At 17.8% G+C, this 139,293-nt stretch overlaps 33 protein-coding genes and 1 non-coding gene across 34 annotated transcripts, besides 232 other annotated features; 12 read left to right on the top strand and 22 right to left on the bottom strand. All coding sequences in view use genetic code 6, as the record gives it.

Annotated features, from left to right (window-relative positions):
* Positions 1-836: 836 nt before the first annotated feature.
* Positions 837-866: a microsatellite.
* Positions 867-967: 101 nt separating this feature from the next.
* On the bottom strand, positions 968-1,531 carry IMG5_196180 (hypothetical protein; the record flags this gene model as incomplete). Its single annotated transcript, XM_004024296.1, has 1 exon — positions 968-1,531. One exon carries the CDS (start codon positions 1,529-1,531, stop codon positions 968-970), a length of 564 nt encoding a protein of 187 aa, XP_004024345.1.
* Positions 1,532-1,575: 44 nt separating this feature from the next.
* Positions 1,576-1,647: a microsatellite.
* A 21-nt stretch (positions 1,648-1,668) lies between these two features.
* Positions 1,669-1,739: a microsatellite.
* Positions 1,676-1,757: a microsatellite.
* Positions 1,718-1,757: a microsatellite.
* Positions 1,758-2,727: 970 nt separating this feature from the next.
* On the bottom strand, positions 2,728-12,276 carry IMG5_196170 (hypothetical protein). The gene is made up of 4 exons (XM_004024295.1): positions 11,353-12,276; positions 9,282-11,297; positions 5,179-9,219; positions 2,728-5,113 (listed from the first exon to the last, which is right to left on the bottom strand). Exons 2-4 carry the CDS (start codon positions 9,444-9,446, stop codon positions 3,077-3,079), a joined length of 6,243 nt encoding a protein of 2,080 aa, XP_004024344.1. The 5' UTR covers positions 9,447-11,297; positions 11,353-12,276; the 3' UTR covers positions 2,728-3,076.
* Positions 9,304-9,344: a microsatellite.
* Positions 10,000-10,032: a microsatellite.
* A 786-nt stretch (positions 12,277-13,062) lies between the features above and the next one.
* Positions 13,063-13,087: a microsatellite.
* Positions 13,088-14,403: 1,316 nt separating this feature from the next.
* IMG5_196160 (NLI interacting factor-like phosphatase family protein, putative) lies at positions 14,404-16,245 on the top strand (the record flags this gene model as incomplete). Its single annotated transcript, XM_004024294.1, has 4 exons — positions 14,404-14,475; positions 15,131-15,335; positions 15,442-15,635; positions 15,879-16,245. 4 exons carry the CDS (start codon positions 14,404-14,406, stop codon positions 16,200-16,202), a joined length of 795 nt encoding a protein of 264 aa, XP_004024343.1. The 3' UTR covers positions 16,203-16,245.
* Positions 15,199-15,335: a microsatellite.
* Positions 15,199-15,387: a microsatellite.
* Positions 15,200-15,336: a microsatellite.
* Positions 15,498-15,529: a microsatellite.
* Positions 15,637-15,708: a microsatellite.
* Positions 15,655-15,679: a microsatellite.
* Positions 15,657-15,747: a microsatellite.
* A 209-nt stretch (positions 16,246-16,454) lies between the features above and the next one.
* Positions 16,455-16,502: a microsatellite.
* Positions 16,503-17,090: 588 nt separating this feature from the next.
* Positions 17,091-17,134: a microsatellite.
* Positions 17,133-20,195, top strand: IMG5_196150 (hypothetical protein; the record flags this gene model as incomplete). Its single annotated transcript, XM_004024293.1, has 1 exon — positions 17,133-20,195. The coding sequence occupies one exon, from the start codon at positions 17,133-17,135 to the stop codon at positions 20,193-20,195; it is 3,063 nt and encodes a 1,020-aa protein (XP_004024342.1).
* A 69-nt stretch (positions 20,196-20,264) lies between these two features.
* Positions 20,265-20,353: a microsatellite.
* Positions 20,325-20,359: a microsatellite.
* A 13-nt stretch (positions 20,360-20,372) lies between these two features.
* Positions 20,373-20,402: a microsatellite.
* A 1,126-nt stretch (positions 20,403-21,528) lies between these two features.
* Positions 21,529-21,600, bottom strand: IMG5_196140. Its single transcript has one exon. It is a non-coding gene; the product is annotated as a tRNA-Arg (tRNA).
* A 131-nt stretch (positions 21,601-21,731) lies between these two features.
* Positions 21,732-21,779: a microsatellite.
* A 902-nt stretch (positions 21,780-22,681) lies between these two features.
* Positions 22,682-22,711: a microsatellite.
* Positions 22,705-22,774: a microsatellite.
* Positions 22,775-24,096: 1,322 nt separating this feature from the next.
* Positions 24,097-24,140: a microsatellite.
* Positions 24,141-25,385: 1,245 nt separating this feature from the next.
* Positions 25,386-27,646, top strand: IMG5_196130 (hypothetical protein; the record flags this gene model as incomplete). The annotated part of the gene is made up of 7 exons (XM_004024292.1): positions 25,386-25,893; positions 26,001-26,169; positions 26,211-26,298; positions 26,363-26,998; positions 27,062-27,196; positions 27,259-27,504; positions 27,626-27,646. 7 exons carry the CDS (start codon positions 25,386-25,388, stop codon positions 27,644-27,646), a joined length of 1,803 nt encoding a protein of 600 aa, XP_004024341.1.
* Positions 25,559-25,592: a microsatellite.
* Positions 27,520-27,559: a microsatellite.
* A 170-nt stretch (positions 27,647-27,816) lies between the features above and the next one.
* Positions 27,817-27,863: a microsatellite.
* Positions 27,864-28,108: 245 nt separating this feature from the next.
* Positions 28,109-28,155: a microsatellite.
* Positions 28,156-28,594: 439 nt separating this feature from the next.
* IMG5_196120 (protein kinase domain protein) lies at positions 28,595-30,968 on the top strand (the record flags this gene model as incomplete). The annotated part of the gene is made up of 6 exons (XM_004024291.1): positions 28,595-28,705; positions 28,752-29,007; positions 29,084-29,971; positions 30,028-30,196; positions 30,244-30,391; positions 30,435-30,968. The coding sequence occupies 6 exons, from the start codon at positions 28,595-28,597 to the stop codon at positions 30,966-30,968; spliced, it is 2,106 nt and encodes a 701-aa protein (XP_004024340.1).
* Positions 29,156-29,180: a microsatellite.
* Positions 30,730-30,784: a microsatellite.
* Positions 30,969-31,069: 101 nt separating the features above from the next.
* Positions 31,070-31,107: a microsatellite.
* A 173-nt stretch (positions 31,108-31,280) lies between these two features.
* Positions 31,281-31,312: a microsatellite.
* Positions 31,281-31,328: a microsatellite.
* Positions 31,287-31,329: a microsatellite.
* Positions 31,330-31,399: 70 nt separating this feature from the next.
* IMG5_196110 (hypothetical protein) lies at positions 31,400-32,288 on the top strand (the record flags this gene model as incomplete). Its single annotated transcript, XM_004024290.1, has 2 exons — positions 31,400-31,646; positions 31,767-32,288. The coding sequence occupies 2 exons, from the start codon at positions 31,400-31,402 to the stop codon at positions 32,039-32,041; spliced, it is 522 nt and encodes a 173-aa protein (XP_004024339.1). The 3' UTR covers positions 32,042-32,288.
* Positions 31,660-31,743: a microsatellite.
* Positions 32,289-33,211: 923 nt separating the features above from the next.
* Positions 33,212-33,247: a microsatellite.
* A 4,155-nt stretch (positions 33,248-37,402) lies between these two features.
* Positions 37,403-37,459: a microsatellite.
* A 314-nt stretch (positions 37,460-37,773) lies between these two features.
* Positions 37,774-37,799: a microsatellite.
* Positions 37,800-38,111: 312 nt separating this feature from the next.
* Positions 38,112-38,146: a microsatellite.
* Positions 38,147-38,528: 382 nt separating this feature from the next.
* Positions 38,529-39,621, bottom strand: IMG5_196100 (hypothetical protein; the record flags this gene model as incomplete). The annotated part of the gene is made up of 2 exons (XM_004024289.1): positions 38,529-39,306; positions 39,359-39,621. 2 exons carry the CDS (start codon positions 39,619-39,621, stop codon positions 38,550-38,552), a joined length of 1,020 nt encoding a protein of 339 aa, XP_004024338.1. The 3' UTR covers positions 38,529-38,549.
* A 277-nt stretch (positions 39,622-39,898) lies between these two features.
* Positions 39,899-39,946: a microsatellite.
* A 537-nt stretch (positions 39,947-40,483) lies between these two features.
* Positions 40,484-40,535: a microsatellite.
* Positions 40,536-41,941: 1,406 nt separating this feature from the next.
* Positions 41,942-42,004: a microsatellite.
* Positions 41,942-42,016: a microsatellite.
* Positions 42,017-42,145: 129 nt separating this feature from the next.
* Positions 42,146-42,197: a microsatellite.
* Positions 42,149-42,188: a microsatellite.
* A 103-nt stretch (positions 42,198-42,300) lies between the features above and the next one.
* Positions 42,301-42,339: a microsatellite.
* Positions 42,340-43,061: 722 nt separating this feature from the next.
* Positions 43,062-43,100: a microsatellite.
* Positions 43,101-43,345: 245 nt separating this feature from the next.
* Positions 43,346-43,385: a microsatellite.
* Positions 43,386-43,668: 283 nt separating this feature from the next.
* IMG5_196090 (hypothetical protein) lies at positions 43,669-44,047 on the top strand (the record flags this gene model as incomplete). Its single annotated transcript, XM_004024288.1, has 2 exons — positions 43,669-43,830; positions 43,898-44,047. The coding sequence occupies 2 exons, from the start codon at positions 43,669-43,671 to the stop codon at positions 44,045-44,047; spliced, it is 312 nt and encodes a 103-aa protein (XP_004024337.1).
* A 944-nt stretch (positions 44,048-44,991) lies between these two features.
* Positions 44,992-45,048: a microsatellite.
* A 4-nt stretch (positions 45,049-45,052) lies between these two features.
* Positions 45,053-45,086: a microsatellite.
* Positions 45,087-45,461: 375 nt separating this feature from the next.
* Positions 45,462-45,511: a microsatellite.
* A 65-nt stretch (positions 45,512-45,576) lies between these two features.
* Positions 45,577-45,657: a microsatellite.
* A 1,367-nt stretch (positions 45,658-47,024) lies between these two features.
* Positions 47,025-47,059: a microsatellite.
* A 1,368-nt stretch (positions 47,060-48,427) lies between these two features.
* Positions 48,428-48,485: a microsatellite.
* A 302-nt stretch (positions 48,486-48,787) lies between these two features.
* Positions 48,788-50,244, bottom strand: IMG5_196080 (hypothetical protein; the record flags this gene model as incomplete). Its single annotated transcript, XM_004024287.1, has 4 exons — positions 48,788-48,934; positions 48,987-49,506; positions 49,563-49,779; positions 49,833-50,244. 4 exons carry the CDS (start codon positions 50,242-50,244, stop codon positions 48,788-48,790), a joined length of 1,296 nt encoding a protein of 431 aa, XP_004024336.1.
* Positions 49,109-49,167: a microsatellite.
* Positions 49,112-49,149: a microsatellite.
* Positions 50,245-50,399: 155 nt separating the features above from the next.
* On the bottom strand, positions 50,400-51,863 carry IMG5_196070 (hypothetical protein; the record flags this gene model as incomplete). The annotated part of the gene is made up of 1 exon (XM_004024286.1): positions 50,400-51,863. One exon carries the CDS (start codon positions 51,861-51,863, stop codon positions 50,400-50,402), a length of 1,464 nt encoding a protein of 487 aa, XP_004024335.1.
* Positions 51,441-51,479: a microsatellite.
* A 311-nt stretch (positions 51,864-52,174) lies between the features above and the next one.
* Positions 52,175-52,215: a microsatellite.
* Positions 52,216-52,362: 147 nt separating this feature from the next.
* On the bottom strand, positions 52,363-52,980 carry IMG5_196060 (hypothetical protein; the record flags this gene model as incomplete). The annotated part of the gene is made up of 1 exon (XM_004024285.1): positions 52,363-52,980. A coding segment is annotated over one exon (555 nt), but the record flags the coding sequence as incomplete, so codon positions are not given.
* Positions 52,981-53,295: 315 nt separating this feature from the next.
* Positions 53,296-53,362: a microsatellite.
* Positions 53,296-53,387: a microsatellite.
* Positions 53,311-53,395: a microsatellite.
* A 70-nt stretch (positions 53,396-53,465) lies between these two features.
* On the top strand, positions 53,466-54,397 carry IMG5_196050 (hypothetical protein; the record flags this gene model as incomplete). Its single annotated transcript, XM_004024284.1, has 2 exons — positions 53,466-53,681; positions 53,732-54,397. 2 exons carry the CDS (start codon positions 53,466-53,468, stop codon positions 54,395-54,397), a joined length of 882 nt encoding a protein of 293 aa, XP_004024333.1.
* Positions 53,960-54,001: a microsatellite.
* Positions 54,398-55,034: 637 nt separating the features above from the next.
* Positions 55,035-55,088: a microsatellite.
* Positions 55,035-55,101: a microsatellite.
* Positions 55,035-55,106: a microsatellite.
* Positions 55,035-55,141: a microsatellite.
* Positions 55,046-55,102: a microsatellite.
* Positions 55,063-55,102: a microsatellite.
* Positions 55,064-55,176: a microsatellite.
* Positions 55,068-55,175: a microsatellite.
* Positions 55,125-55,190: a microsatellite.
* Positions 55,126-55,190: a microsatellite.
* Positions 55,131-55,256: a microsatellite.
* Positions 55,141-55,256: a microsatellite.
* Positions 55,170-55,232: a microsatellite.
* Positions 55,170-55,243: a microsatellite.
* A 35-nt stretch (positions 55,257-55,291) lies between the features above and the next one.
* Positions 55,292-55,330: a microsatellite.
* A 1,296-nt stretch (positions 55,331-56,626) lies between these two features.
* Positions 56,627-56,683: a microsatellite.
* Positions 56,684-56,920: 237 nt separating this feature from the next.
* Positions 56,921-56,984: a microsatellite.
* A 671-nt stretch (positions 56,985-57,655) lies between these two features.
* Positions 57,656-57,696: a microsatellite.
* Positions 57,697-59,737: 2,041 nt separating this feature from the next.
* Positions 59,738-60,339, bottom strand: IMG5_196040 (hypothetical protein; the record flags this gene model as incomplete). Its single annotated transcript, XM_004024283.1, has 3 exons — positions 59,738-60,053; positions 60,125-60,235; positions 60,290-60,339. The coding sequence occupies 3 exons, from the start codon at positions 60,337-60,339 to the stop codon at positions 59,738-59,740; spliced, it is 477 nt and encodes a 158-aa protein (XP_004024332.1).
* Positions 60,340-60,767: 428 nt separating this feature from the next.
* Positions 60,768-60,812: a microsatellite.
* A 7-nt stretch (positions 60,813-60,819) lies between these two features.
* Positions 60,820-60,880: a microsatellite.
* Positions 60,843-60,879: a microsatellite.
* A 2,652-nt stretch (positions 60,881-63,532) lies between the features above and the next one.
* On the bottom strand, positions 63,533-66,115 carry IMG5_196030 (hypothetical protein; the record flags this gene model as incomplete). Its single annotated transcript, XM_004024282.1, has 5 exons — positions 63,533-63,741; positions 63,786-63,884; positions 63,931-64,181; positions 64,228-64,640; positions 64,685-66,115. The coding sequence occupies 5 exons, from the start codon at positions 66,113-66,115 to the stop codon at positions 63,533-63,535; spliced, it is 2,403 nt and encodes an 800-aa protein (XP_004024331.1).
* A 161-nt stretch (positions 66,116-66,276) lies between these two features.
* On the bottom strand, positions 66,277-67,658 carry IMG5_196020 (hypothetical protein; the record flags this gene model as incomplete). The annotated part of the gene is made up of 3 exons (XM_004024281.1): positions 66,277-67,049; positions 67,087-67,465; positions 67,506-67,658. 3 exons carry the CDS (start codon positions 67,656-67,658, stop codon positions 66,277-66,279), a joined length of 1,305 nt encoding a protein of 434 aa, XP_004024330.1.
* Positions 67,474-67,500: a microsatellite.
* Positions 67,659-67,926: 268 nt separating the features above from the next.
* IMG5_196010 (hypothetical protein) lies at positions 67,927-68,611 on the bottom strand (the record flags this gene model as incomplete). The annotated part of the gene is made up of 1 exon (XM_004024280.1): positions 67,927-68,611. The coding sequence occupies one exon, from the start codon at positions 68,609-68,611 to the stop codon at positions 67,952-67,954; it is 660 nt and encodes a 219-aa protein (XP_004024329.1). The 3' UTR covers positions 67,927-67,951.
* Positions 68,612-68,658: 47 nt separating this feature from the next.
* Positions 68,659-68,717: a microsatellite.
* Positions 68,718-69,082: 365 nt separating this feature from the next.
* Positions 69,083-69,121: a microsatellite.
* A 3,971-nt stretch (positions 69,122-73,092) lies between these two features.
* Positions 73,093-75,343, top strand: IMG5_196000 (hypothetical protein; the record flags this gene model as incomplete). The annotated part of the gene is made up of 2 exons (XM_004024279.1): positions 73,093-73,454; positions 73,510-75,343. The coding sequence occupies 2 exons, from the start codon at positions 73,093-73,095 to the stop codon at positions 75,341-75,343; spliced, it is 2,196 nt and encodes a 731-aa protein (XP_004024328.1).
* Positions 73,461-73,495: a microsatellite.
* Positions 73,463-73,505: a microsatellite.
* Positions 73,468-73,508: a microsatellite.
* Positions 73,470-73,505: a microsatellite.
* Positions 73,470-73,508: a microsatellite.
* Positions 74,737-74,784: a microsatellite.
* Positions 75,148-75,245: a microsatellite.
* Positions 75,161-75,230: a microsatellite.
* Positions 75,195-75,241: a microsatellite.
* An 809-nt stretch (positions 75,344-76,152) lies between the features above and the next one.
* Positions 76,153-76,230: a microsatellite.
* A 1,337-nt stretch (positions 76,231-77,567) lies between these two features.
* Positions 77,568-77,609: a microsatellite.
* A 529-nt stretch (positions 77,610-78,138) lies between these two features.
* IMG5_195990 (hypothetical protein) lies at positions 78,139-82,315 on the bottom strand (the record flags this gene model as incomplete). Its single annotated transcript, XM_004024278.1, has 4 exons — positions 78,139-78,189; positions 78,435-78,524; positions 78,612-81,567; positions 81,723-82,315. The coding sequence occupies 4 exons, from the start codon at positions 82,313-82,315 to the stop codon at positions 78,139-78,141; spliced, it is 3,690 nt and encodes a 1,229-aa protein (XP_004024327.1).
* Positions 78,559-78,597: a microsatellite.
* Positions 81,621-81,712: a microsatellite.
* A 3,577-nt stretch (positions 82,316-85,892) lies between the features above and the next one.
* Positions 85,893-85,935: a microsatellite.
* Positions 85,936-86,200: 265 nt separating this feature from the next.
* Positions 86,201-89,628, bottom strand: IMG5_195980 (hypothetical protein; the record flags this gene model as incomplete). The annotated part of the gene is made up of 4 exons (XM_004024277.1): positions 86,201-86,984; positions 87,039-87,184; positions 87,309-88,042; positions 88,323-89,628. The coding sequence occupies 4 exons, from the start codon at positions 89,626-89,628 to the stop codon at positions 86,201-86,203; spliced, it is 2,970 nt and encodes a 989-aa protein (XP_004024326.1).
* Positions 87,744-87,811: a microsatellite.
* Positions 87,757-87,814: a microsatellite.
* Positions 87,883-88,054: a microsatellite.
* Positions 87,903-88,054: a microsatellite.
* A 1,295-nt stretch (positions 89,629-90,923) lies between the features above and the next one.
* On the bottom strand, positions 90,924-94,031 carry IMG5_195970 (kinesin motor domain protein; the record flags this gene model as incomplete). The annotated part of the gene is made up of 9 exons (XM_004024276.1): positions 90,924-91,199; positions 91,359-92,426; positions 92,485-92,593; positions 92,640-92,793; positions 92,833-93,040; positions 93,330-93,427; positions 93,594-93,675; positions 93,752-93,836; positions 93,877-94,031. 9 exons carry the CDS (start codon positions 94,029-94,031, stop codon positions 90,924-90,926), a joined length of 2,235 nt encoding a protein of 744 aa, XP_004024325.1.
* Positions 91,207-91,290: a microsatellite.
* Positions 91,251-91,314: a microsatellite.
* Positions 91,714-91,756: a microsatellite.
* Positions 91,767-91,849: a microsatellite.
* Positions 91,769-91,907: a microsatellite.
* Positions 91,791-91,910: a microsatellite.
* Positions 92,170-92,216: a microsatellite.
* Positions 92,175-92,214: a microsatellite.
* Positions 93,066-93,107: a microsatellite.
* Positions 94,032-94,195: 164 nt separating the features above from the next.
* Positions 94,196-94,224: a microsatellite.
* Positions 94,200-94,226: a microsatellite.
* A 57-nt stretch (positions 94,227-94,283) lies between these two features.
* Positions 94,284-94,314: a microsatellite.
* Positions 94,315-94,509: 195 nt separating this feature from the next.
* On the bottom strand, positions 94,510-94,980 carry IMG5_195960 (ribosomal protein, putative). The gene has a single exon (XM_004024275.1). It carries the CDS (start codon positions 94,958-94,960, stop codon positions 94,604-94,606), a length of 357 nt encoding a protein of 118 aa, XP_004024324.1. The 5' UTR covers positions 94,961-94,980; the 3' UTR covers positions 94,510-94,603.
* Positions 94,981-95,264: 284 nt separating this feature from the next.
* Positions 95,265-95,289: a microsatellite.
* A 364-nt stretch (positions 95,290-95,653) lies between these two features.
* Positions 95,654-95,708: a microsatellite.
* Positions 95,709-96,412: 704 nt separating this feature from the next.
* Positions 96,413-96,462: a microsatellite.
* A 1,196-nt stretch (positions 96,463-97,658) lies between these two features.
* Positions 97,659-97,709: a microsatellite.
* Positions 97,710-97,801: 92 nt separating this feature from the next.
* IMG5_195950 (RNA binding protein, putative) lies at positions 97,802-98,250 on the top strand (the record flags this gene model as incomplete). The annotated part of the gene is made up of 3 exons (XM_004024274.1): positions 97,802-97,819; positions 97,883-98,001; positions 98,043-98,250. The coding sequence occupies 3 exons, from the start codon at positions 97,802-97,804 to the stop codon at positions 98,248-98,250; spliced, it is 345 nt and encodes a 114-aa protein (XP_004024323.1).
* Positions 98,251-98,447: 197 nt separating this feature from the next.
* Positions 98,448-98,498: a microsatellite.
* A 1,693-nt stretch (positions 98,499-100,191) lies between these two features.
* Positions 100,192-100,239: a microsatellite.
* A 764-nt stretch (positions 100,240-101,003) lies between these two features.
* Positions 101,004-101,053: a microsatellite.
* Positions 101,026-101,073: a microsatellite.
* Positions 101,074-101,109: 36 nt separating this feature from the next.
* IMG5_195940 (hypothetical protein) lies at positions 101,110-103,236 on the bottom strand (the record flags this gene model as incomplete). The annotated part of the gene is made up of 3 exons (XM_004024273.1): positions 102,453-103,236; positions 101,709-102,405; positions 101,110-101,428 (listed from the first exon to the last, which is right to left on the bottom strand). Exons 1-3 carry the CDS (start codon positions 102,925-102,927, stop codon positions 101,110-101,112), a joined length of 1,491 nt encoding a protein of 496 aa, XP_004024322.1. The 5' UTR covers positions 102,928-103,236.
* Positions 101,446-101,539: a microsatellite.
* Positions 101,446-101,540: a microsatellite.
* Positions 101,446-101,548: a microsatellite.
* Positions 101,464-101,508: a microsatellite.
* Positions 101,465-101,539: a microsatellite.
* Positions 103,222-103,269: a microsatellite.
* Positions 103,230-103,273: a microsatellite.
* A 1,579-nt stretch (positions 103,274-104,852) lies between these two features.
* Positions 104,853-104,957: a microsatellite.
* Positions 104,880-105,004: a microsatellite.
* Positions 104,886-104,959: a microsatellite.
* Positions 105,005-105,268: 264 nt separating the features above from the next.
* Positions 105,269-105,330: a microsatellite.
* A 702-nt stretch (positions 105,331-106,032) lies between these two features.
* Positions 106,033-106,071: a microsatellite.
* A 1-nt stretch (position 106,072) lies between these two features.
* Positions 106,073-106,121: a microsatellite.
* Positions 106,122-106,133: 12 nt separating this feature from the next.
* Positions 106,134-106,162: a microsatellite.
* A 304-nt stretch (positions 106,163-106,466) lies between these two features.
* Positions 106,467-106,503: a microsatellite.
* Positions 106,504-107,085: 582 nt separating this feature from the next.
* IMG5_195930 (hypothetical protein) lies at positions 107,086-108,538 on the bottom strand (the record flags this gene model as incomplete). Its single annotated transcript, XM_004024272.1, has 2 exons — positions 108,228-108,538; positions 107,086-107,227 (listed from the first exon to the last, which is right to left on the bottom strand). Exons 1-2 carry the CDS (start codon positions 108,392-108,394, stop codon positions 107,086-107,088), a joined length of 309 nt encoding a protein of 102 aa, XP_004024321.1. The 5' UTR covers positions 108,395-108,538.
* Positions 107,232-107,396: a microsatellite.
* Positions 107,236-107,288: a microsatellite.
* Positions 107,463-107,539: a microsatellite.
* Positions 107,849-107,900: a microsatellite.
* Positions 107,947-107,995: a microsatellite.
* Positions 108,137-108,220: a microsatellite.
* Positions 108,145-108,224: a microsatellite.
* Positions 108,147-108,224: a microsatellite.
* Positions 108,153-108,222: a microsatellite.
* Positions 108,539-108,656: 118 nt separating the features above from the next.
* Positions 108,657-108,707: a microsatellite.
* Positions 108,708-108,848: 141 nt separating this feature from the next.
* Positions 108,849-110,132, bottom strand: IMG5_195920 (protein kinase domain protein; the record flags this gene model as incomplete). The annotated part of the gene is made up of 8 exons (XM_004024271.1): positions 108,849-108,901; positions 109,017-109,128; positions 109,173-109,304; positions 109,342-109,464; positions 109,513-109,790; positions 109,828-109,955; positions 110,002-110,070; positions 110,110-110,132. 8 exons carry the CDS (start codon positions 110,130-110,132, stop codon positions 108,849-108,851), a joined length of 918 nt encoding a protein of 305 aa, XP_004024320.1.
* Positions 108,937-109,015: a microsatellite.
* A 53-nt stretch (positions 110,133-110,185) lies between the features above and the next one.
* Positions 110,186-110,254: a microsatellite.
* Positions 110,206-110,254: a microsatellite.
* A 1,160-nt stretch (positions 110,255-111,414) lies between these two features.
* Positions 111,415-111,458: a microsatellite.
* Positions 111,459-111,595: 137 nt separating this feature from the next.
* Positions 111,596-111,658: a microsatellite.
* Positions 111,597-111,688: a microsatellite.
* Positions 111,597-111,716: a microsatellite.
* A 188-nt stretch (positions 111,717-111,904) lies between these two features.
* Positions 111,905-111,966: a microsatellite.
* A 135-nt stretch (positions 111,967-112,101) lies between these two features.
* Positions 112,102-112,140: a microsatellite.
* A 1,449-nt stretch (positions 112,141-113,589) lies between these two features.
* Positions 113,590-113,643: a microsatellite.
* Positions 113,642-113,707: a microsatellite.
* Positions 113,708-113,967: 260 nt separating this feature from the next.
* Positions 113,968-114,028: a microsatellite.
* A 44-nt stretch (positions 114,029-114,072) lies between these two features.
* Positions 114,073-114,116: a microsatellite.
* Positions 114,117-114,311: 195 nt separating this feature from the next.
* Positions 114,312-114,351: a microsatellite.
* Positions 114,352-114,487: 136 nt separating this feature from the next.
* On the top strand, positions 114,488-116,774 carry IMG5_195910 (malate dehydrogenase, putative; the record flags this gene model as incomplete). The annotated part of the gene is made up of 3 exons (XM_004024270.1): positions 114,488-114,713; positions 114,798-116,072; positions 116,116-116,774. 3 exons carry the CDS (start codon positions 114,488-114,490, stop codon positions 116,772-116,774), a joined length of 2,160 nt encoding a protein of 719 aa, XP_004024319.1.
* Positions 114,722-114,764: a microsatellite.
* Positions 114,722-114,766: a microsatellite.
* Positions 114,723-114,783: a microsatellite.
* Positions 114,731-114,796: a microsatellite.
* Positions 114,733-114,783: a microsatellite.
* Positions 114,735-114,794: a microsatellite.
* Positions 116,077-116,109: a microsatellite.
* Positions 116,775-116,853: 79 nt separating the features above from the next.
* Positions 116,854-116,892: a microsatellite.
* Positions 116,893-116,955: 63 nt separating this feature from the next.
* Positions 116,956-117,008: a microsatellite.
* A 1-nt stretch (position 117,009) lies between these two features.
* Positions 117,010-118,167, bottom strand: IMG5_195900 (hypothetical protein; the record flags this gene model as incomplete). Its single annotated transcript, XM_004024269.1, has 3 exons — positions 117,632-118,167; positions 117,433-117,472; positions 117,010-117,383 (listed from the first exon to the last, which is right to left on the bottom strand). Exons 1-3 carry the CDS (start codon positions 118,121-118,123, stop codon positions 117,010-117,012), a joined length of 906 nt encoding a protein of 301 aa, XP_004024318.1. The 5' UTR covers positions 118,124-118,167.
* Positions 117,392-117,425: a microsatellite.
* Positions 117,482-117,578: a microsatellite.
* Positions 117,489-117,594: a microsatellite.
* Positions 118,168-118,306: 139 nt separating the features above from the next.
* Positions 118,307-118,344: a microsatellite.
* A 257-nt stretch (positions 118,345-118,601) lies between these two features.
* Positions 118,602-118,636: a microsatellite.
* Positions 118,637-119,345: 709 nt separating this feature from the next.
* Positions 119,346-119,433: a microsatellite.
* A 375-nt stretch (positions 119,434-119,808) lies between these two features.
* Positions 119,809-119,862: a microsatellite.
* Positions 119,830-119,872: a microsatellite.
* Positions 119,873-121,153: 1,281 nt separating this feature from the next.
* Positions 121,154-121,215: a microsatellite.
* Positions 121,163-121,205: a microsatellite.
* Positions 121,167-121,246: a microsatellite.
* Positions 121,247-121,488: 242 nt separating this feature from the next.
* Positions 121,489-121,556: a microsatellite.
* Positions 121,557-122,929: 1,373 nt separating this feature from the next.
* Positions 122,930-122,986: a microsatellite.
* Positions 122,987-122,988: 2 nt separating this feature from the next.
* IMG5_195890 (hypothetical protein) lies at positions 122,989-124,122 on the bottom strand (the record flags this gene model as incomplete). Its single annotated transcript, XM_004024268.1, has 1 exon — positions 122,989-124,122. One exon carries the CDS (start codon positions 124,120-124,122, stop codon positions 122,989-122,991), a length of 1,134 nt encoding a protein of 377 aa, XP_004024317.1.
* Positions 124,107-124,148: a microsatellite.
* Positions 124,149-124,205: 57 nt separating this feature from the next.
* Positions 124,206-124,261: a microsatellite.
* A 16-nt stretch (positions 124,262-124,277) lies between these two features.
* Positions 124,278-124,310: a microsatellite.
* Positions 124,311-125,877: 1,567 nt separating this feature from the next.
* IMG5_195880 (kinesin motor domain protein) lies at positions 125,878-129,828 on the top strand (the record flags this gene model as incomplete). Its single annotated transcript, XM_004024267.1, has 8 exons — positions 125,878-126,002; positions 126,133-126,787; positions 126,936-127,250; positions 127,296-127,913; positions 128,109-128,236; positions 128,274-128,732; positions 128,803-129,193; positions 129,818-129,828. The coding sequence occupies exons 1-8, from the start codon at positions 125,886-125,888 to the stop codon at positions 129,826-129,828; spliced, it is 2,694 nt and encodes an 897-aa protein (XP_004024316.1). The 5' UTR covers positions 125,878-125,885.
* Positions 126,004-126,041: a microsatellite.
* Positions 126,007-126,080: a microsatellite.
* Positions 126,855-126,927: a microsatellite.
* Positions 128,734-128,787: a microsatellite.
* Positions 128,734-128,790: a microsatellite.
* Positions 128,759-128,803: a microsatellite.
* Positions 129,456-129,552: a microsatellite.
* Positions 129,757-129,786: a microsatellite.
* A 616-nt stretch (positions 129,829-130,444) lies between the features above and the next one.
* Positions 130,445-130,495: a microsatellite.
* A 640-nt stretch (positions 130,496-131,135) lies between these two features.
* Positions 131,136-132,228, bottom strand: IMG5_195870 (hypothetical protein; the record flags this gene model as incomplete). Its single annotated transcript, XM_004024265.1, has 4 exons — positions 131,136-131,343; positions 131,388-131,516; positions 131,619-131,888; positions 131,927-132,228. The coding sequence occupies 4 exons, from the start codon at positions 132,226-132,228 to the stop codon at positions 131,136-131,138; spliced, it is 909 nt and encodes a 302-aa protein (XP_004024312.1).
* Positions 131,539-131,604: a microsatellite.
* Positions 131,539-131,617: a microsatellite.
* Positions 131,540-131,608: a microsatellite.
* Positions 132,229-132,310: 82 nt separating the features above from the next.
* Positions 132,311-132,374: a microsatellite.
* Positions 132,335-132,377: a microsatellite.
* A 978-nt stretch (positions 132,378-133,355) lies between these two features.
* Positions 133,356-133,396: a microsatellite.
* A 290-nt stretch (positions 133,397-133,686) lies between these two features.
* Positions 133,687-133,749: a microsatellite.
* A 27-nt stretch (positions 133,750-133,776) lies between these two features.
* Positions 133,777-133,902: a microsatellite.
* Positions 133,832-133,900: a microsatellite.
* Positions 133,845-133,902: a microsatellite.
* Positions 133,903-134,040: 138 nt separating this feature from the next.
* On the bottom strand, positions 134,041-135,230 carry IMG5_195860 (hypothetical protein; the record flags this gene model as incomplete). Its single annotated transcript, XM_004024253.1, has 3 exons — positions 134,041-134,578; positions 134,811-134,895; positions 134,975-135,230. 3 exons carry the CDS (start codon positions 135,228-135,230, stop codon positions 134,041-134,043), a joined length of 879 nt encoding a protein of 292 aa, XP_004024300.1.
* Positions 134,615-134,684: a microsatellite.
* A 138-nt stretch (positions 135,231-135,368) lies between the features above and the next one.
* Positions 135,369-135,437: a microsatellite.
* Positions 135,399-135,439: a microsatellite.
* A 7-nt stretch (positions 135,440-135,446) lies between these two features.
* Positions 135,447-135,501: a microsatellite.
* Positions 135,456-135,505: a microsatellite.
* Positions 135,463-135,513: a microsatellite.
* Positions 135,514-135,878: 365 nt separating this feature from the next.
* Positions 135,879-135,927: a microsatellite.
* Positions 135,886-135,935: a microsatellite.
* Positions 135,888-135,935: a microsatellite.
* Positions 135,936-136,296: 361 nt separating this feature from the next.
* On the top strand, positions 136,297-137,595 carry IMG5_195850 (u4 u6 small nuclear ribonucleoprotein, putative; the record flags this gene model as incomplete). The annotated part of the gene is made up of 1 exon (XM_004024243.1): positions 136,297-137,595. One exon carries the CDS (start codon positions 136,297-136,299, stop codon positions 137,593-137,595), a length of 1,299 nt encoding a protein of 432 aa, XP_004024290.1.
* Positions 137,596-137,618: 23 nt separating this feature from the next.
* Positions 137,619-137,678: a microsatellite.
* Positions 137,619-137,697: a microsatellite.
* Positions 137,623-137,674: a microsatellite.
* Positions 137,668-137,775: a microsatellite.
* Positions 137,693-137,725: a microsatellite.
* Positions 137,710-137,763: a microsatellite.
* Positions 137,776-137,797: 22 nt separating the features above from the next.
* Positions 137,798-137,835: a microsatellite.
* Positions 137,836-138,033: 198 nt separating this feature from the next.
* Positions 138,034-138,080: a microsatellite.
* Positions 138,038-138,070: a microsatellite.
* Positions 138,081-138,862: 782 nt separating the features above from the next.
* Positions 138,863-138,918: a microsatellite.
* Positions 138,919-139,051: 133 nt separating this feature from the next.
* Positions 139,052-139,123: a microsatellite.
* Positions 139,095-139,151: a microsatellite.
* Positions 139,096-139,181: a microsatellite.
* Positions 139,097-139,193: a microsatellite.
* Positions 139,137-139,193: a microsatellite.
* Positions 139,137-139,196: a microsatellite.
* Positions 139,197-139,293: the final 97 nt, after the last annotated feature.

The following is a 139,293-nucleotide window of genomic DNA, read 5'->3' as shown; positions in this document are numbered from 1 at the left end:
AGTAAAGACGAATAAAATATTTAAAAGTAAAACATAATAAAATAATATTTCATAAAATTGTTTAAAAATTTAACATTAGTAATTGATAAATTTAAATATTAAATAATAATTGGCTTCTATTTAAAAAATTTCATAAAAATCAATAAAAACAAAAAATGAAGAACACTTGTTATATTTAGATTTATTCCAAAAAAAAAATTAAAATAATAATTCAAATATTTCCTTAAATAATAATTATTTAAATGAACTTCAAGAAAAACAAAATTTTTAATATGAAAAAAGTAAAAATTAGGAAAATATGCTATTTTAGGAATCAAGTAAAGATGAATTAATAATTGAATAAAATTAATTTGACGAAGATTTAATTTAATAGAAAATTTTAAAATCAAATCAACAATTCGAATACTAATAAAATGAAAAGAATATTAAATAGAATTAATGTATCAAAATTGATGATAATTTAGAACTATCTCCTGTAAAAAAAAACAATAATAATTAAAAAGAAGATTTTTTTTAAAGATTATAAAATAATAATTAATAAAAAAATAATATACAAGAAGAATTTTTTGAAAATAAATAAATTTAATTAAACTCATATAAAAAAATCAATAAATATCAATCACAACTTGAAATAATAGCTGAAAATATTTATGAAGATTAGCATACTTCTTCTAAAAAAAAATATTTCAGTTTAAATTATAGAATATCAAATATTCAAAATAAATGAAAATGGATTAACAAAAATGTAAATTTCTTAATAAAATAAAGAATTCTTTATTAAAAATAATTTAATATAATAAAAAAAAAAAAATATTAATTAATTTTAATATATTAACTTTGTTTTTTTTTGTTTTTTTTTTTTTTTTATAAAAAATAAAAAATAAAAAATTATTTATTTAAAATAAATATATTTAATAACATATATATTCTTAATTATTATTATTTTTACAAATAAATCTTAATTTTTTCATTCCATATCATCAATTTCTTTATCTTATAATTAAACTCCATGTAATCCAAAATCTTTATTTAAAATATCTATTTCCACTTATATATTTCCTGTACTTTCTGTTTTAAAATTGAACCTAGAGTCACTCGCAATAAGTATATCTCTATGTATAAGTTCTGGATGTGCGCCTATAATATAATCAGAAAAAGTCGATTTTGGACGCCAACATGGAATATCTAATTTATAAAATCCAGAAGCCATAGGTAAACCTATAATTCCGTATCCTCCTAAACTATTTCTTCCATAACTATCAATTAACCATACTTCTATAAATAGTTTAGGCCATCCTCTTAATGATTTGCTTGCATAGTTTAAATCAAAAGGATGATCTAATGGAATATATTTATTATGAGATGATGTTGATTAAAATGTATCTCCTTCATGTATTCCAGAAACTAATGTCCAATTTTCTCCAACTTTGAAACTGTATTTAACATATGCAGTTTAATACTCAAAATTGTATGCTCCTTTTATTTTGCCTATAATATTAACTTATGGAGTTTTGCATAAATGTTAAGTCATTCTTATTTTTTAATTTTAAAATATTTTTTTTAGTTTTATAATTTATATTTATTTTTTAAAAAAATAATAAAATATTAATTTATTTTTTAAACAAATAATTAAAAATATATTATTTTCGTTTTAATTTATTAAAACAATTTATATATATATAAATATTTTTTTTTAAATAAATATTTTGTATTTTTATTTAATAAATAAAATATTTTTTAATGAATATATAAATATTAATCTGAACAACATCATACTAATATTATTTTTTAAATCTTCTATATCAAAATTTAATTTTAGTAATAAATAAAACGAAAAAAATTAAGCAATAATCACTTTTTTTTTTAAACATTCATTAATAATAAAATAATATTTATTAATTATAAATTTTAATTTATTAATTTCTACAATTTCAAATTTAAAGGATATCAAAAGGAATATTTATTACAAGTATAATTTTCGTCCTAAAAATTTCAGGATAAAGTGTCAATTTAAAAATAGTGGAAATTCTTAAAGATAAACTATTAAAAGCATAAAATAATATATAACCGAAGAAATCAATTATAAAAACATCCTGAAATTACAAGCTGCCCTAAAATTAAAAAATAGTGATAGAAAATAGGCTCTAAATAGGTACAGATATTGTAAAAATAGTCAAATCCGATAGAAGACTTAATTCATCAAGTATAACTTAATCATCCTAAAATTAAATAAAACATATTTATGAACAAAAAGGGGTTATATATGGGCAGATGAGATAAAAATCTGCGCAAAAAAGTCAAGAATCTATATATCCTTCTCTAAAATATGACATTTTTCTTGTTAATTATTCATTATATAAACTCCCTTTTTTTAATATATTATTTAATTGAAATTATTTAAAAAAAAAAATTATGTTTTGGAAATTGATTACAGAACCCTATTATATATTAGAAAAGATGATGATAAAAAAAGATTGATATTTTTTAAAAAAATAATGATTATAAAGAAATTTATAAAAAATTAAAATAAAACATTTTAAATATAATAAAATAAATTTAAATTATTTATAATATTTTTTTTTTTTTTCGTATTTTATATATAGAATATTTTCCGATTTAAAAATAAAAATAAAGAAGCTTTTTAATAAAATTTCAATAATATTCATCACTACTATATGGAATAAATTTGTTTTGATCATTTTAATTGTTTTATTCAATATCCATTTATTTTAATTCTTCTTACTCTATTTAATTTTCCAATTGAAGGTTTCTAACATTTTCTTCAATAACTTTTTCCTGTTTCAATTCTTCGTCTTCATCCTATAAACTTTCTTATGCATCATTTTCAATATTTTCATTCATATTTCCTTAACCTTTGTTATTTTCCTACATTTAATCAACTATCTATTATAATAATTACGTTTGACTTTCATCAATATTTGAAACATCATATAATAAAGGTAGATCAAAAGTAGTGATTTTAGAAATTAAATGTCTTTAAGTATTAATTTAGGAATAATTTAGTAATAATCCATATTCGAAATCAATTTAGTATTACCCAAAATCTTACTCAATATCAGTTTTTGCAAAAGCAAAAACAACTTAATTTGTTTTTGGTTTTATTAAGAATTAAATTGAATTTTTGGGTAGTATTAAATTATTTATATTTTGCCTAATAATCTTGAAAGAAATAACTAATTAGACATTATAATTACTATTATTTACTATTTATAATTCTCGAATGCATTTATCGTTTTTGAATTATTAATCCATTAATTTATCTAAAAAAAAATATAATTTTTGTAATAAAAAAATAAAAAATGAAAATACTTAATTCAGTGTTATTTTCTTTTAGTTATTATTAACTCATATAAGGATAAACAATTTATTATCTTTATTTAAAGAAGGCATTCCAAGGCGAATCTGATTAAATATAATTAGAAAGTATAATATTATCTTTAATAATTTCATTATCATAAGCTTTGTTTTCTGTTAAACAAGGAATATTATCAGTTATATAACAATTAAGTTCCCTTTCATAGACTTTTAAAACGTTATTATTTTTGAATTAATTATTAGAATTTTATTAATAATAATTTTAAGTTTTTTCTAAAAGTTGAGAAATATCAAACTATCCTTATTTAATAATAGAAATACTTCGTGTTTTTCCGATTGTGTATAATTTTGAAAAACCTTAGAATCCTTTAAAATTTCTAAAGTCATATTCTTAATCATAAATAGGCATTTGCTCAAATCCATTTTAATCATAAATATTTTTGAGTTTTTAATTAAAGCTTTTAAGTTCTTTTAAACATTCTTATGCATATTCACTTTTTGGGAAATAAAAATACTTAATTCTATTTGAATCTTAATAATAGTCTTAAATAAAAGGTGTAAAAAGGTCAACATATTTAGCATAAGCATAAGAAGGAGATGGTAAAAAGGCTAAATATTGTAATAATGAAGGAATTTAGTTACCTAATTTCAAAACTAAAAGTACAAATTAAATACTTACGTTTTCTTGCATTTTTTTATTATAATAAATACAATCTAATACACTTCTGCTTTGTTCTAAACATAAATTACTTTCAAATTTATATAGGCAATCACAAATATTATTCATTCCATAAGTTCCGTAGTTATTTATTTATATTTTACGCTCATCTTTTATTTCTCCAAATGTATCGTTTTTCGAAAAACTCTTATTTAATCCTGGAAATCCTAATATCCATTCTATCCTTTAATTTTAAAATTCATCATCTATTATCAGAAAATGTTCTATTGCACTCACATAAGACTTTGCTTCTTCACTTGAAATTCTGAAAAGACCTTAAAGTATTGCACAAGCAATTATTTCAGATGATACTAAGTTTTTATAAGCTAATTTATGTACAAAAGATGGCAAAATATCACTATCTAAATTTTCTACAGTCAATATTTTTTCCCAAAAATAATTATTATTTAACATAATCTTTAAATCAGAAGGCATTTAGTATTTTTCTTAATCATCAAACTCATAAATCATTTAAAGATGTTCTAAAACATTCAAAACTGTTTTTAATAAATTATTATAATTTGGCTAGGCGACTTTATTTCCCATTTATGAGATGTTTTATAGATATTTAATTGGTGAGTTTTCTCCTAGAAAGAAGTTAATGAAAAACTAAGTCAATTTAAATTAAATAGAAAGGCAAATTTATGTATTATTACTGCTATTCTATGATGTAAAATTATACCAAAAACTAAAATATTAATCTATTTTAAAGCAATTTCTTACTGCAACATCATTAAGGTAAGATAACTAATTCATTAAAAATCCAAAAAGTTCTTTTTAAATTAAACTTTATTAAGAACTTTAATTATTAGTTTTAAATTCCATTTAATTTTATTCAGTTATTTATAAAGATATATTATGGAAATTTATTATTATTTATGTGCATAATGAATATAATTCTGAATAAAACTAGCGTGTTTATGACTCTGAGCATTTTAGTATATAGCTATCTATATTACGATTTTTAGTATAAAAATGCTTAAAGAAAAATTCACTGCAATATTCAGGACTTAATTAAAGTAATATTTTTAATCTTTTAGTTATATTTTCACACATTAACTACATTTTTTTTAAATATATTAATGTTATTTATTTCGATTATAAAATATATTATATTTCATTACGTTTGACTCTATTGATTTAGCTAATAGTTCAAATATTATTTTAGCATGAATATTTATAAGAGTTTAATATTGTTCTTTTGTTTATTAAGAAATTTCATTGAATTTCTGATAATAACCTTTCGGACATTAACTTTGATCTAATTCAGGTAAATTTATAGAATTAATTATGTCATTTATAAAGGAATAAAATGATTCATTATAGATATGTCTTTCTAACATAAACTAATGGTTATCAATCCAGACTTTTTTATATAAAGAAGTATTATTATATGCTTATTATTATTTAAATTCATAATAATTAATTTTAATAATAAGTGGATTATTAGAATCTTATTCATAATTTTTAAGGTTAAATTTATTTACAGTATCTTTCAATTCTTATTCATTAGATAAAATAAGTTCGATTTTATTTTTTATTTTCTTTTCATAGACTAAAATATAGGCATTTTTACTATTATCCCTATTTTTAAACCAGTTAAAATTCGAATTATCATCTTAATCATTACTTTGTCCCCCAAAGCATTCTGATTCAATATTTTTCTTTTAAAATTCCCTTATTTTACTATCATTAAATTCTAACCAAGTTTCTCCATAAGTTTGATTGGTTTAATCTTCTCTATTAGTATCAATAAAAGAATAATAATGTCCATATTCAGCTGTCCCTGTATGTACGACAACTCCGGCTAATTAATATTCGAAATATTCATTGTTTTTGCATTCATGTACATCATTTGTGTAAGATTTTAAATCTAGTTGTTCAGGAAATTCTAATCTAGAATTCACTTTAATATTTTGGACTGTTTCAATGTCAAAAATGATTCTTTATAAATGTACTATAAGTACATTAGGTAAATCCTTAAGGAATATTTTTTTAACTACATCAACCTTTTTTTCACATTTTTCACATTTATAATCAGAAATGGTTTCACCTGCAATAAATTTATTTAAAGATTCATTTAAAGTTTTTTAATTTTTAACTTCAACAGATAAACTATAAAAGGTCTCAAAAACATTGCTTAAATGCTTACAATTTTAACAAATAAGTTAAGTACATGTCTTTCCCCCATAAACACCTTCCAATATTTTTTTAAATGGTGTATTTTTTAAGCTGTTTTCTAATTTATCGAATATCATATTCAAGAATTCTTAAGCATCCTATTAAACAATAGTATTTACAGGTTCTCCCATATAATCTTTAAATGAAAAGCAGAATTCAATAGGGTTATATTCAACTCTATCACTCATTAATAAATAAGCAAACATTTATTAAAATTAATGGAGTACGTTATCATCTGTGACCATTTATTTTTTATTATATTCAACTTCTTCAAAGTTAAGTTCTTTGTTGTCATCAGCCATTAAAATTGCATTTCTGAATGTAGGAGTCATAAAGAATTACTAAATCATAGCATTCATATAACATATGCAACCTAGATTATATAATCCCACATAGCCAAGATCACTTCTTGGTTCCTTTTATCTATATTAGACAACGGGAAGATTTTCAAGGAGTTTAATTAAGCCTGTTGACATCAAAAAATGTAAGTTTTATGGACAATTTTTACATAATGATTTTAATAAATTGAAGGCGGCTTATCTACTTTAGTCTCCTTTACATTTGACAACTTTTTAATCATACTCTTATATATTTTAGTCTACTAGAATCGAATTATGATCAGAAATATCAAAAAGACATTTATGGAAAATCTCTTAAATTAGTATTTCTCCAGAATTAATTTTAATATGTTCATTCACGCTCAAAATGCGGTCACATAAATTAATTAATCCAATTAATATTTTATCATTTTTTGTTTTTATACGAGTCTCTGTACTTTTGTGTTCTTTTATATTTTAAGTCAAAGTTTCTAATAGTTTTTACCAATCAAAACTTTAAGAATCTTCCAAACAATCTAAAAGAGCACAAAAAAGTTCAAAATATTAAGTACAATATTAAGTGTAATTTCTAATGTTAGGGATTTATTAAATTAGTATTTCAAGTATGATTTTAACTGGAAATTTGCGCATTTTAGCTACTATAAAAAAACAATTATTAAAATTTTTTCTCACATTTTAATTTTAATTATAGAAAATACAACTAATTATTAATTAATTAAATAAGCTTATTTCATTTTTGAAAAAATAATCACATACTGAATTATTAGATAAAAGTAATGTTCCCATTAATTAAAGTGAATATTCAATAATAAGTCTGTCTTCACTTTCTAATTCATTAGAATCTGAAGTATATTTAATGCAAAGTTTACATAATTCACAAACCAGTTATTCAAAATTAAATTTAGAAAGAATAATTTCACTTAAATTTTACTCTTCAATGCTTTTTACTAAGGCATTAAAATCTTCAGAAGGTTCTACATTAATCTCATATAATTTTTCATTTAATTTTATACAAACTTCATCCATTAATTCAAATTTTTTTACTTCGTTTTCTAAAAAATTATCTCTAAATTCTGACTCTTTTCTTTTTAATTACAATCCTCTACTATCTTATCTAATAGAAAGTATTAAAGCAGGCAAACTTACATGCGTAGATTACATTCTGGCTACATTCTTATAGATATTTTTATTTCCTTATTATAAAATGGTAAATGCGACAACCAAATATTTCAAAAACATTTTCAATATGAATGCAAAAATATATTTTTAGTATGAAGGACTTTATATTTGTATTTAGTTTTATAAATTACTAAACATTTTAAATAAAAATTCAAAGCCTCCAAGCTTAATAAAGTCTGCTCGCCAATTTTTTTTTTTTAAGAATTCCTAATCGTCCTCATTTTTTTGTTTATTTTCTTCTTTATTATTATCTATTTAGTCTTCCATTAAGTATTCCATTAAATGTAAATTATAAAGCTATTTATATACTGATTTATTTCCAAGTATAATTTCCCAATCAGCTCCTTTACAGTCTAAAATTTAATTATATAAGATTGGACTTATAGGCAATCTACTCAACAACATCCAGGCATCTTCTGCTAAGCTTTCTTTATCCAATAAACAGAAGATCATTTAAAAAAAATTTTCGTCCCTAGAAAGTAAATATCTAGGCATTTATTCGATATTAACATTTTCGATTTCAACTTCATCATATAATTTCAAATCTCTTCTATAATGATAAGATTCTAGATTTTTTCTTACTACTAATGGTTTTGTTTTACAAGCCTAATAATAAAAAAGAATAAAGTTTTCTTCTGATAAATATCCTTTTTATTCTTTATCGTAAGCGTTTAAAGTACTTACAACACGTGAATCATTAGCTTAGCAATTATCATGAGTACATGAATTTATAAACTTTGCAATTTCTTCAGAAAACATTTTACCATCTTTAGCAAACATCCAGAACCATTTTTTAAAAATATTTATTGCCACAGGATTTACTTCTCCATTTTCTAGAAGTATAGGCTCTTCTTTCACTAAAGGAGCTTTTTTTTTAAACACATTTATCTTTTGTCCATTTTTTAGTTTTATTTCTGCTAAAGAGCGTCCGTTTTCCTTTACTGATATTTCCCTTTAGGAATCTATTATATAAAGCGAAACCTCTTCCCAAGTACATTTTATATTTAATCCTACTTTTTAAAGTAAATCAATAACAGAATCATTACTGTAAATTTTTATTGTGAAATTGTTTGGCACATCATATTAAGAAAAACATAAATTAAAATGTAAACTTATTAATTCTCCTTTTGATAATGAAATAAGAGATTTTAAACCTCCGTTTCCTTTCTTTTCACTTTCATCCAAAATACTTTTGATTAAAATTATACATCTACAAGCTTTTTAACTATCAATTTCTTTTTAAGTCAATATTTATTCTAATTATCCATAAGCTTATTAATAATAGCATTTTTTTATTTCGATTTCTTCTTATTCTATAACTTAATCAAAGTTAGAATGCAAGTTATTCAAGAACTCTAAGGCTTTATTTACTACCTCATTGTTTTCGTTTATCATTATTAATTTCCATAGCTCATTCATTCCTATTAAATTTGAAGGATTTATTAACATTATATAATCAAAGTCAATCTATTTATATTATTAAAATGAAAAGAAAATATTTAATTAGTTTTTATTTATTTTTAATTTACATTAGTTCTCCTATCTTCTTATTATTAATTATATGTTGATTACATATTATTATATGTTTATTATTATTGCCAACTTTTTTGTGTATTGTATTTTTTCATATTCTTAATTTATTCATTTATTATACAAAATACGCCTTTGAAACAATTCCAACCTTCTAAAGTCATTTCCCTAAGATCTTATTCAGAACATAATTTTTATATAAAGAAAATGTTCAAATCTTATTATTTTATTTATAAATTTGTATTATTAGAAGTATTTATTTCAGCAAACCATTTATAGATAATATCTTTTTCTTTTGGAATTAATCCTTCAACAATAATAGCATCCCAAACTATAGAAATAACATCAAAGCTTAGCTCTAAATCGTTAGGTAGATTATTATAAACTATATTTAAAAATTATTATTTTTTAATTTTTTTTCTTTTCTTTAATTACTGAAATTCAAAAAGTCAATTCTGGCTTTTAGATGTTCAATATATGTAGGCTTTCCCAAAACTTAATCGAAAGCTTATTCAGTAATTTAACTTACCTTTTATTTAAGCTCTTCTTTGAATATACGTATATTCTAAACTAAAACATTTACAATTTACTTTTCTTAGTATAAAAATAGAATAGCATCTTTTTTAGAATATGAGTAATATTACCCTCCAAATAAACTATCAATTATTTTTGAAATTATTTTTAATAAATGTAAAGTGCCTGATGATCCCTAAAAGAAAAAAATTAAAAAATTAAAAAATTAAAAAATTATAAGTTTACTTCTGCAATACTATTAACACAGTTCTCAAGAACTTCTTGCTTTTTTTCTTTAGAATTTTCATAATTAAAACTATCAGAATAGGATTTAATAACTTCTTCTAGTATATCCTAAGAAATTTGATCACTCTTGTTAATCAAATTCCAATAGAAATTTCTAACAGTATTTTACAAATCAATTCCTTTGTAATTAGTTTTAGTTAAATTTTGAATAAATTCTATATCTTCAGTTGAAATTTTATTTATATCGCTTTCTTATGTAATTTTTTTCAAGAAAAATTCGATAATTTATTTATTAAAAGCAGGTAAGTAATAATTATCAGTTAGAATTTTATAAATAGCAAGCTTTAACTCCATATCATTTTTTCTAGTTTAATTCCATAAGATTTCCAAATGTTCATCCTAAACCATATTTTCGTTTAACATATATTTAAAGAAATCACCTGCTTTTTAAATCAATTAATACTTAGAACTTGTGAATAATTTTTTAAAAAGTTAGTTTTCTTTAACCCATTCTTTTAGTTATTCAGGCTGCATTGTTTCTGTGTTTTTTTCATTTCTATTAGTTCCTAAAATTTCCATAATAGTTTTCAGACCTTAAAGTTAAGTTTTTATGAATTCCGAATTAAAAGATTATAAAGCCATTTATAGATTAAACTTCTCCAATAATTCAATTTTTTAGCCTACCGAATATATGCGTTTCATCAAGCTTCCTAATCCTTTGTTTACTAAATCGATTTTTTCTTTTGTGAAATTTCTCAAATTAGAAGCTGGACTATCCAAAATATTTTTTTAAACTATAGGAATTATGATTTTGGCGAACTCTTAGGCAAATTATCTAACAAAAAGGCATTATATTTAATTTATTATATGCATTTAAATTGCTAAAAAATCTATTGGACACCAAGTTTATTCATTAAAATTATTTATCTTGTTCAAAATTAAATTAAATCCTCCTTTTCTGCCAAATTTATTCAATGCAGCTACCAAAAATAGTGATGTATTATATTATCTACGAGGTATTGCATATATTTTTAAGTTTTGGTCGTCTAATATTTATGTATTGTCGTTATAATCATCTATTAAATCATCACTTATTTAATTCTAAGTAGATTTTGTATAAAGTTTTTAAGCTTATGTATTAAGTTTTGCAACACGAGGATGTGTTACTTCTAAATATTCATCATATTAAGAAGTATAACCAAAAAAGTTGCCTTTTTAATCACTTTTATTTCCTTATTGATCATAATATCTATATCCTATTATAATTAGATAAAAATATTTTTGTTTAAAAATAAAAATAAAAAAATCAACCTATTTAAATTGCTCTAATAACATCATCATAATTATTTTTTGAATTAGAATCAATATTTTCATTATCATCTTCTTCTTTAGTAAAATTATTACCAGTACTTATTTACTTGACATCCAATACAGTACACTTATACCAAATATGAGATGTATCACAACAATCAATTAAGTCTCCTTTTTTAAGTTGAAACATCCAATCCCATTCTTCATCAGTACAAACGCTTTTATAAGGTCTGATTTCAGAACTAAATCTATAAATTTATCTATTAAAAATTTAAGAACTAGCCAAAAACTATACCTAAATATAATCGCCACTGATATTAATTATTTTTGCTCTTCTATAACATTATTTGTTATACTGTGGATCTACTTTTATAGCATCTACATATTATCCCATTTATAAGTTTTAAAGGAACTCTTCATATTAAGATGTAAATTTATGAATTTATTAAATTTAAAAAGGCATTTAGAGTTTGTTATTGTTTTGGAAGTATGCTTTTTAGTAATCGAATATATAAGAAAGCATTTCCGAAGTAGCAAGTGTTTATTTTTAGAAAGTAGTAATAAATAAATACACAGATTATAAAAGTATCTAATTTGATAAATAAAGAGTTTGTTCATAGGAAAAGCTCTTTTCGTCTATTAAATATTTTGCAATACTTGGAAAAAAATCATTCATAAAATAATCATATACTTTATCATCATATAAATATATTTCTCGCCATTTATTTTAGTTGTTATGTAAAATATGATTATTATTTAATAAAATATAAAACTTTAATACTGTTCTCATTTCGTTCTATGTTGCTTTCTCATTATGTGAATTTATTAAATATATTATTTTTTAAGTGTTTCTCCATTTCTCTATATCTATTTATTTGAAAGTCTCATGATATTTTTGTAATTCTTCAATTGAAACTTGTTCTTCCCATAATTCGTTAATATCTTAATATTAACTTTTTTATTGAAATTATTGAAAATTTTATTAGCTGAAATTCATCAGAATTTTTTTAATTATTTTTTATTTTTATTATATTTTCTTTTCTTTTCTTATATATATATATTTTTATTTTATTTTATCTTTTAATCGAATATTATGTTTTCTATATACTAATATTTTTTGAGATTTTAATTTTTTTTTCTTTTGTAAAAAATATATTTAGTATTTTATAAAAGACTTTCTATTATAAAATATATTATTTTAAATAGTGATAAAAAATTTATTAATAAAATTATTAAATAATTAAGTATCTTGTTTATATTTAAGAATGAAATTAAAAAATAAAGTATTTTTAAATATGTTCGATAATAAATTCATAGAATATTTCTATATTATTTTTAATATTTTAATTTTTTTATATGATAATGTATAAATAACATAAAAAATTGCAAATATTTTTATGTTCATTTCAAAATTATTTATTATTATTATTATTTTTTATTTAAATCTTTATACTAAAATAATAAAATTATATATATAATTATATAAATTTAAATTGCAAAAGTTTGACTTATTTAAATAGAATTCTCTGTAATTTCAATTGCTTAGTTAAACTCTATCATGTAATTTATGATGCCTTTGATAATTTTTATAAATATAAATTTAAAAAAATAATTCCAAAAAACTGTTTATATAATCTGTAGGATTAGAATTAATAAGCAATTATAATTGAAAAGATTTACATTTAATTAATTATTTAAACAATTATAATTATTTATTTATTTCATTTATTTATTTTTATAAATAAAAATATTAATAAATAAATTATTAAATCTTTTAATTAATTAATAAAAATATTTAAAATAATTAATTTAGTATAAAAAAAAAAAAAATTATTCATTAATATTCCGTTAAAAATAAAAAAATAATTTATTAAAATAAAAATTAAAAAATTCATAGAATATAGTAAGTAATAAAGTAAACTAAATATGGATTAAAAATACAATAATATTAAAGCTATTTTAAATAAGTAATCCCAATAATAATATATTAATAATTATGAAGATTTTTAATAGCAACATTTTTAATATAATAATTATTCTTAAAAATATATTGAAGATACTCAAACACAAATATAAAATAATTGTCAAAATCCTTTAAGAAATAATTATATAAAATCGCCATAATAATATTGTTAAAATTTGACTCCTTAAAGAATTGTTTAGTAAAATTTTTAAATATCAAAAAATAATTAATATGATTCTTTAAATAATTTAAGAAGTAATAGTAATTAAAGACAAAGAGTAAATATTTAAGAATTCGAAAGTAATTCTTAGAACATTAATTAAAATATTTCACCTAATAAAAGATTTACAACCAATTATTAATTTGAAGATTAAAAAATACCTTCAAGAAACGAACATAATATATCTTCTTCTTAAAAAAAAAATTAAAATGATAATCATAAAAGCTCAACAATAACAGCATTTTCTAAAATCATTAATACTGAAAATAAAATGCGAATTTAAGAAGAAATAATCTAATAAATTTATAAAAAATCTCGTTCAACTACTCCTAAAGAAAATAATATTAATTCTTAAATTACTTCCAATTACAATAACAGATCAAAAACTCCTGTTTCTCCATTTAAAATAGATTATGCAAACGATAATATATCAAATGAATTCTTTGAAAGCCATTTATCTTTATAGAATATTCTATAGTAATAAAAACTATTTAAAAAAGAACGTAATTAAAGTCCTAATTCTGTTCTACTTTAATAATAATGTAGATAAGTCAATTCTTCTTAAAATTATCAAATATAATAGATATTAAATAAAGCACATGCAATCAGCTTTAGCCAAAAATAAACTTAAAAAATAGTCTAAATGGAAATGAAAGAAAATTGTCTAAAAAAAATAGATTCTTAAACAAATTAAATGCTAAAAACTTTATAAGAAAAAATAAAAGAAAAAAATTTTAAATTGACAGAAAAACCTCTTTTAGAATAAAATTAAATAAAAGCAAAAAGAATTTCTACTGAATATATGGATGCTTCATATTTTTAATATAATCAGGAAATGATAAAATAGTACTAAATAGATAATCAATAAATGAAAAAGAAAGCAGAAAACATTAATGATATTGAAAATAATACGTTTATAGGAGAAGAAGTATAAAAAACGGTAATTTGGAAAATAGATTTCGAAATCATAATAGAAATAGAGAATATTTTATATAGTATATAAAAAAATAAATTGAAAAACTAAGAAGAAAATATTAATCTATGTTAATAATACCTTAATTTAATTTAAGAAAGCAGTTTAGAGAATATTGAAAAAGTAGTAATGGATTTTAGTTTTCAAAAAAGTATTCTTAAAATGCATATTTTGGAAAGAATTTGTGTTATATTATGTTTATATGAATATTTAAATAAAGAAGATTAAGATTAAGAAGAAAATTTGTTTTCAGTAACTAATTGTATGCAATTTATTCATTAAAATTTTATTGTTTTAATAGAAATAATAGCAAATAAAATCCAGATAGTTAAAAAGATGAAAAAATTAATAATATTATAAACTAAAGAAAATAAATAAAAAGAATTTAGAATATTTTAAATAAAACAAAGAAATAAAATATCATAGATGATTAATGTGATATTGTTATTCCTATTTTAAAGTCTTTCATTTTCAATTATGATATTTCACCTTACAAAACAATTTAAAAAATTATTATAGACATTGAGAAACAGTCTATATCAAGATCTTCAATTAAAAAAATTAATACTTTATAAAAATAAGTAAGTAAATATATGTTTATTATTTTAATAAATTTTTAAAGATAGGTGATTTATTAACTAAAGTAACATAAGAAAAGTAATAAAAAATAAAAGAATTAGAGTAATTAATAGAAAAAGAAAAATAAAAGGAAAAAGAAAAAGAAAAATAAAAGGAAAAAGAAAAAGAAAAAGAAAAAGAAAAGGAAAAAGAAAAGGAAAAAGAAAAGGAAAAAGAAAAGGAAAAGGAAAAGGAAAAGGAAAAGAAAAGTTAAAAGATTAAGAAAATTCGAAAGAAAAAGAAATATTAAAAGAATAAGAAGAAAAATAATAGTAATTAAAAAAAAAAGATCAATAATAAAAATAATAAAATTAGAATAAATCTTAATAAAGTTAAGAAAATAATAATAATAAATCGATAATGATGAAGATGAATAATAATAAGAATAAGAATAAGAATAAGAGCCTTAGATTGGATCAGTTCCCTCGCCTTATGTTCCTTCATTAAAAAATCCTGATTAATATACTCTTGTTTTAGATTTAGATGAAACTTTAGTTCATTACTAAGAAGTAAATACATAAATATTTAATAAATATATAAATATATAAATATAATATAAATAATATTAAAAAATTAAAATATAATAAAAATTTATAAAAACAAAAAAAATTATAATTATAATTTCATTTCTATTCTTTTTTTTTTAAAAAAAAAAACTAATAAATTATATTTAAAACAAAAATTCTTAAATTTAATATTTTTTAAATACTATATATATATACATTATATTTTTTAATTATTAAATTTTTAAGCTTGAGGATGGCGGTTAATTTTTAGTAAGACCTTATGCCGAAACATTTCTAGAGGAAATGGCTTAATATTATGAAATAATAATTTTTACGGCTGCATTACCAGAATATGCAAACTTCATTTTAGATATAATAGATTAAAAATAGAACATATCATATAAACTATACAGGCAGCATACCGTCGCTTATGAAAATTCTTATGTTAAGGTTTAAATCATATTTCTTTCTTGTTTATATTTTTTTTATTTTTTCTGTATTTTTTTTAAATACTCAATCAAAAGAAGGATATTATTATTTTTTTTATCCGCCTTTTTTATTTTTGATTGAAGTTTTTTTTTTAAAGAAAAATAAATTAAAAAATAACACTAACAAATAATATATTATCAATTAAAAAAAATAATAAAATTTTAATTTAAAATAGGATTTATCTAAAATCGGAAGAGAATTATCTAAAATTATTATTATTGATAATTTACCTGAAAATTTTATTTTGCAAGCAGACAATGGGATATTTATATAAAGCTGGTTTGGTGATCCTGATGATAGAGCCTTATTTGATTTATCTCCATTATTAAAAGGTTAAATAAAAAAAAAAAAAAAATTTTTAAATAAAATAATTAAAAAAATGAAATTATACAGAAATTGTTACTAATAAAAAATATAGAGATGTTAGAATTGCTTTGAAAAAATTCAGATAAAAAATGATTTAAAATATTGAAAAAGGAGTTAAAGATCCCCATTTAAACTTAAGATTGGATGATCAAGATTGAAATTTGAAATTATTAAAATCATATTTAAAAATAAAACTAAATTTATATAATTATATTTACTATATTATTTCTGTTCTATAATTAAAAATAAAATATAAAAGTATAATTAATGTGATTTTATAATTAAATTTTCTAAAGCTATTGACTATTCTTTATATCAATTTATTATACTTAACTAAAAATATTTTTATATATTATAAAAAATTATAATATTTTTATTTTTAAATTTAAATAATTATCTTTAAAAAAATATTTATTTAAAATTAGATAATATATACGTCAAAATTAGAATTTTATTACGTGTAAAATTTATAAATATATAATTAATTTATTTGATATTTATATATATTTTTTCATTTTTCCTCATGTAAGATTTTAATATTTTCAAAAAATTTAAGATAAAAACTAATTACATAATACATATTTTTTAATTAATTTATCTTATAAAATTGATTATATAAAAAAAAAATTATAATTTAAAAAAAAAATGTTCATAAAATTAGTGTAGAAATTCAACAAAGTTCCTTAATAATATATCAAGCATTCCAATTTTTTCGGTTCTTGCAATATAGATTCACTTCATATTTACCCAAAAGATGTTTAAGAAAAAGTATTGAAAAAGATGTAAACACATATTTCTTAACCAACTCTCCGTCCAACAAAAGAAAGAGAAAAATATTCTGAAGAATATGATCGAACACCTCACTGTAACGGTTGCTAAAAATGCAATAACTGGGAGCGTGATATTCCTTTAATGACAATCTAAGAAGCACTTCGTGAAGCTATAAGATGCTTGAAATGTAATGATGCTCCATGTTAGAAAGGATGTACAACATCCATAGATATCAAGACATTTATATACAATATATAAAATAAAAACTGGTATGGAGCTGCCAAATGTATTCTTTCTGATAATCCTTTAGGTTTAACTTGTGGTTAATTATGCCCCATAAGTGAATTATGTGCAAGAAATTGTAACGTAAGCCACACAGAATAAGGAGCAATAAAAATAAACAGACTCTAAGAATTAGCAGTGCGTATATTTAAAGAAATGGGAGTCAAATAAATTAAAGATCCATCTCTTGTTAATCTTCCTCCTTCTTATAAAACACCTATAGCCTTAATTGGAGCAGGACCAGCTTCTTTAAGTTGTGCTACTTTTCTTGGAAGAATGGGTTATGAAAATATAAATATTTTTGAAAGAGAAAGTCGTGGAGGTGGTATTACTTCAAATGAAATCCCTTAAAACAGAGCTCCGATAGAAGAAGCTTTGTGGGAAATTTAAATGGTTGAATAACTTGGTGTCAAATTCCATTATAATAAGGCTTTAGGAAAAGATTTCTCTCTTGAAGATCTCAGAAATTAAGGGTTTGAAACTATATTTTTAGGAATAGGTCTCACTGAGCCTAATACAGGGACTAAAGGAGCATCTAAAGAATTTGCATTAAGTGCTGAAAGAGCTAGATAGGCAAATAATTTTCATTACTCAAAGCATTTCTTATTGAAAGTAGGAGAAGTTATAAAATAAACAAAACCTAAAGCAGTAATTGATTTACCTAAAATGGATGGACATGTAGTTGTATTAGGAATTGGTGATACTGCTTTAGATTGTGCTCGTTCTGCTTTTAGATTGGGCGCTAAAAGAGTAACTGTAGTTTTCAGAAGAGGGTTTTAAGACATGAGAGCAAACGATGAAATATTTGAACCAGGAAGACAAGAAGGAATAAACTTTGTTGCTTATTCATCTCCTTTAGAATATGAGTTCAATGAAAAAGGGAATGTAAAAGCAGTAAAATTTGATAAATATTTGCCTTAAAATAATGATCCTGATAACTTAAAATATAAATAAACAGACTAAAACTATTCTTTACCTTGTGATCATATAGTTTAGTCTTTCGGATGTCAACTTCCTGATCAAGATTGGGTAAAGAAAATTAAAAAATCAGATTCTTTAATAGATGTTGATTACAGTACAAATAAAACTAAAGCTTATGATTGGCTTTTTGTAGGAGGTGATGCAATTGGAACTAAAAACTTAGTCGATGCTGTAAATGATGGAAAAACAGCTTCTTGGTTTATGCACAAATATATTTAAGAAAAAGCTGGATATTAAGTTCCTACAGAACCTATATTACCTGGCTTCTATACTGAAATTGATCTTGTAGATATTTCAACCGAAGTTTGTGGAGTAAAAATGAATAATCCTTTTGGTTTGGCAAGTGCTCCTCCGACAACATCATACCCTATGATTTCTAGATCTTTTGATATCGGATATGACTTTGCAGTAATTAAAACTTTAGTTTTGGACAAGGATACAGTTTCAAATATTTCCCCAAGAATTTATAAATTAACAAGTGATCCTTTAAAGCTTGAACCTTCTTTCGGTAATATTGAATTAGTGTCTGAAAAATCTCTAGAATATTGGGTAAAAGGCGCAATTTAAATTAAAAAAGACTACCCAAATAAAATTCTTATTGGTTCTTTGATGGCCGGAAATAACGAATAAGATTGGTATGATATTGTTGAAAAAACAAAAGAAGCACCTTTTGATATGATAGAACTTAATCTCTCATGTCCTCATGGAATGAATGAAAAAGGAATGGGTAGAGCTTGTGGAGAAGATCCAGATGTAGTAAGATAAATAACAAAATGGGTAACTTCTAAAACGAAAGTTCCTATAATTATAAAAATAACTCCAAATTATGGTCAAGCAGAACTTTTAGCCTAGGCAGCTTACGAAGGAGGGGCAAAAGCAGTTACCTTAACAAATACTATGCCTGGTTTAATTGATCCTTATCCTGATGGAGAATTTTCTAATGGAGTTGGTGTTAAAAAATAAGTTACTCCTGGAGGTTCTACAGGCTCGATTTTGAGACCTTTTGCTTTAAGAAAATGTGTTGATGTTGCTAAATATGTTCCCTAAATTGAAATTTTCGGAAGTGGAGGTATTATTAGTGGAGATCATGCACTTTCTTACATTTAATATGGTGCTAAAGCTCTTTAAATATGTTCAGCTGTTTAAAATTTAGATGCTGCAACAGTATTTTATGATTTAAAAACAAGTTTATAGGCTAACTTATATTTATTGGGAGATGAAAAAGCAAGATAAAAAGGATGGAAAGGATAATATCCTCCTTATGGTTTCTAAAAAATGAATAACGAACCTAATTCAAGTAAATTTGTTAAACCCCCTAAAATTCTATAATTAGTCGCTAGTAAATTAAATAATGTATCTCCTATTGAAAAAATGTCAAGAAATATTATTGAAGTTCCAGAAATAAACAAAGATCATTGCTTAGAATGCGGAAGATGCTATGTTTCTTGTACTGACTCAGGTTATTAAGCTATCTAATTTGATGGTTTTAATACTATTCCGAGAATTATTGAAGACGATTGTACTGGTTGTGCTGTTTGTGTATCATCATGTCCAGTAGAAAATGCTATTAAAATGGTACCAAGGAAAACTCCTTATACTGTCAATAGAGGAATTCCACCTGGTAATGATTGCCCTGAAATTCATTTAAATACGGTTCCTCCTTTTAAACCTTGAGAATTATATCAGTAACGATGATAGAAATATTAATATTATATAATATTTGCTTTTTATAAAAATAATATTATTATTTAAAAATTATTTACTTTTATATTTATATTTTAATTATTAAAAACTTTTATATTTTTATTTAAATTTAATTATTTAAAATATTAATTATTAATTTCTCATATTCTTTATTTTTATTTACTTTATTTTTTTTTAAAAAAAAATATTATTGAATATTAACATGTATCATATGTTATTAATTAATTTATTTATATAAATAAAACTAGTAATAATTTTTAATATATTTTTATTTTTAAATTTTTTAGGTTTTATAAAAAATTTAAAATAATTTATATATAAAAATATTTATTATTGTAAATTTTATCATAATAATATAATAATTTTTAATATTATTTTATTTAATATAAGCGTTACAGTATATATTATTTTATAATTCTCTACTATTTACACTTTTAGATTAAAAATTATTTTTAGGAAAAATATAATTAACAAATAAAAATTTATATTGTAAATTTTTTAAATTTAGAAAAATTATAATAATAATTTTTTAAAAAAAATTAAAATATAAAAAAAAAAAATTATTAAACCAAAAATTTTTATTAATTTATTCATATTTTGTTATTAAAATTAAAAGAATTATGTTAAATGATATTATTTTCTATATTATTTATTAATAAAAACATTATTAATTTTAAATTAAAAATAATTATATAATTAGCTTTATTCACAAAATATTAGAAATTTTATTTTTTCCTTTAAATCAGATGATATATAAATAATTTAAAGGAATAAGTAAAAATAAATAATTTAATAAATATAATTTAATGTAAAATTATTTTTATAGATATTAAAGATTTTTTACATTAGACTTAAAAATATATAAACTTATAAATTTTATTTATATTTTAAAATTTCATTTTAAATAAAACATAGAAATTTAAAATTATATAAAATTAAATGTATTTTTAAAAATATAATTATGACTAAGTAATGTATTTAAATCAAAAAAACTTAAATATTACAATAATATAATTAATTTTAATATTAATAACTGAAATAAATCTCAATATAAATAATAAAAGCAAAAATATACTGTATTTCACACAGAGTATATCCCCTTTTACTTAAAGAAAATTAATCTTTAGTTAAGATATTGATTTTTGAATAAAATAAATTAAATGAAAATCCTTTAAAATTTAATATATTTAAGGTTTCAAAAAAGACTAATTTAAAAAAACTTTTCTTCTGAAAAAAATAAAGGAACGGGAAAATCTCATTTCTAAAAATATATTTTTAATTAATATAAAAAAAATAAAAATGACAACCAGGGTGGGACTCGAACCCACAACCTTCAGATTAGAAGTCTGCTGCGCTACCATTGCGCCACCCGGCTGAATACATTTTATATAATTTTTTATTTAATTTAAAAAATATTTTCTTATAATTAGTAAATATATTTTTTGTAATAAATATTTTTTTTTTATAATATAAATCAAAACATTAATAAAATTTAATTTGATATTATATTTAAGTAATTTTATTTAATAAATTGATTTAATTAATTATTATTTATAAGTTTTTTTTTTTTATTTTAATAAATAATTATTATTAGATTTGTTTTTTCTGTTTCTTAAATTATTTTTATTAAAAACAATGGCTGAATATTTTAAATCTACAGAATAAAAAAATGATGAAACTCTATAAATTAACTTTTAAAATAATTAATCATAAACTTTTTATTAATTTAAAAACCCTAATATTATGAAATAATCTACTTCATCCTAAATAATTATTTAGAATGCAGCACTTTCTCCATAAAAATATTAAACATATAATGCTACAGGTTAGGCTTCTACTCATAATTTAGAAAACTTTGATAGAAATTTTAAGACTACAGTTTAGTGGGATTAATAGCAATAATTATAAATGCAAAGAAATATATAGGATAATAAAATTTAAATATATGAAAATAATAAAAACTAAAATGAATATTAAAATCAAACCTAATTCACTTTAAATTAAAGTGACTAAAATAATGAAATAGTAAAAACAGAAATTTTAAAAAAGTAAATAAAAAAATAAATACTTTATATATTCTTATAATAGTAATGAATCAGCGAATAATAAATATAAAAACGAAATATCTGAATTACTTATATAAATTTGTAATTTAAGAGAAATCGTTATTTAGAAAGATAAGGAAATATAGATATTAAAACTATAAAAACCCTAATAAGATCTTAAAACAAGTACAGATAGAAACAAGTGAAATTTTTAAAATATTATTTTGATAAAAATATTTTTTTTTAAAAAAATTAGTTTGATTTTTATTTAAAACTAAGACTAAATAGTTAAAGAATATTAAAATCAAATAGAAAATTTGAAACAGACTATTTAATAAAAAGATTCTTTAATAAAGTAAAACTAATAAAATAAATTTAATACAAAAAAAATATAAAGATTTAAGAAAAAAATTTAAATTAATATAATTTTAAATTATATAAATTATATTTATATATATATATGTATATATATATTATATATTATATATATATATGTATACATATTTTAGTGATTATGTTATTTAAATGAATTCTTTAAAATAAGAAATTTAAATATAAAACAAAAATATGCACTCTTCTAATTATCTGTATATTAGTAAAAATGATTATAATTTATAATTAAAATAGCTTGCTGATAATGTACAATAATTATCAGAATTGTTATAATAAAAATCCAAAGAAAACCAAGAACTAAATGCAAAAATTAAAATGTTAGAATAAAATAACAATAATTTTATTATTTAATCATCTCAATAAAATTAATTTAAAAGTTCAAATTAACAAATATAATAAAATTAATTAAATATATCTTAAATTAATGAATATGAATCTAAAATAAATTAACTATTGTAAGATTTATAAGGATAAACTTCTAAAGTTTAAACTTATTTAATGTAAATAGATTAACTAAAGAAAGAAACAAATAAATATGAATAAAGAATTTAAAAAATTTAAATAGATAATTAAGAAGAATTAGATAGGCTACAACTATTAACAAATGCCAGAATTTAGGAAAGCGAAGAACTTAGAAAAATATTATATTAATTATAATCTCTAGTATTAAAAAATAATTAATATTAATCAAAAATAGAAGAAGATAATGTAAACATTTAATATTTATAAATGTTATTAGAGGAACAATAAAAATAACAATAAAATTATGAATAAAATAAATAACTAGAAATACAGTTAGTTTAAAATAAGTTAAAAGATAAAGAATAAGAACTATTTGCAAGATAATAATAATAATCATTACTAATTGGAAAAACTTAAGAAATGGATACTGAGTTATAAAAAAAATAAATGTAAATTTAAAAAATTTAAAACCTTTATTAAGATAAAGAATCTAAATATGAAAATTAAATTTAGTTATTGTAAAAATAAATTGAAGGTTTAATTACTGTTTTAACTAATAAAGAAAAAGAATTAAAATTAAAAAATGTTTATATAGGCAATTATTAAGATAAAGTTTAAAATATAGATCGCTAATAAGAAGAAATTAAAAAATTAAAAGAAATAAATATCTCAAAAGCTTTTTAAGAAGAAGACTTAAAAAAATAAATTATCTAAATTTAAACTGATTATTAAAGTCCTTAAATTTAAATGAAATAATTTGCTTTAGAAAACTAAAAACTTAAATAAAAGCTAAAAGAACTGTAAATAAGGTTCGGGGTAGAAGATGAAAATGATAATCAAGAAGGTGATAAAATAATAAAGTCAAGAAAAACAACTAGAACTATACAAGGTAACTGTGGAGGTGATAAAAAATAATTTGGCTTTTGGAAAGATGGACAATTTATATATTATGATGACTTTTTATCTGATGTTGGAAATGGAAATGGGAGTGAAAGTGGAAATGGAAATGGAAATGATTTAAGAATAAAAATCAAATATTTAATATAGGAACTTTACAAAAAATAAATGCAAATTTAAGAATTAGAAAAGAGATTTAATAATCCTTAATTTTTGATTTAGTTATAAAAAGAAAATCCTCATATTTTCAATTAGAATTTTTAATAATAAATATAATCTTGTACACTATAAATTTAAAATAAAGAAAAAGAAAATTAATATTTAAAATAATAAATTTAAAACTTAAATATAGAAATTAAATTATTATAATAATAAGGGGAATTTGGAGATTCTGATGAGTAAAGTGCTATTAAAATCGAATAAGCAATTTTCGGATAAGATGGAGTTTAACGAAGAAAACCTAAAACTTATTAAGAGTATGTTTAAGAAAATAAAGATATAAAATTTTAAATGAATGATTTATAAAAGTAGGTTATTTTTCATAAACAAAATGAATCTAGATCCCTTGAACTTGATTAAGCTAATAAAGAGCTTAGACTAAAATTAGAATAATTAATTTCCTAACTACAAACTTAAGGAGTTTACAATGTAGAATAGCATTAAGTTAGTAATTTACCATAAAAAGAAATTAATAATTATCAAGTAGTTTAAAATGTCAAGATGGATTAAAACCGCTCTATTTAATACAATGATAAAAATAAATATAAAGGTAATATTGTCACTTCTTAAATTATTGGAAATCCTTCTGTTTAATCTGGATTTTAAGAACTCAACAACGAAATTATAAACAAACCTAAAAATGCTATAAATAATTATAAATAAAGTTATGTCTTAAGCAATGGACTAAACAATTAGAATCAAATAAGAGTATCTACTTATAGCTATAAATGATTGCTTTTTATTGAATAAAATATAATTTATTTTTATATTTTAAAAAGTTATTATAAAAGAATAACATTTAATGAAATTCATATTATTACTAATCAACATAATTTTTTATTTTAAGTTATTAAAAAAAAAATATATGTAAAATATAAAAAAATCAAATAAACAAAAAAAGAAGCTTAATTAAATGCTTATTTTTTATATATTCCTTTTAATAATTTAGTTGGAATTTTATTTTAAAACTAAAACATAAATGCATTTATATAAATTTATTTTATACTCTTTTATTTTTAAATACGTGATAATAATTATTTCAGAAACAATTTGTTTTGATAATATATCTGATATTTTAAATTAAAAAAATAAAATATTTATCTTTAATAATTTTTTTTCAAACATAAAAAGAGAAATTATTAAAATGTCTGAAAAAGAAGAACTTGAAAAGAAACTAAGAGAATTAAAATAAAGGAGATAAGCACGTACACATAGATCTAATATTGAAGAAACTGTAGAAAATTTAGTCCGTTAAAAAGAAGCAAAAAGTATTATTCCAGAAGAAGAATAAAAAACAGAAATTAAAAATACATCTCCAATAAAATAATAATAATAAAATTAATAAAAATAATGTGAATAATAGCAAGCTAACATTTAGCCTTAAAAAATAAGAAATATGGAATTTGTCTAATTTGTTGGAGAAATAAATATTGTTTCAAAAGAGAAATAAACCTATGAAGTAAAAATTCAGTGTAATTTAGATTAGGAAAAATAATTTCATAATTAACCTGATTATGTAGAAGAAAAAGAGAAAACTTAAAGTATGAAAGTTTAAACAAGCAATACTTAAAAATAAGAACAATAAGAAATAATTAAAAGTCCGACTTAAATAATTGGCAATAAATAATAAATATTTACTTAACCTGAAAAAGGTAAAAATATAAATAATGAATTTAAAGATACTTTATTAAAAGAAAAAATATATTATATAAATTTTATTATAATATTTTATTTTATTTTTTAATATTTTTTTTTAAAGTAACTCTTTCTCAAGAAGATATAAGCCATATAACAAAATCCAAAAATTTTTTAGATTTTTTCCATAGAAGTTCAAAGCTAGTTGAAAAAGTGTTAGAAAAAGATTAAATAGATATATGCGCTTTAGAAGATATAATAGGATAATAAGTTCATAATGAATAAAATGTCACGTAAGATAACAAAAAATATTTATATAAAAATTAAAAAAAAGAAAATCATACTTAACACACTATTTGAAACTAAAGGATACATAATATAGCTAAAATAGAGTTATAACAAGTTTAGAGTGGTCTCCAAACGTAATAAAAATAAAAAATATGTTTAAACCTTTATTTTTATTTTTCTTCTTTTAAAAAAAAAAAGAGGAATGATTTGCTCCTTGCCTCATATTCTTAAAACGAATAAGGAAACATAAATGACCCTGTAGGATTAGTAGCTTTATGGTCATTAGGCTTAAAATCTAGACCTGAATTTTATTGCTTTTGTTAATCTTAAGTTACAGTAGCAAAGTTTTATCCTTATCAAGAGAATTTGATTTTAGGAGGACTATATAATGGATAAATTGTATTATGGGATTTAAGAGCAAAAACTTTACCTGTATCAAGAACATCTTTTACAGTAGGGCATTCTTATCCTATTTATTCCTTAGATGTTGTAGGCTCTTTAAATGCTCATAATATAGTTTCAGTTTCAAATGATGGAAAATTATGTACTTGGAATTTAAGTATGGGTACTATGTTACAAAAAACAGTTGATTAATAACTTCAAAATGCTCAAAATAGTACTAAATAAAAGCAAGATATTAATGTGACTTGCATGCAATTTCCTTAAGGAGATACAAATAATTTTTATATAGGAGCTGAAGATGGTTAAATATATAGATCTTAATTGCATTAAAAATAAAATAATTCAAGTCAAAATATTGTTTCTTAATGCCAAGCACATGATGCTATGATTTCTTCTTTAAGTATTAGTAATGATCCTAATGGAGTTCATTAAGTATTTTTAATTTTTTTTTTTATTGTGAAAATTTATAATTTTTTTTTTTTTAAAAAAAAAAAGTTGTCTGGATTAGTTCTCACTAGCTCTTTTGATTGGACTGTAAAACTATGGAATCCTAAACAGGGTGGTGAATTTAAACATATATAAACTTTTGATTACTCAGAAGATTATGTTTTTGATGTATAATGGAATACTGTAATTTTTATATTTAGAATGAAATAATAATTTAAATTTATTATTTATAATTAAAAAAATAGGTTAATCCAACTATATTTGCTTCTGTTGATGGCGAAGGCTATTTAGATATATTTGATTTAAGTGAAGATATTGAAAATCCTTAATATCACGAATAGGAAGGTATATTATTTATTTAAATTTAATAAAAGTATATTTATTTAAAAGATAAATATGCATTAAATAAATGCAAATGGAGTAATGATGGGTTAAAAATAGCTACAGGAGATTCTAGAGGAACAATCAATATTTATAATTTAGACAAAAAGGTATTTTAATTATACATTTATATATTATTTTATTTATTTATTTATTATATTATTTTTATCTTCTGAAAGTATTTAAGATTTAATGAAAACAAATTAAACATAATCTAAGAATTTTATTAAGAAAAATGAAACAAAAAAATGATATGAAATATAAAAAAAAAATTAAAATTTTTAAATACATATATAACATAATGCAATTAAAATAAAATAAATTTAAACCAATATTTATAAAACACATACTATTTTCTTTTTGCTTTATTTAAAAAATTAATTATTATGTAAATAGTAAATAAAATTTTAAAAAATTATAATAATATAGTATCCTAATTATATTTACAATATAGTATTAATTTTTTTTAAAGTAGCTATATTTATTTTATTTTATTAAAATTAGGATAATTTATCTTTTTAAAAACGATAAATTTTAAAATATTATTATTACTATTTCTTTCATGTATTTCTTAATAAAAAATTATTATAATGTTTTTTTAAAATAATCAAACTTATAAAATATAAAATATTAATAAATATGAATTATTTAAAAATAAAATAAAATAATATTTTAAATTTATTGTAAATTAATCAAAATATTATACATTCTACTTATTCTTTATTTAAATTAAATAATTTTTATTTAAGTAAATATTTTTTTTCTTATAATAAATTTTAAAATAAAAATACGCTTTTAGTAAAAAGAAAACTAATCATAACAAATTTAAATATAGGCAATAGAACTATCTATTTTTTACCATTTTATTCAAAATAAGAAGATGAATTAACAAACGCAATATTATTAAACAAATAAAAGACCCAGTTAAACTAGTAATATTTTTAAGAGGAAAATCAGATATAAATTTTTAAAATGATGAAAACTATAAACGATTATGAACCAAATCAATAGGATGCTATAATTCATTAAAAAGCAAGTCTTGTAAGTAAAGAACTAAATTTATAAAATGGAAACAAATGCAAATGTTGTAACCGTTAAGTAGATAGATAATTATTAAATGTGAATTTCAATAATACAGAACTGAGTTTTTTAGGAAGCGGTTATACTTTATACTTTGAATTTTTAAAGTTTTGTATTTAAATGTTAATAGTAGTATTTTTTTCTTCTGGGTTTTTTAATATTATTACTAATATAGCTTTTGGAGAAGATTGCTTAGAATTTGAAATTTTTTAAAATCTAGATAAATAATAAGTATTTTTTTTTTAAAAAAAAAATTATAATTATTTTATATTTTTAGTAAAATTAAAGTTGTTTAAAATATTGGATGACAGTTGCAAGTTTAGGAAATAAAAGAAGCCAGTAAGAACTTATGACAACATAATCATTTTTTAATTTGGGAACAATTATAATTTTAATAATTTGGTTTTAAAGATTTCGGTTTAAAATTAGAAAACTAATTATTAATTGTGATTCTATGGCTGTAAGAGAAAGTGATTACGCAATATTAATTTCTAATCTTCCTAAAAGACTAAAATTAGATTATAGATCAAAAGGTTAAAGTTATTAATTTATTCTAAAGGAATTTCTAGCAAATAATTTACTTCCAGATCAAATTGTTAAAATATCTAGAATAATATTGTGTTTTAATGATACTAATTATATAGATTTAAAATATAATTGTTAAATATAAGTTTTTTTAAAAATAATAATAATAATAATAATAATATATATATATATATAAAATAAATATACTTTTTTATTTAAATTAATATAAAAAATAGCTAAGTGAATAATTTAATACTATTTTAAATAATTAAAAAAATTCCGGGGAATAATTAAACGAATAAACATTAAGAAACATTAAAAAATTAAAATTAAAATCTTTAAAATAACGTTATTTTAATGAATTTAAATATTTAATTGATGATATATGGGAATTGTAAAATTTTACTGGATATGCATATATAATTTTGTCTACTGAAACTGAATAATAATAAATTATTGATTTTTATAAATAAGCTAGTTTTATTGAAAATTGGATTGCTGGTAAGAAAAATAATAATAGTAAATTTATGGGAAATGAATTAAAAATAATTGAAGCACCAGAACCAAATGATATTTTATGGAAAAATTATAAATATTAATAAAATTAAAAATTTATTAGAAGAGTTTTATTAATTATTGTCACTTTAATAGCATTAGGAGGATCTTTTGGTTTAATTTATCTATTTTATTTTCTTTAATAATATGTAAAAGATAATAATTAAAAATATAATGCAGATTTAAATGCTATGTCTTTAGCAATTTCATTATTAATTTCTTGTTTAAAACCTATTTTGATATTTTTTATTGATGCTTCTTCTAATTATGAAGTTAGAACTACGTATTCTTCATTAATTATTTCTAAATCTTTCAAAAAAGGTGTTAGTAATTTTCTTAACTCAAGTGTGATATTATTCATTATCTAAATAAACATTTATAGAGAAGGAGATGTATACGGAAGGTTGTTTAAGAAAGGTCAATTTTAAAAATAAAAGAATTTAAATTAATATTTTTAATTAATAAAAATATAGGAGGGCTAACTTATAATATGAATACAATTTTTTTAACTTAAATGGTTGTTAATAATTTAGTTTCTTTAATAAATATTCCTTATTTATAAAAATATATGACTATAAAATTTATTTATGAAAAACACAAATCAGTCAAGAATTTATTTAATACATAAGAAAAATTGAATTAGTAAATAAATAATTATATCATAATTTTTCTTTTATTATTTTTATAAGACTTTATGAATATCCTGAATTTAATATTGAATAACAATATGCAAATATCTTAGAAACTATGTATTCAGTTTTATTTTATGCACCTTTATCTCCTTTATGTTTAATATGGACAATAATATCATTAAGTTTAAAATACTTCATTGATAAAGTATTTATTTATGTATTTTCAATTTTATAAAAAAAAAACTAAGTATAAGTTAGTCAGAAGATCATGTGTAAAAAGCAATATAAGTTATAATGTTTGTTTGTAAATGACTGAAAGTATTGAATATGGTTTACCTTTGTATAGTCTTTCAAATATGGTATTTTTTATCTATGTTTCTAAAACAAATGATTCTTTATCATTATCAATTTTTGGATTCATTTTAGGAATTTTTCATTGTATTTTGCCAATGTAGAAATTAAATGAAATACTTTTTAAAGTAAAAAATGATTTCGAAAATGAAAAAAAATATGATGAAATGAAAGACTAATTTTCAATTGTAAATATATATATATATATATATATATATATATATATATATATATACATATAAATATAGAGATATAATACTTTCAATAATATCACTAAGAATGATATCCTATATTAAAATAATATATAATATTGTTTTTCTAAAATTTAAAACAAAAAAAATAATCTCAAATAAAGTAAGATAATTACTTAAGTAGTTAATAATTTAAATATTAATGATATTACTTTTACTGCCAATGAAAGAGAGTAATGATTAAATTAAATTTAAATTTTTTAAGCTTATTGAATATTTAAAAACAAATTATTTGATATTTTATATTCAAATTTTAGTTTTTTTTTAATTAATTTTAATATTCTAATAATATGTTTATCTAAAAATAGTTTATATAAAACTAAATGTGCTTTTTCTTAAATATTTTTATTTTTAATATAAATCTAATCATAATTATATATATAAAATTGGTTTTTTATTGTATATTTTAATAAAAAAATTGATATTTAAAAAAACAAAATAATACATTTAAAATTCGAGTATAAAAATATTATTAATACATATACAATAAGGAAAAAAAAAAATTAAAAAAAAAAAATTAAAAATTATAAATAAAAAAAATATACATATATACATAATAATATAAAATAAAAAAATTAAATAAAATAAAAAAGGAGAAAAAAAATAAAGAAATGGGTAAAACAAAATATTCAAGAGAACCTTAAGTGCCTACTAAAGCAGTAAAAGCTTCTGCAAAAGATTTAAGAATTCATTTCAAGAACACCTATGAAGTAGTTAACGCAATTAAAGGAATGAATTTAAATTTTGCTTAAAGATATCTTAAAGATGTATTAGAACGCAAAAGATGTGTTCCATTTGTAAGATTTACAGGATGTATTGGTAGAACTGCTTAAGCAAAAGAATTCGGCAGAACATAAGGTTAATTTAATTAATATATAGATATATATATATATATATATATATATATATATATATATATATATATATATATATATATATATATATATATATATATGATAAAATAAAACATAAATTTAGGAAGATGGCCTGTAAAATCTGTAAAAGTTATATTGGGATTATTAGATAACCTTGTAGCAAACGCAAGTGTAATTTTAAAATTTAAGTTATATCCTAATATTTATTTTTATATTTAAAGTCTAAAAATCTTAACTCTTCTAACTTAGTTTTAGCTCATGGATAAGTCAATAAAGCTTAAAAAGGAAGAAGAAGAACTTATAGAGCTCATGGAAGAATCGGACGTATTTTAATAATTTTTTTAATTTTTTATTTTTTTATTATTATAGCTTACTTGAATTCTGGATGTCATGTTGAAATTTTCGCAGTTGAAAAAGCCGCATAAGTTAAAAAGGAAGCAAACAAAGAAGCTACTAAAAAATTAACCAGAAAATAATAATAAAAAAATAAACTTGCAATTGGAAATTGATATGTTTTATTAATGATTGCAATTTTTCATTTTAAAAAGTTTGATAATTTTATTATTTTATTTATTTTAGTTGTTTGAATTTTTGTTGTTTTTAATTAATATAAGTAATAGAAATATTTAAACATAAATTTAGATAACAAATATTATTGCTAATTTATATAATTCTATTCTTATTTATTTAATAATAAAGAAATCGTTTTTTATTTTTATTCTATTATTATTTTAAGGTATAAATACTTCTTTTTTTTATTTTTGTTAAATAATAAAATAAAAATAAAAAATAACATTTTCAAATTAATATTCAAGTTGGGACTTTTTCAAAAATAAAATTCATATATCTGTTTGAATTTATTTTCAATCATTTCAGATATATTCCAATATTATATATTGAATAATAAAATTATTAGAAAATATTTATTTGATAGTCAATTAATATTTATTTATTACATAACCTTATAAAGAATATGAAATAATTAATAAAATATATTAAAATAGTTGTAAATTTTTTAAATAAAAATTGATATATAAATATTTTTTTTCATAATTAATTATTATTAAGTTTTTTCTTATTCATTCTTACAAGAATAATTTTTTATATAAAATTATATTTATATCTGTTATAGATTAACATATTAGAGATAATAGCATTTTTATTTCACCATTACTATTCTAGTATTTAAAATAAAAGAACAGATAATTTATAAATATTAGAATTCTTTATCTTATTTTTAATACAAAATCTTAAAGATATTCGTTCTTATTTTCATTTTAATAATAACAAAAAATCATATTTCGTTATTTATTCTTTAATTCTATTTATAAAATTCTTATTTGGGTTAGATTTTTATATTTATTTTATAAATATTTTATTTTTATAAAATAAACTTAGATCTTTCATATAGATTGTAATTTTTGCCTAATTTTTTAATCAACAAAAAAAAAAGGTTTTTTTTTTATTTGAAAAAATTACACAAAAAAATAATATGAAAAAAGTAATATTAATTCAAAAAATTTTAATTATATTTTTCAACTTTATAACCTTAATTTTTTTACTTTAATTTTTTACTTAAATTTTCTAAAGATTTCTCATTAATTAATATCTTTTTTTCAATTAAGTATTTATTATTAAAGTTAAAGTTTATGTAACTTCTTAAATTAATATACTCATATATTAATACTCTTAATTTTTTTATTTTAAAATTATTTGCATTATATTTAGATTCAAAAAATATAAAGCGTCAAGTGTTGATTACCAATCACTATATTTTTTTAATTCACTTTTATAGTTATTGAAATAAAATAAACCTGTAAAATTTAATAATAATTTATTTAATTTCATTATAATAAATGTATTAATATATTTAAGATTATTATAATATATTAAATTTAATTATAATACAATAAAATTTAGTTTTTAAATATATTATATTTTTTCATTTTATTTTATAAATATTTAATTTATCAAAAATTTCTTTATTAAAAAATAAGAATTCATCATTCTTACTAAAAAATCTTTTAAATTTTCTATTTATTTAATAATTATATTATATGTAATTTTTTGTCTTCAAAAAAAAAAAAAAAAACTACCTAAATCATATATTTAATAGCTTTAATTTTGCAGTTTGCTTCTAATTTAATATTATGAAATTTGACTAAGTTTTATTAATCTTCTTGATTTAAGTTAACTATTATATCTCCTTTAGGTATATGTAAAGTTATTATTGATTAATTAGGATACATATAATCATCAATGCTTTAAATTTCTATTTCTTCATTAATTATTTATAAAGAAAGATTATCTCCAATAAAAGAACTTATATTATCTAAAAATATTTTATTTTTTTATTTTTAACTTTTGTTTCTTAAATAATCAATCAATACATTAATGTAATATTTATTTTAATTTATTTGACTTTGTAAAATGGTTTTATTAATTTAAACTTCTTTTTATATTTAAAAGCTTAAATCTTAAAAAGAATTACTTTATTTATTATTATTATTTTAAATTTAAATTTTATTATTAGAAAAACAATTATAGAAATATTCCTTTATTTGTTTAATAATTTCAGTTGTTTATATTATTTTAATTTAAGGAAGTTTTAAGTTTATGATTGTTTTTTAATTATTTTATTCTTTATTATTAGAAAAAAAACACTCTAAAATTATATTATCTTTAATAAATATTATTTATATTTCATCCTTTTTATCTATATTTAAATATTTTTTAAAATGGCAATCATCATCTTTAAAATTCTATTGCTTTTCGAAAATAACATTTTTTTTGGAATATATTTAAAATTATTTTTAATCATTTTATTCAAATATTCTTTTAGAATATTATGACTTTTTTTTTAATCCATTTAATATCGTCTAAAATGTTTTTATTTAAATTAAATTTATATCAATAAAAAAATTATTTAAATCATATTCTAAATATATTTGTTAAATAGTTAAATTAATAAATTTAACTTATTAATAGAAACATTCAGTATTTAAATTCTTTACTTTAAGTTAAATAGAAATTGTTAATTATGAAGTTTTTTCTTCAAGCTTATATATTATTAGTTTTTATGTATTGATATCTTAACTCTTATTTAAAAAATTTAAAGGACTTGTTAATTAAAATTAGATATAGACATCGTTTTAATTTTTTTAGTTTTTTAGTAATCTTTAATACCAAATTATTAATCTATACCATTCTTAAATAATTAACTTTTTAACTTATTTTTATATATTTTTGTCTATTTAAGTATTTGTGATTTAATAAAAAGGTTTAATATGTGGTTTAAAATATTTAAGATTTTTAGAAATACTAAATTTATTTTTAAAAAATTAAACAATTTCAGATAATAATTTTATGTATTTTTAAGTAAATTATAAATAAGGATTTTCAATAGAAAGAGAAATAAAAAAATTAGTTTTGTTTTTATCAATAAAAATGATTTTTATTTATTCTGTTTTACAAACTGTAAATATAAGATTAGTTTCATAATTCAAAAAATAAGAATCTATTAATATATTTCTCAATTCTTCAAATGTTATTGCTTCTAATAAACCTTCTTTTTAATAATCTATTTCATTTAATAATGATTAAGGTATTATTTATTCGGAATTATATTTTGAATATACTTTTATATTTTCAATTATTATTTAATATAATTTTTCTTATATATTCTAAAAATTATTTAATTTTATTTTCTATGTACTTAATTTTTAAAAATATTCTTCTTTCTTTAAAGAATTTATATGCATTTTTTCTATTAATATTCCAATAGAAATTGGATTTTAGTAAATAACTTATTCACTTTCGAATCTAATATGTATTTTTTAGATTTCTATTTTCATATTTTTTAATACATCTTATATTTATTCATTTATTGCCTTTTTAAACATATTATCTTTTTAATTTGATTCCTCCTAAAATTTATCAAATATTGTGTTTTTAAAGTTAGTAGTATCATTTATTATCTCATTTATTTATTTTTATATTAAAAACTTCTTAAATATAGTAGTTTTTTACATTTAGTTTATTTATTCCTAATATTTTTAATAATTTTAGCATAGTCTTATAAATATTTCATTATTATTAAATTATTTATTTTAATTTGTTTATTATACGTCTAAAACTAACATTAATTCATCAATTTGTATTTTTACATTTTCCATATCTAAAATTGAACCATATTAAATATTTATTTTGGAAATTAATCCTGCCTTCATTTGTAAAGGAATTTAATTTTTACTTAAAAGTTCGTTCATTTCATGTGGACGAAATGTCAGATTATAAAGTTCTAATATTCCATTTTTGAATTCTAAATTCAACTATTTTTATTTAAATTGACATAAATATTTTCCTATAAATTTATTAATGTAAAAAAAAAAGCTTTATGCATATTATATATTTAATTTGTTTAATTTAATAAGTATATAAATTTTTTAATTTTAATATTTAATATATATTATATTTAATTTTCCATAAAAATAATATTATTAGTTTTATGTTTTTAAAATTCTTATATTAATATATTTATCTGCAATATATTTATATAAATTTAAATACTTTTATTCTTTAAATTAATTTATTTAAATATAAATACTTCTTATATTTTTTATATAAAATATTATGTAATCTTAATTATTTTATTAAAAAAGAAATATTTATTATATTATAAATTTTTTAAAATAAAAGGGGAAAAAATTAAATAATAACTTTTGTTTTTTAAAAAAAATATAAAATAATTTTTATTGTTTATTAATTTAATATATTTAAATTAATGCTTAAATCCTTAAAAATGTGATTTTTTAACAGGTCTATAATGTTCTGCAGATATAACAATTATAATTAATAATTTTAAAGAGAAAAAAGACCCAATAAACTTTATAAGCTAATTTAATGAGAAAAAATAATGCTTAAATGTAAAAAATATAAATAAATAAATCAAATTTTATATTTATAAAATAGTGTATATGTGCAATTTTCCCTTAATATTGTTCAGAAAAAACTGGAGAAATAGTAAAAGATTAACAGTTTGAAAATAATCCATTTTCAAGCTTAAAATCAGATGAAAATGACACTCATTATTTAAATTTTGAGAAAATAGTTCTTTCTTCAATTTCTTGTGATGAAACATTGATTAATTAATGCAAAAAATTACTTCCTTCCCTTGCAAGTATTTTTCTTTTAACTTTTTTAATTCTAATTTTTTTTAATTAATAGTTAAATGTATAACTTAATAAAATTAAATTGAATGTATCAAACAAGAAATTTTAAATGGATAATGCAAACTTTGTTTATGTAATATCATTAAATGTGAAGAAACTCAAGATAAAATAAAACAATAAAATGAAACTAATAATTAATTTTAAGACAATTTAGATATAAGCATGAGTGATATTGCGAAGTATAAAGATATTATTGGAAACAATTTAGATGGATTTAAATAGTTTTTTAATAAATAAGAGTAATAATGTACTACTAAACTTATAAAATAATGCTAATTTAGTTTTTTAAAAATAAGAAATTATTGTAATTCTAATGAAAATAAAATTTAATGTATGAAAAACAAACTAAAAGATGATAATAATTAATAATGTATTATATGTGTTGAAAAATATTATCAATAAAATTTTTGAAAATATTAATATTATTTATTTAACAATGAGAAGTTAAGAAAACAATTAAATCTTTAAAAAATTGTTAATTTTCTTTATTAAAATATAATATTAATAGATTAATTTTTTTTACTTTATTTTTTGTTATATTATTTTATTAATTAATTTTTTATTATGTAAAGTTATTTTTAAAAACTCAATTAATCAATATAAAAAAAAATGATAATGAATTTCCTTTTTTTAAAAAAAACAAAAAATAAAAATAAAAAAATAATATGGACAAGCATTTTAATTTTATTTTTGGATAAAAATTATATTAATATTTTTTTTTTTAGAATAATAAATTTAATTATAATTTAAAATAAAAAGCATTTGAATAACATAATAATAAACAATTTTATAATTATATTTTTATATAATTTTATTAAACAAATTTATTTTTCCCATTTTTTTATAAATATATAAAATAAAAATTCATCAACAAAATAGTTTTTTTTTTTTTTTTTTTTTTTTTTAATAATAATAATTTAATAAAACTTTATTTATAAATAAAATATAAAATAATTTTCAATTTTATATTTATTTTTTTATATCTTTGTCGCCAAAAGAATTCAGCTATTTATTATTACTTTAATTCTCTTCTTTGATTTAAAGTTTTCTAATACTGCTATAATCTTCGCTTAATCCTTTATTTCTAATAATTTAATCATCATTTTCACCTATATCATGTTTTAAATTATCATTAGTATTATACCTAGACCGAATAAATGTTTAATCATCACTATTTTATTCAGGAGAACTATTAGCATCTTTTTATTACAATAATATTAATCTAATTTTAGATGTTAAACTAAATTTAGATTTATTTGTAATATGTATACTATTATCAACTTTAGGTTTTTATGTAATTTATTCTTTGAATTATTAAATTTATATATTTTTTAACAAATTGACTCCAACATCTTAGCTTTTTTATTAAATTAAAGTTTTGCTTTTGCTTTTTTTATTATTTCTAAAATTTGAAAATTATTATTCATCAGAGTTTGTTTATTTATTCTTAGCTTTGTTTTAAGGTGAATGATAAGCACTGTTAGTATTTAAAGTATGACTAAAACTCATTTACTTTTATAAAACATTGTTTCCTTTTAAATCTTTGTTTACAATAAACCAAAGATGCTTTATTGCTTGGCTAGCTGTAAGTCTTTCTTATGGGTTTTTTTTCAGCATTCTTCTTAAAAAATCTTTCTAAGTTTAAGTTATATCTTTCATTTTCTCCTCGTCTAATTCGCCTTAAATTATTAGTTCAATAGTATCACTTACATATTCAGTAAAAAAAGGTAATTAACCTGTAAAAAGTTGAAAAGCAACTACTCCCATAGACCATAAATCTACTGCTTCAGTATATCCTCCAGTAATAAATATTTCAGGAGCTTAGTAATATAAAGTGCCAGTACGAGTCCACATTTCTTAATAAGTAGGCTATGTTAATTATTAGTTAAGATATTTATCAGATTTGAATTTCTTACTAACTTCGAAATCCAAAATTTTAACATTCTAAAATTAGTCATCTATTAATATATTATCAGGTTTTAAATCTCTATGGCATATACCTTCGTTGTGTAAATAAGCTACTGCGCTTAATATATTATATAATATTATTTTCGACTTATGTTCAGCTATAATTCCTCCTTTTTATTCTTCAATTATTTTTTGTAAAGATTTATAATGACAATATTCCATTACATAAAATATATTTTCCGTTTCTTAATTTATAAATAATTCATAAGGTTTTATTATACTATGATGGTTTAACTGTTAAGCTATTTTAAAAGATCTTATTATTGCTGAAATTATTTCTATATCACCGTTTCTTATTATTTTTACTGCGTATGCTTTATTTTTTTCTTATGTCTACATAATTTGACTAATCCATGGCATCCTTGACCTAATATTTTTTCTAAAATGTATTTTTCATAAAAATCTTCTACAATATTATTTATTCTTGCTTATTAAGGAGATAATCTTATATTTTTATTTTATTAAATAATATTAATTTTATTAATATAAAATATACAATAAGCTTTAACTATTTTAATTTTCTACTTATTCATTAGTATCAATTTAAATTTTTGGTATTTCAGTTATGTTTTATTAATTTTATTAAATCTAAGGAATATCTTTTAAATCTTGATTTTAAGGATAAAAGTTAAGTGTATTTTCATGCTCTTCACTAGGAAGTTTTTTAGCTATTTTATTAAATAAAGAATTCTTTAAATTTTCTCTTATTTTAGATTTGTGTTACCAAACTTTTATTTGCTAATTTTCTTTACTAATCATTTTTTATAAATGTATTTTTTTAATTAAATAAAACTTTTTTCATATCAACTTATATTTTGATAAAAAAAATTAAATTAAAAAAAAACATAAAAATAAGAATTTTTGGTTTAATTTATATCACAAATAATAAAAAATTAAAATATATTTTTAAAATAATATAATAAACTCTTTAAAAAAAAAAAAATTAAAATTTATTTTATTAATTAATTTATAAGAAAATAAAATTAAAAAAGGTATAACATAAAATTAAAAAAAAAAAATTAAAAATCTATGCTTTTAAAATAAATTTTAATTCTAAAAAAATTTAATTATATAATTAAATTTTTTTTTTATAATATAATACCTTATAATTATTTTATTTTATATAAAAATAAAAAACTAATCTATTAATTTTTTTTCCAAATAACTTGATTAGTAATTTTTTGTTCAATCAAATTTAATCACTTTTTCTTTACTTTGACTTTTCATTTAATCTCTTGTACTAATAAATGTTAATTCGGGTTCGATATTAAACTTTTCAATTCTTTTAATATGTAAAGGACCTGGATTTTATTTCTTTTAGAATTCACAAAATCTTCTATATTCTTCATTTACTTAGCCAAGTAATTCATGCATATATCTAATAGCAGTATTATATTTGTGTAAATGATTAGATACAATCATAATTTCATTTTCAGTTTAACTAATATTATTAACTATCAATTTAAAAGTTATATCTTCTGGATTATAATTAAAAGATTTATTTCCTTCCTAAATATCATTGTTACTATTTTCTTATTATTTAAATTATTCTTACACATCAGAATCAGTTTCCAAACAGTTTTTTTCACATAAATAAAAAAGTCTAAAAAAATTAGAAGCCTTCAAATAATTATTAATTTTAAGAATAATATTAGATTTTCGAAAATTATTAAATTTAAAAATATATATATAAAAAAAAAATATTGTATATTTAATATTTATAAATATACTTTAAAATATATTATACTGATGCTCCCATTATTCGCTCTTTTAAATAAAATTCAGGGTCTTTGATCTCCATACAGAATACATTTGTGTATTTGAATTTGTTTATATATTACTTTAAACTATTTTCATCCTATTTTTTTTTTTTTCGATAATATTATAAAAATGGAAATTAAAACTTACTTCTTGATTATTTATGATAAACATAAAATCTTAATCTTTTATTAATTCATGCATAAAGTGACCTATTAGCTTGTTTTCATTTATTTCATTCGGATCTTCTAGGCATAATTAGATTTCTAATTTTGCTATATAATTAAATTTTATAAATATATTCAAATTAAAATATATCTTACCGTTTAAATCTTCTAAATAGAAATTATTCATAGCTTTTTAAGCACTAAAAGCCGAAAATAAATGTTAAAATAAAATAAAGCTCACTCCTTTATCTCTAATTTTTATTTTTTCGATTTTTCCAAAAACAGAAAATACTTTTTTTAAATCAACCTCATCAAATTCATACTATTCATCTGGTTTATTATTAGAATTATTAGTTCTATTATTAATTTCGTTATTTTTTTAATTATTATTTACTATAACTAATTATATTTTAATTAATCTATTCAAATTATAATTGTCTAATTATTAATTCTTATATATTTTTAAATATATATAGTATTATTATTTAATTAAAATTTACGTGTCTATAAATATTTTCTTCTATATTTTTTCTCAATGGTTCTCTTTCTAAAATTTTTTTATATTTACTTGAATAATAATTCTGTAAGCTGACAAGATCTTTTTCTATTTATTCGGAGGGCTTTTATGTAAAATAAGTTTTCGGATCAGTAGTAAATTAATCTTCCTTTTATTCCATACTTTCATTTAATTTATATTTTATAAGAGAGTTATCTTTCATGTAATGTTTATGTCCAGTTGATCTTTTTTTAAAAGGTCTTCTGTTTTGTAAATTGTTTTCTATTTTAACAACATAAATTTAATTTGTTATATTTTTATTACCAAATCGAGAATAACCTCGATCGTAAAATTAGCTATTATACTATTATATTTAATTTATTAATATTATTTAATAAATATAAATTGATGATTTCAAGTTACTTAATTTCTATTACTATATTAATATTAAAAAAAAATACTTTTTTATATAAAAATAAAATAATACTTAAAATGACTCATTCTTTTAATTCTAATAAAATATTTTTTTTAGATATTTAGTTTTTTTTAGAAGTGATTAAAAAAATTTAAAATTAAATAATATTTTTAAAAAAAATATTAAGAAAAATACGATATATATATATAAATAATTAATAAAAAATATTTCTATAAATTAAACTATATAATATATATATATTTATATATAATTATATATATTTATATAAATTATATATATTTATATTTATTCATATATTTTTTTTTTTATATATAATTTTAATGTAATTTTTTTTTTAATTTTTTTTATATATTTTATATTTTTAAACATATTTTTTTTTATTTCATTATATAAAAAAAATATCTTTTTCAATTATTTAATTTCTTTTTTTATTTAAAAAAAAATAATATTATAAAATAAAATAAAATTTTATTTAATATTTTTTTATTTAAAACTATTAATAGTATTTAAATAAATAATAATAATTTATTTTGTTTGAAAAATGTGATTAAATTTATTAATATTTTAGTATTATAAAAACATATTATTAATTTTTTATTTTTTATATTTTATTATTTATTAATAAAATTTAAATATATAAATAATAAAACTTATTAAATTAATGATTTCTTTTATCTATTTAAATTTTTTTAATTTAATAAGATTATATTTTGCTGATTCGTTTTTAATATTTATATTATCAAATGTATTTCTCAAGTATTATTTTTCAAATAAATAAACAAATAAATTTATTCTAAACAACTCAATTATTTTAATTTTAATGTATATATTTACTTTATATTATATAAATCATTCTTTTAAATTATATATTAATATAAAACAATTTAATTATTTTATTAATCGAATATAAATATTATATTTTTTTAAAAAATATTATAATTTAAAAAATACGGATCATTTTTTTTAATTTTAACTTTTACTATTTAATACATGTTGTTTTTAATATTACACCCTTTAAAAGAAATAAAAAAAAAATTAAAATTCTATAGAATATATTTATATAAATATTATAGCTTATATATTTTTTATATCTTATCAATAATATTTCAAAAATCTCAATCAAAAACATTAATAAAGACAGAATAAATATATAATGAGCTTTTTTTTAATTATTATTGAATTTATCAAAAAATGAATACATAAAAATAAAAATAAGAAATTATTAATAACTTATTTAAAATAATTAAATAATTTTTTTTAAATTAAATATTTAGTTTTAAGAATAATTAATAAGTATATTATAAAATTTCACACTATTTTAGTTTTTAAAATAAATTAATATAATAAAAATTAAAAAATAAAAATATGAAAAATAATAATTTAAATAAAGATCATATAAATGTATAAAATTTAAAATACAAAGATATTTGGATAACTAAAAACAAATATTATTTTGATGGTAAACTCTTCCTCGGGTAAAAAATTGAATTAAAATCATGTAATTAATATAAAAAAATAATATATTTATATTAAAAATAAAAAAGATCACAGCCTAAGTATTTGTTATTTTCATTCTTTTTATTGAACATAATTTGCTGCACTCATTATATTTTTACTTTAAATGTTATTTACTTAAATAAAATAAAAATTTATTAAAAAAAAAAAAGAGCTTAACAAAAATATAGATTAAATATAAATTTTTATTACTATTATAATTCATATTTTGTGTAATTTTTTTATGATTTTTACATCTGCTATAGATCCTGGTATAATACCAAAAAACGTAAAAAAAAATTAATAAAAATAATTTTTATATATAATTAGGTTTAATACATATCTGTAGAAAGTGAGCTTTTATAAGTACCAAGTAGCTTTATGATTAGATAAAATTGTTAATATAACCTTGCTAAAAATTTGGTTATTTAAAGCAACTTTTTTAGAATTAAAAAATGTAAGACATGCTGTAATACTTAATAACATTTATTTTAAAAAATAATAAAATATTATTACTATATTTATAAAATAAGAAATTTATAGGCCATTAAGATGTCAGCATTGTGTCTATTGTGATAATTGTGTTGAGAATTTCGATCATCATTGTCCTTGGTTAGGTTTTTTATATTTATAAATTTAATATTTTATAAAAAAATGTCCTATTTGTAATATTTTATTTTTTAGGCACTTGTATTGGAAAAAGAAATTATTAATATTTTATAGTTTTTATAACTTTATTAAATTTTTTATCTATTAAAATGGTTGTTGATTCAGTTTTATTTTATTTAAATTAATGGAAAAACTAGGAAATTAAAAATTATGAAAACGCATTGAAAAAATATTCTCTAAATATTATTTTAAAGAAATATCCAACAACTATAATAATAGCTTTATTAACATTTACAGTAATAATAAAAAAATTAAATTAAACTAAAAAAAAAGACATTTATATTTACATCAGGATTATTAATATACCATATATTTTTAATAATAAACAATTTAACAACTTCAGAACATTAAAAAAAAATATATATTAAGAACTTAGCTCCATCTAAAAATTAAAAATAATGTCTAATAAATTGTATAGGTGTTTAAAAACTATAAATTAACAAAAGAGTATTTTAAAGCAATAAATAAATAAAAAATGAAAAAGTTGGTCAATAATTGTTTATGAAATTGAAAAAAAGTATTAACAGTGATAAATAATCATGCATTAAAAATAAAAAATAAAATATATATAATTTCCTATGTATTAACCTATTTAAATTAATAATATTTAGTAAACAAATTTCTATATTAGAAATAGTAAACAGCTAAAATCTATGCCAGATTTACATAATGAATTTTAAACTTAAAATAAAATTTTCATTTAAAATAAAACAAAAATAAACAAATCTTTTTCTACAAGATTTTTACAAAACTCAAATAAGTAAAGGTTTTGTTATATTGATAATAATTCTTATTTAAATTCAAAAACTTAAATTATGAAAAGTTATAAGTTTATTAATGAATTTAATATTTTTTAATAAGTTAGTAAAGGAAGCTAACATAAAAATATTAATATTGATGATTAAATTAATACTTTTAAAAATTGTAATAATTTTTTTGAAAATAGAAAAAGTGATAATTTTAAAGAAAAATTGGCATAAAAATAAGAATTCGATTATATTAAATAAGATTCTGATTCAGATAATAATAAGTATAGTAGATAAATTATATAAAATTTGGATTAAAATTAAGATTTTGAATAAAAAATCATATAGATTAATATTGAATGATTATTTAATTTTCTTTAATATATTAATTTTTATTAAAAATTTTTTTAAATATTAATTATTTTTATATAAAAGTAAAATTATATTAAAAATAAAATAAAATAATTATTAATATATTTTTTTTTAGCGCAATAAAAATAAAAAAAAATAACAAAAATTAAATAATAAAAAAAAAAATCGTATTTTCAATTAAATATAATAAATAATTACTTAAAAAACCCTATGAATTATTTTGGGTAAAATAAAAAGCTTTTAGAAGTTACAAAAGTTTATAAGAAATTCGTAAATAAAATATTTAAATAAAAATCAATAAATATATGGCTAGATAAAATTAAATGCGTTTGATCAGCATAAAAGCTCATTTGTTCATAAAAATGAAAAATTGATTTTGAGATATTTAAAAAATATAGATTTTTTAATGTAAATATTTAGAAATTGATAAATAAAAATAATATTTTAATGAAATAATTAACAATATATAAAAACTTATTAAAAAATAATATAAGACTTAACAAAAAATATAATGAAAATTACGAAAGTATTAAGCTAATAAAATAACTATAAATTTAAATAGAATAATAAAAACTTTATATATATATATATATATAAATATAAATATATATATATATATATATATATATATATATATATATATATATATATATATATGTTTTAATAATGAATGTAATTTATAATAATGTTCTAGTTTGTAGTTTGGAATTTTGTGAAAATTGTATAAGATGTTATAAATAAAACCAAATAGATGAATAAAATCATTAAATTGAAAATTTTAAATGCCTTTCAGATGAATGTAAAGGAATTTTAAACATAAAATTAAAATATATAATTTGTTCTTTTATTTTTCCTGTAATATTTTTTTAAAACTTACTAAATGAAAAAAAGCGATTTATAATTCATATTTTGTACCCATTTTTTATTTTGATTACGTTATTATTAAAATAATACAAAAAAAATAAATAAATATTTTAGTATATTAACATTATAAAAAATTAATTTTATAAAAATTAAACTGAAATAAAATTGAATAATAAATAAATAATATTTATATAATAAAAATAAAGTTATTTTAAGAAAATGCAATTAAAAAGGAACAATAATATAAAAATAATAAAGTAAATACTAAATGAATAAAAAAATAAAGAAAACAATTAATAGAGATCTTTAAAATCAACCCAAAAATCTCCTTAATAAAAGTTTTTTTTCTAATCTCCTAAAAATAAACTAAAAAAAAATAATTTTGTACTTAAAACTGATTAATAAACACCAAAATAAAAACATTTTTCTAGAGTATAATCTCCACGTAAATTTGTGGAAAATAAATAAAAAAACAAGTCATTAATATTGACTTCAACTTAAAGTACAAAAACATTGTAATTTGATAAATCAACAATAGATAAGTCAACTATATCGACAAATCTTTCTAATGAAAGAAGATATGGACGTTAGATTCAAACAAATTAATTTTTTTAGAGCAATTAGAAGTTTTAAATTAATGCATAACCATCTTGGAAAAGAGCAAAATATTCAGGAATATTTAATTTATTACAGAAATTTAATGATAAAGTAGATGATGCAGAAATGAATAAACAAAAAGTAGATTTTGGTTAATAAATAGAAATTCTTTTAAGGGTGATTAGTTATATAGCCAATAGTGATTCAGTTTTTTCCAGTATTTTATTATTTGTTGTTAAGCAATTGGAAAAACACTTGTTTGAATAAAATTAGGATAATCTGTAAAAATATAGAGATTTGACAACCATGCTTTATAAAGTAGTAGAAGATGATCTAAAGTATTTAGATGTGAAAAATTATAGATAAATATGTTAACAGTTATAAATTGGTATTAAATATTATTAAAAATATAATTATATGACTTTTAGTCAACTTTTAGAATAAAAATAATAATATTTATATTTGAGTAAAATGCATATTAATTAATTAAAGGTCGAAAGATAAGAATAATAAACATTAAATAATATTATTTAAAATTAAATATAGGAAATTTAGGAACTTAATAATTCATAAAAAATCAATTCCTAAAAAATTAATTAGGCTGAATGTATTATTGAATAACTCTAAAATCAAGAAAAATAGTATATAATAGATATTTAAAACTTAAATTCTAGATTAGATAAATTCTAAGAAAAATATTAAAATAAATTAGTTAAAGTTGATAAATATATTTAATGTAATTTTATTAATGTATATTAAAATAAAGCTAATTTCAACAATAATTCACCTAAATTTTCGCAATAATAGTCAAAAATAAAACAAGGGTCTCCTGATATTAATTTTAAATAGGATGAAATTTTAGTTTGATTTTAATTTTTTTTAAAAAATAATATATATATAAATATAATATTAATTAGAAATATTTTAATTTATTATAAATGTTTTTTTTTTTTTTTTTTCAATTTTATATAATTAAAATACTATAAGAAAAATGAATAATTAGAAAGTATTAATATATTAAATCTAAAACTATTTATTTTAGATAATTTAGTTCATTTTAAATGAAAAATTATACAAATTTTTATATAAAAAATTTATTTTAATTCATTCTAGTTTAATTTATTAATCATCTTATTTTAAATTTTTAGTTTCATCTTATTTTATTTATAATGTGTCATTATTATTGGCATAAAAGCCATTTTTTTATAAAATCTCTTATATTTTATTTTATAAGTATATTTTTTCATTATAAAGACCTTTTATTTCTTCAGTTGATTTATCGAATACTTTCAATATTTTTTGATTTTCCTTAATTGTATTTTTATTTTAGTAAAAATAATTATATTTACTTATAGTAAAAGTGCATACTTTTTTTCAATTTTTTATATTTTGCTTCAAAATCATTATTTTAATTGTTGTTCTATGTATATATAAAGTTATTATTATTTTAATTATTTTTATATTAAAAAAAATACTATTTAGTTGTTTTGTATATCCATTTTTTTTTTATTATTATTAGATATAATTTAATTATTAATTTTTAAATTTTAAAATAAAGGAAATAATAATTAAATTAATAATATCTGTTTTTAATAAAAAATTATTCTCAAACAATTTGTAATAAAAAAAAAACAGAATATATTTTTTTTTTTTAATTTGAATTTTTTTTAAGATAAGTTAATAACAAAAATTTATGACTCAAAAGTTATATACTTCAATTATTTTATTATTTTTTATTATTAATATTAGGTTATTAAAAATAACATTAATTATTTATTTATAATAAAAGAATTTAATAATAATTTTTTTTTTTTAAATATAAATTTTCTTATATTAAATTTCATTTTTCTTCAAATAAATAATTTTAATCTAATCTAATCGAAAAATATATGTTTTTATAAAAAATTTAATTAATGTTTTTAAATATATTCATATCCTATATGTAAATATTAAAAAACAATTTATTTATATTTTAGAATTTAGGATATTATAATATATTTTTAGAATTTATATAATTAAATATAATATGAAAAACTTTAAACACAAAAGAATCTATTGTGATTTTATATAATAATATAATTAGATTTATACAATTTTCTTATTTAATTATAAATAAAATATAATCATAATCTTAAGCCTATGTTAAATCTAAGAATTTACAAATAATAAAAAATTTAGATTATAGTGCTAATAAGTATATCAGTTTAAAATTTATGCGAAAATAATTTAAATTAAATATATAAACTTTTGTAATAATAATAAAAATAAAAATAAAATTTTTTACATAAAAATAATATAAAATATATATTTTTATTATATATTATTTTCATCTTTTATATGTATTTTATATATTCCAGCAATTAGTCATTATATTCTCAAATAATTAATCATCATCGATAGTTGTACTTAGAATATGATAATATTCATAAAATTCATTAAAATGAACTCTTTATTTATTTAAATTACTTTAATTCTTTTTTTTAAAAAAATATTTTATTAATATAAGAAATAAATATTATTTATACAAAAACTGCCATCAAAAATTCAAAAGAATCTGTAAAGTCAAACAAGGCTTCATCTTCTGTAATTTAACCCATTTAAACGAAAGGATGTTTATAATAATTATAATTTTCTTTTAACAAAAATAAATATATATATATTAATTTATTAATATATTATAATTGATTATTACATATTATATCATTATAGTATACTTCTCCACATCTTTTAGTGTCTATTTACTAGAAAGCATATACAATTAAAGCTTATCTTGAATCTTTAATTTTTCCCTTTAAATCTTTAAAAAAGATTTATATATCAAATTGTTAATAGTTATAATATTTATTAAAAATAAATTCTGTATCTTATAATTAAATTCTTTATTCTTACAAACATTATTAAAATATGTTTAATGTAATTTTATTCTTATATTAAGCATTCTTTAAATTACTATATAATTTTATAAATCCTCTAATACCCCTTTAGCTTAACTTATTTCTCAATTAACTTATTGGAGTTGCTTCTAGTTAAATACCAGTTTTTTATCTTAGAAAAATAAAATATTAAAAATATTTTTAAAATATAAATATTATAAAAAGTACGATATAGAACTATGCTATTGGTATAAACTTTTTTGCTTATAAGGACTTTATCTACTTTAAGTCTATACATTATAAGGTCTTAATTGGGTACTATACTCTGTGGGTTCCTATGAGGTTCCAAAAGGAGCATTTGAGCTTACTGTTCCTCCGTTTGTAAGACTCCTATGGTGATCTTAGAGGAATCCTTTTTTATTTGGATCAAACATATTTTTGTGTCCTTTTATTTATTATTAATTTAGTATTTTCATTGTTTTTTATAATTTTATTTACCAGCATAATTATTTTATAGATAAGAGTTTTATTATTATAAACTGAAAGTATTTACTAGTATTATTTCAAAAAAGTGATCATCAGAAATAGAAGCACTTAAATTATTAAAAAAATCAAAAAATTATTATTTTGAAATTCTCTCGTTTAAATTTTAATTCTATTGTGTTTAAAAAAATATCATATATATTAATTAATATTTTTTAAAAAAATATTATACATTAAGCATATTATATAAATCTAAAGCATTAAAAAAGTCTTTATAAATTTCATCCTCATTGTTTTTTTGTTGTTTTTACATCCGGATGAGCTCTTGGATTAAACTATTTTTGAATTTCTTGAGTGGTAATAATTCCTTAATTATATTAATCAATTTTATTAAATATACTATTTACAATTTAAAATCTAAATTCATTCATTTAACCTTTTAAAGTATTTAAAAAATCATAAATGTTAATAAATCCATTTTATTACGAATCAAATAAATTAAAAATAATATTAATTTCTGAGTCTGCTACATCGATTCTATAATCATTTATACATTTTTTAAATTCAGTTAATTTTATTTTTTCATTATTATTATTATTCATCTTATTTTTATTTTTTAAATTTAAAATAAATATGGATATATATAATTTTATTTTTTACTTTGAATAATTTTTCAATTTATAAAAATCCTTTAGGTCCTCTACTTGCAAGTCTGTTTTTTATTCTTTTTAAAATAAGTTCTATTTATCTTTTAGAAACGTTATTTTATTTCATATATTAGGAACATGAAGTTTAATAACTTGCTTACGAATATGCACTCATTTTATTGAGATTATCATCGTATTTACTTTATTTTGAGATTTAAGAAAGTGTTTCTTTATTTAATTAATTATTTTATATTTATTATTATAAAGGTAATTATTTATCTTATTAAGGAGTCTTTAATGGTGATAAATCTTATGAGGTATTTTCTGATTATTAAAATTATATAAATCTCTAGTTATTTTTATTGGATGAATCTTTTTTCCACACAGAAATCATATAGCTTTAGAATTCTTCGTCTTTTGGCCAATTATGGAGTTAGAAAGAATAAAATTCAAGAAAATCTTCTAATGTCATTTTATCATTATGAAAATCCTTTATTTAATTAATTTAATTTTTATTTTTTATTTATTTTTACTCTAAAGTCTAAATAACTTTCAATACAAGTTCTAAATTCAAAATTTATATCATTTTATGATTTAACATTTTACTATACTTGAGGATGATTAAAAGGATTAAATGCTTATTTAATTTTTTAGGTATTTATAATTCCTTTATTTTATCCTTCTATAGAGTTAAATATTTAGGTTATTATATTTTTTCTGAATTAATTTAATGGAAGCTTTTTTTTTTTTTTTAATTAAATTAGATTTTTTTTAGTTTAAATTTGGCTTTTTATTTTTTTATTACCTTAATTAAATTTAAAAAATCTTCATAATTGATATATCCATCATTATTTTTATTAAAAGATAAAAAAACTTAATTAAGAATTTGTGGTTCTTCTTAAATTTTAAATTATTTTAATGCATTTTCGAATTCTTCATAGTTAATTTAATTTTTTCCATTTTTTGTGAAGCTCTATTTTTTGTTTGTTTTTTTTTTTTCGTTTTTTTTTTTTGTATTTATAATTACTTTAAACATTAAAGCTAAAGCAATTAAACCTTATAATCCTCTTTATTTTAATTACTATTAAATTTTTTAAGAAAATTATTCTAAACTATTTATTTTTTATGTATGTAATTTTTTTTAAAAAAAAAAACATTTATAATTACAATTATTAATTGTTCTATGAGAGATTGCTTTTTTATTAATTAGTATTATCTTATTTATTAGAACTTTTTATATATTATATAATTTTCGATAAAAAAATATATTGTTTTACTTATTTAAATTTTCGGAAAATAATTTAAAAACATTATTTGTTTACAAAATAGATTAAACAAAATTTTTGTAATCTATTTTCTCTGTTTATTTATTTTCAAAAAATGAAAATATTTAATCCATTTCCTAAATAAAAATATAATTTATATTTGTTTAAATGTATTTATTATATTTACTTATATTTATAGAATAATTCCTAATTTTGCTAATCCTCTAAAAAATTCGGTTTTGCTTAATTATCCTGAATTTTATAAATCAAAGAATTTGAATATTTTCAACAAAGATTATTCTGCTTAGACTGCCAAATATTTCTAATCTAATTTTCTTTTAACTTCATTTATGAAGCTTAATTTTTTTTAAAAAAAATTAATTATTTTTTCTTTATCTTTTTATTATTACATTTGTATTAGTTATTCCATTTTTTTTTCTTTAATTTCTTTATTTTAAATTAATAATTCTTAATTTCAAATAAATATATATTTTTATAAAAAAAGAAAAAAAATAAAACAGTTAAAAAAAAAAAAAATATATATAGATATATATATATATAAACAAAAATTAAATAACAATTTATAATATCCAAAAAAAAAAAAATATTTTTAATTAAAAGTAAATTTATAATAAAAATTAACACAACAAGTATAAAAAGAAAGAAATAGAGTTTTTGAATAAAAAATATTTTTCGTCATAAAGAAGATTTAACAATTTCTGCAAAAAAATGAATTTAAGCAAGAACTTTATCACCATCTAAAAGCTAGGCAAATACTTCATCTCCATTTTTGATAGGTCCAACACCACTAGGAGTTCCAGTTAAGAATAAATCTCCTTAATTAAGAGTCATAAATTTAATTGCGAAAGAAATTTATTAATCAATTTTAAAATGCATATTTCCAGTAGAGTCTTTTTGGACAGTTTTTCCATTTATTTACAAATCAAGAATCAGACTATAAGGATCTCGGATTTAAGTTTTAGAAACAAAAGTACTTAAAGGAAGAAAATTATTTTATCCTTTTGCTAAATCCCAAGGTAAACTGTTTTTTTTCAAAAACCATTAGTAATCTCTATCAGTTAAATCCAAAGCTAAAAAATATCCAGCTATATAATCTTACCAATTCCCTGATTTAGTAATATCCTTATTATATAATTCAGTGTTTATCATAAATCCTAACTCTATTTCATGATGTACTTCATTTTAGGTAAAAAAAGTAACTTTTTAACCTTTTTTGGGCTAGATTATAGAGGAAAATAGGCTTTTAGAATATTATTGGTTCTTTTGGGATGTCGGTTCCTCCTAATTCTTTGACATGGTTTATATAGTTTTTTCCTATTGCTAATATTTTATTTTGTTTTGGGTTAATAGTTTTTTAAAAAAACTATTCCATAATTAAGATATTTATATTTATATATAAATTTAATTATTATATTTTTAAATTAGACATATATTTTTTTGTAGATTAATTAATAAATTAAAATATTTTATTTAATTTTTTACAATAAAATAAAAAAAAATATATAAAAATGAACGAAAATTTAGCAAATTAATATTAATAAAATCAAAATAAAACAGAAAAAGAAGAAGAAATAGAAATAAAAAAAGAAGAAGAAAAAGAAAAAGAAAAAGAGAAATAAGAAGAAGAAAAATAAAAATATGAAGACGAAGATGACGAAGAAAATATAAAAAGGTAATAATTACTTAAATAAAATCACTAATTTAGGCATGATAATATGAATTCTAAACAGTTAGATTATTAGTTTTACTCTAATAACGAGAACTAAATAAAAATATACAAAAAAAAATTATTATTAGTAGTAATATTTGTATCTATAATTTTAATTTTTATAATGTTAGAACGTTTATTTTACGGATTAATTTTATAAAAAGAAAACTCTATGATAAGTTTAGTCTAAGATAAATTGAATTTATAATAAATAATCAATAAAGTAAGATTATTTTCTAAATATATAAAATAAAATATATATATAAAAAAAAGGATAATAATTACATTAGAAAATTTAATTCCAATTTTATATTTGATTCTTTTTGTCATTTAAATACATTTAAATATAGTTTCTTATTATTTACTGTTTATATAGCTATTTTTTTCATATGTATAGATCCAGAAATAGCCATAAAGGTGGGATATTTAACATTATATATGTATTATTGTATAATTTGTTTATAATTAATTTACGAAGGACCTCGTCCATTTTGGAATTCTAATAATAATAAAGAAAATATAAATAAAGAATAAAAAAATATATTTGTAAATACAATTACAACTCCTGTTTGTCTAAGAAGCTTTGGACATCCCTCAAAGTATATATTTATATCTATGTTTATAGGATTTTATAGCATTTATTGTTATGAATAGAAAAAAAGAGAAGAGAATAAGGATTATTCTTTAAAAAAATTAAAACTTTTACTAGGTTGTGTATTTTTAATACTTGTTTTTTAAAATTTCTAACTGGTTAAAACTACTTAATAAACATGGGCTTAGGAATCATTTATTTTTTAGTTTTATACTCTCTAGTAGTTTTTTAGGATAAAAATATAAATAATATAATCATTAAATCATCTTTTTAATAAAGGTCTGCCAAAAAATATATTTTCTATTGGTTTTTAATGGTAATTATATCAATTATTTTTGCAACTATGATCTATACATAATAAACATATTATTCTTCTGCAGAATGGATTAGAAATTTTGTATATTGTAACGAATAATTTGGGGAAAATTAAACATTTAAAAGCCCTTATGAAGAGATTATAGGACATTGGTTTACATTTTTATAAATTTCATGTCTTTTTGGCCTTATAGGGTTTGTTTTTGGTGTAGCGCACAGTTATAGAAATATAGGAAAGAGAAATTTTAAATGGTATGAGGGAACCTGGAAGTAAAAAATATGCAGAATTGGTGTTTTGTAAGTATTTATTATACCTTCGTTTATTTTGTGTCATTATTAGGATTATATTGTAAATAATAGATGGATAAGGTAAATTGGAGTTAATGAATTTTATTTAAATTCATTACATTTTTTTGGAATGTATTTTAATATTTTTGGTATTTTACCTGAATTTTTAGCAAAAATTAAACTTGTTGACGGAAACTAATAAGAATAAGTATATGATGTCTTTTAAGCTTCAGAATTAAGTGTTATTTAAAATGATGACAAAAACAGTAATTCTTAAAGCGAAATAAAAGACGAATAGTAAATAAAAGAATATCAAAATAATAAAAATTAAAATTTAAATAGTATAAATAAATGTTCTGATCAATAATCAGAAGATGGATGATATAACAAATAATATAAAAAAAAGATAAAAATATATAAAAAAATATAAAAATAAAATATAAATATAATATAGATAGTTTTAAAAAATAAATATAAATATATATAAATATTTATATATATATATATATATATATATATATATTTATATATTTATATTTTCTTATTTTTATATTTATTTTTTATATATTTAATATTTTTTTTTATATATTATTAATTATATATAAAATAATTTTAAAATATAAATTTATTTTTAACAATTTTGTTTTTTTTATTTATTATTTTTTTATATTTTTTATAATCATTCACATAATATAAATGATTTTGTTTAATTTAAAAAATTTTTTTATTATTATTATTTTTCATATTAATTTTATATTTAATTTAATTGAATAATTTTTAAATCTTAAACCATGAATTTATTTTTAAATTTTTTTATAAAATTTATTGTTCTTTCTTTTATTAAATGTTTTTTCCCTTCTATATCTATCAACTATTTTTCTATTATATTTTATTCAATTGGAAAGAAGTTTATATGATTTTTTTCTTTCCAATATTGAGGAGTTTCTTTTTAATTTATTAAGATATTTAAATTATAATCGAATGTTTATTTTATTTAGTCAAAATTTATATCTATTAATACAAAAAAACATTAAAAATTATTATTTATCGCATAATATTTCTCATTTATACTTTTTTTATTAAAAATAAATGTATTTAAAGATTCTTCTTAACATTCTCTTACTGCTGTATTTGTTAATATATTATCTTAAATTTCGAATTTTCCGCCCATTTCTCCGTATGAGCTACTATTATTAGCACTTTGAGTTAATATATAATAAAATTTATCTTCTTTTTTACCCAAAATAATAATTCCAGCGCCTAAAGAATTTGATTTTTGGCATTTTCTAATATTATCTAATTATTTAGTTAGTGAATTTGTTTAATCTAGTATATTTTAAGTGGAGAAAGATATAGTGTTTTAGAGAAAATCAAGATCTGTTTAATTTTTAGAAGGGGAAATTTCAAAATAAGGCAAAGAAATAATTGTTTAAGCTAGAATTAGTGAATTTTTAAGTATTTCTTATATTACTCCCACTGTTCTTTTATGAATTTAATAAGGTTTTTTTTCAAGAATATCATTACATTTGAAATTGTATTAATTAAAATTTTAAATTCCTGCTTTTAATAAATCTTTAAGAAGAAAATATTTAATATTTTTAGATTCTTTATATGATAAAGGTAAAATATTTTGGACTTTCTACAAAACAGAAATGTTTTGGTTAAAATAATTTTCTTAAAGGAAATCTATAAATATATTATAACATAAATATTATTTATATTTAATCATTTTTGATTATTATAAATCCTTCTAGCATATATTTAATAAATTTAAAGATTCTTCTTTTAATTCGCGAGATGCACATTCTAATGGAGGCTCTTTATTTTCTAATTTTCCACCACAATCTGCATATGATAAACCTGATTTGCGGTAGAATCCGAATAAAATCACACATAAACCTTATTATTAAATCTCTTTTGAAAAATAATAAGACCATAAAAGTACACCTGATCCTTTTGGAGAATTTTTTTCCATATATATATATATATATATATATATATATATATATATATATATATATATATATATAGAGAGAAATTTTTTTAATTTATTTTTTATTTTATACTAATAATATAATAGGTAATTATTTTTAAATTTTTTATTTTAATTGAAATGTTTTTTTTATTTGGTTTTTCTTTAAAAAAAAAAAAAAAAAAATTTTTAAGTAAAACTATATATTATATTAAAAAAATTAATTTGTTTATATATAATTACTAAATTCCTTAATTTATGTTTAAATAAATTATATTATAATTTAAAATTTGACATAATTATATAATCATTAATAATTAAAATTTAATTAATTATATAAATAAATAATAATAATAATTATTTGATTTTTATTTTTTTAATATAAAATATAAAATATATATAAATAAATAATCAAATGATTAATTTTAAAAAATGAAATCAAAAAATTTTTGTTTTAAATAGAAAAACATCAAAATTTATAAATTGCCTTTATATAATTAATAAAAAAGATTTTTATATAATTCGAAATATTTAATTTAAAATTATGTATTAAGAAAATTTTAATAAATCCTTATAATAAGAAAATAATTTAAATAATAAATCAGCTTTAATGCTTTATTTTATAAATCTTGATTTTTGTTTTGTTTTAAAAAAATAATGAGAAAAATAAAATATAGTTTAATTGTAACATTTTATTACAGGTTTTTAAAAAATTTAAAAATCTTTTTCTTTTGTTATATTTTATCAGCCATAAAATTTAAGATTTTATATATTTATTTAAAATAATATTTTTATAAATTTTTATTAAAATATATGTAAAATGACTTAAATTTCTGGAATTATATATTATTTTAAGATGAATATTGGAGCATTATATATGAAGAACTAAGTATATGCAAAAACATAGTTAATATTAGAAACTTTCTAAAACAAATATAAATTCTAATATTATATATATAAAATATTTATTTATATTAAGTTTTAATTTATAGTGAAAAGAAAATGTATTTAGTAAATATATAAAATAATAAATATATTTATATATATATATATATATATTTTAATATATTTTTATTAAAAATTAGAATTTTTATTGTAAAAATTAATAATTCAATTTAATATTAACATATTTGATTTCTATACTCACATTAAAATCATTAATTTAAAAACACTTTTATTCATATTTGAACATATAATTAAATTTATTTTTTAGTAATTCATTTATAAATCAAAACCTATTATAATAAAAATATAGCAGTTTTTAAAAATATTAAATTTGATTATGTTTTATGTTATTTTTATATTTAAAATTTTATGTTGAATTATATTTTTTATACAAAAATAATTAATTCTTTATTTTTTATTTTTTATTTTTGCATTTCTATTTTTGTTCTAGAATGCCGTCTATATTATATTTTATAACTCTAATATATTTTGTAAGTAATTTTTTTATACAAAAATTATTTTTAAGCAACACTTTTTATAATAATAGCTTAATAGCATATTAAAAGAAAAATAAAAAGTTGTGTTTTAGATTTATTCCTTATATCTCGTGTCCCTCTCTTGAAACGATTAGTTCCTTGATTTGATGTAGGATCTTGAATGAGTCTCCTGTCACAATTTGCAATATAAGGCACAATAAAGATAACGCTTTGGTGTGTTATCTAAGAATAATTAATTTGCTTGACTAGTCTCATCTCAAGATTTACGATTTTCAGATGGCAAAGCTATGGATATTACTCTTTCCTGTGTGTAGTACTCTACATGCTTTAAAGAGACTTATAGTATAGATGGTCCAAAGACATCCTGTAAAGCAATACTGTCCCTCCCTCTGTCTTAGGCCAATATGCCTATTGTGTGAAGGTTTTTCCTTTACCGTTGACAATCCTCACTGGTTTAGATTCTCAAAATCATTAGATCTTCTTGATACAATCAATAAAATTCTCTGTAGTTCCACTTCTACTGTTTTTTATTTTTTATTAGTGATTTTGAGTATGTTAGAATATAAACAAATATTTTTTTCCTCTCAAATTTGATTTTTTTTAATTAAAAATTTTAAAACGTGTCATAAGAAAAATATTTCCTTTTTTTTATTTTGTTTTATCAAATATAATTATCTCAATTAAATTTTTATTTTTGCCTTTAACAGTTAATGAATAAGCAGATATATATTTTTTTATATTAAATTCTAATTTATATGAAATCCAAAGTATGAAAAGTAAAAAATTATCGAATTTCTTTTTTAAGAAACTCATTAAATAATAAAATAGGCCTTAAATTATTTTGATACTTTTATTATATTTATTACTTGTTTGTTTAATATTTCATAAAAAAGTAAAATAAAAAATATTAATAATAATTAATTTTTTATGTATTTATAAGATATACTTATTCAATCAAAATTTTGAATTTCTATATTATATAATAATGTTTAAAATAAAAAATAATTAAGTAAATTTATATAAAAAAGAAAATTGAATCTGTACCATATATTAATTTAAAAATATAATTATTTATTTTAATTATATGTATATTTAATTAAAATATTAATATTTAATATATATTAAATAAAATAATGTTTTTATTAGATTAAACATATTTAAATTAAAATAAATAATATGATAACATAATATATCTATAAAACGATAAAAATTTGTGAAGCGAATTAATTTGAACATTTGAAAATAAACAATATTATTATTATTTATGAAAAATAAATATAAAATTAAAGTCTATTTTAAGTATAATAAGTAAATTATGAATGCTTTTTAGATTTTCAAGAATATGAAACTAATTAAAGTGTAAAAATATTTTATTAAAAAAAAATATATATATTTTATTTTTTATAAAAAAATAAGAGATAAATTAAGCTAAAATAGCTAAAATGATAATACTATTATTTTAAAGGAATTAATATATTGATTAAGTTTTATATAAAAATTCATCAATAAACTAATAGCCTCTTTAAATAATTTTATTTTTAGAATAATATTTAATTTAGATATTTATATAGTATATAACATTCTTTTTAAATATATGTTTTTTTTTATTATTTATTATAAAACAGATAATTTATGCTTGAATATTCTAATAAACATTATTTTCATTTGTTTCAAAGATTATTTTAATCTAAGTTTTTTTTATTTTATATTGAACTTTCTATTAAAAAGTTTTATTTTTATAGATTTTCTAAATTCATATCATTTTCTTAAAATTAGTCAAGTTCTTAAATTTAAAATAAATCATTTTTATATATTTGACTTTTATTCCCTTTATAATTAAAAATTTTGGCTTCAAACGCTGTTTTACTTACAGATAAAATTTATTTCAAATCCAAAGCCATCTTTGGTTTAAATCTTTTTAAATATTATTAAACTACTTTTTTTGTTTCTCTTAAAAATTCATCAGCTGCATAGACTTTTGACATTCTTAATTAATTTATAATTTTTCAATAATAATTATTTTTTTATTTATAAAAATTAAATGTATTTAATTTAACTCTTTATGATATTTTTCAATATATGTTTTCATTTAATTTGAGAATACTTAATTTCTTTTTACTGAATCTTATTTATGTATTGTTTAAATTTCTATGCATTTTTATATTTACCTTTTTTAATTAATAATTATTATTAGTATAAAATATCGTTTAAAATTATTTTACTTTTAATAAAGTTCATTTGATAAATTATAATTTTTTTGCCTTTCTTTCATTCTTTATTCAACTAATCTTCTTTTTTCTCTTCTAATTTTTTTGAATATAATATTTTTCAAAAATTTTAATAACCATATATATATATATATATTATATATTACAATTATTTTAAAAAATCTTCATCTAAACAAGTAGCATCTTATGTATCATTATCTTTTGCAAATAAATTTTCTTAAATTCTATACTACATTAGTGTATATATATTTTTTTATATTTTATCAAAAAATTGTAATAAATATGTTCAAATTTTTTTTTTTTTAAATAATAAAAAATAAATTGAAATAATTTAAAAAAATGAAATAAATAAATAAAAAATTTATTAAAACATAAATTATTAAATTTCGAATATATTTAATTAATATATAGAAAATATATTAATATAAAAATATAAATGTAAAATAAATAATTACATAATAATTTTTAAGATATTTAATTATATATTTTTTAATTTAATTATAATATTTTTTAATTTTTTTTAAATATATAATAGAATTAATATAAAATATATATATATATATATATATATATAATATATTATAAATTTTTATTTAATTTAATATAAAAGCCTATTTATTAAATTAAATCTTTTAAAATTATAAATCTTATTTATGTTTATTATTTTTCTAAAATCTAATAATATTCTTTTTTATTTTCTTAATGAATATACTAATTTAATAATATTAAAATATAATTGTTAATTTATTAACCAAATAGACTTAATAAAAAAGGAAAAATATATATTAGATAAATATTTTATATGTACTTTTAAAACTAGTCCATAATCCTCTATCTATAATTTTTTCTCTTTTATTATTTGTTTTAAAAAAATCCTATATTATTCCTATATTTAAATTAATAAACTTGCAAAAGTTGTTAAAAATTAAAATAGAGGAAAATATTTAGTTTTTATCACATGTATAATAAAATTAAATAATTTTTAATTTATAATAATAAATAATACATATTACAAAAATATTATTTTTCTTTAAATGGGTCAAAAATATATATTTATATAATGTATCGTGTTTTCAGCAATATTAATAACTATTTTATTGCATGATTATTTAGGTGATAAAAATAATATCGATTTTTTGAAGCAATTTATACAGGTTATTTTACAAATAAATAAATACATAAACATTATTATATTTTAAAAAATAGAAAAGTTCTTTTTAAATTATAGTAAATAAAAATAAAAATGAAAACTAAACTGTTGATATTGAAATTATGTATGATAAATTTAATTAGATACTTAAGTAATAGTTTAAAGGAATTTGTTTGTATGAAAAAATAAAATTGAAATAATAAACTAATAAAAAATAAACATCCGATTATTAAGTTGATTCGATTTAAAAATAATATAAAAATTCAAAGGTTAAATTCAATAGCTTGGCAGCATCAATTGATAGAATGTTATATATTTATATGTACGAAGATTAATTTTATGAAGATTAATAAGTGGATTTAATAAAACTAATTTTTTATGTATAGGAAAATCTATCTAGCTATTCAGAAAAATAAGTTGTCCACATAAGTTAAAATAATCTAAAATATTAATCGAAAATAAGTATTCTTTTTTTAAAAAAAATCATTTTTATTATAATATATTTTACAGGTGAAGATTATAATTTTTAGGGCGGTTTTTATAATAAAAAAAATAACTAATTTATAACAATTAATTCTGCAAGTGAATATGAACTAGAAGATATAAATTTTAAATTTACTTTATTATAAAAAAATATTGACAATGTTATAAGAATTAGTGGCGATTTGGAATTAGATTAGACTAATTATTATTTGAAATAAATTTACATTTCTATTTTTGCAAGCTTTTTTGTTTTTATTGGAATATTAGGATGTCATTATTTAAATAATTATTTATAAAATAATGAAACGGAAGCCAAGAATGTAATTAATATATATTTTTTTTTATATAAAAATATAAATAATTTAGCTTTCTATTATTTCTATAGGATTTTGTACAATTTAAGATTCTTTTTTATTTTTATGTTATTTATATATAGCTTTATAATCACAAAATGTAATTTAATTTTAAATATTTAATTTTTATGGTAAAAAATAGTAAAATCAATTTATTTTATATTGCATACCTGGATTACTTTATTTTATTATTTCAACTATTTATGAAATGAGAATCACTGTTTTAATTTGGAGAGAAAAAATGTATTATTAATATATGCGTGCTGGATAAATAACTAAAGGAATCGCAATTTTTTATTCTTTATTTTGTAATATATATATATATATTATTTTTATTTAGATATATTATTTTTAATTTTAAGATTTGAGTTTAATTTCTTATTTTACTTTATGCTATTACTTTTTTATCTATAATTAGTTTTTAATATTTTTAAGCTTCATATTAATTCCTTAAATTATTTCTACTGCCATTAAATCGAATTCCAAAAAATTTTATAAAAGCTATATTTTTGGTATTGTATTACCAAAGATAATTTTGCCAGTATAATATTTAAATTAAAAAATATTTTAAATTATAAATAAAAGCTTTATATTAGAGGATGTCCTAATAATATACTTAATTTTAAACCAAGTGAATAGTTTTGCTATTTATGGATTGGTTCTTTTTCAATTCAAGTAATAAATTTAATATATATTTTTACATTATCATTTATAATTTATTTATAGATTTTAATTGTATTTTTATAAAGTTAATATGGGCCTAGATTCTTTATTCCCGATTGTTTAAATCCAAACAAATATAATTATCATTACTTATATTAATACAATCCCGAGGAAAACGAAAAAGTATAATATAAATTATATATATATATAATAAAAAAAATAAGCATGATTGTGCAATTTGCTTGAATCCATTACATGAAAACGAATAATCTTCAAATGAATTATAATAACAAGATTAATAATAATAAACTAAAAAACTTTTAATAAAAAATAGAGTTTTAAAAACACCTTGTAACCACATGTTCCATATAAAATGCTTTTAACAATGGACAGAAATAAAGCTTGCATGTCCATCTTGTAGAGCTATAATACCTTCATATTATTGATAAAAATAGACTTAGATAAATAAGAATAAAATAATCTTAATATAACAAATATATATAGATATAAATTTAAAAAATTGAAAATATATTTATATATATATATATAGTTAAATATATATAAATATTAAAAAGAAAAATATAGTTTTCAAAATTTCGGATTTTATTTCTAAAGTTCAAACTTAGCAACTGTCATTAAATGAACTTCATCAGGTCCATCTGCAAGTCTTAAAGATCTTGCATTTATATAGGCTTATGCCAAATGAGTATCTTAAGAAACTCCTTGCTCTCCATGAATTTAAATCGCTTAATCAATTATTTCACAAGCTATTCTGGGTGCAACGATTTTAATCATAGCTTTTTTTTTTTTTTTAAAAATAATTGAATACTTATTTATTTACCTATTTCTACTCTTGCATTTTTAGCCCCTAATTTATCTATCATTTTTGCTGCATTTAGTGTTAATAATCTTGCTTAATCTATTTTAGTTCTACACTCACCTATTTTTTTTTTTTTAAAGAAAAAAAAAAAAATTAAATAAATTACCTATAATCTATAAAGCATTATCGTTTTCTTTTAAAAGCTTTCCAAAAATATGCCTTCTTTCAACTCTATAACACATGTTTTCAAAGCATCTTTCCATTAATCCTATAAGTCTCATACAATGATGAATTCTTCCTGGTCCTAATCTTCCTTAAGATATTTCAAAGCCTCTTCCTTCTCCTAGAAGTATGTTTTTAGCAGGAACTCTTACATTATAAAAATCAACTTCCATATGTCCATGAGGAGCATCATCACTGAATAATATAATTTAATATAAAATTAAATTAAAGAAAATATTACATTCCAAATACATTTAAAGGCCTTAAAATTTTTACTCCTGGTGTATCCGTAGGAACTAATACCATTGTATGCTATTAATGATATCCTCTTTTCTTGTTAGGGGTTTTACCCATTATTATTGCTATTTTACAATGAGGATCTCCAGCTCCTGAACTCCACCACTTTCTGCCATTTATAATATAATAATTTTCAGGGTCCTTTTCGCATCTTATTATCGTTGTTTCTATGTTTGTGGCATCTGAAGATGCAACATTTGGCTCTGTCATACCATACATAGAGCGGATTTTACCTTCTAAAAGGGGTTCAAGCCATTCTTTTTTTTATTCAGGTGTTCCATAAAGGTGCAAGGTTTCCATATTTCCGGTATCTGGGGCGGAACAATTAAAAACCATAGGAGCTACAAAAGATCTACCCTTTTTTTTGAATTTTAAAAAATAAAATTAAAATAAATAAATACCATCAATTCACATAAAGGTGCATATTCAGTTAATGTTAAACCAGAAATAGATGGTAAAAAGAGATTCCAAAGATTTTATTCTTTAGCTTTTTTTTAAAGTTCAAAAAGAATTTACGGAACATATTTCCATCTATCCTCTCCTGTTTTAATTTACTGAAAGAATTTTTATTCATTAGGATATACATGTTAATTCATAAAAATATTTAATTTAATATATATATCATGAAATTTTTATGAAAAACTGTCCTAAAATAAAGATCCATGTTTATATTAATTAAGCTTTTTCGTCAATTCGCCTGTTGAACGTTGGGACATTTCTAAAGCTTTCTTTGATAAATATTTTGTTTTTGCTAAAAAATTTTAGGCATTTTAACTACTTGAATTTCCTTATAGAGATCTTCTTTTTTTAATTTATTTTTAGCTTGTTTTTTTTAAATAGAATAATATTCGTATTTTTACCTTGTAAACTCCTTACGAAATTGATGCAAGTCTAAAAAAAGATAAACATAGGTAAAAATACCATTATGAGTCTGGAAATAAGTCTATATTCATAATTTAACAATATGTTTATTTTATTTAAATTTCGTAAGGAATTCCTGTGTAAGTGAAATCTTGTTTACCAAATCCTATTAAAGTTATCGAAATGTAATAAGGCATACATATGTAAGCCAAATCAGTAACTGGATTGCCTAAAGCAGTCAATTCCCAATCTAAAACAGCCAAGATTTTAGGTTAAGTAGGATGAAAGATACAATTATCGATTCTGAAATCGCCATGTACAATTGAGACTAAAGGAATATTATGCTTTTATGAATTTTCTTCAAGAAAATTGGATACAACTTCAAATTCTGTAATTTTTTCAGTTTCTGAAAGCTTGTATTATTATTTCCAAGTTTTAATTTGTTTTTCGATAAAGTTTAATGGATTTTATGATAAATCTTATAAATCAATTTGTTTGGGATTTATTTTGTGCAATTTTATTAATACTCTTAAAAATTCTAGATATATTTATTATCTTTCTTAAGGATTTAAGCTTTTTAAGCTAAAATCATCTGATCTAAATATTCTTCCTTGGACATATTCCATCAAATAAAATTCAGTACCAATTATTGTTTCATCACTGCAATATAATATGGGATTTGGAACTGGGAAATCCACACTTTTTAATGCCTTTATTATTTTATATTCACGATCTATTAAATGGGCTCCTTTTAAAAGAACACCAGGTGGCTTTTTCCGAAGAACATATTCTTTTTCTTAATATTTTATGTAAAATGTTGGATTTGATTAACCATGTTAGAATTAACGAATTATATATTCAGATTATTATTGTTATTGGAAAGAATTTGAGAAATTAAAAGACTAGTCTAAGTATTTTCGGAGCGATTCTGAGTTGAATAAGTGATTTGGAAGAACAGGAATAGTATCCATTAATTTTAATTTTATTTTTATAAATAATATATATATTAAAATTATTTGTGAAAAAAGATATTTTTTTTTTTTTTTTTGTAAATTTTTTTTAAATATGTTATATAATAATTTATTTTTATTATTAAATTACAAATTAACATACGTACATGTTTTTATATATTTCAAAAAATAAAACAATCGTTTTTTTTTTATTATTTATTATATCTTTTATTTAGAAGTTCTTACTAATTAGCTGTGTTTTTGTAAATTTGATTTGTTTGTCGAATTTATGATTATTAAAATTTCTAATTTTTTTGTAAATTATTTTATTACAAAACATTAGTTTTTAATTATTATTAAAGTATAAACCCATCTATTTATTTTATATTAATGTCTTATTATTGTGCAATTTATGTTTATTCATCTAAATTTTATACTTTTTCTTCATCAATTTCATCATCTTCTTCATTTAAAGAAGAAGATAAGTCAGAAAGAAAATCTAGTTATTGCATATATTTGTTATTTTCTTCTTCATTTTCTCCACATTCAAAATTAATGGGTATCATGGGAATTATTTCAGTTTTTTTGTTTTTTATAGGAATAAGTAGCCAATCATATATGTAATCATAAATAAAACCTTCTTTAATGAATCTTTCTCTAAAAATTTTTTTAAAATAAGAATAGTCTGGCTTATCTTCGAATTTCATATTTCTACATTCTGTAATAAAATAAGCAAATTCAGGTGGCAAACCTGCACATAATTCATTTAATGGAATATTTATTTTCATGTCTTTTATTTTATTGTATTTTTCTTCCCTATTTTGGCATTTTATGCCCTACCAAGGTAATTTTCCTTTTAAAAAATACACTAAAATATAAGCTATGCTTTCCATATCATCTCTTCTTGATTATTCATATCCTTTATGTGAATTAATACTTGCATATCTAGCAGTACCTTTTAAATATAAATATTTTTAAATTTTATATTTTACTTATCAATGGTTTTTTTTCACGGAATGGAATATGTTCATATGTTCTAAAATCTCTATATCTTTTAGATAATCCAAAGTCTATTGTATAAAAAGTTTTATGCATTTTATTTAATCCAATTAGAAAGTTTTCGGGCTTTATATCTCTATGAATATAAGCTTTAAAATGTATATATTCTATATTTGATATTAATTATTCGGCTAACATAAGTACTGATTTTAATGAAAATTTGCGATCACATAATTCGAATAATTCTTCTAAATTTTCACCTAATAGTTCCATAACTAAAAAATTGTAATCTCCTTCTTATCCACACCAGTACATTGTAGATATTCCTATTCCTCCTTATAAATTTTACATTATTTTTCCTTCATATAATAACTTTTTTTTTTTTTTTTTTATGTTTTTTTTTTTATTTTACTTATGGATATCGAGATTTTATTTCTTCTATTTTTATAGCGACATTTTAATAAGTTTGAACGTTTTTGCCTATAAATAATTAACCAAATGCTCCCGCGCCTATCCTTTCAGCTAATTTATATCTACCACATACTCTTAGTTCAACAATACTCATGTTTATTTTATTTTTTAATAAATATTTATTATTTTTGCAAAATAAAAATTATTACTATTTTTATATATTTAAAAAAAAAAAAAAAATTAAATTTTGATTAATTTGAAAGGTAATTAAGTAATAATTTTTATTATCAAAATTTTAAAATATTAAAAAATTAGTAAGAATATATTAATTAAGATAAGGTAAAACATATTCATATATATAGAAAATAAAATAAATAAAATTTTTTTTTTAAAAAAAAAAAAATTATTACTTTCTTTAAAAAATCCAACATTTAAATATATAAAAATTCAAAAAATTTATCTTAATCCGAAGAATTTCGACCATTTTCTATGATTAACATTAAAAGGTAAAAGTTAAGTCCAATAATATATTTTTTTATCAGATTCTTTATATAAAAATTCCATTGAACTTGTTAAAGAACTTTATAGAGTACTTGAATCATCTTCAAATAAAAACATAACAATACCCCAACAAATAGTAGCCAGGATTCTATAAAATTTCCATTAAGGCAAATATCCTTTTTTAGAAAGACTTTAGGCTCCTCCATATAAAACTCTGGATAATAAATACAATACAATTTATTGATTAATGCTTGTTTTTTCTCCAAATATATAACTACCGCATATAAAACCAGAAATAAAATTATGAAATTTAGATTATTTTTAACGTATTCTATTCAATATGCAAACTAGGGATTTATATAAAAATACATATAAACCCAAATTTTTTGCATGCTCATATGTTAGTTATAAAATGTGCTTTATTCTGTGCATTATGGTCCCTTTTTTGAATAGTAATGTCATTACTATTGCATGAACTAATCTCACTTTTCCGCCGTAATATATTCCATTTCTTAGTCCTCTAAAGCTTGATATTAAACATGATTTGTGGTTACATGGTGGTGGAGATATGAATAAATTTTATATTATTGTATTTGAATGTGTCATTTTTACTTTCTATTGTCTAAATTTCTTATTTAAAAGTATTTTTTATATTTTTAATTGATTTCTTTTTTTAATATTTACTTTTTTAAATTTAATTATTTTTTTTAATAATAAAAATATTAATTTGGTTTTTTTTCCTATGTTTTGTTTTTTATTATATGATATTAATTACGCATTATAATTTTTTAGAAAATTTCACTATTATATTTTTTATTTATTTTTACTATATTTACAATTCTTGAAAAAAAAAAAATATATATATTAAAATTATTTGTTAATTTTAATAAATTCATTATATATATTATTATCTTCTAAAAAATCATATAATAGAAAATTATATATAAAACTATAACTTATTTTAATTTTATATAGGTGAAGAATTACTTATATTTAATAAAAAGAAAATTTTATTTATTATTAAATTAAGGATAAAATGATATGCATAATACCTGAAAAAATTTAAAACTAATTATTTATTTTACATATAAATAAATATTTTAAATATTTATAAATTTATAATTTTGTTAATTTATATAAATAAAAACAATATATAAATTATATTTTTTACTCTTTCATTTAAAAATTTCAATATTCTATTTTATTTTTATTAGTTTATTAATATAGAAGTTATATTAATATATATTTTTTGTTTAAAACATTTACAAAGTTCATAAATATTTTAATAAATTTACTCATGATTTAATACGAATATCTAAATTTACTCTTTTACATTAAAGTAAACAAATCGTATTTATAGATTTTTTAAAAAATTACTTATTAAATTTAACTTAATTTATGAATTAACATTCTAAAATTTACATTTTAGAAAGTAAATAATTTTAATTTAATGATAATAGAACAATATTTTATATTTATTTTTTTTATTAAGAATTTAAAAAAAACTTTATAAAATATTTTAAAATTATAAATCTATTTCATATTTAAAAAAGAAAATATTTAATAAATATTGATATAAATTATAAAAACAAAAAACAATACAATATAAATTAAATAAAAAATAATTATATATTTTAATTATAAAAATGCTTCTAATAAATAAATTATTTACTATTTTAATAATTTAATTAAAATATCAAAAAAAAAAGATATTTGATTTTTTACCTTCATCTGACTTAATTTAAAGTGAATAGAAATTCGCAATATTATTGTAACAGGTGCTACTTCAGAAAAGTTAAGTAACAAAATAAATATGCATAAAAATCTATTTTGGGAACATATTCAGTATGTGAGACTGGATGTAAACTAATGCCAAAATTTACTTGTATTTTCTCTTATCTCAATATAAATAAACTTTTAAATTTATTTTATTGATTCATGGGATAATACAGATAATATACATATGAATTTTAATTCATAAATATACCCTTGATTAATATCATATATAGGTTCTTTTAGTCATTATTCTAAGCTTTGTGGACAATTAAAATTTTCAAATTAAATTAAATCTAATAACAAAAATAATACTGCAGATGCCTAAAAGTTTTGAGCTTATTACTAATATTCATTTCGGATAAATCAACGGTTAATTACATTTTACGAATTCGTAATATTATTATTTTTTGCTGGATATTACAAAAAAGGTGCTTATAAACGTATTTTTTTCAAATTTTCGAATGCATTGATTCTTTTATTTTATTATAAAAAAAATATGTTAAATATTCCCTTGTATTATGCATGTTGTATTGTGATAGTTTTCTTAGAAAATGTGTTATCTGTGATTCTAATTATTTTTCGAATTTACAGCTGGAATACCTAAAGGATACTCTATAATAAATAAGTGTAGATTTTTTAATTAAATTAAATAAATATATTTATTAATAAACTATTTTTTTTATATATAAAATATTTAGTTAAAATTTTTATAATTTGTATTGGACTTAATTAATATTTTTTATTATTTTCTTAAATAAATATTAAATTTTAACTTTAGTATATTTTATTTGATTTTTTTTTTAAAAAAGGATAATAAAATAAATAAATTATATATATAAAATAAATAAATTTAGAAACTAAATATGGCAAGAATAATTCAAAAAGAAGTAATTGAAAATCTTAAAAATATAAATTAAGAAATAAAAGAATTTTTACCACGATCAGAATTGATATAAAAATACAAATTTCCATAAACAACATAAAATAAATTAATAATATTACCTAATAATGAAGGTTTAGGTTTCAGATTTGATTGTTATAAAGAAGATATGTTAGGAGATAGAATCTAAAAGAAAGAATTTTAATAAATATTACATAATTTAACAGCAATATGTAGTATAGAATATGGCAAAAAATTAAAAAGAGAAAAAAATGATCCTTTTTAATTAGAAAAACAACTACTTCTATGGAATATTCCAGTTGTTTTATTAGCTTTTTTGCTTTTTATTTTAAGAATTTTTAATATTGTTATGGTTAATGCGATTTTTTATTTAGGAATTGGATTATTATGTATAGGAGTTATTGTAATTGGTGTAGATTTTATAACAAGTTAAATTAAAAAACCTGATTTGACAGATTTTGAAGTTTTTACCTTTACAAAATTATAATTAAAAATAAAAGAAATCAATAATATTTATAAAGAATAGAAAATTTAGTTTGTTTTAGGAGAAAAATTTTATTTTATTGAAGTTCATTTGCTATGAATTATAAATATTTTTAAAATTAATATATTTATATATATATATATATACAATTTTTTCAAATTTAAAACTTGGTTAGTATTAATTCAAATTAAAATTGTTAATTTTTTTTAAAAAAAGAAGTTATCAAATTAAATGCAATAAAAAATAAAAATTAAAATATTAAATATATAAATAAAACCTATATATTTTTAAAATATTAATTATTATTATTTTAAATATAATTAATAAATTGAATAAATAATATAATTTAATATAATTATTTATTATATTAATTATTATAATAATATATTTTTTAATTAAAAAGATAAAAATAAAATAAAATATTATGAATTAAGAATATAAAACAATTAAAAAATAGAGGACAATTAATGATGAGTTATTTTTACCAAATCATTTATCGCTTTAACGAAATTCAAATATTCATTCGCCGCAAATAAACTCAAATATATCAAAATCAAATCTAAATTCCCTCTTTTTTTACGTTTCTCCAGTTAACGCACGTAGAATTAAAGTTAGAAAATAAGTAATACCAAATACAAAAACAGTATAATAGTAATTAGAAAATATAATTATATAGAATATTTAAGAGACAAATATATAAACATAAAGTTTAAACAATGAAGATTGCAAAAGTTTAATTCAAAAATAAAGTTTTTAATGGAAAGTATAACTAATAGACCGATTCATGCTAAAAATAAGAAATTAAACAAGAAATATTTATTGGAAAAAACTCAAAAAATGGCATTTTGATTTAATTAATGATTAAGGCTTTTTTTATTAAACTTAAGAGGAGATGAATAAGGCAAAATTAGGATAAAAAAAAAATATTTTTTTTTAAAAAATAATATTAATTTATAAATTTTTCGAGTAAATTAAAGTTAAAGTCTTTTCTCCTTCAGAAAATATTGTTATTGCTTGGAAAATTATTTTATTATTTTTTTTAATAATTTAGATGTTTTTTATTCCTTTTTAAATTAGTTTTGGAGTTCTTTTTGAAGAAGGAAGTTTAGGAAATATTATTTTTTATTATATACCATTATTAATTTATGTTTTAGATGTTCTTAGGCAAACAAATACTGGGTATTATGAATAAGGATTTGAATAAATGGAAAGAGGAAAAATTCTAAAAAACTACAAAAAATAATTTTTAATTGATCTAGTAATTATTTTGGGAGTTTATTTGACTAAATTAATGGGAAACCCATTTTTTAATATACTCATATACTTAAAAGTAGAATAAATGTAAGAATTAAAAGAGGATATAAAAGTACATTATTAGATAAGTGAAAGATTTTAGCATTTATATATATTAATAAAATTACTTTTAATGCTTTTTTATACAGCACATGTATGTGGATGCATATTTCATTATATTGCGAAATAAGAAATTGAAAAAGGAGGAAAAATTTCGTGGATGTTTCAAAATGATATATATCTTTAAGAAATTTAGTTTAAGTATTTAAATGCATTATATTTTCTGTTATTACTATGATTACTATTGGATATGGAGATATAGTACCTTAGTCTAATGTTGAGAAATTTTTATAATTTTCATGGCTTTATGTGGGTCAGTTACTTTCGCATATACTGTTAACTCTATTGGAGGTATATTTTAGTAGATTAAATAAAAGTAAGATTAGTTTAACAAAAAAAAATATGAACTTTCTTCTTTTATGAGAACTAGGTAGATTAAAGGTGATGTTTTTATTAGAGTTATGAAATATTTCGAGTATATTAAAATGTAAGAAGATAATAACCCATTAAAAGGGTTGGATAGTCTTTAACTTATTTCAAAAAATTTAAAAGAAGAGGTTTTTAGAGATTTTTATGGAAGAACTCTTTAGGGATCTAGCTTATTTGATTCTGTTTTTTCTTAGTAATTTTTAAATTCTGTTTCTTTATTTTTCGTTGAAAAAGTTTGTACGCCGGGAGAAGTTATTTTTAAATAAAATTCTTTTGGGGATAATGATATTTATTTTGTGTAAAAAGGGTAAATAGAAATTTATGTTGAAAGCGGATGTAAATAAACATAATTAGCAATTGTTAAATAGGGAAATTTCTTCGGTCAATAAGCTTTTTTTAGCTCGAGATCAAGAGAAAGCTCGGCTAAAAGTATAACAGCTTCTCATTTGTTAGTTTTATCTTAAAACATATTTATTTAAATATTAAAAGAATACCCGAAAGATTTTGTATGTATAATATATAAAAATAAAATAAAATAAAAAAATAATAAAAAAAAAAAAGGAAAAATATTTGCTAAATAAGGGATGAAATGATATTTTATTAATAAAAAGTAAATACATAATGTTATAGTTGTGGAGAAACAAATCATACAATTAAAGATTGTCATTTTTTGCATTATTATAGAAGCAAAGAACTTATTATTATGAGATATATTTATAGTGCTCCGAATATTTATAGAGTCCCTTTCAGAAGAAAACGAAAAAGAATAAAAAATTCATTAACAAATCTAAAATAGACAAGATAAAATCTATAAAAAATACGACTTTCTTATATATATGAAGCGTTAAAAGATAATTTGGAAAAGATTTCATAAAAAGAAGAACCTAATTTTTTTAATGATAAATAATTTTTTTTAAATTGTAAAAGATTTAAATATGTTAATAAACAGGTGATTGTTTTAAGTGATGAGTCTTTTTCTTAAAGCGATAGTGACGATGTGGAAAATTCAGATGATTAATTTGATGACAATAAATAAATTTATTCAATTTAAGAAGAAGATTTCGATGACTCGAAACATGTTTCAGTATTAAACAAGAAAAAATCAGTATTTTATTAAAATTTTATTACTAAAAAAATTGTTAAGTATTCTTCAAGTTTTGATTAAAATTAATTATCTCCTTCAAATTCATATTAGTTTACTGATAAATATTTAAAAGAGAAAAATTAAAAAAATAAAAAAGAGGAGGAAATAGAAGAAAGTTGTGAACTTTTGGGAAATTTTGTAATCGAAGAAAATTAAGAACATTAAGATAATTATCTTAAATAATTTAATTTGGATAAAAAGGAAGAGTATGAAAATTTATCTTAATATAAAGAATTAAATAAATTTAATATGCCGAATATATAAATTTTAATTAATGATAATAATATTTCTTATGCAGATACTGATAAAACTATGAGACATAAACAAAATAGTATAAATAGGAAATTTGAAAAAAAGTAAAGAGGCTCTAAATTAGATATTGAACAAGAAAGTATATTTAAAAAAAATAATAGGAATTCTGTAAAGTCTTTATAATTGATAAATTTTAAAAATACAAATACTCCTTTAAGTAAAGGCGATGTTGATAATTTAAATATAAGCTTTGCAAAAATGCACAATAAAAATCTCCTTTCATTATCAAATTCAATTTCTAATGTTAGAAAAGGATCGTTACTAAATAATAAGATTAATAATAATATATTAAATACTTCGATAATATCTAATAATGTATAAATAGAAAATGCATAATAATAATAAATATAACAATAATAAAATAATAATTTATAAAATAAATAACTAAATGAAGAATATTTACTATAGAGATTAAAAGAACTACTAAGGTAATAAGTACATGAAAGAATTTAAAAAAAATATAGATGTTTCTAATACATTAGATTTGCAATAGATAAATTAATTAGAAAATGCTATGTTTATTTACGATTTCGATATAATGAAAGAGTACGAGTTTTATTTTAAATATAGTAATTTTTAAAATGTTATTAAAAAGTTAAAAATATTCAAATAAAAATATAAGAAAAATTAAAAAATTTAACGAAAAAAAAATTAAGGCAGATCTTCTACAATAATTGTTTATTAAAAATAACTGAGTAATAAAATTTCAAATACTAATAATATAAAAGAAATTAATAATTGAAAAATAGTTTAAAAATATATATATATATATATAAATAAAATAAATATATATATATATATATTTATATATTTTTATTATATATATTTGTTTATATAAATATCTATTTTGTATAGTTCATAATAAAAATATAAATATAAAAAGTGTAAAAAATTCAATTAATATGCAAGTCAATAAGCAACAATTGCTTGCGTTTTTGAGTATTTTTTTCATTTTATTTGCATTTTTGTCGATTGAGTTAACATTTTTACCTAAACCATAATCTAAATCGTTCAAAAGATAGTTTTGGTCTTATAATTCATTATTTATAAAACCTCCAACCATTTTTATTTTACCAGCTATATTTAGAAGGTTAGTAATTGATTTTTCTTGAAATACCTTTTCCTTTATTTGTGCTTAATAAATTTAATTTTAATCCATATTTTCTATATCGTATTTTTTCTAAAATGTATTCTTTATTTCAAATATCTTTTAATTTTATGATTAAAATAATCTATATGTATCATTTTTTTAGTTTTCAACTTCACATAACATATTTCGAATATTTTCAACATCTTTTAAAATTGAAGACGGATTTTTCTCGTATTATATTATTTGTTTTTTTAATGTTTCTAAATCACAATCAAAACGAGTAAATTAGCCTAATAATTCGGAATCTATCATTCCTGTTAGTTTGTTTTATGATTTTAAATCTTAACACTTTTTTATGTCTTTATTTATTGATATTAATAACTTTTTTAAACTTTAAATATCATGTTTTAATTATTGCATTTATTATTTATTTTAAGATTTTTTTAATAAATTTAATCTATTTTTATATTTTTTGTTTTAAAAACGAATATAATAAAAAAATTATTTATATTAATTTATTTACAATTATAAAACTTCGATAATTTTTACTTTTGTCAATAAATTTAAACATAAAAAAAGTTAATTATTTTATTATATCTTTATTTTTCATAATTATTTTATTAAAAAATATTAATTATGAAAGAATTAATTGTTTTTTTATATATTTAATATATATATATATATATATATATATATATATATATATATATATATATATTTATATATATATAAATATCATTAATTTTTTTTTTTTATTATTTTTCTTTTATTTTGAACATTGCCATTTATATAAAAATTACATACATAATAGTAAATTATTTAATTTTTTTTACTTTTTTTTTATATAAAAAACATAAAAAAAACAAAAATTAAAAATAAATCTACTTAATATAGATTCTGATTATGAAGAATATGAGTGCGAATAAAAAAAAACAAAGAATTAATTAAAGGCATAAAAAAATTGATAAACATGCTATATATAAATACTTAAATTATAAATAGTGAAGAATATGTAATTTAAAAAAGAAGAAAGAATATGTAGATTATGAATTTAATTGAAATTACACATATGCTTCCTCATATATGAATTTATTTTAATAATAAATAAAAATGTCAATAGTATTTATAACTTTAGAATTCTATATAAAGTGAAACTTAATAATGCGAGATAAACTTAATTGTAAAATGCAAAAATTAAATTAATTAAAATGTGGAAAAGTTACGACAAAGGATTAAATTATTTAGTTTCTTGAAACGGCAATTGGATGTTGACTATTTAAATAATATGGCCTAATCATGCTTTAACGACTTTTTATAATATATTTAAAGAGAAAAACCACAAAAAAAGTAAAAAAATATATTTTTTGAATGATTAAATAAAAAAATAAATTAAATTAAAATGAAATAGTACAATTTTATGCCTTTGAAAAATATGTAAAATACCGAAAATAATTTTTTTAATTTTTAAGAAGAGGCTTTGAAGGGATGAATGAAAATTTGGAATCATTAAATAAGGTTTTGTTTTGATTGAAAATTGAAGAAATTTAGACATTTATGAATTATAATGCTATTTTTAATTTGAGATAATGCAAGAATTTGTAAAAAAAATAAGGATAAAAATTAAGTCTATGGATAATAAGATGCTTATTAATGATTTTGAAATAATTGTGAAGATTGGATTTTAGTATGTTTTTTTAAAAAATTTGAGGGTTTAGTTGTGTTTTTATACGATTTATAAAGATTTTGAAGATTTTATTTTTGAACAATTAGTGTTTTTAGAATAATGCGTAGAAGGTATTATTAATGAAAATATTAAATTTGAAAGAATTTTAGGAAGTTTATTCTAAATGTGGTAATTAAAAGTTTTAAAAGTAAATTAATAATTAGAAGAGATTTGTGAAAAAGAAATAATTTTTTTATTTATTTAATATAAGACAAATAATAGTGGTTTGTGAAAACTTAGATTTCCTTTATTTGGATTTGGATGATCAGGCAATACTAATAATTTAAAATAAATCATGTTTGTGAATTATAAATGGTAATTTGATAATTTTTTTTTTTTAATTTACAAAATTTTTATTTATTTTTTTTAATTTTATTTTTATTATTATATTTAAAAAAATAAAAATGTTTTTATATTAAAAAAATATATTGTTGTATTTTTTTTTTTTAGATAATTAATAAAAAAGGTTATCAATTTTCTTCTTAATGTACAGTTTCTTCATCTAGTTCAATACTAAAATTAAGAATTTTCTCTTCCACATTTTCTTTCAAATAATTAGAAATAGAATCTCCATTTCTTTTCAAAATAACTTCTTTAACTAAATCAGCTATATTATATTAATATTCTTTAGAAAAATTATCAAAACATTTATTTATTTGTTGTCCTAAATCTTTCTAAATGTCGTATATTTCTGGATTTCTTTCCAAAACATTCAAATGATTTACTAAACATTCAAATAAATATTTTTCTTCGTTTGATTTTTCCAAAATTGAGTTCCAGTCTTTAATATAATTTTTTAATTTTTCTTTATTTTCAAAAAATTTGCTTCCTTATCCTATTATTTTTCCGTATGATAATATTGTGTTTATGGGAAGTTATTTTTATTCTGATTAGTATTTAAGAATTGACTATAAGATTTACTCAATTAATTATGATGAAAATATAGCTTTTTTACAAGAAACCTTTATTAACCTGTATAAAATATATAAAAATGCTTCATATTTGACTTATAATTCTTCGTATTCTTAACATCTGGAATATATTTGATTTAATATAGGATCTTTTTATTATTAAACTTGTGCTAATTCAACTAAATTTTCGCTTAGTTTTTTCAATAAATACCTTTCCCGAGGAAATTCAGTGGCTATTTTAGAAAATGTATAAAGCATTTGAGAAAAGAAAGGCTTTAATTAGAGACCTTTTTTGAAAATATGTACTAAAGTTTCTAGAATTCTTTCCTTTTCTGATATTTCTAATCTATAATTACCTACTCTAATTAAAGCACCTGCTAATTTAAAGTTGAAAGGCTATGTTTTTATTAAATTGAAGTATAATTAAATTTATATATATATATATATATATAAATATATATATATATATTTAATATTTTTTACTTATAAATTATTTAAAGAAGTATATTTTAATAATAAATAGAAAAAATCCATTGAATCATTAAAGTTTTTATTAGGATTATAAACAATGTTTTAAGTAAGAAATTCTACAATACTTTAAATTCCTTCACCTTCTTCTTAACCTAAATTGAAGCCTGGAATAAGTTCAATATCTTTAAATTTATCTAAACTTAATTAAGTATGTAATGAAAGTACAAAAGTAGATAACAATTCAGGGTATTATCTTCTATTTATGGGTGCAAAAATGCTTCCTAAAATCGGGTTGGCTTATTTGATTATATTTTTTTTTGATGAATCAAATATATAAGGAGTTATTAAGTTAATTAAGTCTTTATTGTATTCATTTATATGTATAGGGGTATTTAATAGGTAAAACTTTGATATTTATAAAATTATTTCTAGCTAATCTTCATCAAGGGAATTTTTAAAATAAGTTTTATTCAAGTCTTGAATTTTATCAATTATAAAAAGTAGGAAAGTATTTGAGTCGTTTTCATCAAGATTCACTGTTATTTAATTTAAAGCATAAATTAGAGCTTCTTTCGTAGATTAATCAGTATTTTTATCAAATATTTGTTCTAAAATAATACCTATTCCTCCATTATTGGCTATATGCTGAGATTTTTGTCCTTATTATCTGAAGTATTTATATATTATTTAGGCGAATATTTCGGCGTTGTTGGTAATAACATCAATAAGTAAGGGAGGTATAGGTTTTTGGAATATTTAAGGGACTATAAACTAAAGAATTCTTTCAGATTTACTTTATGAGAGTGTATCAAATATTTTGGCAAAGATTTCATATTAAGGATCTTCGTCTTTAATTTATTTAACTTTTTCGAAAATCACTTAAAGGAGACTTTTTAGGACTAAATTATCTCCTATTTTTTCAGTGATTATTTTAACTGCAGAAAAAACTGAGTTTCTTAAAAGAGCGTCTTTTGTGTAGAGGTTTTCTAAAAGTAAGTTTGTTAAAATTTCCTGGTTTTATTTTAAAAATAAGCCTTAAAGGTTTTTACAGTATTCACCAAAGAAAAGAATTGCTCCTCTCATACTTTGATTATCTATTTTTTCCTTGTATTCTTTTATACATAAAGTTAATGAATCAACAACGTTTTGGAAGAAACTTTCTCCGTATTTTTAACAGAAATTAGATATTGCAGTCCTTGCAATGGCTTAAACTACCCCTCCTTTAGTTATTGCATAGATGAGCTTCTACATTAATATTGGGAGACCTAATTTTAGTGTCCTAGGGGTATTGGAAACGAAGTTTTTCCATATTTGGGCGCATTAGAGTCTTATTTATTCCATTTCGTCGGCTCTGAGTATATAGATGGACATGAAATTTTCGTGAAGAACCTTTTATTTATAAGTGAGTGTGCTTTCGTCCCTTTTAATGTTTTCCTCAAACATTTCGTTGCTTTCCTAACGGACTATTTTTTGGAGAATTTCGAGCATTTCTGCACATAGGATAGCAGAACTATTTCTTCTCCTCCAATTAGAGGAAAATAGACCTTCGGAAATAGGCATACAGAGTAGTTCAGTTTAGGTTTCTCCGAAATTTTAAATAAGAATTCTGAGTACTCGGAGAGAAATTTCCCTTATTTTTTCTTCTTCGTCACTCACGTATTCTATTGTGGCGTCCAAAACGTCTTTTATATAAGCGTTAAAAGATTCCTTTAATATAACGGGTACATAGACAAATATTCCGATGTATCCTTCCTTTACCCAAGGCTGTTTATCAGACATTTTCTCGAAAATAATAGGCAGTTAAGACTTGAAGTAATCTAGGCCGAGAATGCACATTATTTCAGAAAGTGCTTGAGCAGCACCGGATCTTTCGATGGAAGTCGCGGTTTTACTTTCAATAATGTCTTTTATGAATCTGAAGTATATTTCAGTGTTTTATTTGCCGATTGTATTGGAGATCTTACCTATTGCTTTGGCGGCGAAAAGCCTTACTTCGTTATTGTTGTCTGCTAAAGCACTTTTTAAACCTCCTACAAGAATTTCCATGTATGGTAAGATGTCTTTAGGGTCTTTTATTAGAGTAGAAATACTTCCAACTACTTAGCAAGCGTCTTCTTTAGGTCTGGTTTCTCTGTTTTAGGCTAGGGCATAATCTACTATGGGGATTACAAGGGCTAAAGAAGGTGCATCGATATAATGCACGAATCTTGTTTAGAGTAAAATTTCTAGACCGTATTTATTCATATCGAATGGATCTGAGAGAGCTTTAATTAAAATATCTACGATTTCTGAAATTTCGGGATTTTTAATTGAAGAACCAATTAAGGTTAAGGATTCATTGGCGCATTCTCGTATTTTAGGATGAGTGTCAGACATTGCATTTGAAAGTGAAGGGACTATCTAAGGTAAACATTAAGACATTTATTTCGGAGAGCAAAAAGCCATATTTCCTAAAGCCCATATATTATTATATTTCGCTCGCCAAGAAGATTCATCGAGTCCACATAGTAAAGTCGGAAGAATTATTTTAACTCCATAGCCTGTTAGTCTAGACATTAATAATTTAGTGCAAGAAACAGCCAAATCTTTAAGTTTCTCGTTAGTTTCGCCAAAGAAAAACATTAGTATTTTCATTACTTTCACTATATAAGGCTCAAATAAACGGCCAAATACATCTAGTAAAGCTTATAATAATAACAATCTGGATTCCTTTTAAGGAATGTCTTTTTTTTAGTCTAAGCTATCGGTTTCTAAATATTTAAACATATTCAAAGCTTCAAATTAGGCTATTCCTAAACCTTTTAATAAACCAGAAATAAGATATGCTTATCCACGTTTTTATTCATATGTGGGCTCAAAGGGAAGATTTTAAACAGTCTTTTCAATCAAAGCAGGAGAATTTTCAAAAAAATTCATTAAATCATACAAACATTTTGCTAGACTTTTTTATAAATCATGAGAACCGTTTCTATTTTTATTTAATAATAAATAGAAATATAATTATAATAATGTTTATAAAATTATAAATATAAATATATATATATATATATATATATATATATATATATATTTATATATATATTTAAATATTTTAATTTATATATATTATATATTAAATGATACCTGAATAACAGAATAATTTTAATCGATACTGTTTCTATAATAGCTTTATTTTTAATAAATGGTGCGCATATTCCTAAAAATACAATTGCTGATATTTATTTATTAGCATCTTCAGGGTTGTTTGATTTAAGGTATTTATCGAAAACTTAAACTATTTGATTAGCATGTTATTATCCGAATTTCTTAATAAGTTGGATACCACACTACAGAGATTCATCCATTAGCATATTTAATTAAGGAGCACAATATTTTTAGACAAGTAAATTAAATACATGCTATAATTATTCTTCTTTAATATTGTTAATATGTAAATTAATATATTTAGGATAAAAAGTTAAAGCTTCCTCACTTATATTTTTATCAAAACACTATTCAGCTGCACCTGTAAATTTTTTAAAGAATACATCCTACAAAAGTGGATTATCGTTAATAAAATCCAAGGATAATTGACTGAATTTTTCTACATTTTCTACTGAATGTAAAGTCACAAAAGAAACGATGTCAAATTTGTTTATTTTCTCTTCGTTTATTACATATTGGAATTCTTTTAGGACTTTAGAACTTAATTTGCGTACATCTTCATTTATGTCCATTTCTAGAATTCTTAATTTAATAATATCATCAAACTCTGGTATATAGTTTATTTTTCCTTTTACATTAACTAATGATTAGAGTACTATTTTTTTGGCTGAATTAGTATTATTTAGGATATTTCTGAATAACAAAGATACATATATATTAGCATGAAGTAGCATTTTTTCTAATAAATGTGAAGTGCTTTCGTTTGCAGCTAGAGTATTTATATTCTCATTAAAAGGCTCATATAATTCTTCTAGGTAAATATTATATTCTTTACTTAATTTTAAATAGAAAACTAAAGCATTTACTCTTGTATCTAAATCAAATCCATCATGAGTTATTGTATGTAAATTTAATTTATGTAAGAATTTTATTATGTATTCACTTTCACTTAAATTGTTGTTTACTAATATTTAAAATTGTTTAAATTCCTTTATATTTTTGTCTTCTGGAATTATTCCTTGACCTATTTCAATAGCAAATTCAGCTAAGTGAATTGCTTGTTATTTTTTGATCGCTTTGTTATATTTTTTTAATATACCAGACATCACTTTTCGGTAGTTTTCGTTCGTTTCTTTTATCTTTAGGATTTGGAAAAAACCCTCATGGAAATGTCTGAAAAAATGTTCGGAAACGTGTTCCATATTTGAATATAAATCCAAAATTTAGACTATTTTGCGGAAGTACATTAACATTTTCTACTTTAAATCTTCTTTTTTTTTTACTTATAATTCCTCGTCATCTAAAAAATGATTGTGTTATTATTATTATGTTTATTATTATTTTGGAGCATTTTTTTTAATTTATTATTAATAGTTTTTTTTTCCATATTGTTATTATTATTAAGTTTATTATTCTTTTTATTATTTTTCACTTATTTATATATTATATCCTAAAGAATTCAATAAATTTGAATTTTTGCTTTCATTTTCTTCGAATTCCAATTGTAAATTTTAAACTTAATTTTCGAAATCTTCCAAGGCTTTTGAACTTTCGAAATTTTTTTCGTTTAAAACAAACTCAAAAGCATCCAAAAACTCCCAAAATCCCAAATCTAGTAAAAACTAGGCTAAATTTAAAGTATTTTGTTTATTTTTTCCTTCCATATTATTTTCATTTATTAAATAGTAAGGATAAAATACTTTTTTTTAAAGGACCATATTATGGTAGAAGTCCTTTAAATTTTAATCCTTTTCGATTTATTTTAAATAAATTTTTCTTATATTCATAGAGCTTAACTTATTATATATTATCCAAGGTAAAGTTTCTATATTTTGAATGTTTTATAATTATTCTAAAGGTAATTAATGTATATTTTAGACTAAAAAAATTAATAATTAATGGAATTTTTATATATTAAACTTCCTTTCAGAATCTTGGAAATAATAAAGGAAATTATAAATGGCTTAAATGATTACTTAAATAAAGTTTTTAACAAAAACTTAATTTTTTTTATTCTCTAAAAGCAATTTTAAATCACATTTTTAGTTTCCTCCAAAAAACACAAAACTTAAAATATTTCCCAAAACAGTCAAAATTTCCGAATTAAATTCACTTAAAAAATTGTTTATACTCAAAATTTGGACTACAGTTTATCCAAAAAGTAAACTTTCGACTTTATTGATTTTCATATACAAAAAATCGTTTTTATTTATATGAAGTTAGCTACTAAATAAAACTTTTAAGTTTTTTCTTAACTCTTATTCAGCATTTTTATCTCCTAATTGGGCCATTTTACTTAAGAAAGCTAACGAGGCAATAAAGGGTTCAGAAAAAGTCACTAGTTTAGCCAAATTTTTTAATGTTGGATTATATATTTGGGTTAAAATAAGCTCTTATATTTCTTTTAGTTCTTCAAAAAGTGCATCTTTTTTAATATCTGCGTATTTTTCAACAAAAAGAAAGGCTAAATAAGGAACTGCGGTAAAAAGAAACTTATTTTGGGAATAAATAGTCATTTATTTTTTAATAATTTAACCAATAGGTTGCAAAGTTATTTTTTAAGAACCGAAAGCAAAAAGTGTTTTGAAGAGTTTAATATAATTTTCCAAATCACAAGTATTTTAAATCGCGTTCATATTTTCCGAAAAAATAAGCATTGCTTTTTGTTATATAGGTGTTTTTTCTTCACCAAAGAACTCGAAAGATTCGCAAAGTCCCTATAAAATGTTTAAAATAGGCATTTTTTTCTTCTCGTCATTTGTACTTTGAATTATTAAGTGAATCCCATCTACTGTTTTGGCTAAAACTTGTATATTTTTAACTTTTTAGAGTATATGCTTAGCTGCTAATGATGGTTCTTCTTACCCATTTAAGGAAAAGTAATATTATTTGAGGTGTTCAAGAATCATTTCAGAAGCTAAAGATGATGTATCGTAGTATTTGTTTGGGAAATGCTTCAAAGTATTATAGGCGATTTCAATATTATCTTCCGTACGCTTTATTAAATGGAGAATTTTCGGTAAGAAATGATCCTAGAAAGTTTATTAGCAAAATATAGGAGCCAAATATTCATTGAAAGTCAAAGAAGTAGTTCTTTTTTTAGAATCAACGAAATAATCAGTCAAAAACTTCTATAAAAGGACATTTTCTACAAGATTTTGCTCATTTCTTTCCTTTAGAATTACCGCACATAGAGTCATGGTTTCAATCTGGGATGAATTTAAAGCTTTTTCAAAACGAGTTTTGATTATTTCGGTTTATACGCCTTTTAATAAGTTGGAAATTTGCGAATAGTTTTTATTTTTTCGAGGGTATTATTATTCAATGATTATTAGGAAATCTCCAAATTTATTTAATTAGAGTTTTTTTTAGAGGCATTTTTGGGATTTTTCTTGCTTGGTTTTCGATTTTTAGAAAGATGTTATTTATCTCTTCATTTGGTGTAATATTTTTTGTAAAGATTTATAGTCGATTTTTTTTTATTTTATTGTTTGGAGAAAATCTTTGTAAAATTGGTCGGTTTTTTGGGAATTTTCTATTGATATGGATTGATTTATTAAAGGAATTAAATCATTTTTTAGTTCCTTTTTATTTATTTTGTATTTTTCTAATAACTTATTTGCTATTGGTATGTAATTTTAATTATCTTCCATTTTTATTTATTTATTTATATTGATATATATATATATATTTATAATTTATACCTATTTTTATTTAAATATATATAAAAAAGATATTTATTTTTTAATGTTTTATATTTTTAGTTTTTTAGTTTTTTTTATATATTAATATTTTCTTTAATAATTTATCTTTATTGAAAAATAATAATTATAATATTATCTTATACTACTATTTATTTTTATAATAATATAATAGATTTTATAAATATAAAATAAATTACATTAGGTTTTTTTTTTTTTTTCTCTCATTATAAAGTTAATATATTTTTTATTTATTAATTTGAACTTTAATATAATTAATAAAATATTTTTATTACATTTTAAATGTATTTTTATTTATAAAAATAATTTATATTTTAATATTTTAGTTTATTTATAAAAAAAATATTATATAATTAAAATAAAATCTTTTAATATAATAAATATTTAAATTTATATTATTTTTTTAAAACATTATAATTTATATTAATTTAAATTATATTTTTTTTATTTAATGTTTTTTTAAATTATATATATATATATATATCTATTTTTAAAATATTTGTAACACCGAAATTATATTAAAAATAGAAGTAATTGTTAAATCGATTAATTATTACTAAAAATGTTATAATGTTAATTTTCGTAGCATTTTTGAATGAATATAATGTTTTTAATATAAATTTAATATTATATATAATACAAAAAAATTAATTTAGTTTTAGTTTTTTAAACATCTTAATGCTATACATACTCCAGATTTAAACAAAATATATATATATATATAGAAAATATTTTTCATTTTCTTTAAATATTCTTTTTTTTTCCTTTCCCATAAAATCCTTTTTAATCATTTTCAAATAACTCTTCATCTTCTTCTTAAATTTATATAACACTTTTTTTAATAATCTTTTTCTGGTCTTATTTTCTTACCAATCTTTCCACAACTTCATTATTATCATCTCCTAAATTTTCTTAATTTTCTTCATTTTTCAATAAACTAATAGCTTTTTAAATTCTATTACTATTAATAAGAGCAAATTTACTAGCTTATTTATAGTAATCAGTTATTCTCATTTAAACCTATACTCCAATTTCACTATTAACTTTTTTTTCAAGAGGTTCTATAGTATCTTATATTAAAGCATAGTCCCAACCAAACATGCTTTTGCAATATAATTTAAGCAAATCGAAATTAGGTTTCGCCCATTTAAATGCTTCTAAAGATTCGTCTATTTTTGGCTTTAAATAAGCATTAACAACTTTACAAGAAGGAAAATCATTCGGAATTTCCCAGTTTTTTTTAAAGTTTTTATGGTATTCTTTATAATTTTTTTCCTTTATGCTTATATTTGTATAATGGATAGAAGGATCTTCCAATAAAATATCGGCTTTACTAGCCCATATTTTGAATCTTTTTAATGCATCCATATTATCAAACGCAGTTACTATTTCAAATGAATTTACTATGCCAACTCCTTTTATTCCCAATGTATAATCACTACCTAAAAATAACGCCATTAATATTAATCTCTATCTATCTAAACCTAAATCTTTTTCTATATTTTCAATGTTAATATATCTGTATATATATACACAAAAAAATATTAGAATTATATATTTATTTAAAATTTACCTAACGTATTAACTATTCTGTGAAAATAAATTTCTATATACTTTTCTACCACCAAATAAAAATACATCACTATCATCTGTTACTATTCCATCTACTAATTAATGCATTTCTAAAAAAGCACATTAAGCTTCTGCTTCTGAAGGTGACTTTATATATAAATAATATTCATTTTTTCTTGTATTTTTTATTGATTATTTAGTTTTTGTTTTAAAAAAAAAGTAAATAAAAAATATAAAAATCTCAAAACAAGAAATATATTTATATGTTTACCTCGACCCATGGAATTCCAAATAATATAAGAAGTTATTTTATTTATTAGAATTTAAATTGAATGGTTTCTGAGTTTATTTCGTTTAAGTTTATAAATTTTTAGGATTCAATTTCTAGTTGTTCTTCTGTCATTCCTAAAAATTAATCGTTCGTATCGTTTTTTGATTATTCTTCTTCTATATTTTCAACGTATTATAATAGTTTTTTTATTTCTTCTTCAGTCATTTCATCTTATTCATTATCATCTATTTTTTAGATATTTTTCTTTTTGTTTTTATTATTGTTTTCGTCTTTGTCTTCATCATATTCTCCTTTTAATTATTAAATTAATTATTGGAAATTTTCTTTCTCTTTTTCGTTTAATTTTTATGTAAATAATTCAACATTTTATTCAATATTATTATTTTCTTAATATTTTTTTTAATTTTTATACTCATTTTATTATATGATATTTTCTTATTTTTATATTTTATTATTTTCATATTTGCTTTATTTTATATTTTCATCTTCATATTTTTAAAATTCGTCATTTTCCAAATTTCTTATATATTCTTCTTCTTATAGTTATTAAGCATATTGTTTATCTTAAATATTTTAAATATATTCATCATTTTTTTATATTTACTAAATATATTCATCATTTTCTTATATCTATTAAATAAATTCATTATTTTCTTATATTTATTAAATGCATTTATTATTTTCTTATATTTATTAAATACATTCATTATTTTCTTATATTTATTGTTTTTTTTCTTATTTTTATTAAATTAATTTTTACTCATTTACAATTTTTTCTTGTTTTTTTTAATTTTTATCATTTTTTGTATTAAAATAATTTTAGTTATTTGATTAATTTTTATAAAAAATATTTTAACATTTTTCTTGAACTCCATTAAAATTTTTATTTTTAAGTTTTTAAGTTTTTTTTTTTCCTCAGTAAATTAAATCATATTATTAATATAAGAATCTTTTATTTCTTTTTTTGTTTATTCAAATGTTTCAATGTCAAACTCTTGATTTTCTAAAATATAATTTTATTATTCGAAATCATTATTATTTCCACCCTCAAAACCTATATCAGTGCTTGCTTAATCTTTTTTTTCTTTAAAATTACCATTATCATTGTCATCATCATCTTCAAAATGTAGATCAGAATCACTAAACTAATTATTATAAATTTAGTCTTAAATATTATTATTTTATTATATTGGTAATAAATCTTCTGTCTATTTTTCTATATTTAATTATTCTTAATTATATTATCTCCATTTAATTATTTCTTCCTCTCTTTATTTGACCAAGTTTTCTAACCTAATATTAATTTCTCGTAGATTTTATTTATTATCTTTTTTTTCTTTTTAAAATTCTCAAATTAATTATTCACTTAAATATTAGTTTTTTATACAAAAAGAAATACTTTTTCCTTTTCGGACTTTATTTATCCGCATAAAATATTTTTCTAGTTTGCGTTTTCGACAAGCTCTTTATTTTTTTCATCTAATTCTTCCAAAATCTAATTCTTTTATTCGTCTTATATTTATTTTTTCTTACTAATTATTGTCAATTCAACTTCTTTTTTATTTTATACATATTCCACATATTACCTTTATTATAAAACTGAAAATTTTTCCATATCTTTGACATTATTTAAGCATCCTTATTATATACTTTAGACTTTATTATTAAGTTATTATACTATTCCTATTTTTGAATCAATGTCTAAAACATAAAACTCATCTTTATTCTCAATTATGCCTTTGAAAAGGTTTTAATAGTCTTATTTTTGTACTAATTTTACTAATTATTTATATTATAAATCAACTATTTCTTCTTAATAGTTTTTTATGTTTTTTTCAAATTCATCTATTTCTTCACTGTTCATAGATTCAAGATCATCTTCGATTTCTTTTAATATGCTATTTTCTTATTCTTCTTCACCTTAATTGAAGTTTTTCTTCTTTAAAACTCTTCCTTCCAATTATTTCAGTACAAATTTCTCAGCCATTTTTTTCAAATTTAATTCTCTATATTCCCTCATTTTTTATCTTTAATAAAGTGTGTTTTTCTTCAATTCTGGAGGCTGTCCATCAAATACAAATACAGGTTTTATACCTAAACTCAATAGTTTACAAAGTCTTTTAAATATACATATTAAATGAATATTCTTAAAGTTCTCATTTTTGCTTTGCAATGAACCATATATTAATCGTAATACCCATATGCTTACATCTATTGCTAATTTCTAACCTGTTAATGCTTCTATATTTAATTTTCGACCTGCTGGGGATAAAATTGTCCATAATCCAAAAACTCCCATATATATAATTTTTATAAATATATTTAATTTTAATACTAAAGCAAAATTTTGATTTTTTTGGATATATATTTTTTTTCGAAATTTAGAGAAATCAATATAGAAAAATTGATTTGAATATTATATAAAATATTTAAAAAAAAATATATTATTAAATATTTTATCAATTTTTATAAAACCATTAAAAATAGTCTATCATAATCATAAGGCTATTTTTCTTAATATTCTTAATTATTTTTAACTTTTACATCCATTAAACTATTTTTTAAATTTTCGATGTTTTAATTTTTTTTAATAAAAATAATATTTTATTCCTTTTACTATATTACAAATTTTGTTAAATTTAATTGTAAAAATGTACAAATAAATCTAACATTCTAGTTTTTTTTAAACAAGCTTAATATATTTTTTTATTCTAGATTTAGCCTGTTTAAAAAGTAAATGATAAAAATTTTCATTCACATTTAGTTTAACAGGATTATGTACTTTATTAAAAAATTTTGCCTACAAAGTTAAATAAATTATCAAAATTTGAAAATAAATATTTTATTCTATAATGATAAAAATAAATTAGTAAAGAAAATATAAAAATTAATTTTACATTAAATATATGTTATTTTTAAATTAATATTATTTAAATATATAAATATTTCTGTAATTATTTCTTCTTTCATTATAATTTCAATATAACTGTATTATTTATTATTTTAGTAAAATTAAATAGTTATTTATAGTTTTGTATAAAAATAATGTATTAATTATTTTGTTAACAGTTTGTTTTTATTTAAAGTAAAATATATTATATTAATATTGCATAATATAAATCAAGGAGAAATTATTAAGTATAAATAAATTTATTTCATTTTATTAGTAAAAAGTAATGTATTTATTACTTTTTACTAAATATATCCATATGTTTTGAATATAGAAATTATATAAATAACATAATTTTATAATAAAATTTAATTAAAAAGCTAATAAAAAAAATAATATTCTATTTAAATATAGTTAATTAAATAAATTATTAATTTTAAATAAAAAAAAGAGTTTATAAATTAATATTATGTAAAAATAAAAATTATTATAATTTAAATTTGGAATTAAATACAAACATTAAACAATAATTTTTAGTTATTAAATTGAAAAAATTAAATATAAAAACATTAAAAAAATAAAATATTTAAAAATAAATAAAAAAAGAATAAAGAATTTTTCTTAAAAAAAATTACAATAATGTTATTTCTTTAATTTATAATAAAAATATTATTTTCTAAGAAAAAAAAAGTTGTTTTTTTTTTTCAAAAATCTGGCAAATCATCTAGCAATTACATTTCATCATTATTATTATTTATAGTATGTGAATTAAGATCGAAAACATCCATAATTTAAGCTCTTTATTCATAGAATTTCTTTGAAAGGATTTCTTCTTTTTTTAAATGCATTCTAAATTTCTATAATCTTTATCTTAATTATTATATTATATCACTTTTATGCATCAAAATATTATCTAAATTTTAAACGTATAAATCGACATCGCTTGCAGGTTTATCAACTTCATGTAAAAGAACCATTTCCTGTAATTATATATATAAATTTATAAAATAATATATAAATATATATATAAAATATATATATATATAAATATACATATATTTATATATATATTTATTTATTTACATATTTTTTTATTTTTATTTTTATTCATACATTTATATATATTTTTTTGTATTTACTTATTTTGTTAATTCAACCATATCATCAATATGAGATCTATGATATGAAATTACTTCCTCTTCCTCAGCAAGTATAAGGCCTATTAGTTATTCGTGTTTTTATGATATTATTTGAAGATCTTCTTCATTTTTGGCTGTCCAATTTTCTATTTGTTCGATGTTTAAATTTATCGGATCTTCGTCTAAATTTATATTGCTGTTTTAATTATTATTATTGTATTACTATTACTATTGCTACTAAAGAATATTATTATTATTTCCGTTTTTGCTTCCATTACTTAGCTTTTATTAATAGTTATTTTATACATTTGCTATATTTCCATTATTAATATTTGTAAATACTTACTATTATTGCTATTAAGTAGGTTATTTTTATTAATAAGGTATATTTTTTTAAGGAACTTAATATAATTATTATTATTAAATTGTTAATTATTACTATTATAATTATTATTATTACTATTAAATTTATTAATATTATTATTATATTTATTACTATTAAAATGCTTATTATTATTGTTCTTTTTATTGTTATTATTATAATTATTAATAAGGTTATTGTTTTGGAATTTTACTATAAATATTCTAATCATTATCATAATTATCATTTTAAATAAAAATATTATTGTTTCCATATTATGGTTAAGCATTATATGATGGTTAATTATTAGTAAATTGTTAATTATATTGAATGTTTTCATTCATATAATTGTTATTTTTACTGCTATTTTATTTCATTAATTAATCCAATTTAAAATTAGTGCCTGGTAAATTATTTTCATTTACTTCTACAATTGGTGTTCTGACAACATTTTCTTTTTATTTTTATTTTTTTATTTTTTATTTTTTATTTTTTTTACTATTTTATCTTGGCAACATCAATTATTAAGCTAATTAATCTAAACTATTTACTTATTCATTTAATTCACTTGTTCCCCCTTTTTTTAATTCCTTTACTCTATCTGCATATCTTAATGTATTTAATGTATGTTCACTACTAGATTAACTTGGAGATATATTTCCTATCATAACAGTTCTACAATTACCTACAAAAGAATCTTTCAAAACCTTTTTTTTTTTTAATAATAAATAAAATAACACTCTTTTATATATATTATATTATTACTAATGTTAATTTGCTTCCTCTAAAAGGAGTATAATTTTTTCCTTAGTCAAGTGCTCTTATACATTCTTTTAAAGCAAGAAGAGACTTGTTAATTTCAGCACCATCTTTTCTTTATATATATACTTCTTTTTTTTTAATTTTTTTATTATTTTTACCTCGTTTATTTATTTTAATCTATCACATCAGCTCCTCTTTCACTACCTGCAAGATCAATAAATGATATTTTACCATATATATTGGCTTATTCTTTTAATTGAATTTATAAAATAGCATGAGATCTAGAACTATCAGAGTTTGCACTATTTTAAGCTAATTTTTATTTTTATTTTAATTAAAAAAAAAAATTACATGTAACTCTGGATGACATTCCAAATTCAATTATTTTTAATAATTAATCTACATTGTAAATTCTTTATTCTACAACTCCGACTATGTTTATATTTTATTTACCGTCTTCTCTTATACATAAAAGTGACCTTTCATTTAATAAATCAAATAATTTTCCGCAATATATTTCATAGAATGATACATATATTTATAAATGAGAAAATTCTTGCTATTTATTAGTTTACAAATATAAATTAAATTTTAGTTTTATAATTTTTATTTTAAATTTTATTTTATTTTTATAAAAAAAAATATATTAAATTTAAATATATATTTCTTTATATAAATTTAATATTATAATTATTTATTTTTATTTATTTTATTAAGGAAAATATAAAAAAATAATATTTTTTTTTCTCTATTTTTATATTTTCCTTAATAATATAGATAAAAATAGAAAAAATAAATAACAAGAATTAATTTTATTATTATATATATAGCTTAATCTAAAATAATACCTTTTATAAAGCTTAAAATATATCATGACTTGCTAATACATACATACCAGGAACCCTTTTTTCTGCACTTCCAAGCATTGTATGTGTTTTACCACTTCCTAAATAAAATTAAAAATTTTATTAATTGGTTTATTATTAATATTTTTTTTTAAATAAATATATAATTTTTAAAATTTTATATTAATAAATATAATAAGTAAAATTTAAATATTTAATTAAAAAATTAATATTTTTTTCTTTTCTTTTATATATTTGATTTTTTACCTGTTTAACCATAAGCAAAACAAGTAACCCTTGCTTTTTAAAATGCTGCTTAAACAATTGGACGAACGCAAGTATTATAAACCTATATTATTTATTTATTATTTTTTTAAAAAAAACATAATTAATATTTATATGTTTCTATTGTATATTTTTTATACAAATTCATTTGAACAATTTTCGCCAAATGCATGATCAAAATTAAAGAAATGCTCTTCTACATATTTAGTTAAATCTACTTTTTATCTTTTTGGAAATTATTTTATTTTTATATCTTTTTTTTTACTTCATTTCTTTGACAATTACTGATTAAGGTGTCCTTACTTCTATTATATCTATATCGCTTTTAGCCAATTCTTTTTTACCTAAAGGTCTTTTTCTTATACAAACTTTAATTTTTGGCTCATTTTAAAGATCGTCGTATTCCATTTCTAAATGCATTTTTTATTTATGTATGATTTTTTAAGTTTTTGTTGTTTTGTTTTTTTAATTATTTTTTTAGTGTTTTTATTGATTTTGATTTTTTAGAATTTATTTATTATTTTTTTGTGAGATATTTATTATCAAACTAATTTTTAAATATTTTTTTTGAGTATTTTTTATTTTTTAAAAAAAAAAAATTTAAAAAAAAAAATTAAGTAAAAGAAAGAAAAGAAAATATTAAAAAAAAAACACTAATATAATATTAATAAAAAAAAAAATTATTTTAAAAAAAATTTATTTTTAATACTATGAAAGAAACTTAAAATAAGTAAATATATTAAAAAAATATATCAAGGAATAAATTTATTCTTTTTCTAAAATATATAAATAATATTGTGAAAAAAAAAAAAACTAAAATAATATTTGTTAAATAAGGCATTTTATTTAGTTTTTTAGAAGTACATATAAGTTATATATAAATAAATTATATTATTTTTTGTTGTTTAAATAATTAAAATAAAAAAATATGTAGAAGGAAACTACATAAAAAATTTTAATAATTTTTTTAAATAAAAAAGTCCAAGAATGTCTCACTCTGCATTGTCTTATTAAATATTGAAATATCTTAATTAGTATGATTTTCTATCAGAAGAGGTGACATAAAGATAGTTTCTTAAGTCTTATTTCTTTAAGTATTTTTTAGTTAAGTATTTCAAGTATCTCTTTGAGAAAGGAATATGAGAAGTAACAGTTACTTTTGATCCAGTTGAAGAAATGGTAACGTTTTCTCCCAAATTTCCTAATTTTCCATTAACTTTAGTCTTTTGTCTTAAATATTCTACGAAATCATTTAAAACAATAACTTTATCTTCTACGGGTTAAGAGCAGTCTATGTGAAAATCTAAATTAACTTTTTTGACGGTCTTTTCTTTTTTTCTGAATGCCATTTTGTATTTTTTATATTTTTTTTTTTTTTTTTTTTTATTATTTAATTAGATATATTTATTATAATGATTATTTTGAATTATATAAACAAAAAAATCATAAAAATTTAGTAAATATTATATATTTATATTTTTTAAATAAATAATTTTTAACCTATATTAAATTTATTTTTTTCCTATTTTATTTAAAATATTATTTTATATTTTCTTTTTTTATAGAAATTTTTTTAAACTTTTTAAGATTTAAATAAAAATTAAAGTTCAAATTTAAATGTTTTTTTAAATTTTTAAAATAATATTTAATTAATTTTATTTTTATTTTTATTTTTATTAGATTAATTCATTTTTTATTTATTTCCAATATATAATTTACAAAAAAATATTAAATAAATATTTTTATAAATACTAAATACTAAATATTAATTTTTATTTATTCAATATTTATTTATAGTTTTTAAAATTAATATTTTTTTAAATAGAATTAAGGAATGCTTTTTTTATGATATAAATAGTTATCATAATGTCTTAAATCTAGAAAAAAAAATTAGAATGAAATCAAATAACAAAATAATAATTTTTTGCTTAATTTTAAAAATAAATAGATATAAAATTATCATAAATACCTGTAAAAACAATGAAATAATTATTAATAAAATTTTATAATAATAATAATAAGTTTAATACATTATATTAATTTAAAGATTTTTTATAAAATATATAAAATTATTTATTATATTACTAAAATTTTTTACATCTTTTCAAGAAGATTTAGTTATTAAATTAATAAGATAAATTTATTTAAAATAAAAAAGCATTTAAAAAATTAAGATATATAAATTATTATAAACATAAAAGCTTTGATTGAAATTAAACACACAGAAAATAATAGATGTAAATACTTATATATATTTTTTTAATAATATAAATTTATTTTGGTATTATAAAATAGATTGTAATAAATAAGATATTTACCTTTTGAAAAATTACATTAAAAAAAATTTGGCAAATTAATTAGAAGATTTCCATATTCGAATTCTATACAATAATTTTAATAAAAAATGAGATGAAAATATTTAAAATATAAATGAGGAATGGGACAAAGAATTTCAGTAAATTATATAAAGATATTTAAATTTGAGTGCTTCTATATACAATTATAATGAAAATAAATATATTTTTAAAAATTGTTCTTATTGAAAATAATTTTTTTACATTATATATAAATAAATAGAACAAATTAAAAAAAAAATAGTCTGGAATTTAAATAATCAATAAACATTTTAATTACTCATTTAATTAAATTAAAAACCTCTATTAAGTTATATTGCAGGCTTAATATTTCCAATTTTTTAAGAATAAAATTATTAATTAAGAGCATTATTATAATTATTATTATTCTCATAATTGAAATTTTTATTAATTTCTGCCATTTAGATTTTTGATTAATAATAATAATTATTATAATCATTATTAATATTATTTAATTCATTAATTTTATTATAATTACCATCAAAATTTCTTTAATATGTAGTATAACTCAATTTTTAATTTAAATTATTCGTACTTTTTACTGTATCATTAATTAATTCAATATCAAGAGCTGAATGCACAATTTAAGTTTTATTTAAATTCATTAAACTCCTACTATAAGACTTCAATTTCTTATTATTCCATATAGCTTATATTATTTATAGCCTCTTGAATGTCCTTAAAATTCTTCAATTTAGGCCTAAGAGTCAAGACTATACTTACAGGAATTTACAAACATAATAAACTAGAGTAGCATCCTGAGAAATGTACTTGGACTTCAATAATATAAGAATTAGAAAATTATTGGGTTTAAATTGAAGGTTGTAAAGGTTCCGAAACGTTTTCGTTTGCAAATAAAAAATCATGCTCAAAATATATATAGTCTTAAGAATTTCCTTAAGCACCGCAATAGTATTGTTGTTCGTGTACTATTTTCTTGCTTATTACTTATGAATTTTTTTTGTTGTCTTTTATTGAAAACAGGTTTTGGAGTTAAACTACTATTGTCACAGCTTCTAATTAAGTTTGGTTTAACAATTTTATGTATAATTTTCCTAAGTCACCACTTTAGAAAAAAAAACGGTCTAAATGTGCTTGGACATAGCAATCCTTTTGACTAAATAGACCAAAACATGAGTGAATACTTTATTTTATTTCGTTTTCATTTATTTTATCGAATTAAGTGTCTATTAATTCACGTAACTTTAAACGCTTTTTTGTTTGTAATATTTATTTTAATATTCTATTTTCTAAATAACACTTAATTTTATATTATACTTTTACTTTTCCTCCTTTAAAATCCGTTTATAATGAGCCAGGAATATTATAATGTAATTAAATTGAAAAAGGAAAGTTATGGAATCCATGCTACAATTCTGTTACTAATTAATCTTAATAACAATTTTATTCATTTTTATAATTAAGATTTATTTTTTTCTCAAATATAATACGGTTACTATTTCTTTAATGACAGTAAAAAAATTAAATATTTTCAACACCTTTTATATGCAAAATTACCTCATTTGATGGAAATGGCTATAATAAATTTATTAATAAGTTTCCATTTATTTATTCACCTATATAGTAATAATCTTTGTCGAGTTTTATTAACATTTAGCCGTAATCTTCTTTGGTATTTTATAATAATTACAATTAATAATTATAATCCATGTTTTTTTTTTAATATTTATTTTTTTGTATATATTAATTTTTTTTATTATATATCATATTTTATATAATATTAAATAAATTATCAATTTAAAATTAATTTTATTAATAAATCATTTTATAAAAAAATATAAATAAATAAATAAAATGTACACCAACAAAAATGTTAATATATATGCTTATATATATTAAAGTATTAACTAATATTTTTTTTTAACAAATATAAAGATAAGATTGCCACCAGAAGTAAATAGAGTAGTTTATGTAAGAAACCTTCCATATAAAATAACAGCCGAAGAGTTGTATGATGTATTTGGAAATTATGGTCCAATCAGACAAATAAGAAAGTAAAAAATATGTAAAAAATTAAATTTTAAATAAAAAATAGAGGAGTTGTAGGCGATAAAAAAGGAACAGCATTTGTAATTTATGATGATATTTTTGATGCGAAAACTGCTGTAGAACATTTAAATGGTTTTAATGTTGGTGGAAGATATTTAATTGTTTTATATTACTAACCTCATAAATTATATAAGAAAACAGATTTAAATAAAAAGTAAGAAGAAATTGATAGGCTTAAAAATGCCTAATAATGAATATAAAACTAGAATATAATTAATTTTTACGTCATTGTTTTATAAATATGTGATATTTTAAACTTTTTTATTTTTTGATAGAAACATCATTATAAAAAATGATGTTTATTTAATAATAATAGTTATATAATTTTTGTTTTTATATTATTAATTTTCTTTTTTGTTAAAGTATTTATAATTATTATATTTTAATTAATAATATTTATCATTTAAATGCTTTAAATATAAATTATTTAAATCTTATAAATTATTGAACGTTTTTTCTACTGTATTTCTTTTAGTTGAAGTTTAGCGAATATTTAAATAATTTTTTATATTTTCGTTATTAATACAATTATTTTTAATTTAATTTTGTAAAATGTAAAAAAAAAAAAAGATATTAAATTTTCTGTTTTTATATATTTTATTCAACATAATATTTTAATTTTTTTTATATACGTTTTTATACTATAAGAAAAACAATTTATTCAATTCTTTTTAAATTTAAGTATGTTATTCCTTTATTTAATTTAGTAATCCTTATAAAATTCATGTATAAACTAATGCTTAGTAAGGAATTATTTATTTAAATAATACCATACTAAGCATTATAAAGAGAAAAAGAAAATAGATAATTTCTTAAATTTCAGATTTTAAAATTTAATTCTTTACTATTTAGATATCTTTTTTTCCCTTAACTATTACAATTTGTTTTGGTAATAAATATTCATTAAAAAAATATATTTATCCCACGAATTTCTATAAAATAAAATAAACATATATATATATATATATGAAAAAAAAAACGATTAAAAACTTTAAATATTCTTTACTAAATTTACATTTAATTTCCGAAAAAAAAAACAATTTAATCTTATTCATTTTCGCTTTGAAAGAGAGAATAACCTAAAAAAATATAGAATATAATTAAAAATATAAAATAGAGATTGTAAATATATAATGTAAAAATTAAAATAAAAAAAAAACGATTAAAATTTGAGACAAAATGTTAGAAAAACTCCACAATAAATATATGTTTCAAACAAAAATCCTTATTTTTTTAATATTCTACTTTTTAATTTTTTAATTTCTTAGTTTTATTGCTTTTTTTCCTGTATTTTTTCTTTAAAATAATTTAAAAAAAAATGAAATAATTTTAAATTTATTATTTTACATATTTTAAAAATCTCATAATTAATTATTTATTATTTATTTATATTAGTTTTTTATTTTACAAAATATTTTACTTATTAAAAAATTCTTTAAATTTCTTAAATAGATATTTTTTCTGTTTTATTTTTTATGAACTTTTTCATTTTTAAAGCATTCATATTTATGCTTTTAATAACATTAAAAATTAAATTATTATTAATTTAAAGTTTCATTTATGTATTATTCATTATCTTAATTATTTTCATTACCTCAAGTTTAAAGTTCTAATGATTTCTATTTTTTATATTAAATTATATTCAAAAGTTTTTTTTTTTTTCTGTTTTAAATAAAGAATTTAGATTTTTCGTATTGGTTTATTATTATATATATTATCAAAAATGTTATTTTTGCTGTAAAAATTAATAATTATGTTTTTATTGTAAAATATAAACTTTCTTTTTATATAAATATTTAATTTAATATTTTGTAAGTTTGAATAAAATTAGTGGTAGTTTAAAATTTATTTATTAAATATTTTAAATATATCTTAATTTTAATTTATTATTCTTTATTTAAAAAATATTGTAAAATATATAATATAATAAAAATAATTTTTATGTTCAGGGGTATAATAAAAATATTAATAAATTTCTTATAATTTTATATTAAGTAATTAAAAATAAACACATATATTAAATTAAATATTCTTTATATTAATAAAAAATACATATAAATACTGTTAAATTTTTATATTTTATTTTTAGATATATATAAACATTTTTTTGTATTAATATTATAATTTTTTTTTCATAAAAAACTAATATTAATTAAAAAAATAAAATAATTAAGAAATTAATAAAGATTTTATATAAGTATAAAAAAATATATAAATAAAATAAATATTTCCAAATAATAAATTTAATTTTCATTGGTATTAACCTACTTAAACTTCTAAAATACCTAATTTATTAATGCATTATATAATAAGCTATTATAATAAGCATTTCTCTTTTTTTAATTCTGTTATTTATGTTTAAAGTTTGAAATTTTCATCTCGTTATAAAACAGTATTTAATTTTAAAGATTTAATTAATGATGAAATACTTGGTTTTGTAGTATTGACTATTTCTTTATTATAAATAGTAATTTCTTATTTTATTTATGAAATCTCTTATCTTAAAAATTCTACATCTTTATTATATCCGCCTAAAATTTAATTAGCTTGATCAATTAAAGTCTATTTTTTACTTTTATTATATAGTTAGTTTTATTTTATTACATTTATCAATCGTATATGATTTTTTACATTTTTGGATGATGATTAATCAAATGCTTGTGTTTTTTCATCTGAATCATAATTTTATTCTGATTTTTATTAATATTTTAAGACCTTATTTTCAATAAAAATTAGTTTTTTGATATATTTAATATATATAATATCTTTTAATTATATATATATATAATTATGTATTTTTTTATAAATTAATAAAATAAGTACATTCATTTTCTTTTTATATTTTTATTATCTTATCTTTTTTTTTTATTTTTGTAATATATATTTATTAATTTTATTTTATTATAAGGTTTTTTAATATTAATAAGTATATTCTTAATTGTTTTTTTATTAAATACAAAATAATAATTAAATAATAAATATATTAAATAAAATAAAAAAAAAATTAAAAAAAAATATTTTCCAAAAAAATAATAGATAAATAAAAATAATACTCAATATTCTCTAATTTAATATTTAAGAAGATTATGTTCGTTACCATCCATTTCTTTTATTAAATCATTAACAATAATAAATTTTTAAGGTTTTCCAGTAACAGTAAGAGGGAACTAATCTACAATCTTTACATATTTTGGAACTTTAAAATATGCAATTTTTCGATTACAAAATTCATATACTTCTTACTTATCAAAATAAACATTTGGATTAAGTATGATTAAACAAAATATTTCTTCTCCATATTTTTTATTTGGTATACCAACAATTTATACATCCATAATTTTAGGAATCTTTCTAAGATATTCTTCAATTTCCCTAAAAATAAAAAAATGTATATATAAATAATATATAATATATATATATATATTATATATATATATTTATATTAAATATATTTTTTGAATATAATATATTATATATATATATAATAAATATCTTATTTTTTTAATTAATTTTTTTATATATTAATTTTAAAATTTTTATTACATTATCAAAAAGCCTATATTTTTTTTTTTATATATAGAGCTTTTGTAAATATATAAATTCTTAATTATTAATATAATATTAATAAATTTTTTAAATTTTTATTATATACTTTGGATATATATTTTCCCCTCCTCTTATTATGATATCTTTAGACCTTCCTACAATTTACATATATCCTCTTTCATCCATTTTTCCTAAATCTCCTGTTTTGATCCATGAGTTTATATCGATAGTTTCATTAGTTTTTTTTATATCATCCCAATATTTTTACATTACTGAATATCCTCTTATATATATTTCGCCTATTTCTCCTCTTGGCACTATTTTTCCTTTTTTATTTATTAATTTTGACTCTAAATGGGGTAGTATTTAACCTACTGTACTACAACTATCTTCTAATGAATCTGTTTTAGAAGTTTGAAAAGAAACAGGTGAGGTTTCAGTCATTCCATAGCATATTTATAGGTCTTTTATATTCCATTAATTTTTTAATTTTTCCATTAAAACTTATGGGCATAAAGAACCTGCCATAACTCCTTTGTTTAAGCTATTTATATTATATTAATGGGGATAAGCTTCGTATTCCTTGATATATTCATAAAACATTGTTGGAACTCCATATAAAGTAGTACATTTATATTTTGTTATTGCTTCTAATGTTTTTTAAGCACTAAAACCTTCAGAATTTATTACTATTGTTGCTCCAAAATTAAGAGCACATAGATTTCCTATTACCATACCAAAACAATGATACAAAGGGACTGAAAGGCATATTTTATCTTATGAATTTAGTCCTAATCTATCAGCTTTATGTATATATAAATAAAATAAAAATAAAATAGAAAAAAAAAACCTATATAATATCCATTATTTAATATATTAAAGTGTGTCAAAGAAGCTCCTTTAGGCCTTCCTGTTGTGCCTGAAGTAAATTAAATATTTGTAATATCATCAGGACTTGTATTTTTGAGAATTTTATTTATTTTAGAAAAATCTTCTTTTTTAGGAATTTACATTAGGCTTTTAAAATTAATCATATTTTAGGTAGGTGAGTCTTCTATTTTAATTATGTATTTTAATTTCGGGAATTTAGAATTTTTTAATTCTTTTGATTTAGAAGTTTCAAGTTCGGGAATTAATTCATTTAACATTTTCAAATAGTTCATTTTTTTAAACTAAGAAGCTGTTACTAATGCTCGAATTCCGACTTTTTTTTTTTTAGTTTTATTTTTATTTTATATTACCTTTAGATAGACAATATTCTAATTCATGTAGTTGATAGTTAGGGTTTATATTTACTAAAATTAAATTGGCTATTGAAGCTGCATATTAGGTCAAAATCCATTCGTAGTTATTTGGGGAATATATACCGATTCTATCACCTTTCTAAAGTCCAATGTTTATTAAAGCTGCAGCTAACTTTTCGCTTTCTTAGTAAATATCGGAATATGTAAATGTTGAATTTTAATGATGAGATATTAAGGCGGGATGGTCAGAATAATTATGTGCTTATTGTCTTAGTTTTTAGCCTATTGTTTAATATTGTAAAGGCTTATCAGAAATACCATGAATATAAGATTGGTTATGAACGGTATATGAAAATCTGTATTTGAGAAGCTTTTTAATCATTTTTTTTTTATTAATATAATATTTTTCTTCTTTATAAATATTTTTAATAAGTTTAAAAATGTTGATTATGATAAAAAATAATACATAATTTTATTTTAATAAAAAATTAAATTATAATTTTTACAATATTTTTATAAAAAAAAATAAAAAATATCAAAATATTAAAAAATATTTTAGATATATTTTTTAAAAATAAATTCATTTAATTTAATTTAAATAATCTAAAGATTAATTTAAATTTCCCAATTCTTTTGTCGCTAAACCCAAAGTTTTTAAGCAATCTCTCATAGCTTCTTAATTTTAACCTGATTTTTTAAAAAACTCATAAGATTCTTTAGCCAAATCATATGCTTATTGATAATCTTTATCTTAATGCACCAAAACGAAAGCTAATTAAGACTACAAAATAGCTTTTTGAATATTAATAGGTTTACTTTACATTAACTTAAGTCCTTCTTATATATGTATTTTGGCATCAAAGTATTATTATTATTAAATTGAAATTTAGGCAAGGTTTTGTTTCACGGCAAGAAGGATATTATCATTTTTAATTTAATGTAAGTATTTTGATAAAAGATTATTTATGGTAATTGCTTCTTAGTATTTTTTCATATTTTAATATATTTAAGCGCAATTTAATAATAGGTTTAAATAATCGTTCCAGTCATGGATTTATTTTTATTTAGAATATATGTTTATGGCTTATTGAAAGTATTTTAAGGCCTATTCATGATTTTTTTTTTTTTAATTTATTAATCCTAAGAATTTTTTATTTTTTATTAATATTATATTATCATTTCCGTATATATGCTTGTATATTTCTAGTGAACTTTTAAATTATTATTCACTTTCATTAAATTAATTTTTATCAAAATATAATTAGCCAAGTATATAAATTGTATAAGCTTTTTAATTTCAAAAAAATAATATTTATAATTATTTTTTAAATATTTTTTTTAACCTAATAATTTTTATAATTCATTTTTTTAAGTTTCGTCTTTTGTTGATTAGATTAAATTTTAAAATGTTATTTTGGCTTTTTCAAAGGTCTATTATGCTTCTGCATCTTTTCCTGTTTATAATAATGTTTAACCAAAATTTAATAATGTTTATCCATGAAATTCGCTATTTTTTTATTAGATTTCAAGAGATTATTAATAGTAATTTAATGCTTATTAATATTCTTATTTTATAAAATAAATTCCTGCAATATCACATAAAACATATGATTATTATTCTTTATTTTCATAATCTTTTGTATGTTTTAAAGCTTCGTTTAAAATTTTAAAAGAATCATCATATTATTATAAATAAAGGTAAATTTCTGATAACATTCTAATTATAAATAAAAAAAAAATAAGAAAAAAAAAAACCTTTAGTTTAATATTATAGATGGATTAAAAGGATAATTTAAAAATTTCTATTAAATCAAATTTTATAAAATTTAAATACATGATGTATATTATTTTTCTAAAATATTTTTCTTTAATTCTTATTCTAATTAAGGTATTTATGAAAATAAAAAAAGTAAATTTTTATTTTGAATAAAGAAGGATTTAAATGGTATTTTTTGAAGAAAAAACATAATTATTTTTTGTAATAAAAATAAAATTGATTAAAATAAATATTTAAATTTATATTAATATTTCTATTTATATTTATATTTATATTTATATATATTTTATTATTTAATATATATATTTTTATATTTTATATTATATATTTATATATATTTTTTTTTAATTATATCTTTTTTCATTTTTTATTTTTTTATTTTTCTAAGGGTGAAAATTATTTTACATTAGTGAAAAATTTTAAATCATTTAAATTTATTTTTGGTATAATTTTACTTTCTTAAAGTAGTTATTTTATTGTTTCTTTTTTTATATTTTTTAAAGTTATTAATTTTTAATTATTTATAGAATTTTCAGAATTTTAATTTTTTTTGTTTTTTTTTTCCCAATCTTCGAATTTTTTTAAGTTTATTTAAAATATTTCTTTTATTTTTTCTTTTGAATTTTTTAATTTATTTTCTTTTTTTTATAATTTATTTTATTTCTCATTATTATTATTTTTTATATTTATGCTATTATTAGTATTTTAAGTCAAAAAAAGTATATTATTATAATTGTTATTATTTATTTGTATTGTTGGATTTGTAGTTTTTTTGCTTAAAATATTTTTTTTAATATTTCCACTAATATTATATTTTTGATTTGTTAATTCTAAAATCGATTTTCGAACACTTTAAACACTTTTAGGTGTATTAAAATTGGTATTAGATGCAGTAAAGTTGTTATATTTAAAATCAAATTTAGTATTTCTTTATTTTTAGACATCGCTTTATTAATTTTCATCTTATTTGTTATATGAGCGACTAGATTAGGAGCCTTTTTAAAAGCATTATTATTTTTTTAAATTACTATATATAGGTGTTTATTCATCTTCACTCATTACACTTATGAATTTATCAACTAATTCTTCAAATTATTATGCTTCTTATTAATTACTATCAACTTATTTAATATTAAATGATAAATTCTATAAATGGCTTAAATTTTATTGTTTAACTTATAAATATTTATTAAACATATTATTATGTTCTTAATAAGAATTTAAACTTTCTTCTAACTAATATATAAATATATAAATATTTATTAAAAAAAATTATATGTATATATATATAATAAATAATTATAGCTATTTTTAAAAAAATATTTTTTATTATATGCAAATTATATTTTATGAATAATCATATATAAATTAGTATATATATAGAATATAAAAATAAGAATGTAAAATAAATATATATATATTTAATAATATATATATATATATATATAATTTTTATATCTTTTTATTTTATTTTTTATTTTTTTATATTTTTTTATATATATAAATTTCCATTTTTATTTATTTATTTTTATTTTATTTTTGTAATTTAAATTATCTATTATATTTTAAAAATATATAATATAATATATATAAATTTACAATAGTTTCCAAATTTAAGTTATAGTGTTTATGATAAGAAGTTATTATATGATTTATATATGGACTTTTAGTTGTTATATGTTAACATGCTATTTAAATAGATTTTAAATGATACATTTCGCTTTAATAATAACCTTCTGTTTATAATTTATTTTCTGAAGCTTGTTTTTCTTAGTGCTTTTCTAATTCTATAAATCTTATTTCTGTAGCTATTGTAAAATAATTAATAGAAAGATAAATTACCTTTTATATTTTTTTTATTTTTTTATATTTTTTTATATAAAAACTTTTTCTAGAATCATTTTTTTAGAAATTTCATACATAAAGTCTCCTTAGAATATAAATTCGTCATATTTTATAGGAATCATATGCATTATAGAACCTATATTAAAGTTTTCTATCCATTCTTAACCATTTTAAACGCCTAAAATTGACCGAGTTTCATCTTCATTTAATTTCGTGGGGACATTTAGTTCCATTCGAAGATGTTTTTCGTTATTATCGGGATTATTTTTCCAGAAATAAAGACTTTTTTTGGCTTCTCTATAACTATAGATTTAAGATTTATCTTATTCATCAACAAAAGCAATCTATTATATAGTTTAGAGAATATTAAAGGCATTTTAAAGAACAAGTTTTTCGAATTATATCTAATATTATTTTTGTTCTGTTTTTTTTTGAAGTTTTATATTATTGTTTTTAAGAAGTAATTCTTTTATATATTAATAGCATTTTTAAAGAATTTTTTTAAGTATTTTGACACCTTCGAAAGCAGTTTCTAAGGCTTTTTAATGAAAACCTTATTAAGATAAAATAGCACAACATTAAAGATAAGATTTAACTAGAAATGTCCTTTTTTTAATTCAGTAGGAAATATATTCTTTTAAGGATTTTTTATTTTATTATTATAGATTATCGAATTATTCATCATCTTCTTTTAAACTAATTAATAAATTATATATTACACCATCAATATATTTAGAACATTTATCCAAAATCCATAGACTATAATAAAAATAAAAAAATTATCAAAATAAAAATAAAAAAGTAATAAAAGATAAAATAATATTAAAAAAAATAATAAAATATAAATAGAATATAAATTTAAATAAAAAAAAGCAAAAATATAAATTAAATATATAAAAAAAATAATAAAAAAATAATAATAAAATAAAAAATATAAGGATATATTAAATAAAAAATAGTTAAATTAAATGAATAAAGTATTAAAAATTTGTAAATATATATATATATATAAAAATATATATAAAATAATATATATATATATATATATTAATATATTTAAATTATATATATTTTTTAAAATCATATATAATTTTATATATTAATTTACATTTATAAATTTATTATTAATTTTTTTTTAAATAAAATAATTTTTATTAAATTTATTTAAAAAATTATATTATAATTAACAATTATAATTTTTATTTTAATTAAAATTTAATGATACTTTTTACAATATTAAATTGTAATTTATTTAAATTATTGTTTTAAATTTATATATATAATACATCTATATTTTTAAATATTATATTTTTTATACAATAATTAAATTAATTTTAAGAAGATATTAATTTTTATGTATAAATTTTTATTTATTGAAATATTAATTTCATAATATATATTTTTATTAATTAATTTTAAATATTTTTTTATTTATATATTATAATTTTTTAATGTATAATAATGTTTGCGAATACATATATATATAAATAAAAAATATTTAAATATTAAAAAAATTATATATATTAATTAGAAAATAAATAAATATTTTTTTTTTATTTTATGTTCTACATTATTTTGATAATTAAATTATATAGTATATTTAATAAATTTTATTATTTTAAATAAATTATAAAATTTATTTTATTTTTTATATTAACAATTTAAAATTATATAAATATATATATATATATATTTATATATATATATAGTTTATATATTTATATATTTTATACATTTTATTTATATATATATTTATTACCTTTATTATGTACATGCACGATTATATAACACTACTATAATCAAATTTCTGTCTATTATCTATCCTGCATTTGCTGATAATTCAAGCATTCTTTCACATCTTTGTAATATTATTAGTGCATCTTTTTATTAGTTTTCGTTTAATTTTTGGACTGCAAAATCATTCATTTCAATAATTTTTTCGAAATATTTATTTGGGTCTGTTTAAAGAAGTTTTTGCTAAATTTTATCAAGTTCTTTTTGCTCTTCTTTTATAAGTATTTCATCTTGATATTTAAAAAATTCCTGTTTATTAAGATTTTCATTATGTTTTTGAATGCTTTCTTAATCAGATGTGTCTTCTTATTTCTTTTTACTATTTTTAAAATGTGTTTATATCAAAATAGGTTTTTTTCTTAATTTTCAGTGATTAAAGATTTAATTTACTTCATAATTTAATTTTTATTTTTAATATTAATATTTTTTTTTATATTATATATTTACTAAAAAAAATAATTAATTATTTAGTTTTTTTTTTAAAAAAAAAATAATTATTTTTATATAAATTTAAATTAATTATATATTTTTTTGTTATAAATTATCATACTTAAATATAAATATTAAAAAAAACTTTTTTATTATTTCATGCTTATTTTAAAAATTCTTCAATATTATAATTATATCCAGCAAACAAATCTTAATAATAAATAAGATAATTAAATATAAAAAAAATATATATATATATATATATATATTAATTAATTTTTATATATATATATATAAATATATATAAATATTTATTTATATATACTTTAAACACTTTCTTTTCTTAAAAGTAGTGCATTTTATTAATTTAATTCTTCATTTGAATCTATATCATCAACTGATATTTATTATCTATATTCATAATTATTTTCTATTGACTATTACATTTTTTTTATATATTCATACATATATATTTAAATACTATAGGAATATAAGGAGCTTTTAATTCTTTATTATATAATTTTTCCCATTAAAAATTATTAAACCAAGGATGATTTTTTACACTTTAAGGTCCATTATATCCTAATCTATTTATAGGTTTTCTTTAAATCATCTTTTTTTTTTAGTTTTTTTTTTATAAAAATATATACTCTATTAACAAAGTCTGCAGCTTCAATTGAATATCCTTCTGGAATTTCATGTTTTTTTATTTAAATTTATTTTGAAAGAATGTTGTCTCTTATTTCTCTTCTGTTTCGTCCTAAATAGGGTCTCTTTTTCTTTTTTTTAAGAAACAAAAATAAAAAATAATAAAAAATTACTCTTCCCATCATAAATTCATATACAATAACTCCTAACGCATAATAATCCACGGCTATTCCGTGATTTTATCTACACATTACTTCTGGAGCCATATATCCAGGAGTTCCTGATGTATCTTAAGCATTTTCTTCCTTCCATTCTCTTGCAACACCTAAATCAGTTAATTTTACATAACCATTAGTATCTAGGACAAGATTTTCAGGTTTTACATCTCTATGAATAATATTATTATTATGTAAATATTCTAGAGCAAGTATCAAGCAACATGCAAAGAATTCTTTTTTAATTAATTTTTTAATAGTTTTTTTTTATACTTGTTTAGGTTTCTTTAAATCTTCTCTATTAACCAATATGAAATCTCAAATCTCCTCCGTTTACTAAATCCATAAGTAAATATAAATTATCTTTATCTTAGAAAGCATAATTCATATTTACAATAAATCTATATTTATTAATATCAAATAAAAAATAAATTAATTTTATTATACGGATGTTTTAATTATGCGAGTAAATTTCTTTCACTCATAACAGAATGTATACTTCTTTTTGTAATTATTCTTTACATATTTAATAAAATATATTTTATATTTATATACTTTGATTTTAACATTTCTTTCATTGCATATACTTATTTATTTTTTTTATTTTCAACACGCCAAACCTTTTTATTATAATAAAAATAAAATATAAATTATAAATATATATAAATATATATATATATATATATATATATATATATATTAATTATTATTTTTTTCATATATTAATATAATATATTATCATTGTTCTAATATTATTTTTTTTAAATTAGTAAAAATTGATATAAAAAAATGTTTAATAAATAATTATTTTTTAATTTTTGTAATTTTAATTAATATTCTTATAAAATTTTAAATTATATGATAAAATGTAATTTATATATTTTTTTAACTTTTTACTTTTCCAAAACCTCCTTTTCCAATAATATATTAATAATTAAATAAATTCTTATTCAATAATTATTCTAAAAAATAATAATATATATTAATTTTATAATAAAATACAAGTTTAAAATTTTAGTTTATCTTTAATATAATTATTTTCTATTAATTATCTATTTTTATTTAAAGGACTTAATTCATTTTATTATTTTATATTATTTTATGAGTTATTTTAAGAATTACTAAATTAATTTGATGAAAATTTTAAATTGCTTATATTTTGTTAAATATCTTTTTATGATTATTATTAACTGAACTATTTATAATTCAAAAAAGGATTTTATTTATATTTATCTAATAGCTAATTGTTTATATTTTTTCCTTCATTATATATAGAACCTGATGATCCTCTAGAATTTCTTATTTTTTACAGATTTTGGTTTGAATTAAACTCTTTTTTTAGATTGTTTGGTGAAGAAATTTAATTAAGGAAAGAATTGTTTCTAGTTATATTTTAAGACTGTGTATATTTTTATTTATTAATTTAATTTTCATATACTTAACTTTTATATAATGTTTAATTTTCATTTTTTCTTTAAGAATTGTTTTCTTTTGAATCAATTTATATGTTAAATTTAAAATTTTTAGGCTTTTATTTTTATTTTTTAAAATAAAAATATTAATGTTTATTTATAAAAAAAAATTATATTAACTTCTTGATTTTTTGAATTAATTTCTAATTTACTTGTTTGATTTTACAATTAAGATAGTTTAATTTATTAAATAGGATTTTTATGATTATTAATTAAACTGCTTTTGTTTATTGAAAATATAATTTGCTGATTAGTGTTTGATTTTCGCTTTTCGGAATATTTTTAAATGTAAAGTTCTTTAAGATTTTTCAAATTTTCACTATTTTAAAAATTTTTTGACATTAAATATTTTTTTTATAATTATGTATTTTTTTCTTTTTAATTGATTTAAAAAAAAAAAAAAAATATATAAAATAATAAAAAATATATATATATTTATAATTTTATATTATTTATATATTTTTAAAAATATTATAAAAATTTAAAGTAATTTATGCTTATTTTAAATTAGGATGAATTTATTTTAAAAAAATATTTATAAAAAAAAAAGTAAACATATATTATGCTGAATATATATTTATATATTAATATATTTATATATTTATATATTTATATATTATATATTTATATATTTTTAAATTTATATATTTTTATAATTATATTTTCAAATATATATATCTATTTATATATATTTAAAACCAATTATCTGATATATTTATAATGACTATTATATTTTATATAAATTTATGTTCTAAAAAATATATATTTTAATTTATTATAATAAGATATTTAATAGATATTATTAAATGTTTTTAATCATTAAATCTAAAATTTATTATTAAATTATATATATTTTTTATCTTTATATATTTTAATTATTAAATAATATATCATATTTATATTATTTTAATAATATTTATTTATTTAATTTAAATATATTAACACTATTTAATATTCTTATATTTTTATATTTTTTTTTTTTACATTAAAAATAAATTTTCAACTTAATTTTATTTTTACACATCAAATAACTTATATATATTAACTAGCTGAGTAAAAAGAAATTTAATAATAAAAATATTATTTTTAAATAATTTTTTTATATATTATTTTTTATTAAATCCTTTTAAGCAATCTTTATAAATTTATTCTTTAAAATCAATTTTTTTAAATATTCTATATACTTCTTATTTATGAATATTCTTTCATTTTTTGCTTTACGAATTATTTTTTATATTCTTTATCATTTTTAATTTAAAGGAAAACTTGATATAAATAAACATTAGTTTTTTATTCCAATTACTTTTAAGAAGAAATTAGGAAATTTTTTAAGCTTCTATATTATTTTTTATAGTATTTTCATTTTAATATAATATAATATCTTATTATTTTTTACAAAAAATAATAATATATATAATTGTTTATTTTTCCTTTAATTTTTTTTAAAATACTCAATTAAAAAAAGATAATAAGCATTTTTTCTCGCCTTTTTAATTTTTTTTTTTTTTTAAATTACTTAATAAATTAATAAAAAAATAAAAATAAAATATATATTCATATATTCTTATTTTTAATTAAAAATACTTTACTTTATAACAATTATAAGTGTAAAAAAAAAAGTTAAGTTAAGTTAAAACTAAAATAATATAATAAATTTTATTTTATAGTTAAAGAATTTAGTATTATTATTGAAACTTCTTTTATTAATTTATTGGATTTTTTATAAAAAATTAAAGATTTTATCATTAATATTCGCTATTATATAATAATATTTAAACATTATTTATTGTATATGTATTTTTTATAAAAATTAAATTTATTTGATAATTTTTTTGAAATTTATTTAAAAGTAATTATTATATTGTTCATAATGGAATTTTCGAATTTACATTATAACATTATTTCTTATTTATTATTACCAAGTATTTATAAATATTTCTTTTTATAAGGTTTAAGGATAATGCTTCTTTTGCTTCATTATTCTTTAATAGTGTTTAAAGCATATTACATTAATTTAATCTGTAAATTTTTTCATAATAATATTTATTTTTTCATCATTTTACATATAGTTTTAGATTCTTTTTGAATTTATATTCTGCATAAATACTCATGTAGTAAAAATTTATTATATGTAATAATAATTTTATCTAAAATATAGTATTATTGGGTTTTATATGTTTTTATTGAAAAAATGTATATATTAAGTTACTATTTTGCCTTTTTGATTTTGAGATTATTCTTGAGTGTATATTTCGTATTTTATTATATTTATTTTTAGAGGGTTATCAAACAAAAATATAAAGTTTTACTTTGTCATTGTTTGGAAATAAATTCATATATATAAAATTATTGAATTTAATTTCATTAGTTTTTGTTAAGATAAACTTATTGATTAAATTAATAATATTATTTATGTTTTAAAAGAATTTAAAATAAAAAAATTATATATATAATGTAAAAATTAAAATTATAGATATATAAGTTTTTATTTTTTTTATAAATGAATAATATTACATTTAATAAATTAATTTTTAATTATTTATTAGAAATGTTTTTTTGTTTTAATATATTAATTTTTTCTAATAAAAAAATAAATTATTTTTTTATATAAATAAATTTTTATTTAAGTTATATATATTTTTATTTTATAATTTATTATATTATTGATTTTTATTTTTAATAAATTAAATTAAATTAATTATATAAAAAAATGTTAATATAATTTTAACAAAAATAATTATATTATAAAAATAGTTTCATTATCAATTTACAAAAGAAAATATTAAAAATATGATTATTATAGCGTGTTTTAATAAGTTTGAAAATATATTTTGAAATAAAATAAAAAAAAAAAATTAAAATTTATTATAATAATAAATAATTTTTGGTTTATATTTATAAAAAACAAATTTAGGTAAATTAAGAAAAAATATAATCATTATAATATAATAAAAAAAGTAATAAAGGAAAAAATTTATAATATAAAAATTAATAAATAAAAACGATAAATATAAAAACAATATATAAAAAATAATAATAACAATAGTATTTATTTTAATAACATTTTTTTATTTTTTTATTACATTTTTTCAAATTCTTTAAATTCTTAAATTATTAAGCATAATTATTTTAAATATTAATTTTTTTTTTATTTTGTGTTGTTTGAAACATTTAGAAATATTAATTTTTATTTATTATATTATAAATTTCATTTATTTTTCTTTTTTATTTTATTTATTTAATTATATATATATATATAATTTTATATATATTTTTATACTATCATATTATTTTATTTTTTTTATTTTTTATTATGTTTTATTTTATATAATTATTTAATAAATTAATAGAAAAACAAAAGAATTATCAAAGAATATATAATATAATTATTTAAAAAATAATCAATTTTATTAAATAATATATTTATTATACATATTATAAAACATTTAATAATATTAATAATGGGTGCAGCTAATACTGAATTAAGATAAAATTAATAAAACGCTCCTATGTGTAATGCTCGTTTACGTTAGAACTTAAAAAGATACCATGGGTTACTTTAAATAAAATTAAAAGTTCCTATTTATGATTCATTTTCTTTATCTTTAGTATATTCTCCTGGTGTAGGAGCTAGTTGCTTAGAAATATAAAAAGATTATAATAATATATATAAATATACAAATTTAGGTCTTTTTTATTTAAACATATATTTATAAAATATTTATACATATATTTATAAATTTATAAAATATTTATATATATTTTATATAGGTAATGCATTAGCTTTAGTTACTGATGGAACTGATTATCATGCTTTTGAAACTAATAAATGGCATATAGATGCTGCTATTCCTTAATTAGAGGCTAATTGCTTATTTTATAAGATACATACAAATATAGATGCTTATCCTTTCGTTATTAACATAAATAAATGCCAAAATATTGAAGATTTTATAGAGGCTTTTACTAGTTTAAGCTCTTCTTATGTCGGAGTTGAGCTTTTTAATGTAAAAGAAGAACGAAGTTTGTAAATATAAGATATTTTATCGAAGAGAAATGACGTTTCTTTACTTATTTTCGGTTCTCATTAAAGAAACTATATTAGATAGTTGTTAAAAAAAAATGGTTTAGATAAGGAATTGCCTTGTGGGTTTATTTCTTCAATTATTTTAAGAGGATGTATGGATTGTGTTGTGAAGGGGTTTGTTCCAAATAGCTTAATAGAGCATGTTTTTGAGAAAATAATGGAAAATAAGGAAGCTTTAAATAATAAAACTAAATTAACAGTAATTTTATAGAAAGTTTGTGTGGAATTTTTACATGCAAATAATATTTTTACACCTATTTATACAAAAGAGAGTGTTATTGCAAGATTTAAGAATTATTTCTTTGAAGGAAATAAAGCCTGGATTTAAAGATGGCCTAATGATTTTCATTTAATAGGACATTCTCATGAATAAAACTCCCTGGCTTTACACGCCAGGTTTTAGGGAATGATTAAGACTTAATCGAAGATCAAAATGAAAAGTTTGGATGATGTATTTGAGTTGATTTAGTAAGCCTCATATGAGGCTATTGAAGACGAGATATTATTATAGCCTAGTTTAGTTAGAGAATTGACTTTTAAAAGCAATTGGGCTGCTATTATTAGCAATGGCACAGCTGTTCTAGGTTTCGGAGATATTGGGGCAGGAGCTGGTTTACCTGTAATGGAAGGAAAGAGTTGTATTTTTAAATAATTAGGAGGAGTAGACCTAGTTCCGATATGTATTTAGGAAAAAGATCCTAAGAAATTAATTAATATTATTGAAAGAATTGCACCGGTCTTTAGTGCCATTAATTTAGAAGATATAAAAGCTCCAGAATGTTTCGAAATTGAAAATACACTCAAATAAAGACTAGATATTCCTGTTTTTCATGATGATTAGCATGGAACAGCTATTGTTACACTTGCTGCAGTATTAAATTGCTTAAGATTAACAGGAAAAAAAGCCGAAAATATTAAATTAATTGTAAATGGAGGAGGGGCAGCTGGATTATCTATAAGTAATTTTTTTTTTTATTTTTTTTATTTTTATTTTTTAAAAAGCTACTTTATTACTTGGTATTGGAATAAAAAATATCATCATATGTGATACAAAAGGTTCTATATATAAAAATAGACCTATTAATATGAATAAACAGAAAGATGAACTTGCTGAATTGACGAATCCTTAAAATGTAATAGGTAGCTTAGAAGAATGTGTTAAGAAATCTGATGTTTTTATAGGTGTTTCGGCTGCAAAAGCCTTTAAACCTGAATGGGTAAAGACTATGAATGAAAAAAGTATGATTTTAGCAATGGCAAATCCAGAACCGGAGATAATGCCTGCAGATGCAAAAAAAGAAGGTGCATATATAGTTGGTACAGGAAGATCAGATTTTAAAAATCAAGTTAATAACTCATTAGCATTCCCTGGTATTTTTAGAGCAGCATTAGATGTAAGAGCGAAAGAAATTAATTTAGAAATGAAAATGGCAGCAGCATAAGCTATTTCATAATTAATACCAGATTATGAACTATCTCCAGATAATATTATACCAAGTAGTCTAGATACAAGGGTACCAATTGCAGTAGCAAAAGCAGTCGCAGAATCAGCTATGAAAACTGGAGTGGCAAGAATTAAATGTGATTTGTAGGAAATTGAAGAGAATATTAGAAATTTTATTTTAGAAAGAAATCTTAGAGGTATAAATTCAAAAATTTGATTTATAAACATGTATATTTATATTTATCTATAAATATGAATAAATCATAAATATATTTATATATATTTTATCAAAAAAAATATTTATATATATAAATTTATATATATATATATATATAATTTTATTTTATTTATATATATTTAAAATATAATTAAATAACTATTTTTTTTTAATTTTTATGAAATCTTTTATATATTTTTAATAATAAATTTTTTATAATATTTTATATAATAATTCAACGCTTCAAAAATAATATGGAAGCAAAAGATAAAACAGATAATGCTATATTTAAGCTTAATTATTAAGAATGATATTAAGGAGTTATTAAAGGTTTATCAAAGTTTTCTTTAGTAGATGGTATAGGATAGCTTTCTTCTTCTAATTCAGAAACAACTCTTTCAATATATGCAGCTTTAGCAGAATCTAAATTAAAAACTCTGAAGAATCTAGCCATAAAATCTAAATCTACCCAATTAAAAATACTTTATTAAGGCCAATTTCTTCTTCCAGTAAGCCAATTTTCAGTTTCTCCTTTTCTTACAATACCTTATATTTCTGTCATTGTTATTTATTCTTTTTCATTAGGATTTTCCGGATTAGGATTTAATTCTATTTAAAATAAAGAAAAAAAAGAATAAATAAATAAAAGAAATTATACATGTATAAAAATCAGTATAAAATTAAGATTCATCAAGATCCTAGATAAGATAAATAATATATAAATATAAATATAAATATAAATATAAATATAAATATAAATATAAATATAAATATATATATATATATATATATATTTATATATATGTTTATATATATATATTCATTTTTTTTTATATCAATTATTTTTTTTTATTTACTAATTATGGTGCTATTTCACTTCCTAATTCTACACTCTTTTAATGTTCAAGTGCTACCCAACCTATGTTAACAAAAATAACATGTTCTACCGGTAACACTTCTTTTATTTAAGGTCTATGATTTAATCTTTTTACAGCTGTAACGAATGGAGCAAAAACTAAAAATCCTTCTTTTCCATCTCTTTTTCTACGTACGAAAAATCTTTCATCTTTAAAATAACCTCTTATTCTTACTTATTTGAATTCCCAGTCTTTTATATTATTATCTATTAACCATGGATAAATCAATGCTTCTTCTCCTTATAAATAATAAGGTTCTTAATTAGACAGATTTTTATATACATTTTTCCACTATTCGTTCAGATTAAAATATTTTGTAACATGATAAAATGTATTGTAAGCAGTAATTATTCCAATAGATCCTAAAAATAATTATCCAGCTGGATTAGATAACATATACCTTAATCTGTTGATTCTGTTAAATAAATACATACCTTTTTAAATATTTATTTTAGTGAAAAATTTTAATTTATTTTTTTAGAAAATCAAAAAATATTAATAAATTATATATAATAAAAGATTAAAAAATAATAATAACTAATTAAAAAATATTAAATTTATTTTTTAGAAATGTTTTTATAAAATAAAAATTATAGTTAATAAAGAAAATAAATAATATATATATTTATATATATATATATATATATATATATTAATATTTTAATTAATATATATATTTATATTTCTAAAATAATTTAAATATATATATTAGTTTTTTTTTGATTATTTATTTTTTATTAATTAATATTATTTTAATTAATTTAATTTTTTTATATAATATATAATTATTAAAAATATTATTTTTTTATTAATTTTTAATAATTTATTAAATATTTTATTATTATTTATAATGATTTTTTTGCAAATTTTTAATTTATTATGATATATTAATTACAATTTAAAAAATAAATTATTAATTAAATTTTTTTATTAATTTAATTTTTTCAATTAAAATTTTTAATATTTAAAATTATTACTAATTATTTTTACTTTTTTTTAATTAATATATTTAAATTACATATGTTCAAACAAAATTAATAATTATAATTTTTTTAAATCAAAATAATAATATATTTAATAAAATGAATATTTAAAAATAATAATTAACTTTATAAGACTAAAAACTTTTAAATTAATTAAAATCATAAAATTTTAAATAATGCGGAAAATCTTAAACTTAATTTATAGAAAATATATAATAATAATATATCCCTTTGTCTCCATTTAAAAAAAATATATAATAACAATAATAGCAAAATAATCATTTTTTAACTATGACAATTGAAATAGGTGAAGATTAAAAAGAAATTCTAGATATTTATGAAAATGATAATCCATATTAAAAAGCAATAGTTTTTTGCTAATAGCATAATTTAAATGAATAAGCAATAAAAACACTAGCATAGAATATAGAAAATAATATATTGACAGTTTTATAAGAAAGAAAATAAATATAATTGTAATAAAATATTAAAATAAATAATTATATATGTAACAAATAAATAAATAATGAAAATTAATCAAATCTAAACTATTAAAATAATTAATAATAAAATGGTTTAATAAATTAAAGAGTTTAAAATACATTAAATTCTAAAGACATATTTAAATTTGAAGATAAAAATAATAATATTATCAATGATAAAAATTATGTTAATAATTAAAATAATAATAAAAATAATAATAATAATAAAAATAATAATTATAATAATAACAATGATAAAAATAATATTAATATTAATCAATTAAACAAAATAAAAGATCAATAAGATATATTTGAAAGATTATATTAGGAAGTTTTTTTTTTATAAATAATTTTTATTTTATTTCTTAATTTTAATAAATATAGGCTAAATTAAGAGAAAAAAAATATTAAAATTATAGTTAAGAAAATAAATTAAATATAAGTTTGAGCAATAAAAATATAACATAAGATTTTTAATAAAAAAAAATGATAATCCTGGAGAAGAAATATATTAAAGAGGATAATAACAAAAATAAAAATTGGAAAAAAAAATAGAAAAAATTAAAGCCGAATAAAATTAAAAAATGTAAAAAGAATTAACATTCAAACCTAAAATTTAATAAAACTAATAATATTAAGTATAATTTATATAAATATATGATTATTTATATAATTATAATATATAATATTTTATATTTATAAATATTTTATCATATTTTACTTATAATTTATTTTATAATAAGAATATTCAATAAAGATAATAATTTTAATCTACAGAAGACTATTTATTAAGGAAAGGATAATCAACAAAATAAAAATTAGAATTTTAAAGAAACACTTAATTATAAATGTAAGATTTAAATTGTACTTTTAAACCTGAAATAAATAAAATGTATATTTTATTTTATAAAATATAATTTTTTGTTAATATATGTATTTATTTTATATACCATTTTAGGAGCAATTATATTTGTTAATTAAAAAAAGAACATAATCCACATATTAGTAATAGATTTTAGGAATTATATGCTGAAAATTATTTAAGATAATAAAGAAAAAAATCTTATTAATAGTAAATATTTTTAATAAAATATATTAATAATTTTATATTTATTTAGAGAATAAGTTGAATATTCATTTTAACCTAAAATTTGCCTTTATTAATAATCTTAAAAAGTATAAGAATCATAAATATCTTTTATAGATAGAATGATGTAAAAATCCTATGAATAATAAAGAAGAATTTAAGAGTATTTTTTTTAAAAAAAAAGTAGTTTATTTATGTAAAAAAAGATAAAAATTAAAATAAATTGGAGATTAATAAAATTAATCTACTTTTAAACCTAATATAGGAAGAGATCCTTTATATGTATTATATGTAATAATATTATAATTTTTTTAAAAAATAATATAGAGAGATATAGGAAATTAGACAATTTGGGATTATTTATATAATAAAAAAGAAGAGAAGTAAATAAAATAGATGCATTTATTAGAAAAGATGTAGAAATAATAATAAAGCTAACCAATAGTATCGGATAGATCAAACTAAATATTAGAACAAGTCAAAAAAGATAAAATTTAAACGATTTTTAATTTATTAGATAGTGATTAAGATGGGTAAATTACATATGAAAAAATTGATTTTTCGTAGCTTTCGAATGATCTATAATAGTTTTATAGACCTTTATTTTATGGAATGCAATAGAATAATTTATAGTTGAATTATGAGAGCTTTTTTTAAATTTCGGAAAAACTTTTGAATTAATTAACTATTTATTAAAGAGATAATTTATTACATAATTTTAAAGAAAAATGGGATAATAAAAAATCAGAATATAATAATTTTCTTTTTAAACCTTAAATTAACGATATTTCTTAAAAATTAGCGAAAAAAAGAAGTTATTAAAAATTTGAAGGAATTTATAAACATGGATTAGAAACTATATAAGTATTTTTATTTTATTTTTAAAAAAATATATTATATGTTATTTATATATATCTTATTTTTATTTTTTTTTATATTTTTTTTATAATTTTTTTTTATATATATATTTTTGTAATATATTTTTTTTTATTATTTGTTTTTATTCAATTTTTTTATTTTTATTTTTGAAAAATGTTTTTTTATTTTTAGAATAAAGAAAATAAAATATTTGAAGAATAATAAAAATTAATTTAATAAGAATTAAATCGATGCTCATTTAAACCTTAATTGTATTAACCTTTAAAAATATATAGTTTTACTTAAGAAAATTAAAATGATGATTAGAATGATTTTTATAAAATTAATTGTAATCATTATGAAGATTCTTAATAATATTAAAATTGAATTATTTATAAATTTTTTCTATTTTTTTTTTTATTATTACAAATTTTATATAATTTTTATTTTTTATTTTAACTTATTGTTTTTTTTTAGATATTAAAAAAAATGAAATATTTCAAAGTATTTATTTAATATTTTTATATATAAAATAAAAAAATATTTTTAGATTTAAGGAATTTCGCATTTATTAAATTAAAATGAAAAAAAATATTTAGATAATTTAGAATTAAGCGGAATCGATACAATAGAAGATTACATTAATTATAAACATAAAGAATAACATTAAGAATTTATAATAGAAAAGGAAAGTTTAAATAAAATTGAAAATATAATTTAATAAATAATGAATGAATTATAAAAACCTTTAAATAGTATTTTTAACTTAATGTTTAATATTTTTTCAAAAAAAAAAAAAAAATATTTTTTAAAAAATAGAATTTTTATATTAAAATGAAAAAGAAAGTTAATATATATAATATTTTTCATAATATTCTTAAAATTAACAAATAAGATAATAATAAGATGAAATAAATACATTTATTGAATATGGAAAAATAACATAAATATGTAAAAAAAATATATATAAAAATATCAATGCATATTATATTTAAAGATGGTATTTATGGAATAGGAAAAACAACACTTTGTATGCATTATTTAGTAAAAAATTAATTTAAAAAAGATACAAAAAGCCTATTTGTAGACTTTCAGAATTAATTTTTAATTGAAAGATTTATGCAAATAAAAGATGAGTAAGAAATAGATTTAGATAAAATAATTTTAAAGGTAATTAGCACAGAAGAAGAAGGATTATTATATATAAAAAATTTGGTTGAATATTTAAAAATAAATAAACAAATAAATTTAGTTGTTTTAGATGGGATTATATTAAAATTATTAAGTTATAATTCAAATAAATAATTCCAGAAAATAAATGAGATTACATCGATTTTAATTGAAATAAAAGAATTTTTAAAAGTAAATAATATAGCTCTTATTTATACAAATACAGTAAACTTAAATATTTAATAAAATAATACAAAATATAATTTATATTTGAATCCAAATTTTGAGCATAGTATATATTATGTTTTAATATTTTAAAAAAAATATAAAAAAAAATAGGTTTTGTATTATGTAATTTTACAGATAATCATTTATACATGCAAAAATCGTAAAATAATAAAAACTACATTATCCCATTAAAATTAATAAATACAGCATAAAAAATAATTAATAAACGTATATAATATATTATAACTAAAACAGGACTAGAAATGATAATTATAATAAAATGATGATTTATTTTAGATATTAAAAAAAAAAATATATTTAAAATATTAAAAAACATAAATTAAAAAAGAAATATAAATAATATCATTTTATTAAAATTAATATATAGAAAAAAATATAATAAAAAATTAAGAAAAATCATAATAAGTAATATATATAAATTTATATATATATATATATTATTTTTTTATAAATTTATATATATTTTATTCATTTAACCAATTCTTAATTTTATTAATTATTTTTTCTTAAAATAGCATCTTATCTTTAATTATTTTCTATTTATTCTTTAGCTTTTTATGCCTGATTAACAGCATTCATAGACAAAAGCTATAAATCTTCCCTAAAAGAACTATCACTTTTTATTGGTTTTTATTCGTGTAATAATTTGAGAGGTAGACCCTATCTATAATCCCAATATCTAACTTCATCAAATTCTATATGTGACATATATGACCCAAAAACATTGCTTATAGTTATATTGTTTTCTTAAATTATTCCTTGGAAATAATCAGAAGGTTTATTTTTCACTTTCGCGAGTTCTATCTATGCGAAAATATTGTTTTTAATATCTTTGAAAATTAAAATACCATTTGTTTCGATTTTCATTGTCCCGAAAAAAATTCCTGAATAATTTTCTTCTCCGAAATTATAAATTATTTTTTATATTACATTATTTTTATCATCTAGAAATTCCACAGTCCGAACTCCTTTATTTTTTAAAGTCAAAGAATTTAATCCAGCCTTAGTCTCGTACACATAATATCCATAACACCTAAAACCCTTTCCTATACATAAATAATAAGTTATAGGGGGGTGATGGCTAATTTATTCACAATAAACAGCAGTCCCATCTCTATAATATGCCTAAAAAGTCTCCCCCAAAACAGGATTTAGTGGTTTAAGGAAAGTACAATTTACAAAAAAATTAGCTATAGTAGCTGTTATTACATATTTAAGTCTCTCTGCATTATTTAATATTTATACGGCTTTCCCTAAATATATGGGAAAAAAACAAGTACCTCTAGCTACCCTTTCTAATGCGCTTTAAGCAACCGAACATTTTATTGGAAATGAAACCTTAGTTAAATTTAAATCACCAGATAATAATTTTTTACCTATTTCTTATATTACGTGTTAACCTACTGATCTTATTGTAGTCACCATTTAGCTATTTAAACAACTTTTACCACCGGATTTATCAGATTATTTACTACGAGGAGGCTAGTCGACGTATCTTATTAATTTTAAAGATAGTATTTCGTCGATTATTTGTTATTTCGATAAGTCTGTGTGAGGGACTTCCTCATTAATAAAATATTATAGGCTGGTTTTTTAGTTCATTTTTTTTTTTGGTTATTTGGTTTTTTATATTTTTATTTTATTAAAAAAAAAAAAAAAGTTTATTTCGAATATTTTATAATTTATTTTTAAATATTTTTTTTTTAGGATTTTTTTTTTTAAATTATTTTTTAAATTTTTTATAATTGTTAAATAAAAAAAAATTAATATTTTAAAAAATAATTTTTTAACGAAAAAAAAATAAAAAAAATGCAAAAAATTTTTTAAGAAGAAGAAAACGAAAAAATTTTTGAATTTTCAGAAGAAAAACCGAAAAAAGTAAATATTTCCCCAAAAAAATAAAGTGTTTCTTAATGGGAATAAGAAGAAGATTACAAATTTAAAGATTTGAGAACTTTTGGTACTAGTTTAAATACTTTTACAAGTAAGAAAGAGGAAATTAAAAAAGATTATTAAATCAAACGTTATTTTTATACAAATTAAACTAAAAAATAATTCATATTTAGTCTATCCCCTATCAAATAAAAAGAATAAAAATCCTAAAAAGAGTTTAAAATTAACCTTATTGATTAGTTATTATTATTTAATAGATAATAATAAAACCATATTGAGCCAAAAACTGTCAAAAGAAAATTAGATAATATTATTAAAATCCCCAAAATATATAAAAATTAACATTTTATTAAAAAACAAGTCCCAAACATAGAAAATCTTGAAATAATAAGTGAAAGAATATTTGAAAAAGAGCAAAAAAATTGACATTTTAAGCAATTTTCTTCATAAAAAACTACACATAAAAATTACATAAATATTCAAAAAAAATAAAAGTAAAATATTCCAAAAATTTAAGATGAGGTTAAAGGGTTTTCGCCAATATAAATATGGAATTTTACTCGTTAAAAGGAAATAATAATACAGTAAGAAAAAATAAACAAAAAAAAAGAAAAAAATGAGATTTATTTTTTAGGAGAAAAAAAGAAAGGTTTTTAACCAAATATACATATATAAGGTTAATAAATAAGTTTTTTTTAACCAAAAAGTGATATTTAGGAAAATAATATAAATGATAATTTTAGAAATATAAAAAGTGCAAATATTTTATTTTAAAAAAATAAAGAATCGTAATTATATGGAGAATTTTAAAAAAGTAATTAATTATTTTTCATACTAACAAACGAAATAAATGAATTAAAAGGTAATAATATAGTCTAAAGTTCAAAAAATGGCATTAAACTTGTTCTTAATAATTAATTAATTAATCATTCACCTGTAAAAAGTAAGAAAAAAATAATTAAAATTCCTAATTAAAAATTATTGTGAAAAAATAGTATGATATTTATATAAATTTTATTTTTTGTATAAATAAAATTAAAAATAAATAAATTTATATTTATATATATATTTATAATTTTATTTAATATAAAAAATTAAATTATATATATATTAATATTTTCAATATTATGTATACATAAGATAATATTTTATAATTTGTATATAAAATATTTTGCTTTTTATTTTAATATTTTAATAGTATAAAAAAAAAATTTACTTTTTTTTATAAATAATTAAATAATATAATATTTTAATTAAATATATGCACAAAATTATCAATTAAAAAAAAAAAAATTTAAAAATAAATATTAATTAAAAATTTTATATTTTTTTTATTAAAAATAAAAACAAAAAACGTAATACATTAATAAAAAATATAAACATTTGTATATTAAATGAGTGTATAAGTAGCAGTAAGAGTTCGCCCTTTTAATTAACGAGAAATAGAATTAGGATCTGAATTATGTATTAAAATGTAAAATAACTAAACTTAATTATTAAACATCGAAGATAATAAAAAAAATCGGGATTTTAATTATGATTTTTCATTTTGGTCTCATTCAGAATACAATACAAATGAAGAAGGATTAGTAAATATATATATATATAAATAAATATATATATATATATATTTATAAAAATAAATTTATATATTTATATATTTATATTATTTACAATATATTATAAAATTTATATATAATAATATTTAATTTTTTTAAGTATATAGCCCAAAATGAAAAATATGCAGATTAAAGAAAGGTATATGATCTTGTAGGTTCTTAGATGTTAGATAATGCTTGGTAAGGCTATCATTGTTGTTTATTAGCATATGGTTAAACTGGTGCTGGTAAAAGTTATTCAATGGTAGGATATAATCCTAATAGAGGAATTGTTCCAATTATTTGTGAGGAAATATTTAAAAGAATCGAAAAAAGTTAATATAATAATGAAGAATATGAAGTAAGTGTTTCTATGTTAGAAATATACAATGAGAAAGTACAAGACTTATTAATTCCTATAAATAAGAGAGTATCAGGAGGATTAAGGATTCGTGAAAACAATACAATAGGATTTTATGTAGAAAACTTAACAAAATATCCAGTTAAAAGTTATGAATAAATTGAATAGAAAATGGAAGAAGGTTCTAAACATAGAACTATAGCATCAACTTAAATGAATGCATCATCATCAAGGGCACATACTATTATAACTGTTGAATTTAGAAAAAGATAAGAAATAGATGGAAGAAAAACAGAAAAATTCTCAATGATTAATTTAGTTGATTTAGCAGGATCAGAAAAAGTAGGCAAAACAGGAGCTTAAGGAGATAGATTAAAAGAAGCAGGACAAATCAATAAAAGTTTACATATATTAGGTAATTAAAAATTTAAATAAATATAAAAAATATAAAATAATTTAATCTTATAATAAATAAAATAAATTATATATATTATATATATATATATTATATATATTTATATATATATATATATATATATATTTATATACATATATTTAATTAGGTTTAGTTATTTCTACATTAGCAGAAATCGAAAGTGGTAATAATAAAATAAAAGTTCCTTATAGAGATTCTTGTTTAACTAAAATATTATGTAATGCTCTTGGTGGCAATTCGAAAACATTAATGATATGTGCTATTTCTCCATCTTTTGATAATTACTAAGAGACCCTATCTACATTAAGGTATGCTGATTAGGCTAAGAAAATTAAAAATAAGGCTGTAGTTAATGAAAGTGCAGTTGATAAACTAATAAGGTAATTAAAGCAAGAAAACATGATCTTAAAAACTACTATTTAGGAACTTAGGAATAAAATGAGTATTTTATTAAATTTTTTTTTTTATAATTTTTTAATTATTAAAGATAATAACCCTAATTCAAGTTATAAAGAAGTAGAAGATTTAGAAGATTAATTAAAGGCAATGGATGATTTAATGAATGATATGTAAAAAACACATTAGGAGAGGCTGTTTTAATACGAATAAGATGATAATAAAGAACAAAAAGAGAATATTGATTTGCAAAATACAGTTCATTTGACTAATTTAAATGAAGATCCGATTTTAAATAATAAAATTATATATAGTTTAGATAAAGAATATACATATGTAGGTAGAAAAAATGCAATCCCTCTACCTGATATTGTGTTAGGAAGTATGGGAATAAAAGAAAAGCATGCTATTTTTTAAAAAATTAATAATGAAATTTATCTTAAACCATACAATGGTAATTGTTAAGATTATATTCATGTAAATGGAAATAAAGTAGGAGAAAAAATTAGACTTTTTAATAATGATAGAATAATTTTTGGCACAAATTCTACTTTTCTAATAATTATTCCAGGCGAATAAGATAGAAACAATGGCAAAATAATACCTAAAGATATAGATTGGGAATTCGCTTAAGATGAAATATCAAAAAATATAGAATTAAATAATAATTAAGAGTAATAACAATATGAAAAAGATATAAAAGAATAACGTAAAATAATAAAAAATTATATCTATATAAAAAATAAAATGTTAAAATAAATAAATATATTTATATATATATATTAGTAATGCTTAAAAAATATTAATATTTTTATTTGTAATATCTAAATATAAATAAATGTATATTTTTATAAATTTATATATAAATATTTTAATTTTTATATATAAATATATATTTAAATAGTTTCAAATAAATTTAAGGATATAGAAACTAAACTTAATTCTGAAAAATAAGAAAATTAAGATAAAATAGATTTTTAAAAATAATTATATGAAATTAAAATAAATCAACTCTCAGATAAATTGAGAGAAGTAATTTAAAATAAAAAAATAATTAAATAAAAAATAGGAATCGTAAAAATAAAAATTAGAAAAAGAAAAACATGAAGCTGAATAGTAAATGAAGGAAATTATTTCGAAACTGGAAGCAGAACGTATCCAAAAGCAACTTGAAAGAGAAAAAGAAAAGAAAAAACTTTAAGACGAAGAACAATTACGTGTATATAAATTAAAATAAAAAGAAATAATACAATAAAGATTAAGAAAAGCACTACCGAAAATATAAGAAGTTGGTTTCATAGCTAAAGAATTAAAAAGAGAAATACAATTTTCAACAAAAATAATTTATAATTACACCGAGCCAGGTGAAATAGAACTATAAGAGTAACGTTTGAAAAAGAATATATAAATTTTAGTCAAAAATATTGAAGAAGGTACTGAATATGTATGGGATTTAGAAAAGTTTTCAAATAGATATTATATTATAAAAGGTTTATTAGATAGATATTTTGAATCTAATAAGATAGTCGTATATATATATATAAATATATAATTATATATATATTTAATTATATAGATATATAATTTATTTTTAATAGAAATTATAAAAAAATGAAGACCCGTTTTGGGATCCACCTGAATCTTTAATGATAGGTTAAAGTTTCTTGAAATTAATGGGGTTATCTTATGCTTTAGATAGTCGAAGTAATTTAAATTTAATAGGTGATAATGGTTAGTGTGGAAATTTAAGTGTAGGATTAATTCCTTGTAGTATAGATGGAAGTATAAATTATGAAAACGATAATTATAATGATGATTTATAGATAGAAGATCCAAATGATCTTTTAAATAAAAGAATGGATTTTAAAGTTATAATTACAGAAGCGTAAATAACTGAAAATTTATATTAAAATATATATGTGGAATATTATTTGATGAACTCAAAAGGAATAATTAATAAATTCAAGACAAAAATTATCGAAGAAAGATGTAAAAATCCAATATTTAATTATGAGTAATAGCATACTTATACAGACATTGATATTAAAATTATTAAGTATTTAAGTAATAATACGTTATAATTTAAAGTATATGGTTAACCAGATTTTTTAAAATAAGATGTAAAAAAAGAAGAGAAAAAAATTGAATGTGATGATAATTAAATTAATAAAAAAAGTGATAAATAAGAATAATAAGGTTATAAGTAAATAGATGATATATAAAGTTTATAAAAAAAATAGTAATAGTAAATATAATAATAATAATAATAATAATAATAATAATAATAATAATAATAATAATAAAATTAATAATAAAATTAATAATAATATTCATAATTTTAATAATAAAAAAATATAGGTAATTAATATTTATCAATATTTTATTGTATTTTTTATTTTAGTCTTTGATGTTAATAATATTAAAGTATAATAAAATATAATAAATAATGAATTGTAAAAAAATAAAAATTAAATTTCTAAAGATTTATAATAAAATAAAGATTAATAATTCTATGCAAATACGCAATAAGATGATAAAAAAGAATGCAGTATAAAAATAAAAAATTAAAAATATAAAAAATTGATTTTTTTTTAACTTTTTTTAAAAAAATAGATATTTATTGATAGTATTTAAAATAAATAATTAAAACTTTTTTTTTAACAATTAAAGGCATAAAAATTAAAAAATTTAAATATTATATTCAAATACTTATATTTTTTAAAAAATCATTATACTAAATTTTTATTAAAAATATAATCTCATTTTATATAAATAATATATTAAAATAAATATTTATATGAAATTATATAATTCAGTTATAATTTAATAAATATTATATATACATATATATATAATTTTTTATAAAATATTCTTTTTAAAAAGAAGAATATTTCAAGCTAAATATTCACTCACATCATCCTGAGTTAACTAAATATTCTCCATATTATCATTAACCTAACAAATTACTTTATTTTCTTTTTTAGCTCTACACAATAAAGTTGCTTATTATCCTTTATGTTCTCCAGTTAAAATTAATACTTTTTCTCCTAATTTGGGAATAAATGTTTCTATTTCTTTTTCTCTAAGATCTTCAAGGTATATTCCGTTATTTGTAATTGCAAAAAATGAAAAATTATCAATAACATCTTTAATTATAACTTTTTAATTATAAAATTCTGAATTTCTATATTTTTTGCTGATTATTCTAACTCTAATATTATTTTGAACCCATTTTAATTTTTTAAGTTTTTTTTTTTTTTTTTTACTTTAAACTTTTTTTAGTTTTTTTTTGATTTTTATTACCATTTTATTATCGATTTTTAATTTTTCCCCACTTTTTAATTCGACGATTATTTCTTTAGTTTCCTCGTTTATTTTTGTGACAATTCCTTTCAAGTCTTTATGTTTACCACTTATTATTTATACATTTTCATTTATATTAAATGGATTATTTTTATCTATTAACTTCTCACCAATATAATTATAATTCTTCCCAGTTTAACTTACTAATTGTTTTTTTTATTTAAAGGGTCAGCACCTAAACCTAATTTAGCATTTCGAGGAATAAATTCAATTGGTTTTATTATTTAACCCTTTATTCCTATTCCTGATTTCTCATTAAATCCCATTTTCTATATTAAGTATTTCCCGAATGTATCTACAGGTCTCATATCATATGTTAATTAATCTATATCTTCTACTACTTATATTTTGTGTCTATTTTATAAAGGAATATTCTATACAAATTAATTTTCATTATCCATTTTTTGTATATATAATTGTGTCACTTTAATATTTTTTAATAATTATTTTAAATAGAAATAGATATTTTAAAAATAATAATTTCTATATTTAATTTTTTAATAAATAATAAATAAAAAAAACGAAAATAAAAAACACAAAAACATTTGTAATAAATTTTTTTAAAATATCAATTAGCAATAGATTATATTTCTTCTTTTGATAATTAATTAAAAATAGGTAAAGAAACAGAACTATAAGTTTTAATATTAATTTATCTAACTTTTTCAAACAAGTTTTTGTTTTGGACTAAATGAGGAACAGCATTATAGATAGAATGTATAACATTTTTAACAATATCTGGTATATTCATATTAGTTCTAGCAACTTTTATAGTACTATATATAATAAAATAGAAAAATAAAAATATTAAATATTATACTAAACTGGTCCATTACCCATAGAAAAGTAAGTATAATTAGTTAAACTATTTAAATAAGCTTAATAATCTTATCCAAATTATTAATCAAAAGGAGCAGGCACTTTGGATGAATTAATAGGATAAGGAATTCTAATATGAAAATAGAAAATAAATATATATTTATATATATATATATATATATATATTTATATATTTTTATATTTATATATTTATATATTTATTTGTATATACTTTTTTCTCTAATAAAATACTTTTCCTGTCGGTTTTCTAATTAAATCATAAATAGTATAATCTACAAAAAACATATCATATGAATAAAAAAGTTTAAGTTTATCTTTATAAGTTGGGTATTTTTTATCTATTTTTGAATATCCAATTATTTTTTCTATACAAGGAATATCTAAATCTTTTATTTTTTCTTTATAGTCTCTTTATGGATCTTTTGAAAATATACAAAATCTTGTATTATAATTTTTTCCATAAATTGGTACAGGTAACGAACTATATTTTTTTTATAATTTAAATAAAAAATATTTTACATTTATAATGGTCTTATTGAATAATTTTCAGGTATTTAAGATAAGATAATCTCTATATAAATAAAATCATCTTATAAGTCCAAAAGATTGTTAGTTTATTTTGATTTTGTGTAGAAATTGATGAGTTCTTTAGCTGCTTTTTTTATCAAATTTTTATCTAATTTTATATGCTTGATTGAACTTTTTCTTAGTTTTTAATATTTAGCATTTTCTTGAGATACATATAAAGAATAATCCTTTATTAAAGGATTTACTATTGTTTTTTTTATTTTTTTGGTTTTATTAGGAAGAAGAGTTTTCATTACTGTTTATTTTTGTATTTGTTTTTTCTTTATTTCAAAACTTTCGTTTTATTCTTTATTGTTTTAGTTAATTTGTTTGGGCATTTTTAATTATTTTTTTACTTGTTTTTTAATTTTCATTTTATTTTTATTTTTATTTTTATTTTTATATTATTACAAATTTAGCACTTTATTAAATAAAAATTATTAACTTATATTTTTTCTTTTTTATTAAATTTAGTTTAAAAAATTATTATAATTAATATATGTATACTAGTTATTAGTTTTTTAAATACTTTTTATATAAAATATAATTAACTTTTAAAAAAATATATTTTCCATTTTTATTTCTTTAGTTAAAAATTAATAAATATTTTTAGTTTCTTTTCTACTTAATTGATTAATATTTTTTATGATTTATAATAAAACTAAAATAATCAGAACATAATAATTTAATTATAATTATAAATATATATATCCATTCTTAAATTTAATCTAATTTTTTATTAAAACATATTTAGCAATTAATTTAGAAATTATAATAATTCTTCGCACCAGAATATATACTTTATTTAACTTTAGGTCTTTGTACACTTGTCTAAGTTTTTAAACTTTTTAAATGTATATTTTAAAATTTAAGTTATACCGTAAATATAATTTAATATTAAAGGATTAAAATCTTATTCAATTCAATTCAATTCAATAAGATTAGTTATTTGTTTATTTTTAACTGATATTCTATATGTAATTAGCTTTTTAAAAAATAAAGAAGAAATTAGAATGTTTATAGTTTTTTTATATAAGAAAAAAAATAATTGTGTAGTTATAATTTATTATATAAAAATATTAAAAAAAATAGGATTTATTGTCATAAATTATATCTTTTTAAATTTATATATAAAAAAAATAAACAAAAAAATTCAAATTATAAATAAATACTCTATTTAAAATATATAAAACTTATATAAATTCATATATAAATAAAAATGCATAAATATAAGGTTTTATAAAAATTATAATAAAAAAATATTTAAAAACATGAATATACCAATGAATAGAATAATTTAAAAATTTAATAAGAATTAGATATTTTTAATTAAAATTATTCGTAAGAAATTTATTCAGTTTAAAATCTTTATAAAAAGTATAATTAATTAAAATAAAAATTAATACAAATAAAATTAATTAATTGTAGTTAGTGTTAAAATAATTATAAAAAATTGTTAATTAAATCTTAATAAAAAAGGAATTTGATATTAATAAAAGATATATATATGTAATTTGAACAATTTAAAAAAATTATTTAATGTTATAAATTAAAAAAAAAAAATCTAATTTTCAAATAATTAAAAAATATTGTATATTACTTATATTACTATTATATAAATAACAAAAAAAAAAAAAGGATTATAAAATATATAAAAAAATTATGATTCAATTTTTTTTACAATTTTATGATAAAATTAATAAATAGTATTTTTATTATATAATTTATTAAAAAAAAAAAATTATTATAATATTAAAAAAAAAAAAAAAATTATTCAAAATTTATCAAAATTTTATGTAAAAAATATATAATATATAATGGCAAATAATATATAATTATAATATTTTTAAATATAAAATATTATATTAATTATAATATATATATATATATATATATTTATATATATATATATATATATATATATATATGTTTTAATATATTTTTTTTATTTTTCAAAATTGATGAAATTAAATTTATTATTAATATTTTTTTTATCATTTAAATAAAAAATAAATTAATAATAAATTCAATTTCTTGTTTTTTTTAATAATTTTTTATAATTAGACTCAATTTTAAAGAATTTTTATGAATAGATTCATATAGTTTATATCTGCATTATTTTAAAGTTCGTTTTCAATTAATGCTTAACTAAACTAATTTTTAAAAGTTAATTGTTATGATTTTCTGCAATTATTTTAAATAATCTATTTAAGTAAAAAACAATGATTTTTTTAAGTAGATTAGAATTTTTTTTAATATTCCTCTATTTTTTATTGTTATAATTCTTCAGTTTCGATTAAATTCTGGTTTTTGAACAAGTCATTTGTAATTTGGTTTCTTTTTTTTTTTTTTTAATCACATTTTGAAAGGATTTAATTTTATTTATTTTTTTTAGGTAATTTTCTAACATGACAAAGTATAAAAGTATTATTTTAAATTGTTTCAGGATTATTTAAACATTGATTATTTAATATTACAGCATGCATTCTATATACAAAATTATCCTTTTATAAATTATTTCTTTAACATTATTCTGCTGAAGCTACTATGTAAGTTACCAAAGGTTTTCCTTTTGGTAAATCAGTAGTAAAATTCATTTTTTTCCTAATGATTTAAAAAAAAATTATACAAATATGTATTTATATATATATATATATATAAATATATATTTATTTAATTTATATATTCATTTATATAAATATATAAATATTTAAATATTAAATTTTTTTTTAATTATTATATGTCAACATTTTTCTATTATATGATTGATTTTAATTTAAATAAAAATTTTTTATATAATTTTATTAAATTTATTTATATATAAAATTATAAACACCATCTGTATTTTTTTTTAAAACTAACTCGAGGAAACCCAAAAGATGAGCCTATACAAGTTCCTTCCACATAATATATTTGTCCGTCTTTTATATATATTCATTTATATACATATATAATAAATATTGTTATTTTTATCTAATAAAATATTATATATTTGTATACTCTCTGGAGATGTATAAATATTTTCTGGGTGTGTTTTTTATGGAAAAGTTTATAACTAAAATTATTAGCAATATTTATCTTTATTTTAAAGGATATAAGCATAATCTTCTCCTATATATTTATAAATTTAAAAAAATATTAATTATTGATTTTATTTTTAGTATATTCTTTTTTTGTTTTTTATTTTTTTAAAATATTTACCTTTAAGCCATTTATTTTAAAAATCAAATTAACGTAATTTTTATTACTATTGCATAATTTTTTAATTTATTTTATATTTATTATATAAATAACTAAATTATATCACTCTTTTTCCTTTAATTTTAATATTTGTGGAAGATTTATTTTTACTAAAAATTATGATATGCTTTTTCTATTTTTTTTACTTTAATTTTATTAAATAATTATAAAAAAAAAAAATATTAAATAATAAATAATAAAATAAAAATAAAAATATATAAAATATAGTTAAATATATTACATATATATATATATATATATATTTATATATATATTTATTTATATATTTATTTTATTTAAAAAAATAATTCTTTTTTTGAATTAATCTAATATTTTTATTTATATCTATAATGAAGTGTTTTTTTATTTTATGTCAAATAAAATTAACTTCTATTAAATATACAGAATTTTATATACTTATATTTACTTTTTTTATAGCCTTTTTTTATGTCAAAAAATATTATTTCTTTTTTTTCTTATTTTATATTGATGTTTGTATATTTATTTTTTTTTGAAATAGAAAATTGTATAAGTTAACCAATAATATTAAATATGTAAATTAATGAATATTCTGTATATTTTGCAGCTATAATGTATTTTAGTAATTAAAATATTATAATTTATATATTTTATTCTGTGTTTTTTAATTTTTTTTATTCTTTTTAAAATTTATAAATAAAAAAATAAAAAAATAATAAATAAATATAATAAAATAAAATAATTTATTATTTTTAAAATAAATAAATACTATAATTATAAGAGACACAATTCAAAAAAAAAAGATTTTTTTGAAATTAATTTTTTAAAAAAATAAAAATAATGCAATAATAACACGATGACTCCTAAAAAGACTAACGAATATATTTCGGTTCATTAGAAGAGCAAGAAAGACAGCGTTTATTAATCGAAGAAAAAGATACCCAAAAAACCTCTTAGCAATAACCACAAGCAAACATTCAATAATAATCTCAAAATTCTTAAAAAAATATTGAAATTCTTGAATTAAATGATTTTTCTTAAGAAGCAATAAAACGTCATTAAGAAAATATGCGAAAATTAGAATTAAAAAAAAATCAACTTAAATGACTGTTCCTACAAATGATAAAGATGTTAAAAATAGATTAAGGTAATTAGGTTAACCAATATGTTATTTTGGGGAAAATAATGTTGATAGACGAGAAAGATTAAAAAGAATTTAAGCCGAATATATAATGTAACATGGTGAATTACCTACATTTATAAAGACTGAGGAGAAATAGAAATAAAATGAAGAAAATGAGCATTTTTATTACCCAGGAATAAAAGAACTGAAAGAAATAAGGGAATTCATATCCGAATATTCATTAAAAAAAGCCGCTTTGAGGGTATATAAATCTAAGATTTTCCGTATGGACGAAGATCCTTTAATTGAGGAAAAAAAGCAGATCGCAAGTATAAATAGAGCAATGAAATTCGATGTTTGTATGTCTTAATTTGCCGATTCTTCGACTGTATCAAGAGGTTCATTTAATCTAGACTGCAATTTTATTGCTACTGCGGGAGGGAGTGGAGTATCGAAAATATGGAGAGTACCCTAATGTGATTTAGTATCAAGATTAGAAGGTCATTTAAGTAAAGTGCATGACATTTAATGGAATCCTGCTTTTTAAGGAACCTAAGAAGGAGGAAATTACGGAGTTTTAGCAACTTGTTCAAGTGATACTAATATTAGGCTATGGAGTTTTGATGACTAGAGGGAATTATAAAAAAGTGTAGTTTTATCTGGACATGAAAATCGAGTAAATAGACTAAGTTTTCATTAAACCGGAAAATATATTATATCAACTTCTCATGATAATACATTTAGGTTTTGGGATATAGAAAAATAAAAGGAAATATATACATAAACTGGATATACTAAGCCAGTATATGCTAATGCTTTACATCCAGACGGGTCTTTGCTTTTTGCAGGAGATTTAAGTGGATATGGGATGATTTGGGATTTGAGAACCGGAAGGGGTATTTTACCGTTATTTGGACATCATGTAAAGGGGATTTTATGTGCGGATTTTTCAGAAAATGGGTTTTAATTAGTAACAGGAAGTGATGATAATACTTTAAGAGTTTTCGATATAAGAAGAAAGGCATGTATGCATGTTTTACCAGGGCATTTAAAATTGGTGTCAGATGTTAAATTTTAAAAGGGAGGTAGTAATTATTTTGTTAGTGTAAGTTATGATAATACATTAAAATTGTGGAATGCAAAAGATTTTTCACTGGCTAAAACTTATAAGTCACATGAATCAAAAATTACTTCTGTAAGTTTAGATTATGCTTAGAAATATTTTGCGACAACTTCTTTAGATAGAAAATGGATGTTATGGGAAGTAAAAGATTTTTGAGATTTAATAATTCATTTTTAATTATATAAAAAATAAATATAAAAATATAAAAATATAAAAATATAAAAAAAAAAATATATATATATAATTATATATAAATATTTAATATTTAATATTTAATATTTAATATATTTATAAAAATTTATATATTAAATATATATATAAAAAATATTTATAAATCTATTTATGTTTATATAATCGAATTTATATTAAATATATTTATTTAACTATATATATATTTTGTATATTATTATTTTTTTTAATATTTCTTTTAATATAAATACATTATTTTATAACAAATATATAGAAATATTTAATAATTTAATAGCTTTTTATAAAAAATACTATTTTTTTTTCTCTTAAATTAAAACATAAAATTATTTGCATATATTGAATAATTCAAATATATAAATTATAATTTTTGATATGATATTGAAATATTTTTTTAATATTATTTTATTTTTATATATATTTTTTTATTTTTTATTTTATATATATTACATTTATCAATTTAATAATATAAAATAATAATTTATATTATATTTATTAAAATTATTAAAATAAAATATTATTTTTAAGTAATAAAATCAATAATATATTAATAAATATTATTTTTTATTTAGTATAATTTTTATAAAAAAAAAATCAATAACAAAACACTTTTAGAAAATTTTTACTATCTTATTTTTTTGTTCATAGATTATTTTTAAAAAAAATATTTAAAATATAACAAAAAAGAAAAATATTGGAAAAAGAAATATATATATATATATATATTTAATTTTTAAAATAAGTCATTAAATATTAAAAACTTTTAATTTTTTTGAAAAAAAAAATATATTTAATTTAATTAAATATTGATGAATAAAAGTTAATAACTTTTAATTAATATTTTGCCTACATTAATAAGTAAAAAATAAATAATCATCGTATTAAAAATTTAAATTAGATTAAAATTTATTATAAAATTATATTCATAGAATATTAATATCTAACTAAAAATAATTTATTCAATTTTATAGATAAATATATATAAAAATTAATCTAAAATATTGAATATGCTTATTATAAAGTAATGCGAAGTAACATAAAAATTATTTTTATAATATTTATAAAAAAATTAAACAAATTATTTATTTTATTTATTTATTAAAATAAATTTAAAAATATAAAACACTTTTTTTAATAAAAAAATATAAAATAATTTAATGAATTAAAATAAAATGCTTTATATCTAAGAAATTTAATTAATAAAAAAAATTATTTTAATTTAATAAATAAAAAATAAAAATAAATTTGAATAATAATAAAATGAAAAAAAATATCATAAAAAAATATTTAATATTTGAATTATATTTAATTTATGTTTATATTTGATAAAATATATTCAAAAATAAAAAAAGTAATTAAAATAAAAAAAATATGTGTTTATAAACAATTTGTATTATAAAATATAATATGAAAAAAAAATATTTTACATATTAAAAAAAAATGTAATTTTATATAAATAAAAAAAAAATATTATATAAAAAAATTAATAGATATATATAAATAAATATATATATATAAAAATAAATATATATATAAATATATATATAAATTTGCTTTTATACAAAATATTTATTTAATTATATTTATTTGTTTTTTATTTTTTATCATTTTTATAAATATTTTTTAATTTTTTTATATATAAAGTTT

This window comes from Ichthyophthirius multifiliis (assembly GCF_000220395.1).
Source record: "Ichthyophthirius multifiliis unplaced genomic scaffold scaff_1120509251399, whole genome shotgun sequence".
Taxonomy (NCBI): domain Eukaryota; phylum Ciliophora; class Oligohymenophorea; order Hymenostomatida; genus Ichthyophthirius; species Ichthyophthirius multifiliis.
The sequence above is the reverse complement of the archived record's forward strand: the minus strand, read 5'-3'. Positions and strand labels throughout refer to the sequence as shown.